The sequence below is a fragment of the Rhipicephalus microplus genome, chromosome 8 (genome assembly GCF_043290135.1).
Source record: "Rhipicephalus microplus isolate Deutch F79 chromosome 8, USDA_Rmic, whole genome shotgun sequence".
Classification (NCBI taxonomy): Eukaryota; Metazoa; Arthropoda; class Arachnida; order Ixodida; family Ixodidae; genus Rhipicephalus; species Rhipicephalus microplus.
Genome location: NC_134707.1, coordinates 92,466,477 through 92,610,655, shown reverse-complemented (window position 1 = coordinate 92,610,655; position 144,179 = coordinate 92,466,477). Strand labels below are relative to the sequence as shown.

The 144,179-nt window shown below is 44.4% G+C and overlaps 2 protein-coding genes across 2 annotated transcripts; one reads left to right on the top strand and one right to left on the bottom strand.

Moving 5' to 3' along the window:
* The first annotated feature begins 38,667 nt into the window (after positions 1-38,667).
* LOC119163902 (dehydrodolichyl diphosphate synthase complex subunit DHDDS) lies at positions 38,668-106,541 on the top strand. Its single transcript, XM_075870682.1, has 7 exons — positions 38,668-38,765; positions 57,388-57,569; positions 85,057-85,199; positions 88,369-88,485; positions 101,372-101,476; positions 104,320-104,546; positions 106,321-106,541. Exons 1-7 carry the CDS (start codon positions 38,738-38,740, stop codon positions 106,485-106,487), a joined length of 969 nt encoding a protein of 322 aa, XP_075726797.1. The 5' UTR covers positions 38,668-38,737; the 3' UTR covers positions 106,488-106,541.
* Positions 106,542-107,558: 1,017 nt separating this feature from the next.
* LOC142769247 (dehydrodolichyl diphosphate synthase complex subunit DHDDS-like) lies at positions 107,559-138,974 on the bottom strand. The gene is made up of 5 exons (XM_075872331.1): positions 138,808-138,974; positions 134,135-134,304; positions 131,633-131,775; positions 108,588-108,810; positions 107,559-107,902 (listed from the first exon to the last, which is right to left on the bottom strand). The coding sequence occupies exons 2-5, from the start codon at positions 134,267-134,269 to the stop codon at positions 107,705-107,707; spliced, it is 699 nt and encodes a 232-aa protein (XP_075728446.1). The 5' UTR covers positions 134,270-134,304; positions 138,808-138,974; the 3' UTR covers positions 107,559-107,704.
* Positions 138,975-144,179: the final 5,205 nt, after the last annotated feature.

The window sequence follows — 144,179 nt, the reverse complement described above, 5'->3', positions numbered from 1 at the left end:
TCATCCGTGACACATGAACAATGTCGGCCTGTTGGGAACGTCGAGATCGCTGAGCTGTGTCATCAAGCAGAATTTCGTAGTTGACATCTGTGAGGCGCCGTAGTACACTATAGGAACCGAAGTAGCGGTGAAGTAACTTTTCCGAGCGGCCCCTTTGGCGAACAGGGATCCACAGCCAGACCAGATGTCCGGGTTGGTAAATAACGTGGCGATGACGGGAGTTGTACCTCTGCGAGTCAATTCGTTGTTGTTTTCGGATCCGCTCGAGTGCAAGCTGGCGGGCCGCGTCGGCGAGCTGGATAAAGTCGTTCGAATCAGTAGCAATATCGGTCGTGTCAGGCAACAGCATGGCATCAAGCATCGTAATTGCTTCTCGGCCGCGAAGCAACCGGAAGGGAGTGAAACCCGTAGTCTCTTGAACTGCAGTGTTGTAAGCGAACGTTACGTATGGCAAAATTGCATCCCAGTTTTTGTGATCACGTTCGACGTACATATATAGCATGTCAGCGAGCGTCTTGTTTATTCTCTCCGTCAGACCGTTGGTTTGCGGATGGTATGCGGTTGTTTTGCGATGGGCTGTTCCACTAAGTCTCGTGACGTCTTGCATCAATTGGGCTGTAAAGGCTGTTCCACGGTCAGTGATAAGAACTGTTGGTGCTCCATAGCGGAGGACGATGTTGTTGATGAAAAAATACGCAACCTCATTGGCGGTGCCTCGTTGTAGGGCTTTCGTTTTGCAGTACCTCGTTAAATAGTCAGTAGCGACTACGATCCAGCGGTTGCTATCAGGTGACTTTGGGAAGGGCCCAAGCAAGTCCATGCCGATTCGTTCAAACGGTTGTGACGGGGGTGCAACACGCTGCAATAAACCAGCAGGGCGCACAGGTGGGGCTTTACGGCGCTCGCAATGATTACACGTTTTAACGTAATGCTTGACATCCTGGGTGAGCTTTGGCCAGTAGTAGCGAGTCCGAATCCGGGCAAGGGTACGTGCGAATCCTAGGTGACCGGAGGAAGGCTCGTCGTGGCAGGCAGATAAAATGTCAGCACGTAGCCCTGGTGGAACGACGAGGAGGTACTCAGTCGCATAAGGTTCGAAGTTCTTTTTGTAGACGATGTCGTTGCGGAGACCAAATGACCCTGAACGTGCGAATGCCGATGGTGGACTCGAGCTGCGACCTTGAAGGTATTTGATAAGCTGTTGGATCTCTGAATCATTCGACTGTTGCTGGGCCAAGTCAGATTCACTGACTGCACAAAGAAAATGGCCATCGGTATCATCGTTCCTCGATGTCGTCGCGAGGGGTGCGCGCGAAAGGCAGTCGGCATCAGTGTGCCTGCGGCCCGACTTGTAGACGACTGTAACCTCAAATTCTTGAAGGCGTAAGCTCCACCTCGCGAGGCGCCTTGAAGGGTCCTTGAGATTGGCCAGCCAACAGAAGGCATGATGGTCCCTAACTACTCTGAATGGACGGCCATACAGATACGGTCGGAACTTTGTTGTCGCCCAAATAACAGCAAGACATTCCTTCTCCGTGGCCGAGTAGTTAGTTGCCGCAGATGACAAAATGCGGCTAGCATAAGCGATGGGGCGTTCAGCGCCGTCTTGCCACTGGACGAGGACTGCACCAAGACCGATGTTGCTTGCGTCAGTGTGAAGTTCGGTGGCGGCATCTTCATCAAAGTGCCCTAGTAAGGGTTCACTCTGAAGGCACTGCTGAAGCTGGGAAAAAGCGGCTCTCTGCTCTGGATCCCACACAAAAGGAGTATCCTTCTTCGTTAAACGGGTAAGGGGTTCAGCGATGTTGGCAAAGCTCTGGACAAAGCGCCTGTAGTAGGCGCAGAGACCCAAAAACCGGCGCAAATCCCATTAGTTCGAAGGTGGAGGAAATGCAGACAGTCATGGTCTTTTCTGGGTCTGGTCTAATGCCTTCGTGACTGATAAGGTGGCCGAGGAACTTTAGTTCTTCGTAGCCGAAATGACACTTCTCCGGTTTTAGCGATAGGCCTGCGGATCGAATACCGACGAAGACGGACTGAAGTTGTTGTAAATGTTGTTCAAATGTTTTGGAAAAAAACAACGACGTCGTCTAAATACATGAGGCAGGATTCCCACTTCAGACCGGACAGGACGGTGTCCATCATCCTTTGGAACGTTGCCGGTGCAGAGCACAATCCAAATGGTAACACTTTCAATTCGTAAAGGCCATCGGGAGTTATGAATGCTGTTTTTTCCCTGTCACGTTCATCGACCTCAATCTGCCAGTAGCCGCCGCGTAAATCCATTGAGGAAAAATATCGGGCATGTCGAAGTCGATCCAGTGAATCATCTAGGCGTGGGAGAGGGTAGACGTCTCTCTTTGTCACTTTGTTTAGCTTCCGGTAATCGACGCAAACTCGAAGAGTGCCGTCTTTCTTTTTAACAAGTACGACAGGTCACGCCCATGGACTGTTAGAGGGTTGGATGACGTCGTCGTCGAGCATCTGTTTCGCTTGAAAACGTATTGCCTCTTGTTCTTTTTGCGACACGCGGTAGGCGTGCTGTCGTACAGGCTGTTCGGTAGGGTCCGTTATAATGCGGTGCTTAACGGTTGGGGTCTGCTTGATTTTGGAGGTGGACGCAAAGCAATCACTATACGTACGTAAAATCATGCGTATGCTGTTGCTGCGTACAGGATAGCTGGCAATTGACGTCAACTGTACTGGCTAAGGCAGTGTTACCTTCGGCAGCAGTGGCAATCGAAGCGATAGTGGAACACTCTTCGTCATCAATGGCTTCAAATTTCGCGATAGCTGTTCGCTTTGCCAAGTGTTGGTACTGGCCGCCGAAATTCGTGATCAGAAGCTGAGCCCTCCAATGTTTCAGTTTAACAATAGCACGCGCGACACAAATCTGCCGAGTCAAGAGCACCGAGAGGTTACTTTCCGCGATGCCACTACTCTTGTTGTCACAGTCGCTCTCCACAGTTACCAACATACTGACTCGCGGCGGCAGTGCGATGGTGTCGTGAGCAATTCGAAGTGTTGTGGTCGGCGCAACTGCATTCTTTCGTAGGGCTGTATGGTCGTTAGATAACGTTATGAGCAGGTCGCGAAGGTTAATAATGGCTCCATGTTCGTGGAGAAAATCCATTCCGAGAATCAGGTTTTGGGAGCATTCGCACAATACAACGAAGGAAACAGTGTACGTCGACACGAATTCGGAGGCAGGCAGTGCACATTCCTAGCGGTGTCTATAGGTGACCTCCCGCAGTCCGGAGGTTGGTGCCATGTCCCCAAGGTGTCGTTATATTTCTTAGCTGTGCAGCGAGGTAAGCGCTTATAACAGAATAATCGGCACCCGTATCTACCAGAGTGGTCAGCGGGTGGTTGTCGACAAGGACAGAGATACGAGCAGAGATCCGTTTGTCGTCGATGGCACATGTCGGTGAAAGAATGTCGTCGGATGTCGGCAGGCAAATCGGGGGAGGGTCTTGTAACGGTCGATCAACAGCGGCCTCACCCCCAGAGGTCGCTGTTCTTAGTTTCCCCGGCACGGGCTTGTGGATCTAGGCGATCTTCTTGCAAGGACGTCCGCAAAGGTCGATTGTTGGCCAGGTGACGTGGAACGCCGTGGAGATGGTGAGCGGGATTGGCGACGCGGAAGGGTTGAGGATCGTTGGCTTGCCAAGTATTCGGCGATAGCACGGGGCCGCTCACCATCTCTGGTCGACGAGCATCCGGAAGAAAGCCAGGAAGACCCATGTGCCTGTAGGCGCACTCACGGTAGATGTGACCTGGTTCACCACAGCGATAACATAGAGGCCGGTTGTCGGGAGCACGCCATACACTGGATTTCCATGTAAGGGGTGGGTTGCCGTACTGCGGTGGTCCCGAGTAGAACGACGGTGCCGTCTGCAGGGTGGATGGACGGGACGGATAGCCAACAGCCGGTGCAGGAGTACGTTGCTTCCGCGTACGTTAATAGCGGAGCCTCGGCTGGACGCGGGACCATCACGGGTTGGACTTCGGCTGCACGCAGAGTCGTCTTGGGGTGCACCAGCTGCCGGACCTTTTCGCGAACGACATCCGTTAGAGCAGCAACATGGGGCGGGGAAGACACCACGTGCAGCTTTTGCAGCTCCTCGCGCACAATACTGCGCACAAGCTCCGTCAGGTCTTTTACAGTCGTGACATCAGGTGTTGGCAGGGCTGACGACACTGACGAAAGACTGCCAGGACGCTCATACTGGTACGAACGCTGTCTTAGCATTCCCTCCATTGTCGTGGCTTCGCGGAGGAAATCCTCTACAGTGCTGGGAGGGTTCCGCACTAGTCCCGCGAACAGCTGCTCTTTCACTCCCCGCATTAGGAGGCGCACCTTCTTCTCTTCCGTCATTGAGGAGTCGGCTCGCCTGAACAGCCGCGACATGTCCTCAACGAACATGGCAACACTCTCGTTCGGACGCTGGTTTCGGGAATTGAGGAGCCGTTCCGCTTGCTCCTTTCGGTCAGAGCTTCGGAAGGTATTTCGCAACTGGTTGCAAAACTCTGGCCAGGTTGTCATAGTGGCTTCATGGTTTTCGAACCACGTGCGCGCAGAGTCTTCAAGATATCTTTCTCGAGATATCTTCGAGATATCTTCGAGTCATCTTTTTCTCACTTAGAATTGCACCAGTGCCCGCAAAACTCTTGGCTTATATTATGTTCGTAAGACCAGTATTAGAATATGCCAACGTAGCTTGGCTTCCTTATACGCTAAGTGGTATTAGTAAATTAGAGGCAGTACAACGCAAAGCCATACGGTTTGTACACAACAAGTTCAAACGTACAGATTCTCCCACTAACCTTCTGGCTTCTTCTTGCATTGAAAAACTAGCTACTAAGGCAAAAGAGGCACGCCTGAGGTTCTTGTACCAGTTGTTACATGGCCACTACAAGGTAGATGTGTCTAAGTACGTCACATTTCCACAGTCACGCCCTACTCGTCATAAGCACAAATACAGTCTGCAAGAATATTCCTCAAACAGTGACGTCTTTGGAAAATCGTTTTTCCCACTAACAATACGCGAATGGAATAAACTGAATGCAAATGCTACTAATGCCGACACACTATCCACATTCACGGCAGTGTTAGTAACCATGCGTAATCTACAGTAGTGCTTCAATGCTTCACATACCTTTGCTATTTTCCTCTTTTCTTTTTCTTTTTTGCACGGCGCACTGTAGCAGGCCAGAAGGTACTGGGTGAGGCTTTTGTATGTGAGTTGGAATGTTTTTGTTTGTTCTTCATGAATGTATACTACCTGCAATGTGCCCTCCATAATGACTCCAACATTGGAGTTTACAGTATTGCAAATAAATAAATAAAAATAAATAAATAAAATAAAAGTAGACATACCAAAGCTTTCGCTGCTCGTTTCACTCGTTGACGCTGCCGCAACGGTTGTAGTCGTCAAGCCAGTCGTCGACGTCCTCGTAAGGCTCACCGTGGAACGGCTTCGGAGTTCGCGGGACGTTGAAGAACCATGGAGGAGGCAGCGTTAATGTTTCTTGGGTTTGCGTTCCCGCACTAGCCATAGTACTGCCGAGTTGTGGAAATGGTCCGAATTCAGGAGGTAGGCCTAGTTGTCGCCTGCTACGCCGTAGGTCAGGTGGTTCTTCCAAGTCGCCACTAGTGTCGGGACCTTCCTGCTGATTGCAGTGCATACAACACTACCCCGCACCTCCACCAGAAAATATCACGTGATTACAGAACGACCACAACGTCTGTTCACAGGAGCAGCACTGAACGTCGAGCTGAACCGAACGTTAGAGCACGAGCACACCAACCGTCCTCCTCTTTTTCCACACCATGGCACATACTCGTATTGGCATGGCTAAGCCTCGTTCCATGCCTGTGGCAATATATATATATATATATATATATATATATATATATATATATATATATATATATATATATATATATATATATATATATATATATATATATGCCGATCCACTCCCCGATCACATAATTGAATGCCGCAGTTTAGCGGCACTTGTTTTGCCGGGCGCTAGTTCAGTTCGTCCAATAAAGTTTTGTTTCTCTACCAGTTTGGCATATCGGTTCTTCATCGACATGAAACCGTGAAATGAAAGGGCGTAGTGTTTGAGAAAAGAGGGTTGACACAAAGCCCATTTGTGCATAGCAATAACACCACTGCGCGAATGCCCGCGAGAAAAAGCTCGCCAGGCATTCGAATTCCCTTGGGGAATTTCGTTTTTCCTTATGGGAGAATATGGACTGCTGGTACGCAGGCGCAGTTGCACTAAAATGAATATACCAAGCCTAAACCATCAGACAGGTTTCTTTAATTAATTGTGTGTCTAATAAAATAACTGTGCATTGATCAAAATTCAGCTCCCGATAGAAATGTAGATAATATAAAGTATTATAATGCAACGATGCTTTTTTGGATCGACAATTTGTGCGCCATACGTCTGCCATTAGTACAATGGCCAGCCTTTATGTGCTCTGTTGAAAATAGAGCCGCTGAAAGGAATTTGATGAGCTATACCTGCACAACACGGCGTCCATTTCCCTATCTTCATTTCCCTATCTTCTTCAAACTTCCTTGTCAACTACATAAACCATGTCATAAGTTCGATAAAGCTGTGATAAACAAAAATGACTATATTACACAGATTTCCAAGCTAAAATTGTCTTTCATAAACTGAGAATCAGACGTAGATTCTATATTCAACGAATTTTCAGATAGCATAAAACAATGTATCGTAAACTCGACCAGAATCGTAAGGTGCCGGAGACATATCCCTGCGTTGCACAATCCCTGGTTAACAAATGGCCTTCTGACTAGCTTACGCAAAAAAGATAACCTTTACCGCAAAGTTAAAAAGCGTCCTTTCAACATTCGACTCAGAACACGCTATAAAGCTTACTGCAATCAACTGAACAAGCTACTAAAAGAAGCCAAAAGAATATATTACGAATGTCGAATAGCTGAGGCTGGTTCTGATGCGAAGTGACAATAGAAAATAATACATTCTTTCTTAAATAGATCTAGTCGGGATGAACCCATAAGAAAGATTCAGTCATCACGTGGCTTCTATACCAAACCGTTAGATATTGCCAACGCTTTCAATGAATTCTTCTGTGGTCCCACTTCCGAGGAAAACAACAATAATCAAGTATCACCTCAACGTTGCTTACAATCAATGTACTTTTTTCCAACAGACCCAGACGAGATTATCAATGTCATGAATCATTTAAAGGTTACGGGCACAGGTCTAGATGAAATCAGTTCAGCAAATATAAAATTAGTCGCTCATTGCACCGCTAGCCATTTATCCTGTATCACCAACCTAATATTCACAAGTGGAATACTTCCAAGACAGCTAAAATGCGAAAATTATTCCCTTGTTTAAAAAAAGAGACCGGGCTTGCATTTGAAATTATCGTCCTATGGCTATTCTCCCTTTTTCTTTTAGCAACGTCATTGAAAAATGCATTGAAAAACGCTTTACAACATACCTCTCAAGATCTATTATTCTTTCCTCAAATCAATTCGGCTTCAGGACAAGTTCTTCGACTGACTACGCTATACTTTCTTTCACAGGTAAAATAAAAAGCGCCATTGATTTTGGTTTCTACGAAGGATCAGTTTTCATAGATATATCAAAGCATTCGACTCCATCAATCATGACATCCTCATTTCTAAACTACGGGCAGTAGGGGTCGACGGGCCCGTGCTGAAGCATATAAAGAGTTATTTAACAGACAGGCAACAGGCTGTGTGTGTTGGTTCCTCGCTTTCTACTTTCGAAATAACAAACAAGGGTGTTCCGCAGGGATCGATACTTGGCCCACTACTTCTCTTACTTTACATAAATGATTTGCCTAATCACCTATCACAATCAGTAGCTTTCCTTTACGCAGACGACACGACAATGCTTGCTAGCAATTGATCACTAACTGCTCTTACATCGAAGTTGAATACTGATTTGAACAATATTTTAGGATGGTGCCGCCTTAATTCGCTGGAAATAAATCCCACCAAGGCTTCATTCATGCTTTTTCATACCAGTCACAGAACACCAATAATCTTTCCCACTATCATTCTTGATTCTCATGTCATTAGTGCAGCTGATCCACTAATTAATTTCTTGGTGTTACTTTAGATTCTAACTTGAAATTTACGAAACACATCGCCCAATTGAAGCGCGAAATTGCTCCTGGTATTAGAGTTTCAATAAAAGCCAGGTACTATTTCAGCAAACCTACACTACTAACACTGTATTATTGTTTCATTTACAGTCATCTGAACTACTACATCACCATATATGCAACACACATAGCACCGCTGCAACATTTTCAAAATCAGGCCATCCGTATACTAACGTTCAGCTCATTCAGCTGCTGTGTGTACGACATTCTTCATTATAACAGAATCCTATCATTAGACAACCTTGTTAAATACAATTTATCCATAGTGCTCTTTGAAATAGTGAAGATCCCTCCTCCAGTAAACATATTTCCAGACACTGTTCTAGTAAACACCAACTGAACAAGATTTGCAGCTAACAACAATTTATTATTGCCTTTAGTCCATGCTAATTATGGAAAACACTCTGGTTATTTCACGTCGTTATCAACGTGGAACAGTCTTCCCCTTAACGTTAAGCAGTCTTCATCATTAGCTGTTTTTAAAAAAACAAATTTACTTTTCTGCTGGATACCATAGAATTCTAAGATGAGTAATATTATCTACACCTGTTCATATTCATGCACTCTTAATGGTGCACAGCTACTCATCTTTTTCTTGCTTTTTGTTCCTCTGTTCGTTTAGTCAATACTATTTGTGTTTTTCCTTTATTTTTATATGTTATATGCAGTGTTTTGTTGTACTTATGATTGTTAAAATTTGTTTGTTAGTCTGTATTCCATAAATTTGTATAACTTATTCCATGTGCTGTCAGAGCTGCACCTTACTTGTGCATATTTATCACATTTTCTGACAGGAGGTCCCCTATAGTTATAGCGCGAGAACAAAACGATGACACAGAGACAAGAAGGACACAAAAGACACGAGCGCTTCAGCCAAGTGCTCTTGGACCTCCTTCTGTATGTCTATGTAAGCATGTATGTTTTGTACGAAAGTAAAAATAAACTAAAACTGAAACTGAAAAAAAGAATACGTTGGCTCGCTTTACCAAACTATTGCTTACCGTGGCATTTATTAGTTTAGCTACCTTTTCTACCAGCCTTGTGAGCTGAGCAGGGGACGTGTCACGTTGCTAAGCATGAACGCGCGCGTGTAGAAAGAGTCTTTCCACAGCATTCATCCGCGCTCAACGCATTCCCAGCAAAACATGGCGCACCTCGAATGTGCCATCCCGCCAAGCCCGATCACACGATGTTTATCTTCCACAAGACATGCATCATCTGCAACGCCGACCACGCCAAGATTTTGGATCGGTATTTCAAGTATATCACCCTCGTAATCTCGGTGCTCTCGCCTAACAACGTCTATCGTGTTCGAAGCTGTTGATTGATTTATTGATATGTGGGGTTGAACGTCCCGAAACCACCATATGATTATGAGACACGCCGCAGTGGAGGGCCCCGGAAATTTAGGCCACCTGGGGCTCTTTAACGTGCACCCAAATCTGAGCACACGGGCCCACAGCATTTCCGCCGCTATCAGCCGCTGCAGCCGGGATTCGATACCGTCACCTGCGGGTCAGAAACCAAGTACCTTAGCCACTAGATAACCACAGCGGGGCGTGTTGTAAGCTGTACGCAAGTATTATGTTGCATTTTGAAAGTCTTCATCTTTTTTGCAAAACCATATCTGTCATTTGCCATAGCACACTAATTTAACACACCGAAAAGTTACTGTAGCATTGATATATAGCACAGGCAGGAGCACCAGTGAAAGAAGAGAAGGAAGAGTATTATTGCTGCTCGCGCTCGCTGCGCTTGACAACTGGTCACATTACGATATTTTCAAGCCGCTTTGTCTTTGTTGAGGTGTACATTCACGAAGTCTATCGAGTTGTCATTCTGCCTCCACTTGAAAAGCTTAGCCTGTGTTAATTGCTGCTTCCTTCAATGGTCAGTGCGTCTGTTTGATCGCTTTACAACACAGAAACTCCAAGGTGAATTTTCGCGACTCGTCCAAATAAAGTTTGAGCAGACGTATAAGAACAGATAACTTTCCAAATTGCGCAGTTCGTAGGTTCAGTTCTCACAGACGTTCTCAAGGGTCTCAAAAACGCTTGTTTTTAGGTAAACCATTATTAGTTTCCATCGAAGTTATAATTACTACACCGCACTATATCTGAAAATAGAGAGAGCATCTCCTACGCGCTCTATTTTGTCAGTGTCAGTCCACTTTGTTGTATGTTGCCATAAAGAAAACTTACCAGAACGGTATGGTCTCTATTATCGATGTTTATTGTGTTGGGTGGCGTGGCCTTGCAGAAATCCTCGAAAGCTAACCACCCTGTCGATGTAATCGCGATGACGATGTCTGCCATGAAAGTACTGCGGAGCGAAAGAAAATTGTCTATGAATAAAGAATTATTTATAACACACTCTCCCCACTGCCAATAAAGACGCAAAACTGAGAAAAAAACAGCACTGATGGTCCGATGGGCAGCTGAAGAGGCGGCTGGGTTGTTGACTCTATCACAAAAGAAGCGTGAATGGCGTTCCTGGATGGAGAAGCCCGCACTGCCGACAAACCACGAAGACACGTTCCGGTGGCTTCCCGCTGAGGGTTCACTTGTCGGCTTGCGCTGACGGCAGAATCCATAGCCAAGGACGCGCGGACGGCGTCCCTTGTGAAATTGTACCGGTAACGTGTACTGCAGCCGTCGAGGAGGCCTTGACGCCATCCCCGAACGGTGGTGGCAGTGGCGGCAGGTGAACAGCTGCCGAGTTGACCTTGACGCCGTCCTCAAGCGGCGCTTATCACGGCTGTCCTGGATGATGAAGCTGGGATGTAAGACTTCTTCTTCGTCGACTGCGCCATTGTGATGAGCGAGACAGAGAACAAGCGACAACACCCGGTCCTGGGCCAGCTGTTCTTATTCTGACTTCGTTCTTCTCTTCTTTTCCCTAGCTACCCGCGCGCCGAAGCGCCAGCGTCTTTCTTGGTCAAGACAATATATATATATATATATATATATATATATATATATATATATATATATATATATATATATATATATATATATATATATATATATATATATATATATATATATATATGTGTGTGTGTGTGTGTGTGTGTGTGTGTGTGTGGGTGTGTGTGTGTGTGTGTGTGTGCGTGAGTGTGTGGGTGTGTGTGAAAAAGAGCTACTTTTGAACAAGCCTGCAGGCATCCTACTTGCCACATCCGTTGGCACCGAAGCAGACGTATATCATGTCGAGCATGAGAGGACATTCAATGCAGTAAACAAGTCATTTCAGTGATTTTGAGCCGGTGTTAGGCGTATTCGGAAATATTTTCCGGAAGAATGACATAACGCTCTGTAACGGACTAACGGGAACAACTGTCATGCCCACATTATAACATATTTACGCACAGTTATTTTGAAGGTGGTATCAGGATAATTGGGGGCCGAGAGTGGTCAGGCCATGCAAGGTTGAATAAGCAAAACCATGACTTTCTGCTCTAACTCAGGCTTTCTCAGCACGTAATCCACCTCTTTTCAAAACCGAACAAAAAGGTAAGATGAGAATCAAGATGGCAGCCGACGGACAGATTCAGTCAGGTTATGTACTTCCCACTTTGATTCTAGCCCTTTCACTCACCGGTTGCTCTTTTGACGTTTTTTCACATACACGTATTTCCCAAGAAAGGTTGGCAACCATTATTTTTTGCAAACTGATTCAAATTCATTTAGCATCGACACATTGAGCCTGGAACTCAATAAGTCTGGCTCCGCATAAAAAGAGTGTAGTTCTGTCTGAATATGGACCGTTGAGCAAACCTTGGGTAAGTCGAAGACAGTGAAAGACTGACTGAGCTGACAATTCAAGCTTGCGAGTGTCAATAATCCATACAAAAAAAGTTGCGTGATATTCATTGCACTTACATTGTGCATTGGTTGAAATGTTTTTGAATCTGAAAAGTGAACATGTAATTTTTGGACAAATACGTTCATGTTTCATTAAAATTACAGAGATATGGCCTCACGACGCTGTTGATTTCACAATATTAGACATCTGCAACAGACATGGTATGAATATTATCAAGCATAGTGAGAAATAAGGTTGTTAGCACGAATGCCAGAAGGGCAAACAATCTCTTGAGTACTTGAGTGAACATCATCCCACATAGAAAGCTACATTTTCAAGAGTTTGAGCATACGCATTGATGTTGACTTCCGAATTGTAGTTTTTATGCAGGACATTAAGCTTATTGTAGGCGTGGCATAAGCCGTTGGCATACCTAACAGGCGCACCCACGCATATTTCGCCTGGTTTTATGGAACACGCTAAAATATAAAACTGTCAACATCGAAGTGTTGTTCTCTCCACATGAGATTGTATATGAATGTTATGTCTAACGATATGAAAAATTGGGTGAGTTGGTATGAATCAATTTAGGGAAATTCAGGGAATGTTCGAGCACACCACAAGTGCTCAAAGAAATAGGTCGAGCTAGCGCAAACTCACTGAGCAAACTTTAACGAAAAGGGTGTACATATATAACCTGAGAAATAGGTATAGGTTTGCCCAAATCACAAGCTGTGCATATGAATACACCATCCAGAAATTAATTGTAGTATCTAAGAAGTAGTGCACATTTACTGACGCCACTTCTTTTTTTGTTTTTTTCTTCCTTCTGCACGTTGCACATGACTTTTTTGTGAAACTTATTTGTATTATTAACATGATGTACATGAAGTTTCGTGTAGTCTCAACAACGTCTTCTCTTGTGCTACTCTTGGTGTACTTATATGTTAGTAATTCTTTTCAACAAGTAAACTGATATATGAGTATGCACATGATTTTCTTTCGTGATCGAGTCTTTGTGATTGCTCTGAAATTTTTCCAGAATGTTATTTCTCGTTCTTTATCAAGTTTTTAACTTTCGTCATGTTAGCACCACTCTCTTCAAGTTTCATACTGATTTATTTACAAAAAGTCCTGAGTATTAAACCTTCAAAATTCGCTGTAAAATAGCGCGAGATAGTTCAGTTCAGACGCTGCACCGGTGCGTCCTTTTCTTAAGCCGTTATCAAGTAGATCTTTGCAAGTATTACTACAGAATCACATCGATACAGTATGCTCACACAGACCACTCGGAATTACCATTTTCTCGCAGAGCTGCTGCAGTAGAATAATAACGAGCATTGTATAAGGCAAAAGAGGAAGTCATGTTCTTACTTCACCACGCTTATGAATGTCGCTTTGATGGTGGGCATATGATACGCGCTATATTCGTAGGTACCAAAGGCGAGTATGGTCTTCGCTCTCTGGTCTGAGCCTTGTAGCTATTTAAATTTCTGCACGACCAGAAAATTTCACATTCAACAGATATCACGACACTATGAGACCTAGCAGATATTTAAGTGAGCCTGATGATGTAATATTGCGAAATGTTTACCCAACGTTGCCGCAACATTGAAAAAGTCACTGCAACGTGGTGGCAACAGTTCGTGGTACAGAGTGCCTAAGGCATACTCAAGCCTTGTGAGTGCACGTTTTAAGAAAGAAGGTGCATACATACGTAGGTTTAGCCTACACCGACATACTTTTATACTATTTTTTCAAGATGATTTCTCAGTAGGCATTAAGTACTCATTTCCCCTTGCACGCAGATTGATCACGCTTTCATTATAATACACATACAGGGCATGAAGAGGACAAATACCAAGACAGGAAGTGTACGTATATGAAAGCTCAACTTACTGCACAAGCTGAAAGAACGAAAGAAGGGAGACGGGAAAGAGCGCAGACTACCAGCTGTTTACTATAGGTTCCCAAGTTCATTATACGGGCAGGCTACACTGCGCTATGACGATGCCCATAAACCCGGGATTCATTAAAAATATATCTTTTTAAAGAAAAAAAATATTTGCCCATTGAGACGAGGTCGGTCAGAACGAAACGGGATGCATTTGTCTTCCTTCTTGCAAGACTGAGCGGATTGTGGCCGGGCTACATGGGATGCGTGCGCACGTGGAAGTTCTCCGACTAACTGCACTGCTGCAGTGCGGAATCTCACGAAGGAGCATTGCCGCGCGTGCCGTAGTGCCGTTACGTGACTGTTGAAACTGCATAAGGGGGAGACGGTCTGAATACCAAAACCTTATTACGTCATTATGGTTTTTGTGCACTCACTGACAGCCGAATGTTCCCGCATACTGTCCATATACAGTACAGATCGCTGTACTTTCAAAATTTTTTGTGTGCTGTTCATCGCGTTGTTTCTTATAATTTCACACGCTGCAAGACACAAAACTCGTCTTCATTTAAAATGACGGCTTATGCACAGCCGTGCCTCCGTTACGTCCTGCAATAATTTCTCGTGTGCTTGAAACGGTGAAATTGGAGTCGCTTTGAAACGTAAGCACGGTGAGGAGTCCGTTGTGCTTGATTCCACCCTTCCGCAGTGTGCTCAGAAAGGCGGCTGACTCATCCAAACTTTCGGGATTAACACGGCTGCATTAAAAAAATAAAAATCCTATATCAACAAGCCCCTTTCAATTATTTGTATGTTTGAACAACGCGAATCCTAGAATATTTCGAAATCCTGAATTACACTGTCACTTGTAGTTGCATTCACACACAGTTTCTTTGCGTCAGAACTGTATGTAGAAGCTAATGTCGAACAATGCTGTAGTTTATTATTTACTGGTGCCTATCGAACGGAAAAATTATAGGAACGCACCAAATATGTTGTGATGAGCTAGTTGGCGGGCCTTGATTTTTCAAGAGGCAGCGCACAAAAAGATACAAAGCACGCACGCATGAGGAGAAAACACTCGCACGGAAGGATACAAAACAATTACATGCGAATTTGTTTTGTGTCTAATACATGTGCATGTTTTATATTTTCCGTGCAGGGCCTCTTCAAAAAAGATAGAAATATCATTAAGAGATCGGAGGGCAGTGGGACAAGCCCCGATATAAACGCGAAATGCAGATATCCCAATTACCACCAAGCAAAATTTATGTATCCCAGCTGGCCAAGTACTGCGTAGAACTGACAGTTGATGCACAGTGAAAAAGAAAATAACAAAAAAATGGCCACTAAGAAAGGAGAAGTACAGCCGAGGAAGGCAGTCGTAGTTGTATGAAGTGAAGTAATCAATGAGAAGTTTCGATGGATAGTATCGAATCTGCTTGCAGGATATGGTAAACTGGAGATTATTGGGAAAGGCCTATGTTCTGCCGTGAACCAAAACAGGCCCACAATGATGAAACCATCAAACTTCTGCTGACTACACTTTCCCATGCATGCTGAAAGTTGTTCCTAAAAACTCTGGTCAGGTATAGCAGACACTTGACGAGGTAGGCCAGTGGCGTTCACGGTAGCCCTAAATCTGTCGTGCTCATGTATGCGAAGATACCGAATGGGGTGCAGAACCTATTGATAGTACCGTTTTATTTGTAGATGACTGCGGGCAACAGGTCACAAACGTGGGCAGAGCCGCACATACTTGTGTGTCCGTCTCTCTCATGTGACTCATATGAACGACCAGGTCTCACCATTGCAATTGCTCCTTATTAAAAGGGGCGTTGCCAAATACCATGGAAACGAGCCATGGCATAGCGAGCTGAATGTTCATGAGGTTGTCACCAAGACCTGCAGTTATGTACTAGATGAAATTATGGGAACGAGAAGCTCTTGTAATTAGGGCACGACCTTGGGAACTTGCAGTCTGCGGCCGAATCTTAAGAACTCGTCTTTAAGTTTTGAAGAAGTATTGCCGTCTAGGGTTACCGAGGCTACATCAGGTCCCCTGAACTAAGTATGCCACGTCCGCACAATGCCTCGGTCACACGGAGAAAAAAAAACGCTGGAAAGTAAGCACTTGATATTTATTCCCAACTTTCTATAGCTCAAGAAAAGTCACGAGAAAAGTCAAGACTTACCGATTAATCAGTCCAGTAGTTGCAGCCTAGAAAACAAGACTGCAAACGTTTCTTTGCTACAATATTGGCTTCGTGTTTCTGCATTTGCTGCTACTGCTCACTCATTCTTAAAGCAGCTCTTTGGATGTTTAGCCTTTCATTCAGCCGTTCTTACGCGCAATACTGCACACTTTTCCAAAGTGGAATCTGCACGTATCGGCAGTGCTTGATTAATATGTGGGGTTTAACGTCCTGATACCAACATATGATTATGAGCGACGCCTTAGTGGAGATTTCCGGAAATTTCAACCACCTGGGGTTCTTTACTGTGCACCCAAATCTGAGGCCGCGGGCCTACAGATTTTTTGCTTTTCTCAAAAATGCACCCGCCGCCGTCGGAATTTGATCCCTCGACCTGCGGGTCAGCAGCCGAGTACCTTAGCTACTAGACGCCCACGGCGGGGCATGACGAACAAACTAAAAACTTCTAATCTTGGAAGAAAGACATTTTCTTCAAACAGTTTTAGTAGCGTTAAGAGTCAAAGGTGTGGGACTTACTCAAAGGAAAATGAAATGCCAAACTCCGTACTGCGGTATCTAGCGGCTATCTTCTGGAACAGGATCCAGCTGCGATAGTCTTTTCTGGCTTGAACTCGGCCATCTCCTGCGTACACGTCAGTGTAGAAGAGGTAATCACAGTATTCTGACGGGTACATCTCTTCAGATCTGGCTGTCTCGCCTACAGTGCAGATGATTACCTTCACGTGGTGCACAAGGAATAGAAAACAGGAGCATTTCAGAACTTGCCTTTTCAGTTAAAGTACTTGTAGCTACTGAAGCTCTCTTGCTCGGTAACTGAAATCATCAAAATGATATACAAGCGTAAACGCATGATGAACGCAACACAACTGGTATATTGTAATTAGAGGGCTCTACAAGCCCGTTTTGAATATGCTCACAAAATTAAGGGCGCACGAACACTCCGTTAGTGAAATAGACTTTCGATTGGAAGGGAAGACAAAATCATTTGGATGGCGTATTGGATGTTCCAAATATTCCATGGGAAAGAGCACCGCAATTGCGACAATGAGCACACGTAACAGAGACCAACTCTAAATTTTGGTTTTTTAACATACGAACTTACATTTCGAAATGGCTATCAAGTTCGCGCATGTCAGGACTGGAGCAATGAAAAAAAGTTTAGGACAGAAGAACGCCCAAAGTACAAAAATTATGTTGCAATAAGACTTTGATTTGGGTGTGTTGCTTCATAGCAAGCAGATATTGTAGGATTTAAACGAGTCTTGTTGTGCAGTGCTTTATGGTCAACATTTACGTCATTTTCAGCTTCAACGGAATACTGAGGTGAGACGACAAAGCTGCTTCGATCGGACATTTATTCGTTGAAAGCCCTGCGGCTGTTCATTATATCATCACAAGCCTATTAACAAAAGACAAAGTAAAGATGCATAGGCCAGCTTAAATTTCACGTCCAAAATTTAGAGCATGAACGTCAACATTATCTCAACAATATTCATGTCAAAGTGCTTCGACATTATTGTGAAAGGGATTATGAACTTCGCACGCTCTAGCAGATGGCGGCGACATTCATGTCGTAGCAGCGACTCTCACTGAAAGATTGGGGTGCGTCGTGTTGCTTTTACTTTTACTTGTTGCGTGTTTTCACGCTCGCCAGGCCTCTTTTGTCGAGTATAGTGGTCACTTTGGTACTGCGAAACGTTTATAAGTGTTATATTTTACCTTGGTAGGGCTTTAGTGAGAAATTATGGTTGCGATCTAAAGTGACGCCCACAAGCTATCACGCTAATATCTAATCATACGATGAACTAATCAGTGGGAGACGAAAACTTTCAAAAAATTCTAGTCGCTAAAAGAATTTCGTGTTTACACGTGCAATTGTATATTTACTCGAGTAATTATAGCTAGTTTTGTCTACTTTTGGATGTACACGCTTTTAGTGTCTACTAATATGTTACGAAAGAAATGTAATACGACCATACTAAACAAATATCAATGCATTTCTCCCAGATGTCATTGAAATGTAGCATACAGTACCAAACGTCAATGTATACTAAAGATGTGGCCGACTTCAAAAATGCTGTCGAGGCGCCTTTACTACTTATTTTTTTCAGTGCCAAGTATTATAGGTGACTACATGTTTGTTGTAATTATCATAAATACCAGGGAAATTGAAATAATATGAACAGCATTTTGGGAGATATCTTATTTCATTGTGGGTGGCTAAGTTGTGGCACTGTGTACCTTGTACAATTGATACCCATATATTTACATTGTCCTCTCAGTTATGACCTTCTATGAGGTTGTAAAATATGAATAAATGAGTGAATAAATAAATAGAGAAAGAAATAGATACATCAATAAGAAATAAAATCTATGCACTGCATTACGCCTGAACCTCCCCCCATAATGGTCTTCGACCAATGTGTGCATCATTCCAAAGAAAAAGCAGCCACCTTTATTTATATATTGCGAAATTCGGCACCAAAAAGACATAGAAGCGTGCTCTCACCTGGGCCTGGAATCTCTGTTATCGTAGTCGTCTTAACGGTCGTTGTAGTCGTGGTTGTCGTCTTCGTAGTTTTTGCCACCGTTGTCGCTGTTGTAGTACGCATTGTTAGAGGGCTTGTCATAGAGGACAGGCGCGCTGCGAGAAATTGAAGAAACGATAACTTACATAAGTTGCACATTGAGAACGATTAAGCGCATAGTCATAACAACAAGTATTGAGCTTGAATTGTACAATATACGTTGCACTACGCTATACATACACAAAAAATCAGTACCTTCGAGGCCACAAATAGTTTATCTCGGAGTTTTTTTTTCTTTTGTTTTTTGCTGCCTAATAAACTCTTAGTCACCTATGAATGCTTTGGAAACTGGAGGATGTGAACTGGGCGATGTCGTGAACTGGGGGATGTCGTCGTTAGGAACCCTTTGCAGAGCGAATAAAGGGGGAGTGGGGGTTGTTGTGTTGTAGCTGGGTGCCTAAAATAAGCCCAACGTGCAGGGCGAAAGTAGTCTGTTTTATCTGTCCCTGGCAAAGAATGGTCAAAAGTGGCATGCCAGTTTGATCCCAACAGCAAGTCGATGAGCTGCGCCATCTGCATAGTACTTCAAAACAGTTTCTGCTGCCTTTTCAAGCGTGCTTTTTCTCTCTCCGGGGGATTGCTGTAAAACAATTACCTGAAAAAGAGAGAAACATTAGACGGCTTCGCCATACCGTAACAACGATATGTGACGCAGCAAATAAAGAAAACAAACACGATGAGGGTACTGTAACGGGATTACGCGTGCTTCCAAAAAAAAAAACTAATTCATTTATGTTTTGTATTGCGATGGGAATTATATAAACCCTATCAACAATTTTTTTCCACCACCATCCCAGTCATGTCCCGCATAATGTCCCAATTGATAACACGCCCCCGCGAATCGTAACTTCTACCAATGATTGCTTTAATATATTTCATTGCCAGTGTTAACGCGTTCTTCTCAACGGATGCTGTAGGTCCACCTTAGTTCAGGGGGTTGTCGCGATGCAACACAACATGGTAGGTAGCGCTGCTTGCGTTACACACGCTTCCCAGCCCTTTCCCACAGAGATGCGATAAACGAGTTTCCCTCTACAATATCATATGTCTGTCAGGTTCTTTTTTTTCGTGCTCCTTCTTTGATGCTGTAAGCAATGCTGCCAGCACCTTACAGCGCGCTTAAAGTGAGAGCATGCAGCAGTAACGCAATGACGCTTCCAATTTAGTTAACCGCGTAACGTCGCGAACGGTGACATGCTATCTGAAAAGACCGTATCTATTACAGAGCTCCCGTCCCCGCCAATATTGTTAACACAAGGAATCCAAGGCGCCGCCCCGAATACATGCCTACAGCAGAACCAAAAATTGCTTCATGTGATTTACGTCATGAGGCACCACATGATGGGTTCTCTCCCCCATGGCCGCAAATGCACGCAAAGGCTGGGCGAAGAGCTAGAGCCGGAAAGGGCGAAAAGAAAGATTGGTGAATGGCTTGATCGGTTACATCTGGCTGGCATTGAAAACATAGAGGAGACATTTTTTCTATCCTAGGCTAAATGCGTGCAAGCTGGGGTGATGATGGCAGCTAAAGGAAAGATTAAAAGAGCCGGCTCTTCTACGTCTTTCTGAGGGTGCAAGCGATGTTCAACCGCGTGTAAGACCTGCTTTAAAGTCCCTAAGCGGAATGGAAAAGACTTGCCCTTCTTGAACGGGAATGGAGAAATGCTAGCTTGGAGTGGGGGGCTGCTTGAGCAGCAGCTGCGAACATCAAATCAACAAGCGCGACTCGCAATGTCTGAAGTGCGCTCTCTCGGCAGGCACCAGCGTGAATGGTTTGCATGCTCATCTATGCGCTGCACCCCTAACGTGGAGGGACAGCGCAAATCGGGAATATCTCACTGCTTCTTATAACATTACAGGTGCCCCTATCGCATTCATAGTTTCACCCTTGTGGTGAACCGGAGTTTTCGTTTTCGATAGGCGGATGAATCTGACAAATCTTTAAAAATTAGTTCGTGAAACCTCATTCTAGAAGCGCTACTGTAGTCCAACATTGTGATGAAGGTGGACATCGACATTTGCTGCGCTTGGCGTGGTCAATGAGGAATGTGTACACGTGGACCTATCGTATCAACCGAGTTTCTCTTTCGCTGTTTTAAAACAGTTTCCATAGGTATTATCTGGTTTTAGTCTTTGCTGATTAGTTTGTTATGATAGCAATTACATGCACACTCTCAGCTGGATTTTGCCGCTGGCGTCGGCGTTGTCGTCATTCACCGTATATGTATACGCATCTATACAAAAAAGCGCAAAAAGGAAAAATAATTCAGAAAAAGATTCCTGCGCGCGCAAATATACCCCTTTCCTAATTCTGTCTGGAATCGCTGATTCAAGAGTCACTTTGGCTCTACGACTCATCACTCTATTTGCTGACCGCCATCAGGTAGTCTGAATGTGCGGCATTCTGTGGGTACAGAAGGCAGTGCTTTTTTTAGGTGTCCCGTGGACGGCCGTAATTGCTTGTGCATTTTTTCCATGAAAGTGGGGCGCATCAGCATTATGTCGTCGACAAAAAGACTTGATATAAGCAAAGTAGAGGCGTATCAGACGTCGAGAAGCGCTGGAAATCGCAACAAACTGTTGAGCCACAAGTTCGTCGCAGAAAGCTACCTTCAATGCTCGACCATAGAAACACGTGCAGACACCACGAAGTAAATACTCTCGGAGTCGTTTTCTTTTCACATGCTCACTGGTGGTGTGGTTAAACGTTACCCCGGCAGTTCGCTAAGTACGCGGTCTGACTAGCACGCGTGCACGAGTAACCTGCCATGCATGACGTCTATCTTGATGCATCTGCATTGCCTGTCGCATGTATGTGCTTTGCTGGCGACAGCAGATGTTAACTCGTTCTTTGTACTCCGACGCAGCGATTCCACACTGTAGCACGTACGCGCGAAGTGCTTCAGAAGCTAGAAGAAGACGGCAACACCATACATCGTGTCCGCCGCAGTGACGCATGATGGCTACGTGCAAGATAGTGTATGCGAATGTGCTGCCAGAGAAAATGGAGCGTGTCACCGTGTAGCAAGACTATTGAAAGTTCTTACGCTCCTTATCACAAATGGCTATGTGGAGCCTCCGCCAGAACTATCATGTACACAACTTCCACAAATGTGGAGGTGGCCCCGAGGGCAGGAAATTCCGGCTTTCAGCGTTGATCACATTAATTGGAGAGCCGCAAGGCCAGACGGCGTGTCTTACCCTCTTTAGTCACGTCTTTATGAAGTCAAAGAAAGACCGAGGTCCTTAGAAGAGGTTCAAGGAGCCGCAAAACAGTTTGCAATCGAGACGGCTGCCCATACTAAGAGTCCAATTCTGGGATACTGGAAGTCTTGTGCAAAGACAAAAGCAGACAGCATGTTTGGTGACACTTGTGTAAGCTGCCTCTTGTGGAGCCGGAAACCGCTTGTGTCTCATGACTTCAAAACCTATTTGTGGCAAGAAATTCAGCAGCGTTCAGCTACACAGCTGACACCCGTGCCGACACCTGCTGTTAAAGCACTTTTTGCAAAAACTGTGCACACTATTGTGTCGTGTTTGGGCCTGCCACCAACAGAGCAAGCTGTAATCGAGGCACACACATGTATTTAAATACCTGTTGGAATGGTGAATGGCACGAAACACAAAAACAGTATAAAGTGAACGACTTATGTGTCTTCTGTGTCTTGCTCCTACATAGCACGTACACTTCTTTAGCCATCTGTTACACCATAAAGTGTTCACTAACCAACTTCCACTCCTACATACTCCATGTAACTTCAGGATTAATGGTTTAAAAATATAAAGTTATTTTGTACGTGTAACGTGCTGGACCCTTATATGCAGGCTTTCGGGCTGATGAAAACTCAGCAGCTTTAACAAAACCCTTACCAGTAGGGTCCATGAATAGAATACGTGTAGCATAAAACGAAGCATGGAAAACAAAAATATTATGCATTACTTCAAAGTAGAACCTGTTTTCTTTTTTGCGCTTTTGTCACGTCCTATAAACATAACTTATACTAAGCAACCTAATTATACAACTGCTTTTGTTCGTTTTAGCAACCAGGCGAAGTGTGATTTTATTGGCAATTTTTGTGTTAATCCCAACATGTGCTGCACCTTTATATGCAGGCTCTCGTGATGTCTGTTGACGAAGCTCGAAAGCTTGAGCCGAATTCTCGCCAGCAGAGCAACAGTGCAACATGGAAGATGCTCGCAAAGACCGCCTAACGGCATCTAACCTTGTTGATGTCTCTCGTGTAAAGTAGACAGAGAAAGGCCTGCAAGTCCCCACCACTCACAGAGATTTGTCTCGAGTAAGAGCCATAAAGCAAATATTAGTTTAACATTTTACTGAAAAAGTTGGTTTGTAAGAAAGAAAGAAGATATGGTACAGCAACACAGTGTAAACCTATATAGATACGTTCCTATGTTCTGTTTACACCTGCTATACGAAGAACAACTTCCAGTAAACATCAGTGGCTAAACTACCTACAGTAATGAATGCACAGGTGCAATGTTATAAACAAAGGACAGTCATGTCTCTGTTATCACACTACTAAAAAAACCTTGAAGAAGGCGTAGCTCTGCATGCTCTGTTTAACATATCTATACCCCTTGTATGCACTGCAAAAGGTTGATTTTATCGTGTAATGCATTCATGACTAAGCCAGAAAATTACTGCCGTTTGAAGTATCGAGTTTCAAGTGAAGCTATGTCTAATCAGCAATATGAAATAATGCTGCGCACGATCAGGCACAACATCCGTACATTTGACTGTGGCCTTGTCGTGGACCCAGAATGCCTGTGGCTTTGTGCCACTCCCGATCGTGTGGTATGGGACCCCTAGGAAGAATAACCTCATGGCATCATTGATATAAAGTGCCCCTACTCAATGAAAGACCTTAAAGAACTATGTATTGAAGGCTCATGCCTCTTAAAGACAATAATGGCACATATAGGCCAAACCGCACCCACTGTTACTATTATTATGCTCTTGGGCAGATGACAGTTGCAGGTGTGACTTGAGGCGACTTTGTTATGTATCCTCCACAATATCTGATAGTTTATAGAATTAAATTCAATGAATCTGATTAGAATAAATGCCAAATAAAGATGGACAGCTTTTACTCCTTGACACTTCTGCCGTACTTAACAAAAAGTAATGCACTGCGTAGGTTGCCAAGCTTTTTAAATCACTAAAGACACATTCATGCTATAGAAGTTCACTCGAACTCAGATTTGCCAATATTAGCCTCAACCGGAATCAATGAGACTCAGATTCGCTAAACTTTTTCTCAACCAGGCTCAAACTCACCAACATTTTTATCAACCTGGCTCGCGGCTTGACCCGAGTCTGAGTGAGTCGACCCATGGATCAGATGGCATAAAGGTAGCTTTCCAGATTTTTGTATAAGTGCTGTGAGCAGGACAAGCGAATGACTCTTTATTCTCTTTTATAACATCATCACCTGTACATCTTCTTCACCTGTAAATATCATCACCAGCGTGATTTAGCTCGAGCCTAGCTGAATAAAACGGTTCCTCACAAGTGGTGGACGGTGCTTTTCGTTCCCTCAAGTCCTCTCGCCTGTTCTCGTTGGAGCTCCTCTTGGGTCGTCGCATAAAACCCCCTGCCATGTCAGCCTAAGAAAACCCTAGCCCATCCAACGTCGCCATCCTACTGCAGCCACCGCCACCCACTCCGCCCAGCAACATCGCCTGCGTAATCCACCTGTGTTTTCCGGTCTCCGAGGTGATGATTTCGAAGACTGGATCAAGAACTACGACCTCGTCAGTGAATTGAACAGGTGGGCCAATCCACAGAAGTTGCGCAGCGTCCCATTTTACTTGTCCGATGTTCCGAAAACTTGGTTCTGGAACCACCACCCGGATCTTCCCGACTGGGACACTTTCGAGCAGCAAGTTCGTCAGCTATTTGGTGCCCCTGCAGTTCGCATTGAGGCAGCAAAGAAGAAGCTCGCTGAACGCACGCAGCTGCCGGGTGAATGTTACACCTCTTATATTGAGGATGTCCTTGCACTGTGCAAGCGCGTTAACACCAGTATGTCTCAGAACGACCAAATACGCCACATTATTAAAAGCATTAACACCGTCACCATTAACGCCTTCGCCACGCAAAATCCTACCACCACTCAGGACGTGATAACCATCTGTCAGCGACTTGACGAGCTTCAGTCTCTTCGGCTTTGCTACGATGCCACCGACATTCGCTTGCCTGCACCCCTCGACTTGCGTGCGCTTATTTGCGACATCTTTCGTGAAGAGCTTCACGGGCGCTGCTCTGCCTGTGCTGCGGAAGTTACTTTCCCTTCTGAAAAAGACAACTTGCGAGACCTGATTAAACAAGAGATCGCCTCCGCATCGCGTCCGACATGTTCCAACGGCCCCTGCGTGCGCCAGATGCGCACGTACGCCGAAGATGCCGCGCTCTCGGCCGCGCCCACCGTTTCTGTGCCTACAACAGCAGACCATACGCCTGTAGCTTCGTTATCACTGCCAGTGCGTGCACCACCTTATTGCGCACCTCAGCGCCCACCTCGACCAATCTGTTACTACTGCGGCTATCGAGGACATACCGCTCGGTTTTGTCGAAGGCACCAACAAGACGAGCAACGTGGCTACGCTTCTGAAGAACATCGAAGCTTCCGTACGACCATGAACTACCTACGACCATCCTCCCGATCGTCCTATTACCATTCACCGTCTCCTACCTACCATACTGACATGCCTGGTAATTCCCGTACGTCTCGCCACAGGTCGCCTTCGCCAGGTCGCCATTCAGTGTCGCCTCTGTGGCCCGCCTCCCATTCCACGAACGCCCACGCGGAAACTCCCCAATGCAGTTTTAGGCGGGAAAACTGCATCCACCGGACAGCTAACAATTCCCCCAGAGCTGCCATCGAATTTGATAGTAGTGTTTGTAGAAGGTGTACGCGTTGAGACTCTTGTAGACACTGGCGCTGCCGTTTCGATTATTCGTGCTGATTTTTGTTCCCGCCTTCGAAAAGTCACCACGCCTTACGGCGGCCCACCTCTACGTGCGGCGACAAACGGTCTCATTTGTCCACTTGCACAGTGTACCGTTCGTTTCTGCTTAGAAGGCATTCGTCATCACATTCTTTTCGCGGTATTTTGTGAGTGCGCCCACGCTCTCATTCTTGGGTGGGATTTCTTGTCTTCTGCGTCCGCTTTCATATCTTGTCATCAGCGCCTGCTGCATCTAAATGCCACTGACTCTTCTCCGCTTGAACACGATGGACGCATCCGCCTTGTCACCACGTCAGATTATGTTCTTCGGCAATACATCAAAGAAATTATAAGTGTTAATTGCACCGACAATGTGGATGGTGACGTACTAATTCTCCCTCATGGCTATACCCTACATCGGGGCATTGTGATCACATTAGGATTATTCGCTTCTTCGATGGGTCTACGTACCTAACCGCCATAAATCAAACGCTCGAGTGTTTACTGCTCCCCTGTGGCTCAAGAGTATCTTGCGCGGTCGACAATGAGCCTGTTGCGTTTGTTACTCTTCCGAACATCAACCACAACGATGTCCCAAAGTCACAATCACTGCCACTCAATGCCTCTTCCACACCTGTGTCGGCAACCATAAGCACTGACTCAATACCTGATCAAACGGAAGATTTGCGCGCCCTGTTAAATAGACACCGTTCTCTATTTGACGTGAACTCGCCCGCCCTCAGCATGACTACCACCGCTACTCACAGCATCCAGACTGAGGGCTCTCGTATTGTACATCGGCGTCCATATCGCGTGTCTAAGGCAGAACGCAAGATCATCGAGGAAAACGTCTCAGACATGCTACGACACAACATCATACGTCCTTCCTCGAGTCCCTGGTCATCCCCAGTTGTTCTCGTTCAAAAGAAAGATGGGACAGTGCGTTTCTGCGTCGATTACCGTGCGCTAAACAAAATAACGCGCAAGGATGTTTATCTCCTCCCTCAGATCGACGATGCACTGGATTCATTACAGGGCGCAGAGTATTTTCCTAGCCTCGACCTTAGGTCAGGCTACTGGCAGATACTAATGTCGGAGGCTGATAAAGAGAAGACCGCCTTCTCAACGCCAGATGGGTTGTACGAGTTTAATGTGATGCCTTTTGGATTATGTAATGCGCCCACTACCTTCGAATGCATGATAGACGGCGTATTGCGAGGTTTAAAATGGAAAACGTGTCTGTGCTATCTCGATGACATAGTAGCGTTTCCATGCACGTTTTCGCAGCATCTACAATGTCTTGACGAAGTCCTCACATGCCTTGCAAAAGCCGGTTTACAACTTAACACCGAGAAATGTAGCTTTGCTAGCAAGACAATCAAGGTTCTCGGCCACCTTGTCAGCAAAGAAGGAATTCGGCCCGACGCCGAGAAGCTTGCCGCCGGCCACGATTTTCCTCGTCAAGTATGTCAAAAGGATCTGCGCAGCTTTTTTGGGTTATCTTCTTACTTCCGGCGCTTCATACGTGGCTTCGCGGAACTTGCGTCTCCGCTCCATCAACTCCTCGCAAAGAACGTCCCCTTCATTTGCCCTCACGTCGGATCTGGTACTGTGCCACTTCGATTCCACCGCACCCACCATATTCACACCGACGCAAGTAGTCATGGTCTTGGTGCGGTACTCTTGCATCGTGACAAAAATTCATGCAATCGCGTCGTTGCTTACGAAAGTCGTGCTCTTACCGCTCCAAAAAAACTACACTATCACCGAGCAGGAGTGCTTTGCTGTTGTTTGGGCAATCTAAATATTCCGACCATATCTTCACAACCGTCATTTTACCGTCGTGACCGACCATAACGCCCTATGCTGGCTTTCATCGCTGAAAAACTTATCGGGTCGCCTCGGTCGCTGGGCGCTTCGCTTGCAGGAGTATGATTTCGATGTCGCTCACAGATCTGGGAAGAAGCATCAAGGTGCTGATGCTCTATCGCGCGGTCCTTTGCCCAGCAGAAGCCACTCACCACCGATACTCCAAAACGACAGCACCTCTCCAATCGCAGCGCTAAGTTCATCACCTGCCACCCTATCCGTCCTTGTTTCACAACAACGTTTCGACCCATACTGCCGCACCATTGTTGACCGCTTGACCGGCTCTACTACTTCTACAAACACCAGAATCTGTCAACAACTTAAACAATTTAAGCTTGTCGGTGATGCTTTATGTTACTACATCTACCACATTGATGGCAACAAGTTGGTACCCGTCATCCCAAGTTCTCTGCAACGTGAAGTTCTGGAAGCCTTTCATGATGATCCAACCGCCACTCATCAAGGCTATGTCAAGACTTACGACAATATACGACGTCGTTGTTTTTGGCCTGGCCTCTCTTCAGCCGTCGCTAAGTACGTTGCCTCCTGTGTCCATTGCCAACGGCGAAAACGATTGACAACTGCTCCGGCTGGCTTAATGCAACCTCTTTCTTGTCCCGCCTCGCCTTTTGAAGTCGTTGGAATCTACTTGTGTGGCCCTCTTCTTATATCATCCAATGGGAATCGCTGGATTGTCACGGCCGTCGACGACTTTACCCGCTACGCAGAAACAGCTTCTATACCATCTGCCACTGCCACTGAGATCACTGATTTCTTTCTTTGCCACATCTTTTTGCGTCATGGAGCTCCACGCATTCTTCTGAATGATCGTGGCAAAGTATTTCTCTCTTCCATTGTCGAGCAAGTTTTGCGTGCCTCGAACACTGTTCGCAAGGTCACTTCTAGCTACCACCCGCAGACCAACGGATTGACTGAACGGTTTCATTGGACCCTATTGGACATGATCGCCATATACATTCACCCCAACCACACGAACTCGGTTGCTATTCTACCCTTCGTGACATTCGCTTATAGTAGGGTTGTTCAACGCACTACCAGCTTTTCTCCATTTTTTTCTCGTCCATGGTCGCTTGCCGAGTTTTGCTCTGGATGTCTCTTTCCTTTTGGCCCCTGCACCCTCGATGGCTCCTTTCTCTGAAGAATTTCTATCTCGACTCGCACACTGCCATCACCAGGCCCGTGGGAACACTGGCCTCTCTCAAGACACTCGAAACTCTCACTAGGACTCGTCTCGCCGTGTTGCGAGTTTTTCCCCTGGTGACGAAGTTTTTCTATGGAATCCACTACGCGTCCCTGGCCTATGCGAAAAATTCATCAGTCGCTTCATTGGGCCGTACACGGTGGTCGAACAGACATCTCTTGTCAATTACCGCGTTTCTCCTCTTAGCGCTAATCCTGATCATCGTTGCTGAGGAACAGAGATAGTGCACGTATCTCATTTAAAGCCTTATGCACGACGCATTTCATAATACTGTCAAGCGACCAGGCGGCCACTTTCACCGCGTGGGGGAATCAGTGTGAGCACGACAAGCGAATGACTCTTTATTCGCTTTGAAAACATCATCACCTCTACATCTTTTTCATCTGTAAATATCATCACCAGAGTGATTTAGCTCGAGCCTGGCTGAATAAAGCGGTTCCTCACAAGATATATATATATATATATATATATATATAATTAAATTGACGCGTGTGTACTGGAGGACAAAAACGACGAATAAGGGGATTTAGAGGACATCATGTAGTGGAGCTCTGGTTGAAAGAAGACAAAGAATGTGAGTGATCTTGCTGTTCGGCTGCTGAGAATCACTGCGTTCACGTCTACCTGCCTTTTCATCGCGCTGTACCGCGAAACTGGTGGAGGTGCTGGGCCGCAACCCTACCTAATGCTCCATACTCCCACTGAGTGCCGTTAATCTAGCTTGTGCGCATTGCCACCCATTGCAACTCTCGTGCACCCGTTCAGTCGGCGGCTGATAGGTCTCGCGCCAGAGTTCACTCCTTCCACGAAACCTCGCAGGTGCCAATTACCTCTCCAAATAGCCAACGCCAGTCCGCAACCGGGGCCCCAAGGCCCCCCGCCGACACAGCCTTTACAGGTAACCATCTTTTAACCACTAGTTCCCGATCACTTTAGTGGCGGCGCCCATGAAGATGTTGACGACTGGCTTGAGCATTATGAGCGTGTTGCGAAGAATAATCTTTGGCCTGAACATGAAAAGCTCGCACGCGCCTATTTCTTTCCTTGACGGCGGTGCGAAAATTTGGTATGAGAACAAGAAAGCCAGTAGGTTAACATGGGGCGACTTCCGATAACAACTTGCCGACACATTCAGCAATGTCAATCGACGCGACCATGCGCAGCAGCTGTTGGAGCTACGGGTTCCAAAACCAAATGAAAGCGTTGCTATGTTCGCTGAAGATATGACTCGTCTTTTTCGTCGAGCTGACCCGAACATGAGTGAAGACAGGAAGTTGAGCTACCTCATGCGTGGCGTTAACGAGCAACTTTTCGCTGGGCTACTGCGCTACCCTCCAAGTACCGTAGTTGACTTTATCAAGGAGGCTACGGCTATTGAGCGAACCCTTCTTGAACGATGCAGGCAGTATCATCGAATGACTAGCAGCGCCCCAATCAATGCTGCAGCCATACCTGAGAACCAAAGCTCCCTGCGAGACTTCATTAGAAGATAGTTCGCGAAGAGCTACAAAAGTTCCAGACTCCGGTTGCTCAAACCCCCATTGCGTCCGTCGCTGAACTGGTACACGCGACGAAATCCGCCACGCACTTTCTACTGCTGGTCCTGATGAAGAGCACCATCGCATGAGCTACTCCAACGCTCTCCGACGTTCACAATCTGGTATATAGCCACGATACCACCCAGTGCCGACGGCCCCTTGGTCACCGCCGCAAGAGGAGACCCTGAGCCGACCGCCAAGGCAACCGACGTACCACCAGCTGTCCACAGCAGTACCATGGACATCATCGCAAGAAGAGAGGCTCAGACGTCCACCGCTCCGAAGAACAGACGCGTGGTACACAAGCGATCGAAGTCCACTATGCTTTAACTGCGTAGGTGCAGGTGATATTGCCCGTCATTGCTGGTACCGCAGTGATTCGTTCCGCCCTCATCGAACACGGTCTGACGATTGACGTGCGAACGAAGAATACCTACCACGCCGGGAGGACGCCTCTTTCCAAGAAGCCCGTTCTTACATTTATGACTACCGTACTTCTGACGAGGAGGCAATACCTACCCGCCAGCCAGGTTTGGGACATATATCCCGCTCATTCACTTTCGTCACACCGACGTACCTCCACGGACCTTAGCGCAAGAAGGTACCCAGCCCGCGCTGGGGAAACTGCAGGCAGCGACCTCCGGGGGTAATGTTGCAGGCCATGAAGATGACGATGAAAATCCCCCATTACGCGACGCTGTAAAGCCGACAAGACATGAGAGCGATGACATTGTGACCACCGACCTTAGTGTTTTTCTTGACGGCCAGAAAGTGACAGCCTTAGTCGACACCGGTGCCGACTTTTCTATTATCAGTCTGGACCTCGCCATCCGCCTCAAGAAAGTGAAGACGCCGTGGACAAGCCCTCAAGTAAGGACGGCAGGTGGTCAGTTATTGATGCCCCCTGGAAGGTGCACAGCGAGAATCGACATAGGAGGTTCTTCTTTGGTCGCGTCGTTTGTCGTTCTCGCCGCATGCTGCAAGAATCTAGTTATTGGTATGAACTTCTTACGAGAGTACGTCACCGCCATCAATATCCAAGACAGTTTGTTTATGTTCCGCAACAGTTCGGGCGCACCTGATTGTCAACAGGCGCGACCAAACCAGTTGCGTCTAACTGATGACAATGTGGTTCTCCCTCCTCGGTCATGCACGCTTGTTTCTGTGGCAGGCGCTGTCCAGTTTGACGGTGAAGGAGTTGCAGACCGAATAAGATCGCTTCTTCTCTTACACGGCATTTCCGTCGCAAGATGTACTGTCAGTGTCGCCACTGCACGCACGGACTTGCTTCTGGCAAATTTTAGTGGTGAGTGCCGGCACCTTCCAACAGGCATGGCCGTCGCTTACTTCGACGATATCACAGACGCAGAACGCTGCTTGGCAGTAATCGACGAGGCGCCAAAACTTGATTCAACACCAGTTCTCGATGTTAGCACTACTTTGCCTAAGAACAAGCGAAAGAGGCTTCTTGAGCTGCTGGCCGAATTCAAAGACGGCTTTTCGACAACATCAAGAGTCGGCCGCACGCCTATAACCAAGCATCGGATAACTACCGAGGACATGGTGAGACCAATTCACCAAAACCCCTATCGCGTGGCTCAAAAATAACGCGAAGTGACACAAGAGCAAGTCGACAAATTGCAGAATGATGACGTCATTCAGCCCTCAAAAGGCCCCTGGGCGTCACCTGTAGTCCTCGCTAAAAAAAAGACGACAGTCTGCGCTTCTGTGTATGTTACAGAAAATTCAATCAGGTGACAAAGAGAGATGTGTATCCACTTCCTCGTATAGATGACTCTCTCGACAGACTTCCACATGCTCGTTACTTTTCATCGATGGACTTGAAGAGTGGATATTGGCAAATCGAGGTAGACCCGAGAAATCACGAGATTTGTGATACCAGATGGCTTATATGAATTTCAAATCTTGCCCTTTGGTTTATGCTCAGCACCTGCTACCTTTCAAAGACTTATGGACACTGTACTTGCTGGGTTGAAGAGGGAAATCTGCTTTGTCAACCTTGATGATGTCGTAGTTTTTTCCGCAACATTTGACCAGCACCTTAAAAGACTTGAGGCCGTTTTACAAGCCATGCGTTCTGCGCGCTTGACGTTGAAGCCCGAAAAGAGCAACTTTTGTTACGAAGAGCTGCAAATTCTTGGCCACGTTGTCAGTCACGGAGGTTTTCGTCCTGATCCTGAAAGATCGCAGCTGTTGCACAGTTCCCGGTGCTGACTGAGCAGAAGGTTGTCCGACGATTCTTTGGACTATGTGCGTATTAGAGACGATTCATAGCGGACTTTGCATGCATCGTATCACCGTTAACCTGCCTCACGAGAGAAGATATTGCCTTCCACTGGAGAAATGAAGAGTAAGCTGCTTTTAAGAACCTGCGCCAGTGACTACAGACGCCTCCAGTGCTTGCTTACTTTGATGAGAAAGCCCCAACGATGCTCCACACTGATGCCAGCAATGTTGGTTTGGGAGCTGTGCTTGTGCATCTGCAAGAAGGCACAGAAAGAGTAATCGCCTATGCAAGCCGAACACTAACACGCGCCGAGACTAATTACTCCACGACTGAGAAATAATGCCTCGCCGTGGTATGGGCGGTCACAAAATTTCGCTCGTATTTATACGGCCGCTCTTTCAAGTCATCAGCAACCACCATTCACTGTGTTGGTTGACAAATCTTAAAGATCCTACTGGGCGATTAGCGTGTTGGACATGACGGTCGTACACAGTCAGGGATCCGCCACATGGACGCTGACTTTCTATCCCGCTCACCTATTGAATCGGCAACTGAATCCGATGAGGAGGAAACAGCATTTCTCGGTGTGCTTGACCCAACCGTCATAGCGCAGTAACAACGTCGTGACCCTAAGTTACGTGCCCTAATTAACTACCTGAACAGAAGATATCAAAGGCACCAACTGTTTTCATAAGAGCACTGTCATCATTTTACTTACGGGGCAGAGTACTATAGAAAAGAAACTTCTCTTCAACTGGATCTGCCTATTTGCTCGTCATCCCAGCAGTCCTTCGCTCCGAAGTACTCGACGCATGCCACAATGAGGTGACTTCAGGCCACTTACGTTACACGAGAACGTTGGCTAGAGTACGGACGCTACTACTGGTCAGGACTGACCATAGCCGTAAAGCACCATGTTCGTACTTGCCTCCACTGCCAGTGACGGAAGTCACTGCCGACTAAACCAGCTGGCCTGCTGCAGCCCGTGCCGGTCCCAAAAACATCATTCGACCACAGGGGCATGGATTATTTGGGCCCACTTCCTACTTCCACTGCCGAAAACTGCTGGGTTATTGTCGCGACTGATTACCTTACCAATTATGCTGAAAAAAAGTATATTCCGGTAGGTACAGCAGCGGAGGTGGCATAATTTTTTATCGAGAATGTTGTTCTGCGGCATGGTGCACCAAGCGTCGTAATCACAGACGGGGGAACCGCATTTACGGCAGCTCTTTTGAATCAAGTCCTCATGCTGAGTGGAGCAACCCATCGTAAGAACACCGCCTACCACCCGCAAACGAACAGGCTTACAGACAGTATGAATAACAAAATTGAAGACATGCTTTCAATGTATGTAGACGTCAAACACAAAACTTCGGACGACATTTTGACATATGTTACGATTGCAGACAACACGGCCAAGCAAGAAACAACCCGGATGACCCCATTCAGCCTAATTCATGGAAGAGAAGTACGAACGATGTTAGATGCGATGCTAGCGCACGAATGCCACGACATTGAACCGGACGCCCCGATGTTTACAGAACCAGCGCAAGAAGCAAGGCAACTAGCACGCTTGCGAATCCAGCAGCAACAAGAGTACGACGCAAGCCGGTACAATTCTCGCCGCAGAACAGTCACTTACCAGACTGGCGACAGAGTATGGGTTTGAACACCCATATGGAAATGAGGACTCTCCGAAACGCTCTTAGAGGGCCACTCACCAGGTTCGACAATTTTGAGCTGACAAGCACAATGCGTAAACGAGGCGTTCATGATGCCGTCTGCCAAAATTTGCATCGCTACGCGCCGCGGAAACGGGTCGAATTTCAAGATGAACGCTGCTCCCCCTCCCCTCTGCCGGCGCACGCCTAGAGAATGAGGGCATGACGTGGACGTATGAATGCACCTATGTACACGGCAATGCAGTGACGTTGGTCATCTACGTAGACGACTCTCTCTGACGTTGTCAGCAGTATACCACGTGACATGGCAAAAATCATTTAAGACAAAATGCGTAGATTATATATTTGTTGCTTCAAGAGATTAATAAAATCTGAAATAAATTATGAGACGCAATAAAACTTGTACGCGTTTTTCTTTCATTTTTCCCCGTGAAATACTACGAGAGGCGGAGCTAATGTGCCAGCGTTTCGCATAAGTTCGTGTCCCTGCTGTCAGCGCAATGAGCAGACGACCGCCGTAGAACGCTCCTACGCATTTGCGCACTCATTGTGCTCATATACAACGTTCTTAGCCAGCGTTTCCAAACCATCCCGCAGAAACAGGCAGAAGGCCACAAAATAACGTTGGTCAACAAAATAACGCTGCTCGCGTGCTTGGAGGTTGGACTTCTTTGGGCACGTAATGCGTACGTCAACTCATGGTTGGATGCTGGAGAGGGTGGGGCAGAGATTTGGCTTGCGAAGGCTACGCGAAGGGTCGGGAATGGTTTTGAGCTCGCCTCCTTTCATCATCGTTTCGCGCCGATTCAAAAAACCTGTTTTCTCCGCCCGTGATGAACCGATTTGAACAATTTTTGTGGCAAAATGTTCCTCATCGGAAACCCAACAAATTCCACTGTCTAACTAAAATTCGGTATGGGGCCTGGTGAATAACTACAAACTTTGCCCACATACTTTTAGGTGCGGGAGAAAGGTACGGCTACTGAAACAACGAGAAAAACACCCGTACGGCGAAAAGAGTAATAGTTATATCATCAGGGTTTTAAGGTCCCAAAACCACAATATGATTAGGAGAGATGCAGTATAGTGGAGGGATCCATAAATTTCGACCACCTGGGGTACTTTGACGTGCACCCAAATCTGAACACACGTGCCTACAGCGTTTTCGCCTCCATCGAGAATGCAGCAGCCACCGCCGGGATTTAATCCCGTGACCTGCGGCTCAGTAGCCGAGTGCCCTAGCCACTAGACCTACAAGGCGGGGCTGGTTGGTAGTACGGAGAACAAAGAAAAACACACAAACACATAGTTCTGCTATCTTATTCACAATGTGGTCGGTGGGTTTGGGGCACTCGTTGGCTATCCCAGACATTTCCTGACCCTGTCTAATGGACCGCAACTAAAACAAAAATGTAATCACACTCGAAATTAGTCGTTGAAGGTGTATTTTCTTCTCGCAAGGCTGTTAATTGGACATGTTTTCTTCTGGACCAAACTACTTGCGTAGAGGTGAGGCAGCTACTACAGCCCGGTTGCAAGTCGAATCCTCATGTGGACGTCACACGCTAGAAGGTGCCACCATAAGGTCCCGGGGCCCATACCATCGCGAAGGCTTACCGCTTTTCGGGTTTTATTTGGCACAGATAGTACATCGTCTTGTTTGTTAGGTCGTTAGACATGCGGAAGTCTTTTTCTCGTACGGGGCGAATCAAGTGTGAACACGCGAGCGTACAAGAGTGTCTACTTCCACCTTCAACACCGCACAGTTTGGCCACGGGTCACGGCTCCGCGGGTCGCCTTTCGCGGGTACTTCGGGACTAGCGCGTAAGGGCAGTAACAGCTGTAGGCGGGGCCTTCGCCGCGTCGTCTGCTAGAGTGCGGCGACTTCCATGAATCGCGCTTGCATTGCGGTGGAGCTAACGTCTCTCTAGCTATGCGCACGCAAATTAAGAATCAGCACGACGGTCGATACGCCCAGCGAGAGCGCCTCGTGCTGGCCATGTTGCTTCTCGCGTCTTTTCTTTCTTTTCTGGATGCGGTAGCACAAGTAATAAACCTTGGCCCTTGCATGGGTAAAGTCTCAAAGACCGGTGGCACTCCCATAACTAACATACTTAGCGCTTTTGGGCTAACCAGAACATTCCTACGATGAACATGCCTACGCGGTATTTTAATTCTTACGTTTGGGTGAAGTGCCTTTACTCACTACAACGCCTCATGACTTCAGTGACAGCGACGAGAACAGTCAATTGCCTCCACCTAGTGTAAACTAAGCTTGTTCAGGTAGCACCAGCAACATTTATTATTAGAGGACTATGTAATGCCAACAACATTGCAGCTAATATTCATAACGAAGAAAACGAATGAAAACAGCAAGAAGGTACTGTGCGTGAGGTCCTTGGTCTTTGAAGTGCTCTCTTATGACTGTAGGTGTATGAGTCGGTGTTTATTGCATCAGAATTTGATGGTTATACAATGGCTTCTGTCTGTTTCGACAGCTTAGTCGTAACACAAATGAAAAGACCTGTCTGTACGCTTATAAATGAGCTATAGTAATTTCTGTTCTCTCGACAGTGACGCTTAAAATATTTAAAGCTATCGTAGGAAAATGTAGTGCCGTGTTGTTCTGACAAGGCACCGCCATTACCAAACGTGCAGGTCGCGATACGTACGCGAAAACAAAAATACTTCTACCACCACACTGACGTAATAAGCAGCTTGAATGGCATGCAGTCGCACACGTCAAGCCTCTCGCAGGTTATCCTCTGACCGTGGCCGGCATGTGAAGGCGCGCATTTATAGAGGCACTGTTCTACGGATCGCGGCTGCGCACTTTACTGCTCCGAGTGCGAAAACAATGATCATTGAAATGCAACATCACAGCTCATTGAGTATGCTTAATTCCATCTGTGTGTGGTCCTGCTTCGGAAGACGACTAAATAAAGGAACTATACAGGGCATATATGCTGTTTCTTTCACTTGTAAGAAATGCGCTGTCGACGACAAACGAGGGAAAAAATGTGGGGTTGCGGAAAAGGATATGTTACAAGTTAGTTCTTCATTTGTCACCTTCTTCTGCTAACTGCTTGACTTGGCGCTTTTTTTTTCAACTTTCTAATTGTCGACCATCTAGAGTAACAGGCTGGCCTGAGAATGCACCTCCAACTTTCTTGAGGTGTCTGTGCTTAAACTTTGGTTGCTATGAGAGCAGAGCTGTATTGAGAAGCGTTGAAGCAACTTCGCACTGAAATACGTCTTGGATATGAATGTCTTGTTATAAATTTCTTGGGTCTCTAAAAGCGCAACACTGCTTAACAAATTTATAGTCAGATTTTGAATTCTGGGTATCTACACTAGAAGTTTCATAGATTACCGATAGAATACGCCCTCGTCAGACCTTCTTTTCTGTCTATGTTTGCCTTATGTGTGGCCGCTCATGCAGTGACTGTTTCGCCAACTTGGCTACCAAAACTTTGCTGTACAGGGAAGTAGTTTAGAATTGTTGAAGCAGTTCTCCTTTGAAATTCAAACATAATTGACATGTCCACTTGCTACAAATTTATCATGGAACCCCTGCAACTATGCTGTTATTTACCAACAACATAAATATTAAAAAAATAAAAACTGATATCATTCGCTAAAACTTCCACAGTACAACTCTGTCTTGGTAAAACATAATAAATGAGTGCTGATCGCCGGCTTGTTAGTACTGCTTGAAAAAAGTAAGAGACCCGTACGCAATATAGTGGATTGGCAACACCAGTGTTCATTACAGGCAACAACAATAAGTGCTCCTTATTATTTGTCCAGTGAGCGCATGATTCGCCTAATAAGCTTTTTTGGTTTCTATTGCGATAGCTACGTGAAATTATTATAGTGCAATGACGGTGTGTTTTGAGTGCATGAAGTATACTAGAGAAACACACGCACATATCCTCACTATACATCATGGTTTGTACATGACTTTGTTTTTTTATTTCGGACTATTCATATCATGCAGTGTTCCGTACTGTTTCATTCTCAAATTGTGTGACTTATTAAGCAAGCGTACCACTGCCGCGCCATATTTAGTCGTCTAATTCGAAAGATGTTCATGTGCTACTACCTTAGGTGACGTTCCTTTCTAAATAATAATGACCCTCGTTGAACTTCATTTCGGAAAAGCTTAGAAAGAAGACAAGTAATGTAATGATATTTATAATTGAAAAGAGTAATTCGAAAAGGCAATAAACCTGCAGTCAGTGGTTGAAAGCAGCAAAAAAAAAGCAATGCGTGCACTCACACGTGTAGCTGTCGCTCTTGTTTGCAGCCAGGTAACGGTGCTGTCATGCTACGACTGCAAACACTTGCGTCCAGCTGACCGTTTGCACTATTCGTGTTGTTTGTTCGCAATTAGTGTCGATTCTAACTCTCCCAGATGTACTAGTAGGCACTGACGTGTCAGGAATGAGACGATGTAGAGAAATGGCCTTACTTGCATCAGACAACAGACATGAACATCTCCGCGAGTGAGACAACAGGTACGTTAAACAAGTATTTACTAGAACATCTTGTTATACTGTACACAGCTAGAGACGCATCAACTGTCGGCAAACAAGGACAGGGGAACTAAATTTTTCCCAATATTCTACGTCCAAGAAAAGAACTTTGACATGTGAATGTTTAGCAACCTGATTAGAACAATGGTTGAGAGTAACTCTTCAGTGACGTCAGTTACTTGTTATGGCAACAGGTACAATCACGGTAAGTTATTTATTGAAGTAACGGATGAACTAACTCTCACATATCTGTTATCTTCACTTCATTTTAATAATACAAGAGAAAGCTGTCTGTTTTGAATGTTTTTGAAAACCATAATCGTGACTCAAAAAAAATTGGAGTGATATTACCGTGACAGCCTCCTAGTGGAATACTCATCGCTGTGCTAAGACAAAAATAGTATGGAAAAAGGAGGAGGAGGAAGAATGGAGGAAGGACAGGAAGGTTAGCCAGTTCTCAAACCGGCTGGCTACTCCGTGCTTGGGAAGGTGGTTAAGGGTAATAAAAGATGACCGAGAAGAGGCGTTGAAGAAAAAAAAGGAAGAATGTCAACAATACAATTCACGACGCTGCTTACAGTCTGTCTCTATGACCACTTGCCATCAAGAAGCGCAACAGCGCCCTCAACGCTTTGCTTGCCGAGGACGGTCTCGGCCAGTGTCCTAATATCCTTTCTTCCGACAATTGGCGATTGTCAAGTCTATCAATAACTTTCGGACGTCCTTGGCACAGTGAAGCGAGGACACCCGAAGAGAAGATGGGAAAATCTCTCCACGCAGCCAAAGTTGTTGCATGTAGGGCTGTTGGCTATTCCGATTAAAAACGAATAAGCATTCGTAAAGACGATCGCTATCTAGCAACGGCACAAAAGTATGTCTTCAGCTCTGCTTATTCCTGTTGGAAGGCGGAGCTGTAGGTGAGGGTTTAATTTATGAAGGCGGACGTTGGTAAATCCCGCCGAATTCCACTGAGTAAGTGTTAGTTCTAGTGCAATTGATTGAAGCTTTGTAGCGGCGTTCATTCTTCATAATCGTGTAGCGGCGCAAAGAGAATCATCGTGGGCAGACCGGGCTGCTTCATCTACGCTTACGTTACCATCGATGTTGCAGTGGCCTGGTATCCATTCACATGCTTTGCAATGCAGTTTCTCTATAGCCCGGTGACGAAGCAGTCTTATTTCAGCGAATAGCTATTATTTTGCCCATGACGATACGGTGAGGCGATGCCCTGGAGGGCTGCTGTACATTCGTAGAAGATTGATCATGCCTGCTGTGGTTCTTCTAACGGGAACTCCAGAGTGGCGCGATTGGCGGCGAGCTCTGCAGCCGTGGATGATGTGAGTTGCGATGACTTGAATTTTATTGGGACGGACTTCTGACCTACCTCTGCACCTGTCAAGCTTGCTGAAGTAGCTGACCCATCTGTGTAAATGTGAATGTGTTAATGCGGCCACCGTGTTTCTCACGCAGAAACAGTAGTGTTGGTCTTTTTAAGACCAAAATTGACAAATTCCTTTCTTTTGAATTCCGAGAATGATTATCAGGGCTTCCAGGGAGTGTAGACACCACAAAAGTAATGGTGGTCTTGTTGCGTGCGTGAAGTTCTTGGGAATCAACGTGCGATGTGGAGGAATAATAGTTCAGAATGCAGAGCGTGGTCTTGAAGATAGAAGAAAGGTGAGGTGATGCGGTTGACTCCGGGTGGCATGTCTTATGTGCATTCCAAATCATCGACACGAACGTGGGTCGTGATAGGGTGTTCACGAGCGATTTCGACAGTCGCTGCTGAGGATGCGCGTCTCGGATGCTCGAGGCATATTCTCAGTGCTCAAGCTCCTCTTGACTAGAGGACATGTACGTTTGTTATTCGGGCCTTGCCGAGCACTGGCAGGCTGTAACACTGAAGTCGAGAAAAAGTGCAGCATACAGTTGAAGCAAGGCTCGTACCGAAACACCCCTTGATTTTTTCGCAAGAAACATTAGGACGTGGGTGATTGTGGTAATTTTCTTTTTCATGCGAGCAATGTGAGGGCTCCAGGACAACTTACGATCTGTTATTACTCCCAAAAAACGGAGGGTATTTTGATAGCTGATCGTGTGTCTATTATTTCTGGTGAGGTGTGGGGTCATTGTCTTGCGCGTAAACGCAACCAGTGAGCAATATTCAGATGAGAGCTCCGCTCCCCATTGTTGAAGGTAGCTTGACGTGAGGATAGCCGCTCTCTGAAGCCTGGCTCGTACGTGTAGGCGCTAGAGCCTTGATGCCCAGATGCAGATTTTGTCTGCGTAGGTCGACAGATGCACGGACTGTGGCAGGACGTTTACGAGGCCGATGAGTGCAAGGGTGAAAAGTACGGGGCTTAGAACACCACCTTGAGGTACGCCGTGATAAGTATGATGGTGCCTTGTTGCACCATCTTCTATATGAACGAAGAAGGTTCTGTCCTTCAAATAGCTTTAGATCCATTGGTAAGCGCGGCCTCCCAATCCAATGCTGCCCAAGGTGTCCAGGATGGTGTCATGTAGTACTTTGTCATATGCAGCCCTAATATCCAAGAAAAATGCCGCTGATAACCTCTTTAGGATTTTTGCTGTTGCATAGACGTGCCAAGATCAACAGCATTGTCTATAGAAGGCCGCCCACGTCGAAAGCCGGTCAAAGCATCGGGGTATATTTTGGTATGTTCCAAGTACCACTCCAGGCGAGTCAGTGCCATTCTTTCCATCACCTTTCCAAAACAGCTGGCAAGTGCAATGGGACGATAGGAGGCCATGTAGATACGCGATTTCTCTGGTTTGAGCAGAGGCAGAAGGCAGCTGCACTTTCATGAAGAAAGAACAAAACCAATGCTCTACGAGTCATTATATACAGTTTGTACGTGGTGAGCAAGGGCATGCAAGTGACTCCATTAGGTTGCACCCGTATCAAGGTGATGGTATACTGTCAAGCTCGTTGCCCTGCATGTAGGTGAGAGGGCTAGCAAAACCAGGGTGGTTGTATAAAGTGACATATATCATTCTCTCGCACTTTAGGAGATGTGGCGTAATTATAAATTTCGGCAGCACGTTAGTTCTCACAACCGGCGATAAAGCCGGCGATAAACATTCACCCGAAAGTTATCACCCCATCTCTCTCACGTGCATCTGCTGCAAACTCCTGGAACATATAATCGCTTCTCATGTTTTCAGGCACTTAGAATCTAACCATTACTTTTTTATCAACCAACATGGATTTAGAAAAGGTTTTTCGTGCGAAACACAGCTGCTGGAATTTACGACAGAACTACATTGCAACATGAACAATAACCTTCAGACTGACTGCATTTTTCTCGATTTTTCAAAAGCATTTGATCGTGTACCCCACTGTCGTCTGATTTCTAAATTATCTTCACTTCGATTAGATTCGCTCACTTTATCTTGGCTTCGAAACTTTCTTTCACTCCGCCAGCAGTTCACGGTAATAAACAATAATCCAATCCCCTCTTTCCCACGTAACCTCAGGTGTATCGCGGGGGTGCGTACTCGGCCCCCTGCTGTTCTTATTTTATATTAACGATTTGCCAATCAGCACCTCATCTCGCATGCGAATTTTCGCCGATGATTGCATTATATATCGCTCAATAACCTGTACCGATGATCACCTAACACTGCAAAATGACCTCAACAAGATTAATGACTGGTGCCAAAAATGGCTTATGTCGCTAAACAAGCAGAAGTGCAAAATTATGTGTTTTACACGCAAGCAACATATTTCTAGCCATTCGTACATAATTGATGACTACCCTCTGTCGTACGCATCATCCTACAAGTACCTCGGTATTCATTTCACACCAAATCTTTCTTGGTCACACCATATCACCACCATTTGTGCGAACGCTTCAAAATCATTGGGTTACTTACGCCGCAACTTGCATAGCTGTCCATCCCATGTTCAGCAGCTAGCTTATCAGGCTTTCGTTCGCCCACAACTTGAATTCGCCGCATCGATCTGGTCCCCATACCAAAATTACTTAATCAACATGCTTGAAGCTATTCAAAATAGGGCAGCCCGATTTATCTCACGAAATTACGACTACCATAGCAGCATAACGGAAATTAAGTTTTGCCTTTCTCTTCAACTGTTGAGTACTCGGCGGGATATTTCTCTCCTATGCATCTTCCATAAGTATGTTTACAGTAACAAACCATTCCCATTTCAACTCGATAAACCTTGCGTTACGTCTCGTAGGCTGCATAATAACTTAAGTTTCACGCGATTATATGGGTCAACGGACGCCTTTAAATCATCGGCTCTTCCTCGCGTCGTCCGCTTGTGGAATGATCTCTCGAATGACATTGTATATCAATCAGACCCCGAAAAATTCAGACAACTTCTTCACTCTTTTTTTCAGTCATAGACACTTCGATTGGTTCCTTTTTACAAGTATTTGTTGCACCTCCTGTATCGTTCCAGTGTAATTATATTCATTCGTTTTTTTTTTTCCTTTTCCTCCCGCTTACAGCTTAGGGCCTTGTGTTCGTTCAGTAAAGAGCACGCGCTCTTCTTTTTTTTCTTATCGCTTCACACTTTGTGACCGCCTGCATTTTCCTACTTTATAATGTTCTTATTTACACGAGAAAAACTCTCTTATCGCCCTTTATTATCCTGTATTTCCTAAATAAGAACAAATTGCTTTCTGCGCGCTGCTCTAAAATATTTTTGGCTACGTGTGTGCTAGGTGTTTTTTTGTAAGTGTATTGCGGATATTTGTTCTTCTCCCACCAGCAATGTTCCGATGTGTAACTTCAAATGACTTTTTGTACATTCTCTCTTTAGTGACATATAACGCGTTATTTTTTGTTGAGTTCTTTCAAAGTTTGATGTTTCCTTGCGGTTCTGTCGCGACACTCACCCTTTGTAACCCCCCTTACACAATGCCCTGCAACAAGGGCCTGTAAGGTATTTTAAAATAAATAAATGAATAAATATGCAGAAGGCAGACCCCCACTTCACATATCGCTGTGCACTTGCCATACGATCGCGGACCATTATTCTTGGAAGTCGCCGCTAGCCGCTGTGTGAGAGGCACGCATTTAGCAAATTCGTGGTTCTTAACCAGTCGTTTTGTTACTCCTCTTTCAAGCTTTGTGCGCTTGACGTGGTGCTGCCATACCCTGCGAAATGAACCCACAATTTGCAAAGCGACGGTTCCACGTGATGATAGGATACAACGTATGTGATGGTGTGCTCATGTGTGCGCTCATTTCATGCTTTCACAAGCTTACATTTGTCTCTGACTACAACCCTACGCCCCGTGTTTACATCAAAGCATGAGGTTGGTACAGGGTAGACAATGTGAGTACTCATACCAGATAACTCACCTGCTCTGGTTTGCTAAGAGGCTGCGGTAGGGGAGAGGCCCACATTTGTAGAGAATTCTTATCTTTGCGCTATATTTTCCTTATGTTTATGTACGTTCGACGTGCGTTATTAGTCTACGAAAAAGGTAACAGTGTGAAGATAACTACAAGATATAACAGGAAATACTGACCTTTGTTCATCATATGATCTTACTGTGAAGGCAAATAAGGAAAACGTGAATAAATAGTAAGGATAACTTGTTAATACGGGATTCAAGGCTTTTTCCTTCATATGCGAGCACAAAATTTGTGCCATAGTGCTGTTGATAGGACTACGTAAGCATTATTTTGATTATAAATATAAGTTCAATTTTCTGCGTGTGCCAATTACAATATTGTCTTAAGGCACTCCGCGGCATAGGGCTCTAATTAATTTTGTGCACGTGAGTTATACATTCCACTCCGATAGGCCATGAAAGAGGTCTATGACCACTGTCGCTTGGGTACATATCATCATCATCATCATCATCATTTTGACTACGGCGAGTGCAGGAAAAATACTTGTTCCATATACCGCCAGTCAACTCCGTCCTGTGCTCTCTGCTGCCACTTTACACCTGCTAAATTCCTAAACTCCCCCCTAACCCTGTCACTCCTAACCCGCGTGCCTTCTCTAGGAATCTAGTCTGTGATGCGTGGGAGCATATACTGACAAGCTAATCTGCTTGCTGCACAGGGGCGGCTTATATGTTCCATACATTGAGATGACTGAGCAATTCAACCATGCTGATTCATTCAACGGAAGCCCTTGTGTTGTTTATTCATTTTCTCTCCATCTCTTTTTTGTTCGCTTACATATTTTTATTAACTTTATTTCATACTCAGAAGGCCACAAGGTGGTATGAACAGGGGCGACTTTTGTCAAACGTATTTGTCAAACGCAGTCAGGCAGGCAGCAGTGTGTTCGATTGCAAAAACGAAGGCAGGAAGGTAGTTGCCGCCATTTCTAGCTCGTTGCAAATGAGAAACATAACGAGAGCTTGTGCGGCTCAAGGGAGTTTTAATAATAAAATTATGAATGAACTAGGCAGATACAAAACAGGGCGACAAGAAGGGTCCTTTTTAGCAAAAACGAATTTGTTAGCATTGAAAAGTTTTATTGTAATGTTCTAAATGAAAGCAAATACCATGACATTTAAGCTGGTAGATTTAGGTTAGCTTTCATTAAAGCCAACTTGACCTATAGTCATTAAAACCCATCATCATCATCATCATTATCATCATCATCATCATCAGACTGACTACGTCCACTGCAGGACAAAGGCCTCTTCTATGTTACGCCAGTTAACCCGGTCCTGTGCTTGCTGCTGCCAATTTATACCCGCAAACTTCTTAATCTTATCTGCCCACCTAACCTTCTGTCTCCCCCTAACCCGCTTCCCTTCTCTGGGAATCCAGTTAGTTACTCTTAATGACCAGCGGTTATCCTGTCTACGCGCTACATGCCCGGCCCATGTTCATTTCCTCTTCTTTATTTCAACTATGATATTCTTAACCCCCGTTTGTCCCCTAATCCACTCTGCTCTCTTCTTGTCTGTTAAGGTTACACCTACCATTTTTCTTTCCATTGCTCGCTGCGTCGTCCTCAATTTAAGCTGAACCCTCTTTGTGAGTCTCTAGGTTTCTGCTCCGTAGCTAAGTACCGGCAAGATACAGCTGTTATATACCTTCCTCTTGAGGGATAGTGGCAATCTACCTGTCATAATTTGAGAGTGCTTGCCGAATGTGCTCCACCCCAGTCTTATTCTTCTAGTTACTTCAATCTCGTGGTTAGGCTCTGCGGTTATTACCTGCCCTAAGTAGACATAGTCTTTTACAACTTCAAGTGCACTATTACCTATCTCGAAGCGCTGCTCCTTTCCGAGGTTGTTGTACATTACTTTCGTTTTCTGCAGATTAATTTTAAGACCCACCTTTCTGCTCTCCTTGTCTAACTCCGTAATCATGAGTTGCAATTCATCCCCTGAGTTACTCAGCAATGCAATGTCATCGGCGAAGCGCAGGTTACTAAGGTATTCACCATTAACTCTTATCCCTAACTGTTCCCATTCTAGGCTTCTGAAAACCTCCTGTAAGCACGCGGTAAATAGCATTGGGGAGATTGTGTCCCCCTGCCTTACACCCTTCTTGATTGGTATTCTGTTGCTTCCTTTGTGAAGCACTATGGTAGCAGTAGATCCCCTGTAGATTTCTTCCAGAATGTTTATATATACTTCATCTACGCCCTGACTCCGCAGTGTCTGCATGACGGCTGATATTTCTACTGAATCAAACGACTTCTCGTAATCTATGAAGGCTATGTATAGTGGTTGGTTATACTCTGAGCATTTCTCTATTACCTGATTGATAGTATGAATGTGGTCAATTGTTGAGTAGCCTGTTCGAAATCCTGCTTGTTCCTTTGTTTGATTGAATTCTAATGTTTTCTTTACTCTGTTAGCAATTACCTTTGTAAATAGCTTGTATACCACAGAGAGCAAGCTGATCGGCCAGTAATTCTTCAAGTCCTTGTTATCTACTTTCTTATGTATTAAGATGATGTTAGCGTTCTTCCAAGACTCTGGTACCCTTCCCGTCAGGAGACACCTCGTAAACAGGGTGGCTAGTTGTTCTAACACAATCTGCCCTCCATCTTTCAGCAGATCTGATGTTACCTGATCCTCACCAGCAGTTTTGCCTCTTTGCATGCTCTCCAAAGCTTTTCTGACTTCTTCTATCATTACTGGTGGGGTGTCATCTGTGTTACTGCTAGTTCTTATAGTATTAAGGTCGTGGTTTTCTCGGCTACTGTACAGATCGTTGTAAAACTCCTCCGTTATTTTAACTACCCTATCCATATTAGTAGTTATTTTGCCTTCTTTGTCCCTTCGTGCATACATCCGACTTATGCCTATTCCAAGTTTCCTCTTCACTGATTTGACGCTTCCTCTGTTTTTCAGAGCGTGTTCAATTCTCTCCATGTTATACCTTCTTACATCGCATACTTTACGTCTATTAATCAACTTAGAAAGCTGTGCTAGTTCTATTTTGTCTGTTGTACTTGACACTTTCATGATTTGACGCTTCTTAATTAGGTTCTTCGTTTCCTGGGAAAGCTTGCCAGTGTCCTGTCTAACTACCCTGCCTCCAACTTCCACTGCACCCTCCCTAATGATACTCGTCAGATTATCATTCATTGTATCTCAGCTAAGGTTGGTTTCCTCACTAAGAGCCGAGTACCTGTTCTGCAGCGAGACTCTGAATTCCTGTACTTTCCCTCTCAGTGCTAGCTCATTGATTGGCTTCTTGCGTATCACTTTTTGTCGTTCCTTCTTCAAGTCTAGGCGAATTCGAGACTGTACCATTCTATGGTCACTGCATTGTACCTTGCCAACCACTTCCACATCCTGCACGATTCCAGGGTGTGCAGTCAATTTAAAGTCTATTTCGTTCTTATTTTCGCAATTAGGGCTCCTCCATGTCCATTTGCGGTTTGCTCGTTTTCGGTAGAAGGTATTCAAAATCCGCAAATTATTTCGTTCTGCGAATTCTACTAGTAGCTCTCCTCTGGTGTTTCTAGTGCCGATACCATAATCTCCTACTGCCTGGTCTCCAGCTTGCTTCTTCCCTACCTTTGCATTAAAGTCGCCCATCACTATAGTATACTGTGTTTTTACCTTACTCATTGCCGATTCCACGTCTTCATAGAAGCTTTCAACTGAAGCGTCATCATGGCTGGATGTAGGCGCGTAAGCCTGTACTACCTTCATCTTGTATCTTTTGTTCAGTTTAATTACAATACCTACCACCCTTTCATTAATGCTATAGTATTCCTCTATGTTACCAGCTATGTTTCTGTGAATAAGGAACCCTACTCCCAGTTCTCTTCTGTCTTCGAAGCCCCGATAGCAAAGGACGGGCCCGTTCTGCAGCACAGTATAGGCCTCATCTGACCTCCTAACCTCGCTGAGCCCTATTATATCCCATTTAACACCCTCTAGCTCCTCGATTAGTACATCTAGACTTCCCTCACTAGATAAGGTTCTAGTGGTAAACGTTGCCAAGTTCAGGTTCCAAAGGCGGCCTGTAGTCCAGAGATTCTTAGCACCCTCTGCTGCGTTGCAGATCTGACCGCCGCCATGGTCAGTTGCTTCGCAGCTGCTGGGGACTGAGGGCCGTGAGTTATTTGACGTATGCATGTGGGAAGTAGTGGCCAGATAGTGCACCAAGGTGGCCAATCCTTCTCTGGTGAGAGCGTGCGTTCCCGGCGGTGGTTACCGGTGAGGCCGCACCCCAGGCCTCTTAATGCAGTTTCATCAACACGTGGATTTTTTTTTGCCGGTTTGGAACTGCGCGGCACGGTGATTTGAACCACGGACCTCTTGCCTGCCAGGCGGATGCTCTAACCACTACGCCATCACCGCAACCGCAGTTCCATATAGCAGTTGCCGAATAGGCAGATGATAATCAGTACGAGATAAAATAATCCTGCTCATTTTTGCATTTCACCACACTAGCCTATACGTCCAGCTAAGAAAAAAACGGCCAAAAGAGCTATATGCTTAATATCCCAGTTGTTGTCACACAAATGTGATCAGAGCCGATGATGCTACATACTACACTGGGATCCTAGTACAAAAATTATTCTCAGTTTCTTGACTTTTGAGTCGGTCAAACAGTAAAAGTTGGTCGTTCTCATTCTCTCACTGTCATTTCGGGGCAGGTTTGGAGCAATTACTAATAAAAATTGTTTGGAGCAGCATGAAACAACAATTCTTTTTTTGAAGCAATTTGAGCAGCACTTTCGTCACTGCCCACTAGAAGTACAATGCTGAGAGCCACACTGCGAATCGGACTTAAATGATATGATCATCAATTAAGATAATGCTTTTATTTTACGTTAGAAAGGTGAATTTTTGTTTTCATAAATAAGGGGGCGGGGGGCTACCATCTACGGCAGCTACGAACCCTGAGATCCGATGCACCCATCAGCTGCCCTGCTTTGCTTACCTGCAACGATGCTCACATAACTAGGAAGACGCTCGCATACCCCCAACGAGGATGTTCTGCCTTTGCGGGTGACTTCTCGTTCACATGCTTCGGAGGTTCCCCTATGTATGGTAACAGTGACGCCGCGGGCTAGTGTATTTACGGAGTTGTCCTGCCGGCCCACAAGCCCGCAAATGTCCCGCTGTGCTGCATCCTGGGTTAATAAACCCGTGCTTGTTGACCTGATGAGAGTGTCGTTTCTGCACCATGTCGGAGAATTGGCTGTAGCGTCTACATACGTGCGCGACGGCAATGAAGAACGACCCGTCTCTTCCCGGTCGCCTCGTACTTCCACAAGGAGCACTGATGTACTGGCACAAAGTACAGTCCTTCACAGTCTAGCAGTGCTGTGCTGGAGATGGTTTATGAGACTTAGGTGACAGACATTCCATCGATAACCACTGCAGTTTTGAGTGCCCAAGCACCGTGAACAATTACTGCATTCTTCAAAATATGCTAAATAACCACAAACTTATTCAAATAAGCAGCACTCTCAATACGAGGGTTCCAATTGGATTTCTATAAATCATGCTTTTTAGCTTCCGTTATAAAGCTGCAACAGTTTGCATACATTTTGGTTCAGCGAACTTTTACTTTAACCAACTTTTCCCTAGGATTATGTGAAGGTTGCTTCAAGTGAAGTTTCCCTGTATGCAGTTTTGTCTACGTTAGGCTGAACGGCAATAGCATACGACAGCCCGGGCCCTTAAAGTGCTCCACACCTATTGCATCCTCAGGGAGCCCGAAAAACAAGAGAAAGACATCTCCTCAGTGCAAGCCACAGCTCCACATCCAGCAGATGGCTATGCTATATGCGATTATGAGTTCAAATCAGTGCCACCGATTGGAGGAGACAGAAGAGGGATCAAGAGTGCCAGTATACTTGTGATGTCATTGTGTTCTGCACATGGCTGTCGTAACAGTGTGTAAGTGTGAAAAAGCGAAGCCCTACCAAAGAAACAACGAAAGAAACGGTTGAGAGTTCTGTGCTTTGTGGCCCCTCTACTGTCCCCTTCTCTCCACTGCCCTTACTTGCACTTACAATCATGTTGTACCAACTCGCTCATTCCTGCATTCTTCCATGTTATAGTGTTTTTGCCTGAATTATGCGAAGCAATGATAGCATACGACAGCCCAGGTCCCACAAGTGTTCTGCACTGAAGATGTTTCCATCCTGCGAACAATAAGTTTGCAATGATACTACTGTGAACAGTACCACTGCAGACAATGAAGAATTAACTAGTTTCCAATCAGTCCTATCATTAATCATCATCAGTCCTATCATCGAAAAAATGAGGTGGCTTCGCTCCACAGAGTGTTTTGCTCCGTCAGCCGCCATGTTTGTTTTGACATCCCGCACTGTTACAGCGGCGGCCAACTGTGGGTCAACCTGTGTTCATACCGCAGCAATGTTTTTTTTCCCCGAAACAAAAGACTTCCGCGCCAGTTTCGGCTTGATGACACGCTTCATGCGGCAGAACGGACTGTCGCTGGCATTTCCAACGCGCTCAACATAACGGAAGATGACTCTCTGTGGGACAGTGAAGACACTGCCGGTTCCGGCAGAGAATCGTGCGGCGAGGACACTGACGCCAGTGATGCTTCGGAGCCTGAATGAACGTTAGGGGGTCAGAGAGGTAAAAAATAAAAAGGCAGTGTGTTATGCACGTAGCTCCTGCGTAATGCGAGTATTCTATTACAAAGGTAAGCCTTAATTTACTTTCAGGTTTGGTTATGTTCATGATAGCTACCGTGAGAATTCTGATTAGCGACTTTTTCGCGTTTCCGGTGCTCAGAATATTTTTACACGGAAAATTTATTCCGCGTAATGATCGCATCCAGAAGTTGGTGTCAATATTTTTTTAAACAAAGTGCGGTTGATATGCGAGTATATACGGTATACAACAGAATACACTCTAGCAAAAAAATGCACGAAATAAATTCAGTTGGGGCGGTAGGACTGCTCACCACTCCTTCATAGGCACTTTAAATCTCCGATCATATCATGACAAGATGGTATTTTCTAGAGCAAGTATAGTCAAAGAGTGCCATGCAGAAAATCTATGAATTGCTAATAACCAACAGATTGCAATGCATATGTTTGACTTGACTACTGGCCACATTTTGTGTGTGTGTGCATATGTGTGAGAGAAAGAGATCCTGACATGCAACAAAAAGGGTTGACTTATAATTCTGCCAACACTTTAGATAGTGCTGCCAGAAATTAGTACGAGCAGCTCAGGATGAAAAATCAGCTGGTTATTTATAGGCAGCCAGCAATTAAGATCCGACAGCAGCCCCAGAACACAGCCTAGCGAGTAAAAACAGGCCCCGCAGCGGTGGTCTAGTGGCTAAGGTACTCGGCTGCTGACCCGCAGGTCGCAGGATTGAACCCCGCTGCAGCGGCTGAATTTCCGATGGAGGCAGAAATGCTGTAGTGTGCTCAGATTTGGGTGCACGTTAAAGCACCCCAGGCGGCCAAAACCTCCAGAGCCCCCCACTACGGCGCCTTTCATAATCATATGGTAGTTTGGGATGTTAAACCCCACATATCTATCTATTTATTGAGTAAAAACAACAAAATCTGGCTCAGCAGTGCATTTGGGGAAGAGGGGAGGCGACCACGAATGTGTTCTAACACCCTAGAGAGGATTATAACCGCACCCAGCAGGGAGCCCTCACTGAAAAAGTGCAGAAACTGGAGACACTTGAGCAGATTGACATCTTTCAGGTATCACTGGCGAGCGATGCTGATGATGCCAAGTGGGCAAATAACAGCTTTGGCGTGCCCTCTGGCCAGTGATAGGTGCCTACCTTGAATGGCACAACCACATATACTTGCCACTGCTAAGAAAGACACTGCTACACTTTAATGGTAGCCCTGTGTTGCAAGACATGATAGGAACGATACATTTGCCAACAACAGGTTAATCAACGAGGCCAATGCAAATGCTAAAACACCTTGAATATTCCTATGCGTATTACAGTATTTGATTTGGCATGACTATAATATTTCTGAAATTGAAATATTCAGCGAAGCAAAGTGCTTTTTTCTTGTATGACCCACATTAAAAGACAGCTTCGGTGCAAACAAACAAATATTTCCTCGTTAAAACTGAGATACAATGGATTCTAACAACTGTGCTACTGAGGTTATATCAACAGAAATTAGGTTCCTCAGAGAGACCTGCCTGAGGCTCTTTATTCCTGTTTATATCACCTCGGTGAAAAATATTTCCTAAGTTATTCCACTTGAAAAGCAACCTTTTCAATTGGAAACCCCCTTTTCAAGGAATACACAGTGTCATGAAGCCACACTTCAAGGTAATATGTGCGTATTTCTTGCACCACAATTAAAGTTTTCAGAAGTTTCAGATCATGTTATATGGGTGAATTAGGGTCAATTTTGGATTGGATTAACTTTTATTGGATTGGATAAACTTTTATTGGGTCAATTTTAGTGCCTAACTTATTTTATCGCTTGTAACATACACTCGTAACTCTAAAAGACTCGGAAGAAATGCGTGTGTACAACTAAAATATAACTATAGTCACGTTTCCAACACTGTATCTAGCTCTGTTTCGCTAACATATACGGACATTGTATCAAATGGCTGTCATAAAGACAGCATCATTAAGCTAAGTTGTACTCCTTAATGTCAATTCCCTTTGGCAGCATGGGATTTGAGTTTCCAAAAAGTCATGCAATCCCTCGGAATAGGTGTGTGTACGTGCAACACAGTACCAAAATATAGATTGCAGACATGCTACGAAGTAGCACTAGCTAAGCTGAGTTTAGCTCGCAAATTGTTGCAGCGTGAGTGTCACTCATCAGTGATCAGGACAGATATTATGCAGACAAACTAGACTGAGGATCACCAAAGCGCAAGAATACCTGTCCAGCTTGTCGGTACACTTACAGAAAAAAACCGGTTTTGTTCAATATGGTGGCATGGCAATCTGGATTATTTGTTATGGCATAACGTTTTCACGAATTAGAACAACTACAAAAGAAGGACAAAATAAAAAAATTACAGAGACAGGAGTGGTGGGACAAGTGTAGCTCACATGTATATTGAAAGCATTGTACAGCACAGCCAGATATTAAAGCTTCACTTCACAGCACTATGACAGCATACAGTTACTAAACCCCTTCATAAAAGGCATGCACCAGATAGCAATTCTGGTCTCTTATATAAGATTTCTCTAATAAGCAGGATATCTCGTATACATTTTCTTATCAACCCGTATTTCACTGTAGGCATACTGTTGTCTTCTATAAAGGGTTCGACTGTACTACAAGTGAATGCGAATCACTCCCACAACTTCAAACAACTTGAAATGTTTGATACAGGCCTCTGTCGTAAATACAGGCTCCTGCAATAGCTTGCAGGAGGCCGTAAATAAATTCTGAATGCTGCTGTGGTAGCAATAAACGGTAATTGCATTTTTGCATAAGCATATCTGAATAACAGGACTTTGAAAAGAAACTAACTCCTGAGATAAGCCTGCCTTAGTCTTTCCAAGTAAGAACGAAACCTTTCTTCAGATGTTTCAACAATTCACACTTGTGCGAAGGTTGTATGTTGTGCCTATTAGCATTCAAGTTTACTTTGAAGTTATTGGATACTAATTACTATACCGACTGATATGTAGGGTTTAACGCTCCAAAACCACCACATGATTCGAGAGACGCCGCAGTGGAGGGCTCAGGAAACCTCGACCCCCGGAGCCCCGTATCGTGCACCCAAATCTGAGCATACAGACCTACAGCATTCTCGCCTTCACCGAAAATGCAGCTGTCACAGCCGGGATTTGAAAGAAGATAACTTCATTGGATTGAAAGACAGATACACACTTCACTGTACTGAGTTTAAGGAAAAATGAGAGTAAAAATGCAAGTTTTTTTTACAAAATTACACATTTTTCATTTTTATCTTTCACAAGTTTAGTTTGTCTACTCTCATGGCAAAAAAACTGATTGTGATTAAACTCGAAGTAAACTAAAAGCCCTTTTAAAGGCCACAGTTAAGTAGATAATTGTTGAAATAGCGGTCCAGAAACCTCGTAGTGGTACTTTTGTGCCATGGAAGGGCTTATTTTGAAACAAAATCGCGTTTTAGGGGTTTGCATCGGGTATGTGAACTTCATATTACCCGCCTCAACAAAACGTGTGACGTTACAGTTGCCGAGCACAACGTTACCCGGCTTTTGTGTGCAGTCTCCAACAGTATAGTGGCAGCAGAGAGAAGTAGCGGGAGCCACAGCAGCAACAATGGCCATTAAACAATTTTTAGCAATGGCCATCAAAATTGCAGGTGTGATTGGTTCACCTGAGGCCCCGCTAGATGGCAAAACCTGCCCAGTTTAGCCATGCAAAAATGGAATTTTCGAACCACTTGCGCCATTCCCCATAGTAACGTTCGGTGGTTCTTTTTTCCAAGAATCAAACAGAAATGACCAATCAGCATTTTATTGCGTCTCTTGGTGCACGGAAGGTTCTTAATTTAGTGCAGCTAGATCGATTACTACTGACTAATTGTAGGCGGTTCTTCTGACATCATCAAGATCATTTTTAAAATGTCTTACTGTGGCACATGTATTCTTGTGCATTTACCTTCATTTCTCGGTAAATAGGGCACGGCAGTTGACAATACTGTTGTTTTAGATGTTTTCATACATTGAGCTTTCACTCTGAAGTTAATTGTTGACTTAGTATCCCAATAAAGAGCACAAAGTAGCCAGTAAAATCTAAAGGGAGCTTATTGTCTAGAGTCCTCTCAAAATTGTCATGTGGCTGCTTGTCATTGCATTTCACTTGAGGAGTTCCGTGAAGCCACATGCTCAAATTACATAATTGTTAAGCCCTTATAACGAAAGAAATCATCTTTAAAACATCTTTTATGCATAGATGAGCTTTCACTTATACCTTTAAAATGTGTTTTTCTCAAGATCCACTTTTGGGCAACAGCTTGAGTTTGGACATCACGCTTTTAGTACTTCTGATTGCCCAATTGGAATAAAATTTTTCTCAGATATTCTTTACCATGTGAAAAGTGCAAGGTGTCTGGATATCAGCTGAATAGTTATTACAAACGCAAAGTAAGCAATTAGTATGAGTTGAGTATTCTAAGGATTCTCACATAACAATTTTTTTGTCGATTAAATTGTCTTATACACACTTTCTTGATACTCATTTGCATTCTACAGTAAATGAGGAGCATTACGTGCCCATAATGTCTCAGACATTACAACAATAAAACAACAATAAAAACCAATAAAAACAACAATATTATGCCGTTAAACAATAAAAGTTTAACGGCATAATACGCTTCTCTAAAATGAACTAGGGAGGCAAAGAGGGGTCATCTTTGCTTTCATCCCATTGTTTCTCAAACTTTTCAGATTGAGAAGAAATTCAGCTATGCAAAGCAGCCAAATGCGTCACTCCATATAAAACATCCTCAAATTTGATTTTGTCTAGATTTTAAGTAGTATGAAAGCCTCATTGCTCAATGCTTTTGCCAGTTCTGAGGGACGTAAATTAAAGTTTATACTGTACACCAGATAATTATGGCTGGATGTGCAATCCATTGTTAGGTGTATGCAGCTAGCACAGTTTTGCATATACAAACGGCACGCAACCCATTAAAACACAAACAGTTATTATTCTGCGTACCTGCGTAAAAGTGTCATTTATCACTTACATTTGGCGGCTAATCTGTCTGTTTTCGTTTGTCCAGAGATTGAGATGAGCGTTAAACTGGAAAGATATGAAGAATGAATAAAAAAGGTTTACCAGTCCACTTAGAAGATGGCCTTTTCCTTAACTGTCGACATTAATAAAGCCATGCAAGTGTAAAAGTGGCCATAAAATGTAATTTCATTTATTGTGGGCGGGAACTCATTCATTATTTACCCTAATGCATCAAACATTGAAGCGAGCTTACATAGCTTATTCCAGGCGTCAAACTGTTGAACGACTTCTGCAGTGAATACAACTCAATGTGAGAATGATATGAAAGAGAAAGGTGCTGAGTGACTAGTTACGTGAGGTTAAAGTGTGTAGAAATATTTAACTATGAAAAGTATTTTATGAAATTTGTGCAGGGCTTGATATGCCTGTATTTTCATTACTACAAGGCAAGTTCTTAAAAAACTCAATAGTGACACTTTCGAGCGCGAATTCTTAAACCTTCTGGAAAATACCACCATTTCTTTAATAAAGTAAAAAAATTATTATTGGCCTAAATTACTCTAGCACTAATGAATTCCGAATACAGCGAACGCCTAGCAGACTCGAAACAGAAGAATACTGAAAAATCACCAGCACGTGGACAAATTGCTTAGTAAGAATGATTGGTCTTTGATATAATAATAATAATATTAATATTAATAATAATAATAATAATAATAATAATAATAATAATAATAATAATAATATAATATCCTGAGTTTTATGTTCCAAAACCACGGCATGTTAGTGAGAGGCACTTTAGTGGAAGCTTGGGGAAAATTTAACCATCTGGTGTTCTTTATCAAGCTCTGGCGTCGAACAGTACACCGACCTCTGCGAACACAGCGACCGAGATTGGACTCGTAACATAGGGGTTAGTTGCCGGACACCTTAGCCACTGTTCCACCAGGTGGGTATGAAGAAATATTAGTACACGACCAAGTTCCAAACTAGTAGAGTCTACTGTCCGAAATGCACCCTCCAGCACATGCTGTGGCAGTGTCACGACTTGCACGGGGGCTTAGGGTCTCCCTCCACTGAGGAAGACTGGCTTCAGCTTATCACCAGTTCCGCAAAGGACCAGCAGCTAAGGGCTGTCCAGAGAGCCCGGGAAGTCGCCGAGAGCTTTAACCTCCCGGTGCCATCGTTGGCGGGGCCCCCAGACGGTGCCCCCGGACGGGGGCAATCTCGTCTTCTCAGGACCAAATAAAGTTTGTTTCACTGACTGACTGACTGTCGCAGAAGCCTGGACCTCGCTACAAAAACCATTAGGCCTTAAATATGGCACAAATGTGATGTAGGGGCATGTAAACACTCAAAAAATTTTGTAGAGAGGCATCTGGTGTCATTATTTACTAAGCTTAAGTGCTACAATACGCAATTTCTTGCCCTTCCCCTCCGCTCTAGGATTTATTTGCAAGCAATTTTTTTTCCGCACAGAGTTCTCGCCAACTTGGAACGTCAAGTTGAACTGGCACGAGAGAGTAGTGCTTTGGGTGCTTCGCCAGGGAATCATACCACGGCATGCTGCAATCGCGCCTGACGGTAACCGGCGCTTCGCCAAGAAAAATGGACTCAACCTGAGCCAAGTTTACGCTATCTTGCTTCAAAACATTGCACGGGTAAGGAGATGTATGTATACACCAGACTTCTGTGTTCGAAGTTGTCATTGGCCAGGAACTTCTTTGAATTTTATTGGGGTGAATTGATGAACATGGCGTGCGTGAAACACAGAAGTTCAGAAACACGTGTAAAAAAATACCGGGAAACAGTCTGAAAAAGTACACTGTGTCCGCAACTAATTCTCTTCCTGGGTCTTTCCTTACCTGTGCTTCTGCGATTGCGTGATTTTTATTGTTATTCGTCACCATAAACGCAACTGAACTTGTTCACATCACTACAGTTGCTTGGGAAACCAAGAAAAGCATTTTGTGCCAAAAGGAATCCGGGTGCATCAGCGAATTGGATAACAAAAATATGAAGTATGCATTGCACCTTACTCCTTAAAGAAAACGTGGCCACTCCCAGTAGCAGGGTGGCAGTCAAGCTGTCTTTTGCTGCAACCAAACTTCGCGATGAGGGCAGAAGACGTGCAAAACTTTCAGCCACTAAGCAGTGTCCTCTTTTGATACTTTGACTACGATCGATGTTGACTACGCGTGGTTGCTGTTAGAAATGGTGAACATGGCGCGTGCTAGAAGAAGAGAAAGGTGAGCTACGCCTCGTACCAAGGGAAGCTTGGCTCTTTTAATGCAAGGCGTTTCTTAGCGGACTTTGGCGACTTTGGGCGTATCTATCTATCTATCTATCTATCTATCTATCTATCTATCTATCTATCTATCTATCTATCTATCTATCTATCTATCTATCTATCTATCTATCTATCTATCTATCTATCTATCTATCTATCTATTGATCTTTCTTTCTATCTATCTATCTATCTATCTATCTATCTATCTATCTATCTATATATCTATCAAGCTATCTATCTATCTATCTATCTATCTATCTATCTATCTATCTAAGACATTTAGATGCCCTCGCAGCCGTTTCGCTAGCTTCACAAATGCCAAGTTTGGCATTACGGGGCGTGAATAGATGGCGAAGTTAGGTGACTGGTGCAAACAAGATAATCGTGAGATGCGTGTCATAAGAGAACATGGCTGCATGCCACGCTTTTGATGCGCTAGCCGCCGTTTCGCTAGCGTCATGTGGTCAAAATTTGGTATGACGTCTCAAAAACGCACGACATAGGCAAATGACACGCCCAAATATAACAATAATGACATGCGTGCATGTAACAGCATTGCTACATGCCACACTCATGATGCGCTTGTGACCGTTACGCTAGCTTCAAATATGCCAATTTTGGTATTACGTCACGTCAATGGAAGGCGAAAGTTTGTAACTGGTGCAAACATAATAATCGTGAAATACGTGGCATGTAACAACGTGACTTCATGCTACGCTCATGATGCACTCGCGATCGTTTCGGTAGCTTCACACATATATCAATTTTGTTATTACTAGACGTGAATAGATCACGAAGGCATGTGACTGGTTGAAGCATAATAATCATCAGGTGCGTGATGTGTAACAACATGACTACATGCCACGCTCATGATGCACTAGCGGTTGTTTTGCTAACGTCACATGCACCAAATTTGGTATTACGTGACGCGAACGGACGACTTAAGTAAATCACACGTCCAAATATGATAATCTTGGCATGCGTGTCATGTACCGACATGACTACATGTGACCTTCATGATGTGCTCGCGGCCGTTTCGCTAGCTTCAAATATACCAAATTCAGTGTTACGGGACGTGAATAGATGACCAGGGCATGTGACAGGTGGAAACATAATAATTGTGAGATGAGTATTATGTTACAACGTGACTACAAGCTCCGCTCATGATGTGCTTGCGGCCGTTTTGCTAGCTTCACATGTACCATATTTGGTATTACGTGACGCGAATGGGCGACTTAGGTAAATCATACGTCGAAACATAATAATAATAAAATGCGTATATGTAACCACATAACTTCATTCCACAATTATCATGCGCTCGTGGCCGTTTTGCTAGCTTCAAACATGCCGCATTTGCTATTACGTCACGTCAATGAATGGCGAAAGTATGTGACTGGTGCAAACATGATAATCGTAACATGTATGTCATTCGAGAACGTGACTACTTGCTTTGCTCATGATGCGGTCACGGCAGTTTTGCTTGCTTCAAGTATGCCGAACGTGGTATTACGTCACGTAAATGGATGACGAAGGTATATGATTGGCGCAAACATGATAGTTATGAGGTGCGTGTTATGTAACAACGTGACAAGATGCTACGATTATGCTGCGCTCATGACCATTTTGCTAGGTTAAAATGTGCCAAATTTGGTATCACATCTCGTTAATGGATATCTAAGGTATGTGACTGGTGCAAATATGATAATCGTGAAATGCGTGTCATGTAACAACGTGACTACATGCTACGCTCATGATGCGCTCGCAGCCGTTTCGATCGCTATCTTCAAATATGCCAAAGTGGGTATTACGTCACGTTATTGGATGACGAATGTATGTGAGTGGTGCAAGCATTAAAATCGTGAGATACGTGTTATGTGACAACGTGACTACATGCTACGCTTATGATGCGCTTAGAGCCATTTCGCTAGCTTCAAATATGCCAATTTTGCCCTGGTAAAAATTTCTCTACTGGTTTATTCTCGTTTTTAGTGGTCCCAGTTGGGAGTGAACTGGTTTCTTCTGGTCACAGTTGGAAGTGAAATGATTTCAAATGGTCCCAGCAGAAGGCTACTGGTCTTGAACTGGTACCAGTAGAATGTTGCTGGTTTTGAATTGACAGGATACTGGCACAAGTAGGATATTGCTGGTGTTGAACTGGTACTGTTCTGGTACCAGTAAAGTGTTGCTGATTTCGTGGCGACTGAGTACTGGTACTAGTATGATGTTGCTGGTTTTGAAATGGGGTCACACAGGCCCCAGTAGAATGTTGCTCGTCTTCCACTGGGATCACACTGGTTCCTGTGAAAGCTACCGATCTTGAGCTGGGATATTATTGGTTCAAGTTGGACAACTCATGTTGAAGATTGAACTGGTTTTGGTGGAAAGCTGCTGATTTGAAAGTTGGATTGCATTGGTTTCACTTGATAGTGCTTATTTGTAAACGTACACCTCTGAATGATTGGAATGGATGTTCGCGTCTTGAATTTCGCACTCAAGAGAAAATCTGGCAGCTAATCTTGACAAGAAACATACATGAATATCATGTGCCCAGGTGGCACTGCGAGTTGTACTGGAGAGTCATGTATTCAGTGTGACAGATATTCAGTGTGACCTCAATGAGCTCTTCTGAACTCATAATGCTAAAAAAAGCGACACATCCCACTCACTCACCTCAGAAATTCTCACTCACCTCTGCAAACATTCCCTGAAAGTGGCACATAAATAAAATAAATATTTCCTCTATTTATAGAAGGCACATGTGCTGTTTTGTTGGTATGGAAACAAAAGTGTGTGTAGAATTAAGAGACCCAGAATACACATAACCAGGTATGCATATTTACTATTAATATTAAAACCTTTTCATTTAAAGCACTTTGTTCGTGGTCCTGCAGGCAGCAAATAAGTTGAAAACATGCATTCGTTCATGCTTTCAGTATGAATGGATAGAGTTAACACAGCAGGAGTTAACATACAAGAAAAAAAAACGGGTTACACACGTAACATATGTTTCAATAAGTTATGAGTATGGTAACACACAATTACTAATTATATCATTGTAAAGTATTGAGCGAAAATATGCACACAGCTCTTCTTATCAACACATAACTAATGAAACCACGAAGTGATGAAAGAAAGAATGTTACTAAATTCTACATTTGCGTTGCCTTACGCAAAATTCATCCCTATGTAGAGAGTGAGAATGAGGATGAAAAAAAGGCAGGTAGGTAGGTCAACCATGGCTGAGCCCGGTTGGCTATCTTGCACTGGGAAGAGGGTAAGGAGAATAAAAGTTAGAAATAGAAAGAGAAGGAGAGAAATGTCACTCATGCTGTCGATAAAACGGCAGTTATGTGCTTAACATCACAGACGGTCAGTCACATCCGTGTCTTAAACAATTGAGCACATTCGTTGCATTAACTTCTATGCGCGTAATAGATGCAACTGCTTCTCGGTATGAGATATCATCTCTGGCCCTTTTCAGTATTGTTAGCTCCTTTCAAATAAAAGGACAGTCCTTCGAAGAGGCATCGTGTGGTCCATTGCAGTTTGAGCGCTTCAAATTCGTGGCCTGGCACATTTCCTTGTTGTAGTGCCCAGTACATCGGGACCAGATTGTAGAGTTCATGCACACACCACTTACATGACCTAACTTCAAGCACTTCCAGCACAAAAGTGGTTTCGCAATGAAAGGGCGAACTGTGTCTCAGAAGTGGCCCACTTTTACGTGTGACGGAAGTGATTCGTTCTTAAATCTAATTCTTACGCGTCGTGATGTCCCGATATGACTTATACTTGTAACAATGGCATCTTCCGAAGCCGGCTTAATCAAGACTGGTAGGTCCGAGTTGTTAATGGCTTCGGAATTTTCATATATCACCCCAGTGCTCACTTCTTTGCCCAGTGGTATACGAGAGCGGACTTTCATCCTATTAGGTTCCGTTACTTCACGCAATCTGTCCCGCGCAGTCACATGATTGACGTCAATCGCTAGGGTGTTCTTGCGGCTATTCACTCTGACTTCCTTTACTTCGTTCGGCACCAGTGCCTCTAGATGTAGAGACACGGCTTGCCAATTAAGACGTCTCATGTTGTCACTAGCGAGAACTGGCATGAAAAGAATAGTTGATACCTCCATTTTCCACGAAGATCGCATAATGGGCTCACTCAAATTGGGTGACGTGATCAGAATTCGTCTCTTTTTCTTGGGGTTCCTGGCGACTCGAAGTTGTCGTCCCCTGCTTTATCACTGCTGAGGTTGTAAGGTTTGGTGTCATCACTGTCAGTACTACTTTCGGAGCTGTAGCGCTTCCTGGAAGCAACACCCACGGTCATTCCGGTGTCCGGTAGTTTTCCGTGGGGCTCTACCTCCATTGCACACCTGCAGGAGATAGCGCTTGACAGGTGAAATGAAAATTATTGACAAAAGTCCATGGAACTCAAACATTTGGCATTATGCCATACCGGCACTTCGTCGTCGTCCTAGAACCCTAATTTATCGATAGGTTTCTAAACAGAGGACCACATAAAAAACAAGACACTGTTTTTGATGCATTCGCTTCCATAGATATTGAAGAGTAAAAAAATATTATTACTCAATGAGTGAAACTTGGAAGTTAGCCTGCTTGAAAGTAGAAAACGTCAAGTTAGCACATCATAATCGCAGTAGTCACATATGCTGGCCCTCATATAGCTGTGAAAGCCTGATGGTCATTTCTAAGAAGGTAATCTATGTTATGATAACTGTATAAACAAATGAAAGATATATACCTTAGCCATTAAACTTGGTGAAAAGTGGCACCAATGAATGCCAAATATTAACTGGTTTTCAAGCCAATGAAGCCACACAATTCAATCATTACAACCAATAATTGTTATGGGGTTGACAAAAATGACATGAATAAGGTCTAAACATTTAATTTGCATGCAAGTAAGGTAGTGCGAATATGTGCTACCTGTTCCTAGAAAAGGCACATTTTGTCATCTTTGACTGCTTCATACGAAGTTGGTAATGCCAAATTGAATTGTAATTTTCGCTTTTCGTACGAGGCATTGCTCTCTTACTGCAAGACGCAGTGAGCACAGCTCGAATTACTGCTTGTACAAACTGCCTCGTATGGTTCACGAAATATGCACCCCAAATGTGCCCACCATGATTGTTCTGCGACGTGGACGATGCCCAATTTTTTGTGGAACATCACAATGGCCTGCCTGTCTACATCATACTAATTGCAGTGTCATGCGGTGCTGAAAATTCAGCTGAGCACTCATGCGTTCTGCAAAACCTAGTTAAAAAATCTTAACAGCAACATTTGTTACTTACAATGAGTCAGAAAAGCTGAAATTTGCTCGATCATCAAACAAGACAAGCATCTGAAGTTTCCAAATCTGGTGTCAGGGGTAATTTAAAGAAAAATTGCACAAGAACTGTACGTGGTCTAAAAACTATGCTAATATTTCAGTTAATAAAATATTTTGAATTTCATCACACATGAATGGCTACCAATTTTGTTGCCAACAGTGTTGTCTGTGGCAGCCTTATAAAAATAGTTTTATCGCACTCAACATTGGTACGAAGAGTAACATTTGTTGACGATTCTACTAAAATTAACTAATTCGCCCTTTGCCATTTTTTTACATGACTAGTGTTATAGGCACGCTCAGAGTAAAACCTATTTGATACAGTAAATATTATTATAGAGTTTACAATATCTCTGAATGAAACAGTGTGCTTGATTATTGGGCGTTTTTCTTGCCCAGTCACAAACGCAGTGCAGTTTGTTTTCCTCGGCCTCTTGTATGCTTCACTCTGAAACATGGTCCAAGCTCCAATCACTCTGTCATGCTCCAAAACAATTTCACAGGTGTTGTGTTCAAGCTGATTTTTTACCAAGCTAAGCAGTGATTGAGATACTTCCCTGGCTTACTGACAAGGGTAAGAGCTGATTCAGTGCTTGAACAGCCAGGCTTCACTAAAAAAACTCAGAGTCCGTGGACATGCTTGTGCACACAAGTTTTTGTGGCTGCTTTCCATCAAGATCCCTTCCACTATTTGAATTGGCACACCCTTAGTGGGAGCGGCCGGCGACGTTGCTCTAAAGGAGTAGCATTTTTTAAGACCCCATAAAGTACTTTTTCTGTCTGTTAGTTGATAGTGCCAATTTTTGAGGTGCCAATGTTGAACTCAAAGCTAAATCAGGGCTGTGCCCAGAGGAGAGCTTGCAGCACCACATCAGCTGACGGACTTTGTATATCATGCGCTTCTCGCAATATATGAGCTGTGCATCATCTACAAACCGTGCAAGGCAGGTCGTACTAGCAGTAAATTCAGCTTTACTCACTGTGTTTTGCAGTCCCTTGGACGAAAAGTGAAAAGTGCTTTAAAAATGTGCTGGCAAAAGCCCCTCAAGGCATGGTAGCGAAATATACAACAGCTATTGCTGCCATTCGCTAGCCTTCCAGTATTTTCGCACCGAAAGAGAGCGAGGCAGACGTGATACTGATTGAGGGGGCTGAATTGCACAAAGGCGTTCATCTATATTAGATAAAGCTTGTGCTGAACCAACGTAATATGACTGATTTACTGCGAACAGCCAAAGCTCTATGAAATGCTGCCCTACACCTAAAAGCACACAATTCATGTAATCTGGGGTGAAACTTCAGATGACATTGAAGTGTGGCAGGTTAATCACAGGTGTTGAGCCATTCAACCCTTTGTATAGGTGGTGTAGAGTTGACGCCTTTTCTGTGTGTTCTTTAGTGTTTTTCCCTGAATTTCCTTCGTGCTTGGCTGCCAGGCCCAGTTGGTACTTGACAGTTACACTTTCGCAAAATAATACAAAGTAATACAAGTAAACATGAAAAAATGCCTGTCCAGTTCCTTATTTGCTGACATTCAAGGATAAGACTGGTTTTCTACAATGAACGCCACATACACATTTTGGAAATGTACCTTAAATAAATACACAAAAAGCATGGCCATTTCGCCTGCTGTTCTCTTCAGAATGGAGCCATTACAATCTAAAATTAATTCGCCACTTCATGCTTGGCAGCAAAATGCCACAGCCACTATGCAAGGGATAAAAAGGCTCGTCAATATTCCAAAACCTCTTTATTGGAGATACTAAGCAACATGGGAATTTTCTTTATACCACTAAGATGTAATTTATTATAATGGTGGGTCAAACGACAGCATTTTTGAAAAATAACAAACTTTTAGCAAGAACACAGAAATTTCTTGTAAATGAACAATATAACTGCGCATATATATGCAAGATTTGTTTGCTCGAAGACCATAAGAACGAGGCCTCAAAGTTAAAAAGATTTACTTGAATGTTATAGCGTCTATGAGACAGCGAAATTCGTTACAAGCTTTACCCACCATCCACGGTCTTCCGTTAATGTGAGCACCATCCACAGCCATAGTAGCTACTATACTGCATAAATGTTTGCAATGCTGCTCGGGCCGGAGCATCAACACGACAGCTGAGGCAGTAAACTTGCAATAAGTACATTGTATTTAAAACCATGCAGGGCTCTCATTATACTTTACTTATGTTGTTCAAATATTTTCATGTTAAAACAAACATACTACGTTTATGATAATTATATGATAGTACTAAGCACACCAGACAAGAAAAATGACCCACATGGTTCAGAACTAGCAACTGGGTTTATTGAGTGACTCGTTACTTTTTAAGCAAACTGTTTAAGTGAGTGCATATGTGCATTGTCACGATATATTCGTAAATTTAAGCACTGTTTTGTACTTATCAATACTTTTATACTACCAAGTTACCAAATCTTCCTGTATTCCTCATTCTGCTTTTAATTCACAGATTTGAAAGCCCTGTCACTGAAATATTTGAACTTGCATTATAGTCAAAATATAATTTATTGTAATTCAGATGGTAAGTTTTTTCCATTAAGGCATATGAAATTAAGTATACCTCATACAGTGCTCATGATATCTGAGCCTGACACTAGCTAACCACAGATGTTCAGTACCATGACTGAAACAGAGTTTTTTTCTCACCTGTGAACGCAATGGTCAGGTGCCACCCATGCCAGTCACACCTTCGTTGGAATTGATGCCTCTCATTTGCTGTACAAAGCTTCCAAGAAATATATCATATCAGGATATGACTGGCCATACCACAGGGCACTTTAATGTTTTTAGACCTCAACTATTGTGGTAGCTTGTTCACTGCTATCTGTATCGGCTAAATAGAAAATTTGAAGGAGTTGAAAAGCAGACTGCCATCAGCATTGAAGGTTAGCGTGAGGTCACCCTCCCCCAGTTTTTGTCTCAGTTCTTGGTACATAGAGCCGTATGTTGTTTCACTGAATTTTCTCACGTCAGCTGACGTTTTGGCGTGCTCTTGATAGTTAAAAGAATGGAGCCTTTGAACTAAATCATTTGCGACAGCTTGATCACAGAGCAAGGAAGAAAGCTCCTGCACAATTGGCAAGGTGATGAGATAGTGGCCGTCTAGAATCAAATTCCTTCCGCTGTAGCTGTTGTTACTAGTTGAGCAGCCGGCCTGAAAGTTGTTTCGTTCCTGCAGATCACCCGTCGTCTCTCCTAGTGAATTCCTGCAAAGCGCACGGTAGAAGTGAAATCAGGCGGCCCAGATTCTGGCTGCCACTTGCTTCTTAAACTTGTACTTTGACGTCGGATCGTCATGCTTTTCAATTATGTGCACAATCAGCCTCTGCAGAGCTTCAACAGCTTCCCAAGACACGCCGGTCTCCAGTGCAAAGCTCAGTAAAACTAACAGCATGTCTTGAGCCGATTGTTGATGGTCACTCTGCACAGGTAGCGCTTCAGGGGAGGTCGAGTTAGTCGCAGGCACAAATTTGTCGTCTTGCAGTATTTTCTCATGCCGCGTCCATGACGTTGTCTCCATTATCGTCGTCTCCACATGACACATCTGGCGCCGGGACAGCATTGATGCTGCTTTGGTTGTCATCGGTGCCCAGCGCGAACGCACGGCTTTGCAGATACGCCCGAAACGATTTCGGAAGGTAAGGAGCATTGTTTATTGGCTCCAAATGCGGCTTTAGGGGACGCATATTCGCGAAAAACAGAGACGGCCGAGGCAAACACACCGTTGTTAACGTTGTCGGCACTATTGGATATCGCTGGATTGCATTGGATTACACTTGCAACACAAACCCGCCCACACAAAGAGTTAATATAGTCACTTTGTTTATTAACTCTATGCGCCCACATTAGTCAATGGCGGATGCCTGTGTTAAGACATATCAAAAAATATTCCGATCTATAATACATATAAATATTTTACATTTACCTATAAAGTTTGTCTAGCACTTGGGAGATAAATTTCCTGAAATCACTGCATGACAATGGCTATTTTGTGAAACACGTCAATGCAATCCTATCCAATCGAGTGGATTTTGGTCTTGCTTTGTGTGTTCATGTGTGGCTAAGGTTTGTGTGCTTCGATCGTGCATTCATTTCCAACACTTTGCAGTATTTGTTGCGTCATCGAGATGCTTGCGGTGGTGAGATTTTTAAACGATTTCGACGAGAAACGTCACGTCATTGCGGTCAGAGACATCAAAGATTTTGTGCCTGCAAACGACTCAGATTTTGATAAACGCGCTACGCATAGTGCTTTTTGGTGCGACCCGGTGGATGATGAAGACACTAGTTTCAATCACGCCCAGATCCTGATATTGACAGGTACGTGTTTTGGATTCTGTAACAGTGCGCGTATTATTATCAGAGCAGTTGAGCATATAGGTTTAACATTTTAACGCAAATATTAGCGCAAATTTTTTAACGTTGTTGTTCTAGCTCAGATTGTCTAGTTGTCCGTCTGGAAGGGCTGTTGCCGAGGCCTTTATTTATTTATTTATTGTGCCAACAGGACATTGCAAACACGTGCTTCACGTTATGGCAGCACCTAACCTTTGCGAGTGATGTCATCACAAGATAGCGTTAAGCACCCTCCGGGTGATGCTCGCCACTTTGAGAATCTAATTATAGAGTATGAGTGCAACGGGACATTACATCCACAAAGTAAAATAGCCTACATATGTGCAGGGAATCTGTAAGCAAGAAGACACAGGCGCTTGTTCAGTCCGTCCAGGTCTCAAGAATTCACTACTCCACTTACTCCCCGCCGCGGTGGTCTAGTGGCTAAGGTACTCGGCTGCTGACCCGCAGGTCGCGGGTTCGGATCCCGGCTGTGGCGGCTGCATTTCCGATGGAGGCGGAAATGCTGTAGGCCCGTGTGCTCAGATTTGGGTGCACGTTAAAGAATCCCAGGTGGTCTAAATTTCCGGAGTCCTCCACTACGGCGTCTCTCATAATCATATGGTGGTTTTGGGACGTTAAACCCCACATATCTATCAATCAATCAATCCCTATTCCACTTACATTATGTACCAAAAGACCATGCTCCTCTTGCGGCTGCCGGAAAAATACAATGATCAGATCGTGTCTGTGTACCTATCTTAGCTTTCCACAGCTCAAAACAGCTCAAGACTATGCTTCTTTAATTAATGTCTGTTGAATAAATTGTTATCGTGATTGGTCAGCTATGTTCGTTTTCAGCATAGACGTTTCTCGTTGGTTTTTCTGCAGATCGGACACAACCACATTCATTTAACATTATGATCAATGCGCATTTGATTTTGTATCCCTTTGTTGCTTTATAGTTGAAGATCTGCCCCTACTACCGCTTGTAAATGAATTATTATTTGCTTTTTCTCTTTCTTGGATAATCAGAAAACGAAGCTGAAGAACACGAACGCATGCAGAATAAAAAAGTGCCAGTACTGAAGTGAGAGAGTGAAAATTTATTAGAAGGCAGAGAGGTCAGCCTGACCTAGTTTACTCTAGCCTGCTACTCTACACAGGGGATAAGGGAAAGGGTAAGGAAAGAGGGATGAAGGGTGATGATGGGGACAAGAAGAGGTGGTGCGTATGTACAGTAGCCACTTAGCATAGTACCCTACAGTCTAGTTAATAGTTCAGTGCTTTTTATAAAGTCTAGAACAGCCTTTGTAACAGTTTTTGACACTGTTTTGTCGTTCATTGCTGACAATATGTGGCTTTCACTTAATGGTGTTCGTCCAATGCTTGCAAACGTTGCAGTTAGCATTTTTTTGCGCCACGTATAATGCACAGTCACAAAATATGTGAGCTATGTTTTCGCGCACTTGGCAGCGTTCACAATTTGGGCTGTCCGCACGGCCGATTAGGTGGGTGTAGTGGCGAGTGAAGGCGACGCCCAGGCGAATTCGGTGCAGTATATTAGCATGTCATCGGCTGATTTTATCTGGAAGACGAAAAGTCATACCGGGGTCTGTTTCCCGCAGATGCTTGTTCCGGTGATCTGGTAGCGACCAGTAAGTGGCAGCGCATTCGCGCATGAGTGATCTCAACAATGTGTTGACGTCACTTCGCGAGTACGGTACTTTGACGTACATAGGAGCGTTGTATACTACCACTCTTGCTTCACTATTGGCTGTTTTGTTGCCAACCAGGCCGCACTGTCAAGGAATCAATTGAAGTTTAATCAAGTGATCGCTCCTGTGTGTTAGGTCAAATGCTTGGACGATTCCAAATGCTAACTCTTAAAATTGGCCTCTTCTTGAGCAAGAATGGTTAGCTTAAAGCGCTGATTTTGAATCAGACAGAATCGTCCATTTACGCGGTGCTTGGTCGTTCACAAATTTTATGGCTTCTTGTATAGCAACAAGTTCTGCAGCTGTCGAAGATCACTTATGATCTAATTTGTACTGTCGGGAAACACTGTGTTGAGGGATCACAAAGGCTGCAGCTGAGGCGGATGAAGTTACGCATACATCGGTGTAAATGTGCACAGAGTCGCTGAATCGGTCATCTAAATGTGCCAAGGTGAGTTGCTTGAGGGCAATATAAGAAACAGGCGACTTATACGAAATCCCACGTATGTGAAGGCACACCAGCGGTTTAGTCAATGTCCATGGAGGCACTGCAGGGATTACGGCTGGTGCGAAGCCTGAAGGGATCATGTGCCTATGCGTATCGAGGCATCACGAATAGGTACAGCCTGGTTGGTCCACTGGTAGTGAAGACAACGGGTGCTGTGCATGTCGGGTCAGCAGACGAAGGTGCAAATGAAGTGGCGCACAGGACGTGTAAACCTGTATAGGGTAGGTGCGGGACTCCTCTATAGTGCCAGAGGTGGACGTGCAACGTGGCAGGCCAAGGCATATTCTCTGTGCTCGTGCTTGAAGGCTCTCTAAAGTACGAAGGCACGTTGCCCGCATGCTAGAAAGCACAGCAGAGCTGTTCCTTATATAGACCACAAACAATGCCTTGTATAACGGCAGAAGACTTTTCTCCGAAGGACCCATCTCAGTTCTGCTATAACAAGAAGAACATACACAAACCTGATTAGTTTGTTTCGCAGCACAGTCACATGCTTTGACCATGACAGGTTGCAATCAATGACGACCCCTAAATAGCGGTGGTGCTTGACCACGGGAATCACTGCTCCGTGAGCAAAGATTGGGTACCACGACATTGATTTCTTCGTAAATGCCAATGCAGCACATTTTGCTATTGACAGTTCCAGGCCCTGACGACGAAAGTACTTAGATGTTATTGATGTGCCTTGTTGTAGCCTTGCTCGCAGTTGTGGTCACATTGCTCCAGATGCCCATATGCATATGTCGTCCGCATACGCACTGATCCTGACAACGTCGGGAAGCTCAGCTTCAAGGCCAATGAGCGCTATGTTAAAAAGCATGGGGCTTAGGACGGCGCCTTGCAGACCTCCACGGCTTACGTGGTGCCTGGCCGTGTCACCGTCGGATGTCGACATAAATGTAGTACGTCCTTTGAGATAGCCCCCTATCAATGCGTGTAATCGGCCACCAACGCTGATGTCTTCAAGTGCGTCAAGAATGACCTCATGGTAGACGCTATCGTACGCGCCCTTTATATCTAAGAAAATGGCCCCTACCAATCTCCGATGTTGTCTTTCCTTTTCAACAGAAGAAACTAGATCTACAACACCGTCTATTGATGATTCACCTCTATGAAAGCCATTTCTAAAATCTGGTAAGCCGACATTATTCTCCAGCAGCCATTCCAATCTTGCCAGCATCATGCGTTCCATCACCTTACCGATGCAACTGGCTAGGGCAATGGGTCTATAAGAAGACAACTCGTGTGAACACTTGCCTGGTTTCAGTAAGGCCACTATGCGACTGCACTTCCAACTCTCTCGGACTGTCACTGTTTCCCACGTAGAGTTGTAGAACGACAAGAGAGCCTGCCTTGCTTCCCGGCTGAGGTGATATAGAGCCGAATAAGTAATTCCGTCAGGCCCTGGTGCGGACGACCGTCGGGACGCAGAAATCGCAGCGTCGAGTTCGTGCATTATGAATGGTAAGTCGAGGCGATCGTCGCTGGATGGCGGTGAGGCTAAACACAAAGCTGATATCGATGAGGAGGACATACCTACGAGTAAGTGGCAGTAATCCTCTGCAACCTCTACTTCAGGTCGACCTTGCTTTAGAGCCAAAGATCGGAAAGAGAGCAACTGTTGAGTGGGCGTCTGAAGGCTTCGGATAGTTTGCCATATTCGAGAAAGGGGTTTTCTGGGATCAAGAGAGCTACAAAATAACCTCCACCGTTGCCTATCGAGCTTATCGAGGTGTCGCAATACATGTCGTTGTGTTTGGAGTGCTGTAGATAGGTCAGATGGTGATTTCGTCCTCCTGTATTTTCTCTCTGCCCGGCGACGGATTGCACGAAAGTATTCATATTGTGCGTCACGTTGTGACCTTGGTAGCGACACATTGACAAGTTTCGTATGTGTTGTTAAGGCTGATGCAATTAGGCTTTCTATTTCAGATATAGATTGGATATTCCCGAACTGAGCATTTACAGAAGGTTGGAATCCTAGCCAGTCTACGCTTTTCACAGGCAGGGGAGTCGAACGACGTAATCCTTTTAGCTGTATATATGTAGGAAGATGGTCACTTCTATGTGTTTCGACGTCTACGAACCAACAGGTGGTAGGCAAGAGACTTCTGCTCACAAAACTTACGTCTAGACAGCTGCTGTACGATGCGCCACGGAGGTAAGTAGGTGAGCCATCGTTAATGGACAACAGGCCCTGATTGAGCACGAAATCGGCAACGTCGCTACCGCGGGTGTTCATTGAAGCAGAACCCCGCAAGGGATGATGTGCATTAAAATCCCCAACTAATACATGTGGTCCAGGGCAAGCTTGGAGCACAGACAATAGATGGGAACAGTCCACGTGGCTTCTAGGAGGAATGTATCCACTAATGATTGATATTGAACGTCGCTTGTGCTTTATAGATAGGCAAATATAGTCGTTAGAAGCATGAGGAGCCACGGCATGTCTCACGTACGTTAAATCTTGACGTACGCATATAATTACTTTGCTCGCATTTCGATCATCACGTGACCACAAAGTGACGTATCCGGAAATACGAAACGAGGCATCATATTGGGCTCACATATTACAACCAACGTAAATTTGTATTTAAACATTCGTTGTCGAAAGTCAGACAATCGGCTTCGCAAACCTCGTGCGTTCCACTGCATTCTAGCAGAGGTGCGCACACGTTCATCGAAGAAATTCGCCATAGTGTTTAAGCATCGGAAGGGTCAGTAGTAGCGGTTCCAGCACGTTGAGGATCTGCACTGCTGTTTTCGCTCCTGGTGTGTGTAGCTCGTTGAGAATCGCACAAATAGATTTTAGTAGATGCTTCAGCATAGTTTGGCTCTTCTAAGTGTCTTGGCTATCGTTTTCCGCCCTCTTTGAAGTTGCAGCCCATGATGTGGTCTTTTTATTGCTCCGGTCGGTAGCGAAGGCCCCTCAGTATCTGAAGCATCGGCGTGCAACGCGGGCGTTGGTCCACTTTCTGCATCTTTGGGACGTGGTGCGTACAACATGGGTGTAGCGGCCTGATAATGCGCACGTGTATGTTCATCTGTTGCTGATGGTGATGCATCACTCCTATGTCCACTATGCTTCATGTGTCTGCAGTACAGCAAAACAAATTTTGGAATAGCTACATCATTGCAGTGATGTGCAGATTCTCCCAGACAATTCTGTATCTAAATTGTTTTTAGATGTTTTTAAATTCTTTACATGTACATTACACAAGTAGAAGCAGAACAGGGAAAATGTAAGATAGACCTTGTATCACAAAATATTATCCAACTCCCTTGACGATGCCCACAACAATGTTGAGAAGTCTTAGCGTCGGACATAAAGAGATAAAGGCGGCAATAGGAAACAGGTTGGTTGGTATGAGATATAGGCTTACTCTTTGTTGTAAATTTTTCAATACCTTCTTCGCTAGTGTAGATGTTTGCCCATTGTCTGCTTCAGCGCAAACAGAGCCATGCCATTCATGTGATATCAGGGAGCTTAGAGAGTGGTTCGGACTCTCTGTTTGCTCGCAGTGAGTTGAAAGAAATGACTGAGAAGGTTAAAATGTGCAAATCTAAAGCTGTGGAATTGAAAGAGGAACATGATTTTTTCAAAGAAAGGGTAGCAACTCTGAAAAAAAGCCTGAAAAGCAAGATTGTTTAATGTAAGTATGGCATTTGATTTCTAAGTTCATTTAGGATCAAAGCTTCGGTGCACCAGTTCTTATTCTATTACTAGCTTTTTTATAGTTCAAAACAGACTCCCACAGGCTCATATCAGAAAACAGGCTCCCACAAAGAGATCCAGCTACAGCAACAGTTTGCTATTCTGTTAATAAATGCGAAACATTCTTTAGCGTGCTGGCACGTCGAGCTTTTCTATCTATGTAGTCCTCTATATTTGGGTGCTCCCACAATTGGCTCTAACCTATTTAGGTGTACGTTGACCTCCAAAAATTGCAAAATTTTCAGTCCTGTTCGTTCCAAATCTATCAAAGAAAAGCATTGAAGCTGAAGAACAACGAACTAAAGAACGTGATTTCAATTCCAGGTCTCTGGAAAAGAGGAGGAAACTCGGGTTTAGCTGCACAGCTCTGCTATGCTTACACTAGTGCTCATTGTGTGCATCGACGAAAGTAACAACAGGGACACAGTTCCCTGTGCTGATCAACTGAAAATGTGGCATGTGCATGTGAAATTTTCAACTTAAGCATTCACACCACACTCTTTGGTATACTACTTCTATATGTGTTTGTTTGTGTAATTTTTTTTGCGAAAAAAATGGCAGCATTATGGAAAGAGCCCCTCATTTTTTCTACATGGTGGATGCCCCGTGAGTTCAAGCAGGATATGAGCCATTAACACAATTCCAACCAAACACACCTTGATTTCTTGAAAAAGAAAGTTGATAGTTCGTACTTTCAATGCTGATTTCAGTTCCATTTCCATCTGTTGCTATAATGGGAATATGTATACGTTGTTTAGCAGAGTGATGAATTGGGCGAGTTAGTAGTTCATTATTTCTTGTGCTTCGAGATGGGGCATTACAGGGCACCACTTGCCATATAGTCCATGTCTCTCGCAGCCTCGCAATATAATGTGCGAAAAAACAAGAATACTATATTTTCCTTTTTCTTGCAGTTTCAAGGGGCCAAGGGAATTGTTATGAAAGGGGATTCAGCAAGCAAAATCTTAAAGAACAAGAAGCCAATGCTCGTTTTAAAAGACACAGCACAAGCAATTTGGGGCCGAGAAATTCTCGCCACGAAGAGTGCGACAGGAACAGCGCTGCCGCGCAAGAAGGTCATTGTAAAATGCAGCGAAATAGCTTCTTACACCAGGGAAGGTCGCCGTCGTTTCAGGTGGCTTCTAAGGAAACATCATCTAGCTGTTGCTTCTAGTGGCAATTCCACCGGCAGTTTAGATATTAGAAACTGTGGTGAATTGTTCATTTCCATTCAAGCTTGTGCTTGGCTTATTGTTACAGCTGTTCCAACATACCTGAAAATTGAAGGCATTTCAAGTCTCAAGTCCCCCAGAGCCGTCAAGTGCACCGATTAGCAAAAATGCACGTTAATCAAGGAAGACTATGTTAGCGGCTCACCCTTCAGCCTAGAGGACGCAATAAAGAGTGCTCTACAGTCCACCACGCATTCGCTTCCAGTGAGTTCACATTGAAGTGATATGGACATTAATCTCGAGAAACTCGGAGCGATTCGTTGTCGTGCAGAACGAAGTTATAGACGCACGAAGTCATGATGATCTGACAGTGGCCGGACGCACACAAAATAAAATACAGCGTCACTTGGACAAGTTGGATAAGCGACGATGGGTATCTTTTTATGAGTCTTTGGATCCCAGACAGCCTCTGTTACTGATCTGGAAAACTGTCTGGGGTCCTTGTACAACCATTACTCAGTGCTACCCATATAATTCTAGTGCACTTCATTTACGCTGCGAAGTGATTGATGTCGCAGATTATTTCTGTCGAAGGATTTCCAGCGGGGCGAATTTAACTGGGACGAAGAAGCCCAACTTTTCTGTATCTTCACGTAATCTCCGAATGGCGTGTTCGTTTTCAATGGAAGAACTCAATGCTGCGCTTGCTTTGAGTAGACGTTCTTCAGCGCCAGGACCTGACGGCGTCACTTACCGCGCTCTGTGTCTTCTAAGAGATAAACCTCGGAAGGCACTCTTGCTGCTATACAACGACAACTGACAAACTGGCATGGTTCCACAGGAATGGAATTCAAGTCACCTGATTCTAATTCTCAAAGATGGCAAGTCACCTTTGGACGTTGCCTCCTAGCGCCCGTTATGCCCTCGCCAGCTGTGTGGAAAAAATCATCAAAAAAATGATTTTAACGCTTCTAGAATGGTACTAAGAGTTCCACGAAGTATATCTATATGACATGTCTGAGTTCAGACGAGGCCGCTCATCAATTGACAATGTAATTGACTTGGTGGCATATCTAGAGTACCAGAAGGCCTGCAAACGGTTATCTACTGCTCTGTTTCTTGACGTAAAAGGGGTATACGACAATGTCACCCACGAAGCCATTCTCAGTGCATTAGAAGGAGTGAGACTTGGTAGCAAGATATATATGTGTGTTCAGAGCAACCTAAAAAATATATCTTTTCACATGCCGACAGAGATTGTCCCGACGCCCGAGTATTACTGTAGCCGAGGAGTCTCGAAAGGCGGAGTGCTAAGCCCGACGCTGTTCAACCTAACACTCATAGAACTAGTTGGGAAGCAACCAAGAAGTGTACGACTTTCCACGTATGCTGATGACATCTGTGTGTGGACATCAGGTGTGACTCGACTTTAACTTCGCGCTCGACTTCAGAAGGCAGTATCAGTGACATCACACACCTACGCAAACAAGGGCTCGAAATCGCAAGTAGAAAGTGTGCAGTCGTGGCCTTCAGCAGAAAGCCAGTGTACACTTACGGCATATCAATTAACGGGCAGTTGGTGTCATGCAACCAGAGCCACAGGTTCTTGGGAGTCATAATAGACTGACAGCTGTCTTAGAACCCACAAGTAAACTACGTGAAAAAGCGGCTCACCGCCATTTGCCGGGAAAAGTTGGGGAGTGTCTGTCGAGTATATGTTACAGCTGTACAAGGTATTATTTATTGAATTCCTGTGGTACAGCCTACCTGTAATATCTAACACCTGCCAAACGAACCTGCACACAATACAAAATATTCAAGCCCAGGCACTTAGGATATATGCCTTGGTTTACCCCACTGCGCATCGACACCTCCAACAACTGCCATTGCACAGGACTACACGATCAGGACGCACTTCACCATTGAAACGGTGCGTACGTACTTCAGGAAAAATGCTAGGAATCCTTCCCGCCACTTGGCAACCCTCGCTACTGAGAGGCCCCGCATGAAATTTAGTGCAATTGTCTATCCACGTCGTGTGTCGTTTACGTCAGGTTTGCGCCTGCTGAGAAGCTGGTGTATCCTCCGTGGTGCCTGACACTTCCGCAAGTACGTCTTTTAATTCCAGAAATACAGAAAAAAATGAAATTTGCCTTTGTCAGCCCTAAAACTATTGAGCTTGCACCTCCTGCACGAAATGTACAATAACCATGTGCACATATATACCAATGGTTCCACGGACCCGAGCTAACGGGGGAGTTTCGGCTCCCTCCCACGCCTAGCCGTGCGTGGCTTTGCCGTGTCCGGGGAAAAGGGGATCCTGGGGGTTGAGCCAATGCTGGGTGATTGGACCTTTAAGGCCCCCCGGCAGAGGCAACACACCCCTTTGGCCCCGGCTTCACGTAGACGGCACCCCTGGGCTGACCCACCCAGGGGAAATCGGCAGTCGCCTTTTCCTATCTCTCTCTTCCTACATCTTAGTCTTTTCTCGTCTTTAAATCTATCCTGTCTTCTTCTCTCTTCTGTTTACTTCCAAATTTCCTGGCGGCAAGGGTTAACCTTGTGTAATTACTCAACCTTGAGTAGTTATATTTGGTTATAGTGGCAATGTACGGCTGGCGTCTGCAGCCTTATGCTATTAAGTGCTTCAGCGTCCCCTGGTTGGACTCCATGGTGGGTAGTCGCCATTGCTGCCGAAAAAAAACTACACTACTATGGGAACACCTGCATTTCCCCGTCTACTAGATCGTCCTCCACCTAAGAGGGGACGCACCGATGACATCTCAATTTTCAGCCAACCCAGACAATGTTTCCCCAAATTCCATGTTGTGCACAGCGAAAACCCAACAAAACAAGCCAGAGTCATATCTCCATTTCTTGTTGCTAAATCTCTGACTGAGGTCTTTGGCCCAGGATACAAGGTTACAAAAATGGCTAGCGGAGACCTTCTCTTTGAGCTGCCGGAAAAACACCACTATGAAAAAATTGGCAGTCTCGTAGCATTTGGTAACATCCCAGTATCTGTTTCACCTCATAGATCAATGAACACCTCACGCGGAGTTGTTTCAGAAGCAGACCTTCTTGAAATGTCTGAACAGGAACTGCTTGAAGGGTGGAAAGAGCAAAATGTCACAGATGTGAAACGAATCGTCATCAGACGAGAAAACAAAGAAATACCTACCAAACATTTAATACTCACCTTCGCATCTAGCACACTGCCTTCATCTGTAGACACAGGCTACATCAAACTATCTGTCTGTCCCTACATTCCCAATCCAAGACGGTGTTTCAAATGTCAACGATTTGGTCATGGTTCGCAGAACTGCCGGGGTCAGGAAACTTGTGCAAGATGTGGTGGCCGCGGCCACCCATCTGATAACTGTGTTACCACGCCCCACTGCGTGAATTGTGACGGGGAACACGCCGCGTATTCGCGTTCGTGTCCTAACTGGAAGAAAGAAAAAGAAATCATCACTCTTAAAGTCAAAGAAAACATCACATTCAAAGAAGCAAGACGAAGAGTGTCGCCATTTTACGGCGCAACATATGCTGATGCGGCGCGTCAGGGGGCAACGCCGCACCAGCCCTCGCCACCCCTTCGGCCTGCGCAGAGCGAGCCGTCGGCTGTGGCACCTGCCCCCAAGGCGGCTGTAGCCCAGGCTACACCGCCTACTCCCAAACAGAGACCGGAGACTCCAGAGTCTTCAGGTCTCAAGGCCTCCCCTCACCAGGCGAGGCCCAAAATCCAAACTAACAGCCCGCACGTGCGGGCATCCAGTGCCTCCGAGGAGGCAATAGATACGTCGGCACCCGTGGTGCCGAAAGAGCGGCGTGGCTCCTTGGAGCGCGCCAAGAAAACAAAAAAGCAAATAACAGGGCCTGGTGACGGCCCTGTTAAGTGAACTCAAACTCCCCGTCTAAACAGCCACTCGCTTTTCGTACACACAGCATTATTTTACATTCACCATGAACACTTGAATTATACAATGGAACGTCAGGGGCCTTCTCAGAAACCTTGACGACATCCAAGAACTCCTACACGAACACTCACCAAAAGTGCTGTGTGTACAAGAAACACACCTTAATTCAAAACACACAAATTTTCTTCGCAAATACGTTATTTTTCGAAAGGACCGTGATGATGCCATGACATCATCCGGAGGTGTTGCCATCATAGTGAATCAAGGAATTGCATGCACACACTTACAACTCCAAACATCCCTTGAGGCAGTGGCTGTTCGAGCGGTTCTTTTTGATAAACTAATCACAATCTGCACTATTTACATCCCTCCTAGCTATCAGCTGCAAAAACGTGATTTACACTCTTTAATTGATGAACTTCCGGAGCCTTATGTTCTCCTTGGAGACTTCAATGCGCATAGCAGGCTATGGGGAGACTCTCGTTGCGACGCGCGAGGTCGACTGATTGAACAATTCCTTCTCTCGTCGAACGCATGTCTCCTAAATAGAAAAGAACCAACCTATTATAATCTTGCACATAACACCTACTCCTCCATAGACCTAAGCATAGTGTCTCCATCTCTTGTGCCTCTACTCCAGTGGAAAGTCGTCAGTAATCTGTACGGAAGTGACCACTTTCCCGTAGTTTTGAGCACAACTACAGCAACTGAGTGTACACCCCGTGTTCCCAAATGGCTCATAAACAGAGCCGACTGGGAACCGTTTCATACCATCGCTCGTATAGATTGGAGTGACATATGTACTTTAAGCATTGATGTTGCTGTCGACTACTTCACAGCTTTTTTGATTGATGCTGCAACAAAATGCATCCCACAAACAAATGGGCACCCAGGAAAACGGCGTGTGCCATGGTGGAACTCTGAATGCCGAAACGCGCGCAAACAGCAAAACAGAGGTTGGAGGCTGCTTCGGAACTCACCAACAGCCGAAAATCATGACACCTTCAAGAAAATAAAGTCTCAAAGCAGGAGAACGCGTCGGCAGGCCAGAAGAGAAAGCTGGCAGAAGTTTTTGTCAGGGATCAATTCATACACACAGGAGGCTAAAGTCTGGAACATGGTCGGTAGGATAGCAGGAAAACAAGTACACACACTTCCACTCGTGGATACTCGGGGTGATACCTTGGAAGATCAGGCAAACTTCCTCGGTGCACACTTCGAACAGGTGTCCAGCTCATCCCACTATACTGACACTTTCCAAAAATACAGAAAAAGAATAGAAAAGCAGAAACTTGAACTCAAATGCACTAGATCCGAGGCATATAACCAAGCTTTCAGTCTAGCTGAGCTGCAAATGTCTCTAAACTCCTGCAGTACTTCTGCCCCAGGTTCTGACCGTGTGGTGTATGAAATGTTAAAAAAACCTACCAATCGAAACACGAAAAACCTTACTTTGTTTGTACAATGCTATCTGGTTTTCTGGCGCTATCCCTACCTCCTGGAAAGAGGCTATTATTATTCCCATTTTGAAAGAGGGCAAAGACCCTTCTTTACCCTCGAGTTATAGGCCTATAGCACTTACAAGCTGCTTGTGCAAAGTCTTCGAAAAAATGATAAACTGCCGACTTGTACATTTCCTTGAAACAAATAATTTGCTCGACCCATTTCAGTGCGGGTTTCGAGAAAGTAGATCCACCACAGACCACCTTGTTCGTATCGAGGCACAGATCAGGGACGCCTTCGTCCATAAACAATATTTTCTCTCTGTATTCCTCGATATCGAAAAGGCTTATGATACTACATGGCGTTTCGGAATTCTAAGAGACCTGTCCCACCTTGGCGTGCGCGGAAGAATGTTCCACATAATCGAAAGTTACCTGTCAAACCGGACATTCCGTGTCCGAGTGGGCACGGCTCTTTCCCAAACATTCGTCCAGGAAACAGGCGTGCCACAAGGTGGTGTACTTAGCTGCACACTTTTTCTCATCAAGATGAATTCCTTGCACTTGTCCATCCCCCGCAATATGTTTTATTGTACATAAGTCGACGACGTCCAGCTTGGCTTTAGATCTTGCAACCTGGTAATGTGTGAGCGAAAGGTTCAGTTAGGTTTAAACAAGGTCTCCAAATGGGCAGAGGAAAACGGATTCCGACTGAACCCACTAAAGAGCACGTGTGTCTTGTTCTCCCGAAAGAGAGGCATGTACTCAGAACCTGACATTGAATTGAACGGTCAACGTCTGTCTGTCAATGTGGAGCATAAATTCTTAGGATTAATCTTGGACAACAAGTTGACCTTTGTACCGCACATCAAGTATCTAAAAACAAAATGTTTAAAAGTCATGAATGTTTTAAAAGTGTTGTCACGTTTTACGTGGGGTAGTGACAGGCAATGTCTCATGAGTCTGTATCGAAGCCTCATTCTCACCCGCTTAGATTATGGGGCCATTGAGTATCAGTCTGCAACACAAAGTGCTTTGAAGATGCTGGACCCCGTGCACCATTTGGGCATCCGCCTTTCTACGGGTGCTTTTCGCACCAGCCCCGTAGAAAGCCTTTATGTTGAGTCGAATGAGTGGTCGCTTCACCTGCAGAGGACTTACATGTCCTTTGTTTATTTCCTTAAGGTGAAAGCAGATAAGAAGCACCCCTCATACTCCACTATTATTGATTTGTCGAGCTCCATTCTGTTTCAAAACAGGCCTTCGATGAGGCAGCCCTTCTCAGTTCGCCTGAAAAGTCTAGCTGAGGAAACTGGAGTCTCACTTGAACATAGTTTAGTGGCTCCTGTAGCATATCTGCCACCGTAGCAGTGGCAGACTATAGACTGTGATGTGTCCTTTCTTGAAGTTACAAAACATGCGCCTATTGCCCATATCCGAACATACTTCCTGGAACTTCAACACAAATACACACGTCCTGAGTTCTTTACAGATGCCTCCAAGTCTAACTCCTCTGTGTCCTACGCTGCTGTCGGCCCATCCTTTTCGGATGCTGGCCCTCTACATCCAGGCACAAGTATCTTCACAGCGGAAGCCTACGCGATACTTGTGGCGGCTAAACACATCAAGCAATTACAAATACAAAAAGCAGTAATTTATACAGACTCCCTCAGTGTAGTAACGGCTCTGCACACTCTTAAAAAACACAAAAACCCAGTCTTTGTCTCACTTTACTCCATTTTATGCACACTATACACACTCAAACAACATGTTGTGGTGTGCTGGGTGCCAGGGCACCGTGAGATTCAAGGCAACGTGAGGGCGGATCAGCTCGCTGCATCCGTCCACAAAAGCACTGCCCCTACACCCATATCAATCCCGGCCGTTGATCTTAGACCGTCTCTCAAACGAAACCTCAGAGTATACTGGCAGAGCAAGTGGGATACACACACACAAAACAAACTACACGTTATTAAGCCACACCTTGGTCATTGGCTGCCTGTATCGAAATCGCGTCATACAGAGGTAATACTAACGAGACTCAGAATAGGACACACATACACGACACACACACACCTTTTGTCCGGTGGCGATCCACCATTGTGTGACAGATGTGGTGAAGTATTGACAGTCCTTCACATTTTAATTGAGTGCAAACAATTGGACACTGTAAGAAAACAACACTTTCCATTACCCTACCGACAACATATACCTTTGCACCCTGCAATGTTCGTCGGTAGGGAACCGCTTTTTAGTCACAAAGCATTGTTAGCGTTTTTTAAAGAAATTCACAGTTTTCACATCATCTACCCGGGCATCCCGTAGCTTGACCTCTCCAGAGAGGTTTTTGCTGCGGTGGTTACACAAGAAAGCACTTGCCTCACGGCCCTTGGACGCAAGGGTATGAACAAGTGAGGCACTTGTGCTAATGCCATACATATCCACCATCGTCTTTTATTATCACCAACTTTTGTGATCTCTTCACACCGCACACACCTTTCACGACATGGACATGATTTTATTACTTGTATGTTTTTACCCGCCTTACCGCGAGGAATTTTATGGCCCTTATACAGCCGCTTATCACAATCATTGTCCATGTTTTTAGTAAGATGAACTGGCGCTCTTTGGCCGTGAAATGGCCCTTGCGCCATAAAACATCAAACATCATCATATATACCAATGGTTCAACCACCGCATCTGGTTCTGGTGGTGGGGTGGAGATTCCAGCTAGCGGAATCATTCTGTGAATCAAGCTGTCACACGTCACTACGTCAACGGCGGCAGAGCTTGCGGATTTGCGTGGCGCCATAGAGTATATGAAATCCCAGAGACCGTGCATATGGGTTGTGTTTTCTGACTCGAAACCGGCCTTACAAAGCATGCACTCAGTCTTTCGACGAGGTCGCCATGAAAAGTTAACTTACGAGGTTGTCAAGCTCCTTCACCACGTCATAGAAACAGGCAGCGAGATAAATTTTTAGGGGCTACCTGGCCATTGTGGGATCAGCGGCAATGATTCTGCTGACAACGCGGCTCGCACATCGTACCAAGAAGAACACACCTTTCCGATTCCTTTGTCAAGGACAAACGTTGCAAAGCAACTTCGTCACCTGGCACGTAGTATGTGTCTGCTGAAGTGGAACACCCCAAACAAAAGATAGCTTCAAATATGCCAAACTTGGTGTTACGTCGCGTCAATGAATGATGAAGGTATATGACTGGTGGAAACATAATAATGATGAAATGCGTGTCATGTAACAACCTGACTTCATGCTGCGCTCAGGATGCGCTCGCGGCCGTTTCGCTAGCTTCAAGTGTGCCAAATGTGGTATTACGTCATGTCAATGAATGACGAAAGTTTGTGGCTGGTGCAAACATGATAATCGTGAGATGCGTGCCATGTAACAACGTGACTACTTGCTACGCTCATGATGCGCTCGCGGCCGTTTCGCTGGCTTCTATAGTGCCACATTGGGTATCAGGGGACGTGAATAGATGGCGAAGGTAAATGACAAGTTCAAACATGATAATCTTGACTTAAAAGTCATGAACGGCATAATTATTCTCTGCCTCATAACTTTGGGCTGATTTTATTGTGAGATATCAGCCTTCCTCATTCGTGCTTCGCATATCGTCAATTTCCACTGTACGTTAGATCTGCCTATTTTTCGCTAGAATAAATGGCACTGTTTACAGGCACTGCTCGATCTTTCTAGGCGTATTTGTCCTGAAGACACCATTCGCCTACGAGCGAAATTTTCGAATTTCGCAATTTTCCCAGGACCCATACATGCTAAAGCCATATGAACTGCCACCCCCCTCCCACCTGCCTGGTTCTATTTCCATGCACCAATCTCAGGACACAATATGGCTGTCATGTTTCTGTTCTGCTTGAGAAATAACTGTCAGGAGCCCCCACTCCCGCACCCACACACACACTTTCACTCGTGCATAGTACATGCGACAGGGGAGACAAAGTTGTCAATTTCGACTTCAATCAGAGTACCAGATCCTGAGAAAGAACCTTAAAATTCATATCCCGTCACTCCGAGCATGGTGACAGAGCTAATAAACTTTAGTGTACCGGAGATGGTGTGCTGGAGATGGTGTACCGTGGCCGCGGCTGCTCGGTCTTCTGGAACCCTGCCAGCACAAGCGGCACGTCATACCTCGCCTAGGATGGCTAGCTCACACTTCGCACATTTATGGCGCCAAAGGCCTAGAGGGCTTGTTATAGGGATTGTCATAAAAATATTCTCGTTCGCTCGCCCAAAAGTTCTGATATACCTTACCATTGGAAGTGGGTCCGTCTAAAATCATGTATGCTAGGTTCATGACTAAAATGCACAGTTCCGTTTCCAAATATATGCAATAGATATGACTCACACTCGCTGCTTTCTCGTTACATTCAGTATGACTACTCGTTGTGTCACTTATTTGAAGCCCCTATAGATTGAAACATAGGTTGCGGTGAATTTGCTTTTTGCTTGACTGGAAAAGGCTCCGAACATGATTATTACGATACTACAACCATACGTGCTGTGATTTTAGAGATTTATCATACTTACTACTGTCGTCGAAATACGTAAAGTATAGTTCAAACTGCATTTCTTTGGTGTTGCGCTACCTGTTATCGCTCATACATTTCGATTTCTACAGACATGGCACCATATGTCAGCCCTGGGCATCACCGAGGTCTCTGGCTTCCTGCTCCATGCTCGTAACTTCAGCCGTAACACCACTGAAATTGGCGCTGTTCTGAATGAGCTCAAGAGGTTCCTCTTCAAATCTCTTCATTCTTTGTAAGCTTTTGTTGTTTTATAAGATTTTAGTAAAATTCCAGCTAAAACAATCTCATGAAAGCTATCAATCTTGGTTACCTGCATGCGTTAGAGCAAGTAACTTCTGTTTGCAGTGAATATTTTTTTTGCCCCGAAAACATCCGCTTAATGGTCACTGTGCAGATGATCAATTTTAGTAGGCTGTGTAGAATGGAGGAATTTGTGTTACCACCTTGGCTACGGGTTTCTTTCTAGGAGTGGGCATCTGAGAGCTCCACGGTCGCAATATGAAGCAAGAACGCTGGCTTACTGCGCACTCTTTTGTAGTAGCAGTTTATGTAACTATTCTTTTGTGTGTCAGAATTCTCAGTGATCCTCGGTGGTGGCGGAGACTGTGCTCTAAGGTTTCCGGACAGTAGCTAGGGGCAGCGGTTTACGGCCAGTGCAGCGCTGCCTTGTGGCTGCCTGACGACGATGATTGGGAAGGTCTTCGAGGTGTCCAGTGCGCTTCTTTGAGGTGCTCGGTGATGTCACTTAGTCGTTTCCCGCACTCTAGACACAGCGCGTTGGCGGCGAAGGCTCTGAGTCCCAACTAGTTTTATTCGCTATAACGGTGGGTAAGGCTGGCTCCCTCGCAGTAGTAGCAGAGAAGATGGCTGTCAGAAACATATGCAATAGTGTTGCTAAGTGCACGGCATTGTCTGACGGGCTTATGACGATGCGTTGAAATGAATAGAATCACCGCTGTTCTGTCGAAGCTGCATGCTGTGAGCCGATGTGTGTTACGAATCTTTTGAAATGCTTTACTTTAGCTGTACTGAAAGCGCCAAAAAAGTCTCCTCAGTAGTCTCTGATAAATATGGTCAGCTTTGCTTATGGTAGCTAGGAGCAATGCCATCAGTTTGTAAAGTGGCGTTTGTAAAGTGTAATAAAGCAGTGGACTAGAGCACAGTGGGAGCTAAGCTTTTATTCTTACCCCGCAGCTTGGCCCACCGGATCAGGGAGAAGCTGAAAGACCATGGTTTTTTGCACTATGAAGGCCTCGTTATGAGTCTGCTTGGTATATATACATATATCAGTTGATGAGTGAGGTAGGTATGCCCCCCCCCTCGTCAAAGAGTCGGTACGCCACTGTACAGTCGACCGCAATCTGCCGACAGCAGACGCGCGCTTCGCGTTCAATTTTCAACAACGTCCGTCTCAATGTTTCTGTTTTTATTCGCTAGGCTATGTGTTCTGGCGCTGCAGTCAGACAGTAAAACTCCACTGAACGGTTTCCATACTGTTTAACCGCCGTTGTTTTTGCGGGGTGAGCCAAGTAGTGAACGTGAAGTCACTAACCCTTCTCCTATAGGAAACGTGCCGAATAGAACGGATGCGTAGAAATGAAGTTGAGTGTAAGTTTATAAAAAGTGAGTTTTATAAAAAGCGCGTTTGGAAAGTGATGACCATTTATCCAGTGGCTATGGTGAAGGTTTGCGAATATGTGGCCTAGACGCACTGGGAAGTCGCTCGACCCGTGTTGTCGCGAACTGAAGGCTCTTGGCTTTGACTCCCATTGACGGAAATTTTGAAGACGATAGTCTTTCTTGGGGACATTCGACGCAAAATTTATGATCTGCCTGTCTGTCTATACTTTTGTCTGTTTGTGTGCCCTTAAAGGTACCCTAAATGACACCAAAGTGGCCAAACGATACTCCAAATGGCCGAAGTCATCCGCAGCACCCACCGATATTGCTCGAAATTAAGCGTTCCTACTTGTGTGATTGTCAATGATAAAGCAATTATTGCACATATCTGAGGCACCATAACACGTCAATATTTTGTACGTGTGTATCTTACAAGAAAAATAGTGCTTAAGTAATTATAGGGACCGTACCATTTATCACGTTGCGCTGACCAGGAAGCGCTTGCAAGAAAAGGCAATAGTTTTCAACGCTTTGCTGAGACGATACGGCGGTGACACCTGCCCGTCATCCGATGTTCTACACCTTATCACCTCCCAGACAGGAGTGCAGGGTGCTCGCACTGAGTTTTCCAAGATAACTGCCACATGGTGCTCATGTCGCACGTGTGACATGACTTGATGCACTCGCTCGCCTCCAATACACACTAGACCTTTTTGAAAGAGGGTGCCCCTAGTGCCACGGACGTGAACTGCAGTCTGCCGCCATTGTGATGGCACCGCAGCAGACGACGAAAGCTCTGTTTCTCAGTGACGCTGATGCGCGTTGAATGCAGGGCACACAGACACCTTTTGCATTCCTGCAGGACGCGGACCGCATCGGGAGGGAGCGCCGATGAGAGTCTTTTGCGGGCCGGATCCATGCATTGTCAGTCATACCAAGCCAAACTGCTCGTCCAACCTGTTGAAGATTACAAAATGTTGCTCATTGGGCTGCGGAAGCATCTCAAAATACTTATCGGAGTTTACTAGGAGCTCGTTCAAGCTAGAAAGCGGTGCGATATCAGCGGATAATACGGAGAACTGGCCGCGAACGCAAACATCACAGCACTCACACATTTGACGGCTCGCTTTCCATGCCCTCATGATGGCGCTAGCTATCCCACGCTCTTTTGCGAAGCGAAACTGACGAAAAGCTCACAGTCAGGTGGCGTATATATGAAAAGGATCCACACCATTCACCAAGTTTCTTGCGCAGAACATCAAATAAACGTTTTGTTCACTCTCTCCTGACGCTAGACTATCGTCTTTCGACGACATGTGCTGTGTAACATGCAGATACGCAGCCAATGTTTTTTATATAATTTATAAGTGTATGTATTTTTTCGACGTCACTTTTGTGATAGAAATACGTGTGTCTAGAAAAAGTGTTCAACGAGTCAGAGTACTTTGTATTCTACTATAGGAGAGCAGAAAGTCATCCCGCTATCAGTGACTAAGTCGTCTAACCAACCAGCTAAGAAGTGTAATGCGCAATATTTAACACGCGATTGACATCTTGGCGGATGCTGGCATAAACATCTTCGTGTTAAATAACATTGCTTTGGCTCACATACAACGCAGTTCACATACAATGTTTAGGTAGTTGGACCGGTCTTTGTTAGAATAATCTGACGAGTGCCGGTTAATCTGCCAAACTCAAACAAAAAAACATTTAGTTATTGAACGTGTGCCTTTCTTTTTAATTCAGCGCGCAATACGTTTTCACGTTGTTTTCTTTTATAGAGACATCTTCAGTCGGCAAAACTTCAAAGTCAGCACAGCAGGAAATCTTGACCTGGTATGCAAGGATTTGCGACAAAATATGGCACGAATTGAGACCAACACCATTGCCGAAAGCAGGTAAACGAACATGATTGATCCCTCCATCCTGGGAATCGGTATAACACGAAAGTAAAACATCTCCTTACAGAAAGCAGTTTATTGCTTGTTGTACATTATTATAATAGAGCTTATGTGATGCCTCTGCGTTTTAGACAGCTAAATTCAAGCGCCATTTCTTGTAAATACATCCACGTTGACGCTTACCGATACATCCCCATCCCGACTACTAACGTCCGTGAATAATGACTCAATATTGAATAATGATGCCCGATATAGTTCTAGTAGTTAAAGGTGACAGCGAAACCAAATAAAGCAGAGTGACAGCCAGAGGAGTGCGACTTATTGTAGGCCAAACGTGCCCTAACGTCGGCTGCTCATGACATGTTCGAATTAGTGATTGCCACTGCCCGATTTAAGGGAAACGCAACGCGCATAGTGACTTTCCTTTTGTCCGGCCATGATTTCTCGCGTGGCGAGTGTAAGCGGGCAACGCAAAATTACAACCAGACCAAGCAAGCGCGTTGCTTTGCATGCTTGGTATACCACAGAACTATTTTTGGTATGAATGAATGGATGCTTTTAGTCACACCAACTTTTTGGGCAAGGTCACCACCTGGCAGAATTTTATTGTGTTCACAAAACTCCGATTCTATTGAAAACGCGTCAATTAGGACGGACACGGACAAAACGATGCATTGAAAGCATTTCAGAACTAATCCTGGATTCCATGGTAATGATGCTATGATGCACTTTACCAAGAGTACCGTGAGAGGGCAGTGGTATATGTAAAAGGCCTGCTTTTAAATCCTACAAAGTATGTTATGGTAGTGCAGGGAATAGCATACCCTGCAAATGTTATCGCCTACCGAGATATTGTGGGTTCGACGGCCGTTGACGGAACTTGGTCATCTGAAAGTTATCTTTAGACGTCATTTCCATGACGGAAGTACGTCATTGAAAGCTTAAAGGACCCCCAGCATATAACGGCTTCGTGATAAAAATTGTCTGAAATTTCCTCCTCCCTGTTAGGTATGTGAATCACGGTGTATTCTTTGATGAACTATAAAGTAAGAGGAGAACTCGGATGTCTCTCCACCAATGAATGTACTCGCCGATATTTATTGGTCGTCCCTTCTGCGGCATAGGTGAGAAATTACGAAGCCGAAACACCCACTGCGCAACCACTCCGATCAATTCTATGTTGAAGTGAAAAAAAGCAGGGAAGAGAGACACGAGAGAGATTAATTAAAGCCAAGTATACATGTTTGCACTTTGGAGAAAGCTTTAGCCATGGTAACCTAAAGGTTAAGCAAAGCATTCAATTATTACAGCTTGGAATTCTATATCTCCCTTCAAAGCTAACTCCCTTCAAAAAATTACATCTCCCGCTCAAGGAAACCATGAGTAGAAGCGAAACAGTGGGAGCTAACTCTCACACTGCTGGCGGCTATTTCTCGGGCCCTCATAGCGGTGTTGCGCAAGACAGAAACCTCAGAAAGCTCAAAGCACGCAGTGCTGGACCGATCTTTTCTACGAGGACATGCCAATCACTGTTAACGGGAAATGAGAGGCAGAGCCTGCGTGCCATGACAGTTTTCTACCAAGCCACGCCGCTGCTTGAAACTCACTTATAAACTAGCCTTTTAAACACTTCATGTGGAGAAAGTATTCGTGGTAATATAAGTCATTAAGCGTTTTAGAACAGCAGAACAACCAGGCGTCCTACAATTCGAATTGCGCAACGATTGAATCCTACATTGCTCCGAGCCATTACAGAATCTTGTTCTTGATCCCCTATTAACTGTCGGCTATACCGACTTCAGGCATAGCTCGTCATCCTAGTCAGCCACTGCACATATTCTTGCAAATAATGCCTCGGAAAACAGGGAATACCAAGCTTCCCCAAAGTGTGATGAAGAATAGCTCAGTGAAAGGCGGCCTACTACAGAAAATTTATGATTATTTATGTCATAGTGGGCGCCCATCTTGTGTGCACCCATCTTGTGGCCCAAAGAGTGTTTAGAAGAGGCTGCGAAAGGCCGCGCTTCCGGCTTTTGCTGTGACTGTGCTGGGCGTTGCACGCAGTCCTAGTGTTTTTTCTGTTTTCTGCTTTTCCCATGGAAAACACGCACCGACAGGATTGGCAGAAACAATTCATTCGCACACCACATTTTTTTCAAGAGAGACGATTATTCAGTTTTTATTTATTACGTAGTTTATGATCGCTACATAGTCCTCCGCGTCGCAGTAAGTTGTGATCGCTGAAGCGCACTCAACCAAAAACACCTGCTGTAGTTTTTCGTTCAAAGCTTCACTACATACTCAATTACGCATGGTAGGACAGCCTACAATGATTAGTGAAGGTGAATGATTCTGCAACAAGACAAAATAGACAAGTCCTCTCCGCTGCTATAATTCTTCGAATACGAGGCTATGCATTGTGTGTTTTAGCCAACAAGAACTCCTGTAAAATTTTATCATCTTGAGAATAGTAGCAATCTGACTTAGCGTATGTATAATGAATACAATCCGTCGTAAGGTGACAAATCAGCTTTGCCCATTAGGTAATGCTCATCTAAGGTTTCCTGTCAAATATCCCACTACAAAGTCTCCGTGAGAGTTGAACCATCGCGCGAGAGGACATATTGGTAGCGAGAGTATGTTAAACACAATACTGATGTTTTGCAGGACTGGATTGTAATGACAATTATTGGCGGTAATTGCAAGCAATGGCGCTGAATGGCGCTCCTAGGTTTATATGCACAAGTATACCCTAAATTGTTGATGGGGGAATGACTACAAGCGTAGCACAGTGGTGCATCAGGTGCGTGCGTCGAGCAGAACAGGCTCGGATCCAGCCGGTGTCTGGTTATCTTTTAATTCAATTTTATTTGTACAGTTTTACACTACATGAGCTCGTAGGAGCATCCGCTATACTTTCCTTGACATATAATCTTCGTTCTCATCAATGCACTTGTAGCACCTGCTCGGAAAAAATGGAAGTTCTTTATCTGTCCTAACACTAATTCCATTGAATATGACCGGAACCCAATGCATCAGGGGCTAATATTCGCCTTCTGATGGGCACCTCCATGACTGTGATGAGTGAAGTGGCCGTGCGTGATCGTGAACATAAAATTGTGTTTGAAGTGCGCGCCGCAGAGACAGTCGAAGAAGACGACGCAGGAAAATCAGGGCAGTGGGGTGTGCGAAGAAGAAGAAGGAGTGGGGCAGACGTGGCTGGAAGGAAGAAGCAAGGTTGAAGAACCAGGGCGTTGGAGCAGTGACCCGTCGGGTTGCGGACTCGAGGTCTCAGCGGGCTCCCACCTGGGGCCATACCAGCCGTCCTTGCAGTTCGGGCCTGGCGTGGACGAAACGTCGCCAGGACGTTTCCGTCAGGCGAGACCGGCACCTACGGCAGCGAGCGCAAGCCAGCGTTCGAGATAGGCATGGCAAACGCCATGCGTGCTCCAGGTCAACGACCTCTGCAGTGAGCCGCGTTCTTGGCCGCGGCTGTCATTGGACTCACCAGGCTACCCTAGCGTTGGCCATCCCTTCCCAGCGTTGAGTTTGCCGCCGGGACTTGACCACCGCCTTCCTCTCCGGTGAACTCTTTCTGTTTTATGCCCTTGTGACTCTCACACCAGCATTCCCAGCATGTTATATTTTTTCCCTTTATTTATTATTACACCTTTCATGTCTTTTGTAATTACATTTTTTATGTGATTGCATAAACGCCCTCGTTACTGCCCGATGACGATTGAGTCATCGCAGGTTTCCGTACAGAAACACGAGCGTCTCGTCTAGAGCTTTGTCTCTCTATACAGCTCGTTACATTGGCGTCCAAGGCGACAGGACAAGGCCGTTTATTGCATTAATAGTTACTGTTCCCTGGGTACATTTTGCTAGAAAAAAAAGACAGATCAAAGATGAGTTCAGATTTAACGGCACTGGCGTTGCGCATGGGGCTAGAGGGAGCTGAGGTAAGGGCTTGGGTAGAAGAACGGGAGTCTCGAGCTCGAGAAGAGAGGGCTGCAGAACGTGATGCAAGGAAAGAGAAGATGGAGCAGATGGAGTTAGAACGGCGACTTCAGGAGGAATACCAGAAGACTATACAGTTGCGTCTTCAACTCGCTCAGGCTGAAGGCGTTAGAGAGTCAGTGGTGGCTGACCAAGACCGACCAGTTCGAGCATCTCCTACCTTTAATCCTCGCAATTTCATGCCAGAGTTTAACGAGAACCGGGACGACTTAGACGCATACTTAAAAAGGTTTGAGAATGTTGCTACCGGTCAAGAATGGCCAAAAGACAAGTGGGCCACGGCCCTAAGTTTGTGTTTGAGCGGGGAGGCTCTCAAGGTCTTTGGTCGTCTGTCGCCAGAAGAGGCTCTCGATTATGACAAAACCAAGTTGGCGCTACTGCAGCGATTTCGTTTCACGGCGGAGGGATACCGTGAAAAATTCCGTCACAGCAAGCCACAAGAGGGTGAAACGGGCGTACAGTACGCAACGAGGCTAACAAGCTTCTTCGACAGATGGGTTGAGATGTCGAAAACGGAAAAGGAATACTTATCAGTTCGGAATCTCATAGTAGCGGAGCAATTTATAAACAACTGTCATGATAAGGTGGCGCTATTTTTGCGAGAGAAAAACTGCCGTAAGCTTGAAGACATGGCGGAAGCGGCCGACAATTTCTTAGAAGCTCAGCGACAGTCAAACTTGCTTGTTTTCCGTGACAAAGGGGAGAACACTCCTGCAGGAAAAGGCGGTAATTCAACTTCAAAGGCTTCCACTCGCTGTTTTGTGTGTGACAAGACCGGTCACATCGCTGCAGAATGCCGCGCTCGGACAAGGCAACCTTACTGTGGGTATTGTCGTAAAACTGGGCACGACACCCAAGCGTGCACCAAGATACCCAGCACTACACGGAAAGCCTCATGTATATGGTCGCAAAGGGAGAACATTAACGAAGTCGAGCAGGTGGAGGACGAAAAAAGCGAAGAGAGTATGGCTAGTGCAGTGAATACCGAACCAAGGGTGGCGAAGCATCAGATGCCCGTGTTGCAGGGCGTGATATTCGGCAAGACTGCCTCAGTATTACGGGACACAGGAAGTAATACGATGGTTGTGCGGCGTTCCCTCATGCCAGACGGAGCACTTACGGGAACCACGGCAACATTGTTCTTGGCGGATGGAAGTAGAATTAAGGTTCCAGAGGCAAAGGTGGAAATTTTTTCACCATACTTTTCAGGCGTATGCATCGTAAAATGCATGATTTCCCCGTTATATGACATTATCGTGGGAAATGTGCCCGGATCACGTCAGGCTCACGACCCTGATACAACATGGAAAGAGAAGCTTGCTGTACCGAAATTAGAGACGGACAGCGTAGCACGTAAACGATGCAAGGAGGAAAGTCATCACTTGAACCACTTGCTGAGCGGCATCAAGAGCACAAGGTCTAAGCCAGATTCAGCCACACTCAAGGTCGACAGTTTGAAAATGACCAGAAAGGATCTCGAAACTGCGCAAGCAGAAGACAAGACCTTGGATACCTGCAGAAACAAAGTCGGACAAGTATATTATGGAAGGGGATCAACCAATTATTCGTTTACCATAGAAAGGGGGATAGTCTACCGCCATTACCGGTTATCCTCTGGCAAAGTGATAAAACAGTTGGTAGTTCCCTGCAAATTGCGCAGCCAAGTGCTTGAGATGGCGCACGAAAGTCTGATGTCAGGATATCAAGGTACGAAAAGAACCATTGATCGGATACTAGGCTCGTTCTATTGGCCTGGAGTACAGGAAGAAGCTAAAAGATATGTTCGATCTTGTGATACGTGCCAAAGAACGTACCCGAAAAGCAAAGTAGGCAAAGCACCATTTGGCCAAATGCCGTTGATTGAGACACCATTCGAGCGAGTGGCAGTTGACATTATCGGACCCTTGAAACCAGTCTCTAACAAGGGTAACCGATACATTCTGACAATGGTTGACTTTGCGACACGTTATCCAGACGCAGTGGCCCTGCCCGCGATTGATTCGGTGACTGTGACAGAGGGCCTGTTGGAAATGTTTTCACGCACTGGATTTCCCCGTGAGATTCTGTGCGATCAGGCATCTTGCTTTACGTCCGAGTTGATGAGAGAAGTCAACGCACTGCTTTCCATCAAACATCTAAGTTCGACACCCTACCACCCTATGTGCAACGGGATGGTTGAACGGTTTAATGGCACGCTGAAACAGATGCTGCGAAAACTATTTCAAGAGGATCCGAAATTATGGGATCGGCTGCTCGCGCCACTCCTTTTTGCATACCGAGAGGTACCCCAAACCAGCATGGGATTCTCGCCGTTTGAACTTATCTATGGGAGGTACGTTAGAGGCCCTCTCAGTATATTGAAGGAGCTGTGGACGGGAGAACACATCAGTGATGAAGTAAAAACAACGTATGGCTACGTCTTGGATCTTCAAGATCGTCTTGAGAAGACGTTGCAACTAGCCCATGAGAACTTGTCACAAGCGAGGAAAACTCAAAAGCAGTACTATGATCGGGGAAGCAAGAACCGTCTGTTAGAAGTGGGAGATCTTGCTTTGATCTTACTCCCTACCACGGAGAACAAGTTATTGATGCAATGGAAAGGACCTTTTCGAGTCCTTGGAAAGAAAGATAACCATGACTATTTATTGGACCTGGGACATGGCAACAAACTGTTCCACATAAATATGCTGAAGCGCTATTAAAATCTACAGCCGAGGACAACCCCTCAAACAGCATCTTTCGCGGTCATGGAAGAGGACGAGACAGACACGCCATTATCAGTCTGCAAGACTACCCAAAGCGTTGGCGTGGAAGCAATTCCTATAGCCGAGGGACTGGAAGAAGAGAAGCGTGTTGCGCTTGAAAAGATTCTAGCCGCTTATGACGATGTCTTTTCCGACATCCCCGGAAAGACAAACATTTTGGAGTGCCGCCTTCAGTTGACAACATCTGAATCTATTAACACTCCACAGTACCCTTTGCCGATAGCAATGAAGGAAGTCGTAGAGAAGGAAGTTCAAGACATGCTGAAGCATGGCGCCATCAAGAGATCGAATTCTCCTTATAATTCACCACTGGTTCTCGTCAAGAAGCCGGATAACTTTTATCGTACGTGTGTGGACTTTCGGCGTATTATTGAGATTCTAATCTCCGATGCCGAACCCATACCACGAACGGACATAATGTTCACCGAGGTCGGCACCAAGAGATATTTTTCCAAGTTCGATCTGACGAAAGGCTATTGGCAAGTCCCACTCCATCGGGCTTCAAGACCAGTCACTGCCTTCTCGACGCAGTCAGGACATTACCAATTCATGTATATGCCTTTCGGCATCAAGACGGCTTCCGCAGTGTTCACGAGATTAATGAGGACTCTTCTTCGGGGTGTGGAAAACGTAGTCCATTACATTGACGACGTTCTCGTAGCTACAGCGACATGGGTGGAGCACTTGGAGACTTTGCAGCACTTGTTGCAGCGAGTCCGTGAAGCAGGACTAACCATCAAGCCTCAGAAATGTGAAATCGCAGTGGAATCCGTCATCTTCTTGGGTCATCGGTTGGGAGGCGGAATTATTCAACCAGTAGAAAGTACAGTGGCGAAGATTGCTAACGCAACTCGACCCGAGACCAAGAGGCAGCTGCGATCGTTCCTGGGATTAGCAGGATACTACCGCGATTTAATACCCCGATATGCCGAAAAGGCCCAGCCTTTAACGGAATTAACCAAGAAAAGGAAGAAGAACAAGATCTGCTGGAACCAAGAAAGAGAAGCGGCTTTTGAGACACTGAAGCAAGCCCTCTCATCAGGACCAATAGTACGAGCTCCTGATCCGAAACGCACATTCGTACTGCGTTCGGATGCGTCTGACACCTGTATCGGGGCAGTTCTCATGCAGGACCACGATGGGGTGTTACATCCAGTGTCATACGCTAGCCGACAGCTATTGCCGCGAGAACAGAATTACTCCACCATAGAACGAGAATGTCTGGCACTAGTGTGGGCAATAGAAAAGTTTCACATCTTTGTGTACGGAACGCAGTTTGTTGTGCAAACTGATCACCAACCATTACAATATCTAGCTAAGGCCAAACACCTGAACGGCAGACTACTGAGATGGAGTCTGGCACTACAAGAGTATTCTTTTGTTATTCAGCATATTAGAGGCTCAGATAATTCAGGTGCCGATTTTATGAGTAGGCTGTAACCTAAGCTTTCACGGAAGTGTATTGCAACTGGTTTACAGTTTGTCTACATTGTATATTTCTGAACCACGTGGTTTATTCACCAGAAGAAAGCAGTCATCGTGCCATGGCTGACTACATGTTTTTTTCTTGTTTTTTATGTGTGAGGTTGTGTGAACATTTATTGTGGACATATATCACCTCTATTCACTGGTGCGGTGCAGTGGTCTTGTGCGGACACGTGGTGATTGCGACTAAGACGTGGCTAGAAAGTTTTTTTTTTAGAAAGAAAAAACTTTTTCCGAAGGAGGGGCATGTGTGATGAGTGAAGTGGCCGTGCGTGATCGTGAACAGAAAATTGTGTTTGAAGTGCGCGCCGCAGAGACAGTCGAAGAAGACGACGCAGGAAAATCAGGGCAGTGGGGTGTGCGAAGAAGAAGAAGGAGTGAGGCAGACGTGGCTGGAAGGAAGAAGCAAGGTTGAAGAACCAGGGCGTAGGAGCAGTGACCCGTCGGGTTGCGGACTCGAGGTCTCAGCGGGCTCCCACCGGGGGCCATACCAGCCGTCCTTTCAGTTCGGGCCTGGCGTGGACGAAACGTCGCCAGGACGTTTCCGTCAGGCGAGACCGGCACATACGGCAGCGAGCGCAAGCCAGCGTTCGAGATAGGCATGGCAAACGCCATGCGTGCTCCAGGTCAACGACCTCCGCAGTGAGCCGCGTTCTTGGCCGCGGCTGTCATTGGACTCACCAGGCTACCCTAGCGTTGGCCATCCCTTCCCAGCGTTGAGTTTGCCGCCGGGACTTGACCACCGCCTTCCTCTCCAGTGAACTCTTTCTGTTTTATTCCCTTGTGACTCTCACACCAGCATTCCCAGCATGTTATATTTTTTTCCTTTATTTATTTTACACCTTTCATGTCTTTTTTAAATTCATTTTTTGTGTGATTGCATAAACGGCCTCGTTACTGCCCGATGACGATTGAGTCATTGCAGGTTTCCGTACAGAAACACGAGCGTCTCGTCTAGAGCTTTGTCTCTCTATACAGCTCGTTACAATGACCGAGCATGCCAAGAAATTACAGCCACAGACCGCCACTGAAAAAAAAAATGTGTTCTTGGCAGCCACTAACATTGCCGTCCTATTTGCGTGCATAATATACCTAGACAAAGGATTCTGCATGAATATGATCAAGGCAAACTTTTTAGCTATGAACTCAGGACTGAGAAGCACTGAACGTTTTCGTTTACTTAAAAACATCTAAAGCTTGAGTATATTAGAAGCTTAATTTTGTGACTACGTTATTCCAAGTTCCTGTCATATTGAAGGAAGTATAGAACAAATCACGGTGGCATCTTTTTACTATACGTTTCAAGCAACGAAGTCAACTGTTCATTGCCTATTTATTGAAATTATGACTAAATTGAGCAGTTTTTTCAAGTCACGAATAGTACGGTGAACAAATTTTCGAAGAAGTGCTGCTGAGATAAAGGCAAAGTGTCACTTTCAGGCTCTACCAAGAAAAGTACTGTACTAGCGAAAAAAGTGAATCAACGCGAATTGTTAATAACTTCAGGTATTTTTTGTCACTTCACTAACGCCAGTTTTTGAGATCGTGAGGCATAGTGAAGGTGAAGACGAAGAATAAGAGCGCACCGAAACTTTTTAGAGTCAATTGGCAGAGGTCTAGAAATTCGATTTTCTTGGACTATGGCTTTCAACTGGCAAAAGTCTAGCATAAGCACTGACTTCGAAAACGTAACGCTGTCTGAAGCATCAAAAGTATTTCGAGTCTACCCTCGTCAGCTCCTGGTCCAGATGGAATCACAGTTCCTATGAATAGAATTTTATTCAAGCTATCCCCCGGCGACGTGCTCAATCTTGTAAACGACTCTTTAAAGACTGTCTGAATACCGTACGACTGGAAAATAGCTAAAGTAATTCCATTAATAATAAAGCAAGGATTAGGTTTTACCATAGAAAATATCAGACCCATCTCGTTAACTTCGAACATAGTGAAACTCATAGAGAGGGTCCTAAATGGCCGAATAAACTCCTGGGTGACAAATAAGTTCATATAAAAGCCAAACCAAATTGGTTTTTGCAGTGAAGGCTCAATTCGGTGCGCCCATGCAGATTTAGAGAGTCGATTACAGCTTGCTCGTAAAAAGAAACAGTACGCCGCATTAGTAACTCTCGACATAGCTAAAGCGTAGGACAGTGTCGAGCACTCTATTCTACTGAACACCTTGCAGAGCCTAAAGTTTCCTAATTATATTACTGAGAGGATAGCAGAATTCTTAAAATCAAGGGAATTGTACTGCATGAAGGAAGGCTGTTCGAATAAACTCAAACAGAAACGTGGTGTTCTCCAAGGGTCCGTCCTATCTCCAGCATTGTTCAATATACTGATGAGCTCTATTCCAATTGTTCAGGATGTCAGTGTCTACATTTATGCAGATGATATCACGTTCTTCGCTGCAGTAAGCGGCATTTACTCACCACATCAAAAAGTGCAGATATATTATTACTCTAGAAATTGGGTTGCAATCAATTTCATTGTCAGTGAACATAAACCCATTTCATGAGTACATTCAGTCAAGTACTTAGAAATGATTTATAATGAAAAGCTAAATTGTAGCCCACACATAAAGTATATTACAGCAAAGGCATAACGCAGGCGTTAGGTTTATTACGCAGGTTAAGCAACAGAAAATACGGGCTGCGCAGACGCACTTTGTTAATGATATATAAAATGTATGTGCGACCAATATTGGAATTTCGGTGTGCATTATTCTGGGAGGCCGCTGGTTATAAAGTTAAACTACTAGTAATGTTAAAGCGAGAAGCCCTGCGAATATGCGTGGGGCTTCCCAGGTTCGTGGCAAATAATGTATTTACCAAGAATGGCGATTGCCAACACTCCTCTGTCGATTCCGCATTATAACGGTTCAAACCTTCCTAAAGTTCTACAGTTTACCGGCGCGAAGATCAGAGTACGAATTTATCGGCGATCCTGACTCTTTCTTTGTTGCACATTGGCCTCAATTTCATACTCCTCAGGTGATTTTTGTTAAAAAGAAATTGGATTGCATAAATGTACACATTAGCACAGTAATTGAAACTAATTCCTCAACCCTCAACATTAGAATAGAGTACGATGAAATCTTCCCCCCACAAGCCAAGTTGCAATCTCTCTGATTTTTGACCACTACAGTAAAAGATTACGTCGTACACGCAGAAACAAAAAATGTAATAGCTACACATGCTTCTGTCAACAATGAAATTGCAGACGTAGGAATTGCGTCTGATTTCCTCGGCTGGTCGTTTTCAGTAAGGCTTCCAGATTTCACTCCTATATTTGAAGCCGAGCTAGTAGATAATATTTTAGCTCTTCGAAAAATTCCTATGACCGAGACCAGTGCAATCATCCTAACAGACTCACTTTCGGTGTGTGCAGCTCTGACAACCTCCGAACAATCTCGTGCCCTTGCAGCGTTCCACACATTAGCACCGCCGCATTTAAAACTCCTCAAACTAGTGTGGGTCCCAGGTCACTGCGGATTAGAAATAAATTAATTGGCAGATGCTTTGGCATGAGCAGCACTTGATCGAGCAGTTTTTCAGTACTTCCCGAGTTAGAATACTTATCAGGGGTGAGATATAGGAAATTTGCTATTTTTACAGATAGTTTAGAAAAGATCGCACAATGGACAGGTTATCAGTACCTAAAATTTCCATGGAAAACCCAACAGAGTCCGTCAAAAAAAACTTGAAAATATAATCTCCAGATGCCGGTGCCGCATTCCCCCATTAAGTTTTTATTTACACAGAGCTGGTCTGACACTTTCCCCCTTTTGTCCGTTCTGCAAAGAATCAGAAACTATTGAACATTATTTTGGCTCATGTCGGAACTATGCATTAATTACGAAACGACTTCTAGATATTTCATTTGCGAAGCTTGGTTTATATTTAACCACAGAAAATGTTCTAAATTTTGATGCCTCTGTTTTGGAAAATCGCCACAAAGATGCATTCGATGCGGTGTGTAATTTTATTCAAGACTATAAACGTTTTTCAACATAAAGCCCACGTTAATATGTACTCAGAAAAAACGGGTCGGAAAGTAATTTTCAAATCTAGATAAATCCGTGACACACCAAATTAATCTAGTTTGGCAAAACCAATTGTCTGGTCGACTCCCAAAATGAAGGTATAGCTATTAGTGTCTACTTTCTTGTTGATTTTTTCTCACTATCTTAATCTTTGGCTTTTTTAAATATACTGTCTTCACCCTACAACTACCCCCTATTTTTTTGTTGTAAACAATAGTGCAGTTATCGTCCATATGAGACTATATGTTCTCTTGGCCAATCCCCCCGAGTGGGTATGAGCCAGGGATTTTAGGCTACAAACAAACAAACAAACAAACAAACAAAACATTAAGCATTTTAAAGACGATTCCTCGGGCGCAGTTTTGAGATGGTCTTTGTTAAGCGTGAATGAGGGTTACAGAAAGATTTCACCGTAGGTTCTGCCAAGACTATTCTTCAGATTGATAAGGCAACTGAATGAAATTATGATGAGGCAAAGACCGAACAACTTGTGTAATAAAAAATATCTGGTATTCGACTTCAATCTTGAATGACGTAAATTCTGAACACATTTTTTTATACCTTGCAGAACAAAGAAGCTGAGATTATGCATAGCTTACAGCAGTAAGTTCGACCTGAAGAATATGGTGAGCGATTTCGCCAATGCCGTCAAAGCAGATGTCCTTGAATCAGAGTAAGTGTACGCACAAGCCTTTTTCATATGTTTTTCCACAGCACGCTTTGTCATCCGTACATCATTCCACCGGCCCACGTATTTCACCGCACTTATCATTCACTTCAAGTTGCCCAGCCATGAATTAAGACGACCATATTTTCTATGTCCTGCTTTGTACGAACAGCAGAATACTGGAATGACATTCCTCGTGATTTTGTCAGCGCTGAATGCCCAACATCGTTTTTTGATCAATTATGTGCCCATATTTGAAGATTTATTATTTTTTAAATTTGAACACACTGCAGGCTTTTCACGGCCAATGCAGTAGTGGAGAGAAGAAGATACATACAAAGCATAGGAAGAAAATACACACCGGAAGAACAAGAAAGAAGATATAATGTCAAACAGCTCATAAGTCAAAATGGACACACTATATTAAGTTCATGAATGATTGTATAGTGTTACAGCATACAATATTGTTGTTTAGTCTATTCCAATGGTGTATAGCTGACAGAAAAAGGCAATCTTTGTGAGCGTTAGCGCGACTGAAAGGTTGGTGGATAGTTTTGAAATGTTTCAGTCGCGATGAGTGTTGGGGCTGGTCAAGCAGGTAACGGGATCACGATACGCGGAATAGACCATGATATAATTGGTAAAAAAATTTTAGTCGCGAGATGATTCTGCGTTGCAAAAGAGGTTTTAAGTTTGCCCTTGCGAGCAAGCCTGCAGAACTGCATTGCCTCGAGAAGTCTGAATATACAAATCTGAATGCCGATTTTTGTATTCTTTATATTTTATTAATGAGGTGCTTTTGATGTGGACTTCAGATGAGATCGGCGTACACTAAACATGGTACAATTTGTGCTTTGTATGCATTCGGTTAAGGTGTGATGGTGCAGAGCGCGATTTCCTCCTCATGAAGAATAGCTTCTTCTCCGATTTACGACATATGGCTAAAACATGTGGTTCCCAGTTGAGATTCGATGAGAAAGTAACGCCTAAATATTTTACTTGGTCGCTTTTGTCGATAGTTGTGTTTCGTATAGTAAGTGTAAAGTTAAGGCGGATGATCTTATTTGTCAATGAAATGAAGTGAGTTTAGTTTTGCTTGTGTCTAATTAAGATAAATAGTTGTGGTAATAAAAGTTTTTATATGTTAACCAATTCTTTATGTAATACCTCCTGGGGGGTCTTTAAGGAAGATAAAGTTATGGTATGTTAACTATTGGCAGTCAAAATGATGGCTACTTATTTCTCTCTCCGACTCACAATGTGGGGGCAGGTAAAAAATGCCTTTGCTTGATTTCAGTGATGTTTTAAATTTAATTTCTCTATAGTTTGTAGTTTACGAAAGCAAATATCATCTTTTAAATTCTTGTCAGTGAACAATACATTTTCCATTTCTCAGCGTGCATTCTTCCTTTCCTAGATTCGCGTACAAATATTAATTCAAATTTTTAGTTCCATTATTTTATGACCATTCGGAGAGGGTGCTTTAAGCAAAAGGCTGCTGCAAACAGCTTGAGAGTGCCTGAAGGCCCTTCTGACAGGACTGTGACAACGTAAAACAAAATAAAGTTTATACGCGTACATGGCTTGTAATTCTTAAAACTTATTAAACCTAGCTTTGTACACAACAGTACTCAATAGACAAAGTTATTGAAGAGTAAAAAAGAGCAAAACAATGCAACTTGATGTCTTAATGTAAACTAGAATAAATGGACTAAATATACCAAGAAAAAAAAAGACACGTTGGCAGCAATGAGCAATGAAGTGGTGGCTTCTTGATTTGTCTATATAATTTATGGGCCTTTGATTTCAGTGCAATTGCCTTGAAATCTAATCTTCCTATTTTTAATACAGCACAGCTAGATGTTGGTGTTGCAACTTCTGCTCTAGCTTCTCTTTTTAGCCTTACCGATATAGTTTCATCACACCAACAGTGAGACATTAAGATTCGTCCGAGTCCTACGAGGCTACGTACCTCCCCAATGTGGCTTGCATGTAGACGTTGGAAAGCTTAATTCTTACAACGAGGTGTATGTTTGTTTTACATTGTTCCATGTGCATAGGCAATCAAGAAAAAAACTGGCATACCTCAGTGGTAAAACAATAGGCCCGTTTGCCGGGGACCAGGGTTTGAACGCCATTGCGTCATTTGTGTTTTTTGTTACTTACCAAGTTTGTTTTTCCTATTTCGTTCAATAGGGACTACAGACACCGGCGGCGGCAGACTACTATGGCGCCGTACGCTGCCCACGTGGTGATCTTATACCAGCCTTAACTCTAATAACAATAGTAATAGCACTCTTATCGTAAAAATATTGATAATAGCAGGAATTTTATTGCCAAAGGCACAATATAATTTTAAAGAGCACCACAAAAGAAGACTCCTGCGATATAGACAATCCGGTGTTCTTCAAGGTGCCCCGATATCGCACAGTACAACTGCGCTCACTTCCACACGTCCGCCAAAGTCTGATCCCTGTGGCCAGAGGCTGATACCACCATCTTCGCGTCCGCAGCTGAGCACTGCAACCACTTTACCATCGAAGCAGACATGAAATAAAGTTATAAGTGAACTAACGTCAAGTAACTTTTCACGCGGGGCTTGGCCTCTGAACAGAGGTATTCGGTCAATAACGGTGTATGAAATAATATGTTTATATACTTAACATAGGCATGCTAATTTATGTGAACCACCCATGTGGCGAGTTGAGTCGATGATTTGGCTTCCCAACTGAGGTATTCGATCGTGACTCAATAACAGAACTCTGGTATTTCATCGAAGATAGTTTTTAGAATAAAGATGTTCATATGCGGATTATAAGCACCTAAATGTATTTGCAACACATGTGCAGTGACATCTGCCCACGTCTGGTCACTGAATGGCTGGCACTCAATGAGGCTTCCGAAACAGAGCTGTGGTTCCGTAGCAGTGGCGAAAGGCGCTTCAGTGAATTTCTTGTGCTCCAGAGTGGGTACGCGTACATGCACCGGGAAGCAGAACTTTGGCCCGCAGTCTCAATCTGGCACTGGGTCCGGGCGATCGTGCAATTTCAACTCAACTGGCCACATATCAAGGTGGGTGCAAAGTTATTACTGTTACAGTGGAGTTTTCTGTTCAGCCTTCAATAGGCAAAACAATAGGCAACGTCGAGGTGATGAAAACTAAAGCAGACTTACAAGTGACATGTCGTACAGTCACAGATAGCGTGGCAGCGGTACCGCTCTTATGAAGGAGGACATACTTCGTCGCATTACGCTGAATCATCTCGACGCAGCAATCGCTTTTTTTTATTGGTCAAGAGAGCTAAGAGTATTTTACAAGTCCCTTGTTTTGGGACCTATTATTTTACGAGAAGCATTGAACTGCCTGGAAGTGTAGCAGTAGATTCGGTGTTTTTTTCTGTCCAAATGAAAAGTTTAACCAAAAGAATGAACTTTCTATCCCAATTTAGCAGCGCAAACAATTGAGCTGAGATATAGGTGAAGAAACGACGCTAAAAGAAGTGCTGACTCGCAAATGAACGATTTATTTAACGTAAACATTCATATAAGCAACCTGCAAGTAAACGTGCCAAGGACTGCCTCAGCATCTTGTCTAAGTTGTAAGGATAAGAATAATTGAAAACGTCTGCCCCTGAAAATCAAACACTTTATCATACAAATTTACTAAATCTCGGCTTACACAGTTTTCTTTTTTAAACAATTTGAGTGGCTTTTACCACTTCTATGTACATCCTTCATGACCTCACCGGCATATTATCTGGTGTTTGTGAAAACATGACTGTATGTACATGATTTAGAGTGCACAGTTAGATTAGAATTGGCCACGTTCTTCAAAAAAGCGTTGCGCTTCTTCAGCCTATTGTTAACGAAGCATGTCGGATGTCTGACACATACTCTACCACACGAGAGTGCTATTCTGTAGACCACGACACATCCACACAGCTGGGCCTTTTTCTCAATCTTGATTTCGCATTCTTTCTTTCTTTAAGAGTCCTAGCCTGTAATCGGCCTAGCAAGTGAAATCTTGCGAGTAGACTCGCATAATTGGTGTGCGAGATGTACTCAACTTTTGGTTTGATATATTGCTTTTCTTCTTGTTAGGGCAGTTGCGATGCACTTTGTCTGCTGCGAATTTCTTCTGGTTGTTTCCGCCATCACATCTAGTGATGTAGCCACGCAGCGTTCAAGCACGAGCTTCGCAAAGGGAAGTGCATTCGCTTGCTAGGTGATGTGGTGGTAGCTCCTCTCTCATCACATGTGCACTAGAAAGTGATCATCATGTTGGCGGATCGTTGCAGCGATTTTAGGTTAATGTGATGACTTCATTAATACATCGCTTCAATATTGAATTGGATCCACCTACCTTGTGTAACATGAAGCCTTAGGCACAAGAGGCCCACCATAATGTTTTAGACCTTGTTTGTAATGTTTAGCGCGGGGTTTGAGCACTGCTAGTCTTGTTGTCGCATATGTTGAGCGTCTTACAGTCCCACCACTTGAGATGACGGAAGGACGACACACCACGTCGTGTTCTTGCTCCGCAAGTATAATGTATGCACTTGCAGAACCTGGTGTTTCTATAAAGGCGAGCAGTCTCCGCAGCAAATTCTGTTCAGTATGCTGCTCTCGAAAAAAACTGCGAAACTTAATGGAGGATTTGGTGGCAGATTGCACACAGTACCTCAGCCTACAGGAAGGCTGTTGAGGTACTTTTCAGTGGGTTATATTTACTTATTGCACAATGTAACAACTATGGCCGAAACGAAAACGGTGGTATTAATGCAGAAAGCACGGGCAACGAGTAATCATGAATGCATGTTCTTCGTTATGTGTGTCGTATGTGCAGGCAGTGAAGGAGAACCATCGCACGCAGCGTACTTCAGCGTGCGACCACAAAGTTCTGGAAAAAGTCATTCGTGAACGTTCTTTCTTGAAGCAAGTGAATTCCACCAGGATGGCTCGCATGCATGCATTGTGCGTCGACGAGCTAACTTCAATCGACAGGAATTCTCTATAACTTGGTCTAGTTATCACTTCAGATAAAACACCAGAAATAAAATTCAATACTTCGTGATGTACCATTGGTTAACATAAACTAAAATGTGGTATGAACACCTTTTTGGTGTGCTGGTATTAATGGAATAAAGAAAGTCAGCGCTACATTTCGCGTGACTTCTGTAGCACTATAAAATGACACTCCTGTCCGTACTCTTTTTATCAATAAGGAGTTCATCTACATCCACTCGTGCCCCGTCTCTAACCCTGCCATTGTTAGTGCCATAAACTCAGAATTAGGTAAGCCTTCTACTGCATAAATTTATCATCCAAGCGGTACCTTGTGATTATTAGGCTGTATTTCTGCCGCTCTGTTATCAAAGCATGAGCAGCTCTGTATGTGTAAGTCAGCGCTCTGTATGTGTGCTCCTTCGACTAGTGTCTCATTTTTTGCACTGTTTCGTTTTTTCTATCTTCGTTCTGCTCCATTTGAAAAAAGGTATGTCCTTAACCACTTCAGTGATGTCACGCCAACGAAACCAAAAGTCAGGACACACTCATCTTGTGGTGCTCGAATTGCGAAATTACGGTGAACCTAAGCAGCTCCGCTGTTAAAATTCTTAGATAATGAAAAACTATCCGTAAGCATACAAAAAGTAATGAACTGTTCCAAAAACGAAGAATGAAAGCCCAGCGTTCCACATTTAGAATTGGAACTGCAAGGGCATGAACCGGGAACTGAAACCTTCTTGCATCTTTACGCATACATTTGATGGGCTGTTCCGCATAATAGGGTCAAGAAGATAAACAATCAGCTGCATGACCCTATGTCAGTGTCTGCAATTGCCATTCCTATATTTGGCTCTCGCTGCTGTGATCATAAAATGTACCTTTGCACTAACTCATATAGGCACCTCCCGTTGAGGCTTGCAGGCCTTCCGGCAACCCTCTAGAGCCTAATCAGAATTCTCAGCCATGACCCTCAATTTCGATGCATCAATTTGCAAGGCTGTCTTGCCAACCCCACTACCATGAGCTCTGTGAAAGCTTCATATAAGGCATGAGATTGGAACTACTTCTATAGACACGTGTGTCAGTTTTATTTTTATTGCGAGTCATTCGTATGGGAGGTACACCGAAAATGGTTAATTTATTCTTCACACTATCCTTACAACACTGAGCTTTTCAGAGAAGATGTGTTCATGCCAAAGAAGAAGTAGTAAAAGAATGTTTACTGCCTCATTCAGTAAGATGGTTCCCGGAGAATAGCAAGGATGCGTTCGTCGGTTGATTAATTTCGCTGAAGCACTGGTTGCTTAGATACGCCATCTTTGCACATTTGATGCGCCTCAAGAAAGACTTCTGACGAATAATACTCGCGCAGCCATTCCTGTCTTGGGGAGATGCCCACAAGTTGCCATGACTGTCCTTAAGGGCCTGCATCAGAAATAATGAAAACAAAAGTCTTTGTCAGAGTTATCTCTCGCTTCGCATTCATTACTTGTAAAATGACAGAAAAAGAGTGGCTTTAAGACAGTGTTTACTTCAATGATTGAGTTTGGCAGTAGCAGTTTGTAGTCTGCTTTTATGTGACCTCATACGAACATTTGAGAACATAAAATTGCAGAACATCATTTTCTATTCGAGTCGAGCCATGTCTAATTAAAAGCACGTACTTCATCGTTAAATAAAAAGTTATCTGCGTGAAATTGTATCTGCACTTGAATCATTGCACTGTGTACTGTTGCTTATGATAACTTGCTTATGATAAAAGCTCCATAATACTTGAAGAGTTGTCCAACGCTCCTCTTTCCCCAAGTCACTGGTGAATTACAATTTTTTTTCGCTCAACAGAAATAGAACCATAAAAGAAGTGACCTGGTTTTTCAAGTCAAAGATAAATGCACTGAGAATATTTAGTGATAGATTTACACACAAATAAAGTTCTTCACTAAGACAAACGCAAATAGAGGCATTAGAAATAATTTTGTTAATCTACGCAATTAAGGGCCTTCCGAAACTCCTCAACAAATTTGACGCATTTATGCGCAGTCCCTCGTATGCCACGCTTGAAATGTTTTGATAATAAAACTACGAGACGCTGCTTAAAATATCCACTAACCTTGATGTATGGCCATTTAAGTTGAAATTGCAGAACTGCCCAAATCCAGTTCCAGGATGTGATGGCGGGCCACAACTGTGGGTCGATGTGAATATACGAGTAGCCGCTCTGCAGCACCAAGAATTCACTGAAACGCATTTCGCCGCTGCTGCGAAACCACAGCTCAGTTTCAGGAGCCTCACTGACAGCGAGCCAATCCGCCAAGAAACCTGCAGTGATGTCGCTGCAAAAGTGATCTCCTTGAAAGTTACACAAAATATCAACACTTATTCATTCATGTGAAACATAAAAACCTGAACGTAGAGCTCAGACAATGTGGCATACGTTGAAACAAATCAAACGCATCTTTATACAATACACACATTATAGACCTTTCACATTTCTTGCTGTCATATAACACTGAGACCAGCTCCACGAGTTGTATTACCCTACGAAAATTGTTTGAAGAACACTATGTGACATTTTTAGCAATGCCTGAAACCATGAACAGCCATAGTCATCTTAAGAGTCCTGCCTTACTCGCATCTTGGCCGGAATAAGAAAGAGGAAGTGATATAGAGGTCCAGTATAACAAAATACAGAAGTGGTTTCGCATTACCCTACGAAACTTAATTGAAGAACACTATGTGACATTTTTCGCAATGCCTGAAACCATGAGCAGCCATAGTCATCTTAAGAGTCCTGCCTAACTCGCATCTTGGCTGGAATAAGAAAGAGGAAGTGATATAAAGGTCCAGTATAACGAAATACAGAAGTGGTTTCGTAGACAGAAGCTCAAAGCCAGAGGTTAACATGAAGTGTCACCGGGACTTACTTGAATTCTACTCCATGTACAAGCAAAATTCAGAAAGATTTTAAAGGCCTAGCATGCAAGTCGTTTTTTTTTCGCCACACAAGATATTATTCTGTACACACAGGTTTGATATGTAAGCCTGTGTGTATGTCTGTTTCGTTTTATTTTCATGTGTTTTTTTGTAATGAGTGCCACGTTAAACAAGCTAGTCGGAACCTACCAAGTATGTATCCTAGCAAAAAATATATATATACGTGTAATACCTGTATTTATATGACCGTTTCTGTGTCTCCCTTCAAAGCTGACCTGCACAATCTTTGTGAGCATTCTAATGAAACAGCCACGAGCCCGTAAGGCTGTCGGTCCAAATATTCTTTGTATTATTATTATTTTCCTAAAGAAGAAAGTTCCCTTGATTGATGAAAAAAAAGAACGCCGTGGTTGAGAATAGAGATAATCAAATTTGGTCACCGCAACAATGCGCCATTCACGGGTACACTAAGTTGCATTCTTTATGCTACTAACTTCAAAGTTCGGCTGCAAGTCGTTGCAGTTTGGTCAGTCTCCCTTTAGTTATGTTGAGTTGAATACTGCAGTTTCTTACGTTTAGTATCTAGCCAATACAAGGAACACGTCGTTAACGACTGTCCTAAATATTTAAAACCATTCCCACTTCAGACAGATTTAATACTTTTGGCCACCCCAAACAGCTTTTGTTAGTAAACTTACCACAGTATTGCCATTCATATCCATTTGTCCCACAAAAAATAACTATTCTTGTCATTTTAATGGGTACGACCGTAAGAAGGACATCTCGAGTTATTTTTGATGACCTTCTTTAAGCCACAACTAAGATTTAAATGCCGAAGTCGCTAGATGACTTTTAAAACCGTGATGTGAAACCTTAGAAGCCCATGCATGGCCAACCAATGTATCGCCATATCTCAGTGGTCTCTCCACATTTGATCACCGCATTGTAAACGTGACAGACCACTATGTGTGACTGTTGGGGCCAGCTGTATACTGCATGCAGCACTGAGAAAGCCTGATCGAAGCAAAGCAATATTTTGTGGCCCCTGTAAAATATTGCGTGTACGCATTAGTTTTAAACACCTTGAAATAAATCTGATGTCTGCCAGGAAATTGTAGCCGTAATAACTTTTGGAAAAGGTAAACTAATGCTGGAGATACAGATATCGATTTATCTGACGCATGCCCCATCTGCTCTTTTCATTCAGATGAAGGCACCAGTGGCATTCGTAGCGCCCCACCCAGTACATTGCGTCAGCTCGCTTCAATGATGTGTATTTTGCTTTTGGCTGTGTATATAAATGTTTTGTATTTTGCTTCATGCCCTGACGCACAGGGCATGAAGACGCACAGGGCGTGTTTTGCGTCCCTGGTCTATGTACTCACACAACATCTTTTGATTAGTACTGTCGTCTTCTTCACTACATATCCTTAGTCGCATGCCTACTGGCTCGGAAGTGTGCATGCAAACGCCCTCAAAGCGCAGCTTGTTCTCGATTGCGCGCGTTCATCAGCAGCGCGCGTGACAGCATGCCTTAGGAGTGAGCACCCTGAGCATAGATTTAACGTACTATAAGACAAAAAGAACGAAATAGACTTTATATTGAGTGCACACCCAGGCATCGTGCAGGATGTGGAAGTGGTTGGCAAGGTACGATGCAGTGACCATGGAATGGTACGCTCTCGAATTCGCCTAGACTTGAGAAAGGAACGACAAAAATGATACGCAAGAAGCCAATCAATGAGCTAGCACTGAGAGAGAAAGTACAGGAATATAGAGTCTCGCTTCAGAACCGGTACTCGGCTCTTAGTGAGGACACCAACCTTAGCATAGATACAATGAATGATAATCTGACGAGTATCATTATGGAGTATGCAGTGGAAGTTGGAGGCAGGGTAGTTAGATAGGACACTGGCAAGCTTACCCAGGAAACGAAGAATCTATTAGGAAGCGTCAAATAATGAAAGTCTCAAGTACAACAGACAAAATAGAACTGGCAGAGCTTTCGAAGTTGATTAATAGGCGTAAGGTATCCGACGTAAGAAGTTATAACATGGAGAGAATTGAACATGCTCTGAAAAACGGAGGAAGCGTCAAAGCAGTGAAGACGAAACTTGGGATAGGCAAAAATCGGATGTATGCACTAAGGGACAAAGAAGGCAAAACAACTACCAATATGGATAGGATAGTTAAAATAGCGGAGGAGTTTTACAGAGATCTGTACAGTAGCCGGGACAACCACGACTTTAATACTATAAGAACTAGCAGTAACCCAGATGACACCCCACCAGTATTGATAGAAGAAGTCAGAAAAGCTTTAGAGAGCACGCAAAGAGGCAAAGCTGCTGGTGAGGATCAGGTAACATCAGATCTGTTGAAAGATTGAGGACAAATTGTGTTAGAAAAACTAACCACCCTGTTTACGAGGTGTTTCCTGACGGGAAGAGTACCAGAGTCTTGGAAGAACACGAACGTCATCTTAATACATAAAAAAGGAGATGACAAGGACACGAAGAATTACAGGCCGATTAGCTTGCTCTCTGTAGTATACAAGCTATTTACAAAGGTAATTGTTAACAGAGTAAAGAAAACATTAGAATTCAATAACCAAAGAAACAAGCAGGATTTCGAACAGGCTACTCAACAATCGACCACATTCATACTATCAATCAAGTAATAGAGAATTGCCCAGAATATAACCAACCACTATACATAGCCTTCATAGATTACGAGAAGGCGTTTGATTCAGCAGAAATATCAGCCGTCATGCATACACTGCAGAATTAGGGCGTCGATGAAGTATATATAAACATCCTGCAAGAAATCTACAGGGGATCAACTGCTACCATAGTGCTTCATAAAGAAAGCAACAGAATACCAATCAAGAAGGGTGTAAGACAGGGGGACACAATCTCCCCAATGCTATTTACTGCGTGCTTACAGGAGGTTTTCAGAAGCCTAGAATAGAAACAGTTAGGGATAAGAGTTAATGGAGAGTACCTTAGTAACCTCTGCTTCGCCGATGACATTGCATTGCTGAGTAACTCAGGGGACGAATTGCAACTCATGATTGCGGAGTTAGACAAGGAGAGCAGAAAGGTGGGCCTTAAAATGAATCTGCAGAAAACGAAAGTAATGTACAACAACGTCGGAAAAGAGCAGCGCTTCGAGATAGGTAATAGTGCACTTCAAGTTGTAAACGTCTGTGTCTACTTAGGTCAGGTAATAACAGCGGAGCTGAACCACGAGATTGAAGTAACAAGAAGAATAAAAATGGGGTGGAGCAAATTTGGCAAGTACTCTCAAGTTATGACAGGTAGATTGCCACTATCCCTCAAGAGACAGGTATATAACAGCTGTATCTTGCCGGTACTTAGCTACGGAGCAGAAACCTGGATATTTAAAAGGAGGGTTCAGCTTAAATTGAGGACGACGCAGCGAGCAATGGAAAGAAAAATGGTAGGTGTAACCTTAAGAGACAAGAAGAGAGCTGAGTGGATTAGGGAACAAACGGGGGTTAAGAATATCATAGCTGAAATCAAGAAGAAGAAATGGACATGAGCCGGGCATGTAGCACGTAGACAGGATAACCGCTGGTCGTTAGGGGTAACTCACGGGATTCCCAGAGAAGGCAAGCGGGTTAGGGGGAGACAGAAGGTTAGGTGGGCCGATGAGATTAAGAAGTTTGCGGGTATAAATTTGCAGAAGCAAGCACAGGACCGGGGTAACTGGTGGAACATTGGAGAGGCCTTTGTCCTGTAGTGGACATAGTCAGGCTCAAAATGAAGGCAAAAAGGTTTAAATTCTTATATAGACACATGAGTTCCGCAACTTGGGATTGGGTGGCTGTCACTGACCATGGGAAACAGATCTGCGTGGTGCCCCGCAATACGAAAATAACCTAGTTTGGTGCTCTAGGGGCTAATATTGGTTAATTCTACCTGTGTCAGGACTATACTCTTTTAGGATCTACTGTAGTGGGTGTAGTATGGTTCTGCGTCACGACTTTTACTTCTTTCAGAAGTTATGTGGACAAGTGGTGGGAGAGAGAAGGTATATTCACTATATGCTGTCATTCGTGCGAACGAGTCCAACAAACGCTCATGTTTCACCTCCTCTTTCAAGTTTCCTTTTCATTCTTTATTTATTTCCAAAACTTCCTGCATTTCCTTCAGTACTGGCGGGCATGCATGAAGCTGTGGAAGAAAAGTGTGTTCTCATAACAAACACAACTCTTTCACAAAGCCTAAATAAATATCTCAACGCCTTCTAATCAAGGATTTCTCAACATAGTCCAGATATATACATCGTCGTACGGAATGCTGCGGATGGTGCCCTTTAGAGAGTTGAGATTGGTTTTAGGCAGCCTTTGAACTACACAATGACTTCGCTTATGTCATACTTCTATCCAAAAAAAATAACTTAAAGAGAACGCCTCCATGTTTATGGTACGACTGATTTGTACGAATTTTAGATATACGATTTTTGATAATAAGTAGGGCACACGTGATGTGCCTCAGGGAACCGAATAAAATCACGTGCGAGCAAAGTTCCACGAATAAAACAGAAAAAAAAGTGTGGCTGATTCATCTCTTCTGGAATCTTAATAACGCAAAGGTGAAACGTGTCTACACGCAGGTGGATGATCGTTTACGGTGCCTTCTTTCGTCACAAGGGCGAAAAATGAATGCTACAGCAACAAATTGCAAAGTCACGCAAAGAACTGCGCGAGCGTCTTGAAACTTGCAGCGCATGCCTCATTCAGAAAACACGTACGAAATGAACACACACAAGACGAGCACGCACAAACTGTCACAGCTGACACTTGAAGCATGCTGCTCAAACACAAAAACTTCACGAAACGAACACAAGTATACACCTGGACTGAGAAGGACTTCCAAACTTCTTTTTTAGTGCGTGAGCAGAGCGTTCTTTTCCTAAAAGTGGCCGCAGAAGCGAGCGAAGGGACCTTCTTGCTCCCTTTAGCTTGAAAGCAAGCTTGAGGTGGAAGCGCAAGATGTACAACGCTCTTGAATTCCGATGTAAGCTCGTGGGTGAGTGGGAGACCACCGTTTGCAACTGTCAGCTGACCAAAGGGAGCTGCGTTGCTGGCACTAGCCCATCCTAAGGTAACTGACGTTGGCCGTTAGGGGCACGCAGTCCACGTGTGTCCCTGCACTAGTCCGCCCGCTCCCGTGGGCAAGGAGACGCAGGCATCACGTTCCATTTTGACTGACTCCATTCTAATAATGCGTTTTAGATGCGGAAGCATCTTATACTCGCGCCTTGTAGTGCGCCGTCCGCGCCGTCCGCACCGCTTCTCGAACATTCGACAGCTGACGCGCGCGCATGCGCCGTCGCGCCGTCGCCCACCATCTGTGCCGCGCGCGCTTCTCCTTCGAGAACATTCGACAGCTGACAGCGCATGCGCCGTCGCGCCGTCGCCATCTGTGCCGCGCGCGCGCTTCTCCTTCGAGAACACTCAACAGCTGACAGTGCATGCGCCGTCGCGCTGTATATATACTCAAGGTCGGCGCTCGCTCGCTCAGTTGCCGCTCGTCGGTTGGTTTGTACGGCGCGTCGACGTCCAAGGTCGCGGTGAAATGAATTCCAACGAATCCACAAACACAATGATCGACGTCCCTTCGACCAGCGCCGTCCTTTCGCATACGTGTGTACGTGTTCACTCATTTAACACCCCCTCCTACAACCACGTTAACCAATTTAGCCATCGACCCAAGTAAGTCGCAATTTAACACCCCATTTCAACACGATAACCAATTTAGCCATCGACCCAAGTAAGTCGCACTTTAACACCCCGTTAACCAATTATATGCTCCGCATCCTCCTCAGTGTTCCCCCGAGGGAAGCTGCGGGCAATTTTTTTTCTTTCTCCGCTTGGCACGGCGTTCTGACGCTGTGGTCACAATGAAAAACCAGACTGCACGGTGCCAATAAAAGCTTTGAGCACGTCGTGGCGCGGCATGCACGCATCTCAACGCGTAGGATTGCGTAGGGGCTTTTACCTTTAGAGGACGCGCGTGCCTAACCGGCAACCATTGCTCCATCTCGCTACTTATGACAAAAACCCGCTAAAATTTCAGAGCTCTCCGGACAGCCAACGGTGCCTGCTGTATATAAACGACTTTCTGTTGAAAAGACGAGCGACGTGCGTGCTGTGGTCCAGTAGCCTGCGCCGCGTGCTGAGAAGTCGCTGGTTCGACGCCACGCTAAACAACTTTTTTGTCGCGTTTTTAGGGGCGAAGCTCATTATAGCGGCACCCGTTCATCCCTCGTAGTCATAGTAGTAGTGTGTAACCAGTCTTACTGTTTGTATTGCTACATGGTGCCGGTAGAAGATTTCTTCTGTGCGTTGTTGAACAATAAAAAAAATCGCAGCGTGCGCGTCAACTAAAAGCCAAATTCTCCTGTCTCTCATTCTTACTTAGCAGCCATTGGAGTGCACATCGAGCACTATCTGACAAGAAAGGGTTGCTACGTTATACTCGAAGGCCGTAACCTCCTTGATTTTAGAAAAACAATAGCTAGCGTTGAGCCATAGTGCCATGAATACAATGAACTAGTATATACCATGAACTCGAGGTTGTTAAATGTAGAAGTAGACACGAAGCGCAAGCCGTGAGAAAGTGCGCGCGTGCCACCTGTCGTTTAGTCCTTGGAATGTCCGCTGGATGGCGGTGAATATACGGAATATATGATGAAAAGATGCGAGATGGTGGTACTTGGAGAATTGAATACATGGACGAATGGACACACAGACAGATGCATGAAAGGACTCACGGATGGCTGCACCGACGGATGGACGCATGGATGGACGCAGGCGCGGATGCATGGACGAAAGCAGGGAGGGACGCACAGATGGACGTGTGGACGCACGAACAGACGCACGCACGGACGGGCGAATGGACGCAGGGGCGGCCACACAGACGCACGCATGGACGGACGGAAGCAAGAACGAATGGACGGACGGATGCTTCGCTCCACTCTCCAACATTCTCTCCGTGGATATGCTGCCATTTTTTCATCCTTTATGATTTGTTCGTATAGAATTTACGATGGCATATCCGTGCCAGAAATACGACAGCAGAGCAGTGCTGGACGCCAGCATGAAAATCTTTCATGTTAAAAACAATGCTTGATTGTTAAGAAATGGTCACTCTGAACAAGAGGAAGGGAAGAAAAATGGCCTTTGACCTTCGGGCTGCTGCTGCCATGCCTGCTTGTCAGCAAGAGCGAGGTAATAAGCCACGTCATGTCGACACCTGTGCGCGCAAAGTAAAAAAAAGAAAGCTAAAAAATGCGTTAGTTGTGCAAGGTTCTTTCATTGTCATTCATATGAGTCATTTCATCCTGTTGAACGATGCGTTTGAATGACCTTTCATCTTCCCTCTTGCTATTTTGTTTTGCACATGTTATCATAGTGCTTACCTGTGCACAGTATTGTCGCTGTCAACACAGTTTCTGACGAGGTAAAAGTGCTGGTATTTTATTTAAGTATCCCTTGGTCCTCCACGCAAACATGCTAACTTTATCGCCTTGAATCAATACTAGGTCGTTCAAACTCCAGCCTTGAATAGAACAGCTGTTGTTGACCAGCAGGCTAGCGTCTGAATTGGGTAATTGTAAGTAGAAGCTTTATATCATTGACATTTTCTGCACTATTTATAGATTCACCCACTTTTAAACCGCCAAAATGGTTGTACGCTGTACAAGAATAACTATTCTAGTATTTGGCATACTTTTTTAATTTGGGTTCACTGCCCTGTGTATATGAAGTGGAAAATTCACAAGAAAAACTTAGTAGGTTTTCAACTTCACAATTGTTTAATGTATTATTATAACGTCGGCAATAAGAAGAGTCAAGCAGGGAACCCTGGCAAGAAATTCATTTTTGTGAATACGAAAAACTCAATGGATCTATTTTTTGTGTCATTTTCTGGAAGTGATTTTTCGCAAAGCCACAACAACTGCTCACTTCCTGCTTGTGTACGAGACAGTGCATTTCGAGAACACTCGGATGCTCCTCCCTGTACACCATCTAGAACATTTCGCTCATCTTACGGCACTTGCGCAAATACTAGGATTGCCACAGAATGTTGTGCATTATAGTGTATTCGACTTTCAAGTTGAATGGTTAATAAAAAATTTAGCATTGTTTAAAACAAAATAAGTGTAACCAGGTTTATTCACCAAACTGCATGCAAAAATGGACAGCTGCGCGAGTTGATGTGTATTATTACTCAAGACTGCGGAAGAATATTTTCAACACCAAAAAATAAGAAATAAAGCCACAGGATGGTGCGCAACTAGTGAAATACGTTGACCACATTGCTAAATAAGCCAAAGCTGACTTAAACTTCAGTTGCTCTTAGCGCGTCGTTCTGTAACGTTTGATTTAGGGGCGAAGCTAATTAAGCTCTGGCTCTGTACATGCTTGTCTCTCTTGCTACGTGAACGTCTAGTTCTATGACTCCCTCAGCTGGTGCGGATAAATGAACAGACAGACAGACAGACAGACAGACAGACAGACAGACAGACAGACAGACAGACAGACAGACAGACAGACAGACAGACAGGCAGGCAGACAGACAGACAGACAGACAGACCTTCGACCCACTCCTGATCATTCACTCGGTGGATATGCTGTAATTTTTTGTTTGTTGTTTTTTTCAACCCCTATATGGGCGTGGTCAATGTTCATTAAACCTCAAGGTATACCAATTTTATAATATAATGTGACGAGAATTCAGACACTGTTTAGAGGAGTGCTTCTTTTTGTTTCAAGCCTGTGCTTGCATAATTTCAAATTGACTTTGCAGCCGTAGTGCCAACCACAATTTCTAATGTGGTACTTTGCCTTGAGCTATAACGTAAATAATTGAAGAGGAATAACTTTAGCTTGCAGATGGCACTGGCTGGCGTAGAAATATTTGTGGCGAGAGTCATCAATAACTACTCACAAGGCCGAATTTCAATAGTGAGAAAGTATTGCAAATAAGTGTACTAGTTATGCAAAATATAAATATTGTTACTTGTAGTCCTGTGATAATACCATGCGTAATATTGGTATTACTAAATGTAGTCCTGTGATAGTGCCGAACTCTTCTGAAGCATATTTCCAGTAATCTTGTTGTTAGTTTTCCTATAGCTGTGAGAAAATGAATCTAGAATTTTACGAAGTACTCCGAAATGACCGAGGAATTACGGTTTTAATATTTCTACTTTGTCGGTGAATCCGCAATTTATAAGAGCAACGTTGGTATATTTTTCAATCTTTGGACAAAAGTGTGTTATGCAAAACTTAAGAAACAATGTGCAATCTGTGTCAAAACAATTGTAGTTGTAAAACCTTCAGCTTAATTTCAATCCTCATGATTCACAATGAGCCGCTCTCCGGCCCGTTGACTAAAAACCTGCTTGCAACTCGATCGATGCACGCACTCATAAAGTCATTACGATATCCGTGGCAATAGAACTCAACGCCTAACACTAGTTTTGCAATATTTCAGCCTACTCGACAATTAAGACTAATCGAATGAAAGAGCACAAGAGTCAACAATCCTGAAAAAGGAAGTGGGGTCCTTTATTGTTGCGCTCAAGTGTTTGCGGATGCAATGAGTTCAGGAGACGACGACGGAAGTCAGTCATTTTTTTTCAAAACTTGCCACGAAGGCTTTTTCATATTTCAGCTTGTTGAATTAATTACAACTATTTTTTGAAGTGTGTGCTGGATCAGGCGCATCTTAACCAAACACCGCTCTTGATTTATGGGGGCCGTTCACCAATGACCTTCCGCGACATCGGATAACAGAAATGGGACGTACGAAGACAAGCGCGCGCCCAGTAACAAGAGCCTGCTTTTCGTAAGAAGGTGCCTAAAGGAACCTGAACTATGCGCTCCTCTTCTAGACATTACGCGGCGCGCACGACTGCAATACTTGCCTGAGCAGTTCACAGTCATGTCTGCTTTCCAAACGATGTGTTGTTTGTACAAGGCTGAGGAATAAATCTTCACCCCTTTGAAGGTATTAGAGCGAAACATCTACAAAGTTTATAGCGCAAAAGGTCTTATCTGGCACGTTTGCATTGACAAGATGAAGATTTAAAAAGATATATCAGCATTCAATCACAAGTGTTGCATACTAATTTATAGTTATCAGAAAATCCGGGTGTTGAGCAGCACGCGCACAGCTTTCAGATCGGGAGCTTCAAAAACTGTGCCCCACATGTGGCTTCACAAAAGATCTGTGTTCAACCAAAATTTTAGCATTTGCAACGCATTGAGGAACATCAAGTTGGCGTCCCAAAGATTTTGCCATATGTGCCGTAATGATGACGTCATGGTGTGTCACCGTGAGTTGATTATTGTTTTAACACTAAAGTCTTTCATGTCGCGGTTCACCACGGACCTGCTGATGTATTTCCCCTTAAAAATAAGACGTTTCAAGATATATAATATCAGACTTCAAAGAATAAAACGAGCCAAACAAGTTCCGCCCTTAGGCGTCGAAGCAGTGACCTCTCACTCTGCAGCGACCGGCGCTAGCCATTATACCACGAAGCGTACGTCTCCAAGATAGCTAACAGCAAGCTATTCATATACACCATATACCGTTTGGCGGTCCTCAGAGCTACGAAACCTGATTGCGTTTTTGTCATCAGTAGGGACATGGCTCGCAGAACTTGCATTGAGCGCCCTCTATACGTCGAAATCTTCCCCGTTTCCATGAACGAGGGCCTTCGGGGGGGGGGGGGGGCATGATCTCTCCTGCGCGCACGCTTATCAGGCTCGTGATTGAGGAGAGCACCAAGGACACTTTCAGTGCTGCCGCGGCTGCGTTTACGAAAGGAGCACGCTGCTCGCACATGAAGAAGTACTCATTTTTCAACACACAAAGTGCTCTCTTCTAACAGAAGGAAAGGCGCACCAATAAGAGCGCACAAGTATGCACAGGACAAGCTCAAAGAACTGTCACAGTGTTGAGCTCTGAGAGTGTCAGTCCGCGCTTGTTTCATGTATGATGAATTCCTAAGCGCTTTCTGCTTGAGGTACGAGCTGGAACTTTCCAATAGCGTGCTGCTCTTTGCGTGACTTTCTACTTTGTTGCTGTAACATGCATGCCTTCACCCTTGTGGCGAAACAATGCTAATGGTAAATTAATACCCCTTTCCAGACATTTTGCGTACTTGCTCTGATTCAATGGCTCCCGCTTGAACGGCTTTTACTAAGTCCAGCACCATGTTCTTCAATCCGACCTTGGTGTTGTACGCTACGCAGAGCCTAAGCTTTGCTGCTCTAGAAAGACAGAGAGTGGTATATAACAGTTGGAGAAATTTCACATGCCCTTAATCACCACACTGCAAACCACGTGGCCTTCTCGAAAGAACACATTGGTGCAACCTCCTTACAGGCTTTCGTCATCGCTGCCGATTTCAGTCTGTGCTATTTTCTATCGCATCTCAATGGGCAGTAGATCAAGGTTACCCACTGCAGTGACCTTCAAGCATATTTTTCTGAAGATGTTCCTGCAAAGCAGTATACGCTCAAAATGGGTAAATTGCGAAAACATCAATTTTTGCTACACTTGCTGCCCTAGTCACACGTTATATGTCTCTCAAACAATAAAGAGCACAGATTGTGAGTAGGGCTCGATAAAAAGAGATTTTCTACCCCATCCTCACCACACAAATATGAAAGGCACGGTGCATGAGCCATACTACTACATCAATAGAAAATGCGCCGGAGTTATTTAAACTAGGGTTCTTCCACTGATGGTCATAGGTGCTTTGTGATTAGCGCACCATCAGGACCCCGGTGTAGCACTTTATTATGACGATAGTTTCATCAAGGTTGGCTTCGTAATCGCCCTAAGTATTGTGTGAGCATTCCCATAGACCTCGCACGTTGCAAGGCAGCCACACCAAACGATCAAGATGAGAAGATCGACAACAAATTGTCGTACACACCAAAATAATGTTTTGTTATTGAAGTGTGCACAATCCTTAAAACGCAAGATTAGCGTCCAGTAAGCTACGTCCTTACTGCTAACTTGGTGCAGCCGACATCGAGCACCTATCAAGAACAGTGATCTGCGAAGGAGAAATTCGAGACATCAAGTAAAAGCTGCAGGCGTTTCTTCATGGCCTGGCCTGAACATCGGCAGCGCTCACGACAAAGATCAAAGGCCAGCAGGGGGACACCAAGGACCCACAGAGCTACGTCTGTTCACCGTTTCACACCCAGATACCGCTCACGTTGGCGATGGAGACAACGCAACGCACCCCGTCGCTTTGAACGATATTCTTGGCATCATTGTAGAGACACAACGACAGCTTGCACAATCATTGCAGGAAAACGCCGAACATCATAAGGTACACTCTTCCGGTGATACGGCTGCTAAGAAGCGTGACAGCATGGCTGATACAGACATAATGCGTAGAGTCTCTTGCAAAGTGGATGCAAGAGCTCTCTATGTTAAACGCTTTAACGGATCTCTGTAGAGCGGTGCGCGACTGGCATAGTTACTAATTACGATTGGGACACATGGAAGCAGGCTGTGACACAGCAATCCAATAGAACACGGGTATACAAGAACCTATGTAGTATTCAAGGCTCACTTGTTCCGCCCCAGTAGGCACATCGAGTCATGCGAGAGGCAAACAAGTGGCAATCGCACTGGCTGTGTTGATAGTCGCAGATAGTCAATATACAGTGGCTCTAAGGCGACTATTAAGACTTATCAAAAAGGGATGGTGCCTCTCAGACCTTCCGCGTTCTCCAAAGCGTCAAGAGTATTACGTCCTATTCTCTCTCTTGCTTTCCCACTCCCCTGGGGTACACTGAGGGCTCTAGCTCTAACCCTAATGAGGGCGCATACGAGGCCCCGTGAGGACTCGCTTACCGCGCCACCTCCGCAATCCCGCTGCCTCGCTGGGAAGCCTTGCTCACGTCCAACAAAATAACTAAATACTTCAATGTGCTGGCGACTATTCCCTGTCCCCCACTTTGCATGGCGCAGGCAGTTACCGTTATACTATTGCAAAACCATGTGTATCCTAACCTTGTGGTTCTTCATGTCATATGACCTGAACGGTATCTCACTGCAGACTTCCCCACCTGTAGGCCATTAGCAGCATTCAACCAAGTGCTCTTGTATTCTGAAGCCATCGCCTTCGGCTTCCACGAGGACAGGTGGGCAGCTCGCTTGCGCAGCCCCCAACTCACCGATAAAATCCTGGCCGTGCATAGCGCTTATGAACGAGCCGCCAATCTCGGCTTGGTGGGGACTACTTAGGACTAGCCGGGTTGCACGGGGTCTTCCCTGCGTCTTCTCTGGACCAAAATATTGCTTTCAAGTTTCAGTATTTTTCCGGAACATTTATTCAGTTTTTTATCTTGTACAACACACGTCGGAAAACGCGCGCTACCCTAACAAGAAGTTCGCACGAATTTCGTACGAAGCTGTGTTGCGGTGGCTAGCAATGGCGGTGGGTGGTTTTGGCCAGTTTAGCTGAACTTTTGTGCAAATTGACCGCTTTTAAGAGCGCATCATCCAGCAAAAGCAACTATCAGACCTGTGGTGACACCATCCAACGTACCATAATTAAGATTAGGACGTTGTAAGGTAGCCGGTGAGTCTAGCCTTGCATAACATCCAGGCAATCGCCCCACCCCGAGTCCTCTCTTTGATATTCTTAACTAACGCAGTTTTGTTTGTTTGTTTTTTAACTAAGCACGTGCAGACCCAAAGAAGTTTTTTTAACCAAGCACAGGCGGACTCTTAAGAAGTCACACGTAGCGTGACGTTAGCCTCCATAAGCCGGTGGCCTCCTTGCATTTCCACATGCGGTATTCTACCGGTACCTATATCTCGCTGCACCATATACCAAACATTTGGTACTAATGCCGACACACTATCCACATTCACCGCAGTGTTAGAAACCATGCGTAATCTACAGTAGTGCTTCAATGCTTCACATACCTTTGCTATTTTCCTCTTTTCTTTTTTTTTTGCACGGCGCACTGTAGCAGGCCAGAAGGTACTGGGTGAGGCTTATGTTTTCGTATCCGTTTTTTTTTTTCCAATCCATCGCTCAAATACCTGGCTTCGTATGCGCAAGTCAGCAGTTTCCTGAGTTTCCTGCTAGAAAACTGCGCATATTGTTGATTCGGTCACCGTCATTTGTCCTGCTCTCTGATATCATGTTAACCGAGAAATGTGGTGCGTTTCAAATTGATGTTTCTCGTTTCATTCTCTTTTTTTCCTCGCACAAATAAAATGTGGAATGGTTTGCCGGATGCGCTTGCTGGTGATGATGGTTGTGCCGATAATAAAGATGCGCTACATATCTACATATTCTTATAACATTGTATAACACATTTTGGTGCGATTATCTTCCTGTTTTTAATTATGCGGAAAATTCATTATTCCTTGTATCCTGTTAGGAATCCCGTATGTCAGTTGGAATGTTATTGTTTGTTCTTCATGAATGTATACTACCTGCATTGTGCCCTCTGTAATGACTCCAACATTGGAGTCGACAGTATTGCAAATAAATTAATAAATAAATAAAAATAATTGTCACTCATCACCAGTCACGTGCGGAGTCTGCCGCATTCAAAAAATTCAAGAGAAGTTGCGACACCTGCTTTCTGAAGATCCAGTGACCACGCGTGAACAGAATATCAGTCACGCTGTCACTGGCGAGCCTAAACATTGAAGTTCCTGAAATAAAGTTTGCCGTCAATTCTTAAGCTAATGGTACTTAAGCAAATAGTTTTCTATGTCACCACTTTTTTTTTGGATTTGAGCTCATTGACGTCGCGGAGAGTCTAAACCTCTGGAGCCATGCTGATGCACGCGCTGATCTCGTTCAGATGCGACTAAGCAAGCTGTCCTTTGAAACCCTTGATAGCCCTTTTGTCCCACATGACTGGTGAAGCATCAGCGATAACGAGCTGAAATGCTGGTTCACAGCATCTCGTGAAAGACACTGATTGTCTTTGGGAACCTTCTTTGTTGGTATAAGTTCCAAAGCACTCCATGCAAGTCTATCAGTCACCTCATACCCACGTGTGAAGGAATCCATTGAAACTTTATGTTTAGACCAATGCCATACAGGTCTTGAGGAATTTGCAGTGATCTTTCAGTGCATTGATTTAAAGCCAATCCATGTTTTAGCCGATCAAAGCGGGCTAACTGTACAAAAACAGCATGACTAGTTGCTGCCTACAAAACTTCGGTTTCTTCAGGGCTGCCTGAAATGCCATGCTTTCCCATGCTGTCGATGAAACAACGCACTCGAGTCGCACTGCCCAGGGCACCAGAAGACCAGGTCACAAACGCTGCAGCCCTTGCTCCGCGCTCTAAGTCAACCAATTTATCAATGAAAACTTTCAAACGATTGGGTTACTTCCTTTCATTGCATTCAAGCACCAAATAACGTACTTCTGTTGTGGGTGTGAAGAACTTGCTGTGCATCCGTGTAATCGTCACCTGACCGTCGACATCCTCGTGTGACCAAGTTTGATCTTGACGAAGTTGTCTGTGTTTTGGGATTTTGATGCCAAGATGACGAAGGGTATCGAGGGCTACGTAAGCTCCCGATTCCGTGCGTCACCGAAGGCGACTGAGTAATGCTCGTCCTGGCCTCAATTGGCTAAGTTTGCAAAGCTGTGTCGGCAGTCGTCGAGAGGCGAGAAGACGTAACGGTGGAAGACTAGCTTCATGAAGTACCTTGATGTTCGCTGCAAACTTTGGCACGCCCACAGGCCTTCAAAATAAAGTGTTTCTAGCCGTTCGTACTGCGACTAGCGTTTAGACACTAGAGGAAATCGGATGAGGACACAATACACAATTATCTTATCATCAATGTTGGGTGGCTCCCCAGCTGAACCACAAGAAGATGCGGCAACAACAAAGAAACAATGAATCTGTCTGGAAGATACTACAAAAAACAAAACGCCCCCTCCCCCCCCCCCCATATACACCACGTCCTCAATTCCTTCGTGAAATAGTTGGTGACTCCAGTTGCCCTGAGATCAGGCTACAGGTGGCTGCACCATATTCACGCTATAGTGATGATGAGTAGCCAGCAGCAGGCGTGCAAATGAACACAGTGGCGCTTTCTTGAGAGGGATGTCAGCCGATTGTCAACGTATAAAATGTGTTGTTTGCCGCAAAAATCCTTCACTGCAGCTTACCCGTGAATATATTGGACCCGCTTAGCCGAATGTGTGTGTGAAGCTCGCTGAACGTTGCTATCACTTCTGACACAAACGCAATCGACCATGCAAAGTGTTGTTCACACTGGGCGACTGTCTGTGTTTTGGCAGTGTATTACATTCCTTGTATTTTTATTAAAAAGTGTTGACCTCGTGCCCCACCAACTACGGCTTTCTGTAGAGTGACTCAATTTATTATTTGATTCTTGAATCCGGGCCTCGGATACTCAAAATACAAGAAAAAATTGCCATATTCTTGGGCGGTGAGCTAAACAACCACGTATACGCATTCACATTTTTTATTTAGTTACTTACGAAATGAACGTGGCATAGTTGATAAGTTTACTCATTAAGGTAAACGGCGTGGTATTGGTGCAATTGTGCTTACTTTAACAGAAACATAAAAAGGTAACAGTTCAGCACACAGTTTCATCGGTTATCTGCATGAGAGGCATACGGGAAAGGCTCGGTTATCTTGTGAAACAACTGTATTTCCTTCAAGATTATAGTCTGCGATGCTTCCGTCAGTCAATATTGCCACAAATTCACTCAAGAAAGCGTAAACAATTGTGTTTTGCATGAGTTTATATGACTTAAGTGTGAGGCACGCCTTATGGAATAAATTTTTTGCCAACTGGGTTCTTTGAATATGAGCCCAAATTTATGCACATGGGTGCGTCTTTATGAATTTCACTCAGTGTTAAAGTTGCGCACGATTTCTGAAGTTTAATTACCTCCGTGTCATTCCATTTTCTGTGGTTTTTAAAAAAGAATTTATATATCCTGAAGTGTCAGAATTTACCAAAATATTTCACTGTAGTAGATCCAGAACCATGATATAAACGTTTTTATCAAGAATATTTTGGCTCGTCTTAAAATTAAGAGCACCGTGAAGCACCTAACAAATATTTAAATTTGGTTTACAAATGAAGCACTAAAACGTTGCGTTATCATCATCATCAGCTTGATTACGACTTCTGCAGGGCAAATGCCTCTTCATGACCCGCCAATAAACCCAGTCTTGTGGTTTCCGTTGCCACATTAGAGACTTTTTCGCTCACGGCCTTCTTGGCGCTGCAATAGCCCTCTCTGGGCTGCTGTTAGCACGCGTGAGCCCCAAAAAATGCACTGCCGAGGCTGTGACGTTGGCTTTCGTACTCTCGTGCAACAGCCCAGAGAGAAGGAAATCCCCCTAACAAAACTCCACATCTGCGAATTTTTTATTCTCATCCGGTCACCACACTTTTCCTCTCTTTTTTGCGCATTTGCCTTCTATGAGAAGGTAGTCAGTTACCTTTAATCACCAGTAGTCATCCTGCTTACGTGCTATCTGCCCAGCCTGTCCATTTCTTCTTTATTTCAAATATGATATCCTTAATCCCGGTTTGTTCCTTGACATACGTCACTCTCTACTCTCTTTTGGTCTCTTAAGGTTGCAGCTATCATTTCCAATTTCATCGCTCACTTCGTCGTCTTCAAAACGCTGCATTCACACAGTAAGCAATACTTCTGATGTTTCAGACGAAGAAAAATTCACGAAGCCAAGCGACACCAACACCAACATGACACTGGCGAACGTAAAGTACGACGACGATACACAGCCCTCTTGGCAATTGCCCGAAACGTTCTCATTGCAGTGCGTATACAGACAAGCGACTCCGCTCGATCGTAGGGTGGATAGCCGAAAGCGCCCCAGGGTTAATGATGTAGGACCTACATAGGACGCTACACAATACTTTTGGTAACAGTGGTGATACCACTAGGCGCTTGTTTCGACGCGAAAACGTCGATTTATTCAGCAGTTTCATGGCTCGACGCCAGAAGCAGCTTGACGAATTCATAGCTAATAAGAGTTATATCAAGGGAAGTATCTTGAAGAAATAACCGGTGGCGGAATTACAACAGAGCGTTTCGTCACTTGATCGACTTGCAATAACTGATATCGCGTTTTTATTGTGTGCTTGTTGCTGTCGTCTTTGTGCACGATTAACGATACGCTGTGTTTCGGTATGTGTTAAAAATTTCAGTTACCACATCGATTAAATCATAATTATGAATAGTGGTCGTCACTATCGAGACGTGCCACTACGCGTCAACGTGAATGTTACCACATCAGACGACGCTATAGCGGAAAAACACCAATAAAATTGTACAAGCTCTCCTGTACCCCTATAGCACTACTTCTATGAAGACGGGTTTCACTTTTTTGTTATGATGATTTCTATGACGAAGATTTCGCCCATATTTTTTCATAGGTTACTTCAGGGCGAAGTACATTTTGATCCAGGGTAGAGGAATCAGGAAAAAGACTTATCCGGTTTTTACAGCGAAAGCTGGGAAACGAAATTCTGTTCAGCAGCGGTGTCATGAGTGGTCTCCATTGACTGCTGTATCACTTTCTTCAATCTCAGCGTCGTTCTCAAGCACACACGCCAGTGCCTGCGTTGTGAGTGACGTAGTCGCAGCCATGGGGCTGAGCCCACACGCAATAGTTCCTCCTGAAGCCTCCCCGTCGAGTTGGCTCGCGATCTCAGACGCTTTCAACACATTGATGTGGCGTTGCGGCATCAATGTGATGGTTGCAGTAGCACGTTCACCGGGGTAAAATCCGCTTTCATTCTTCGGCGGCACATTGGTTTCGGCTGCGACCTCTGTGACCGTGTGTCGTTCATCAACAACCATTGTGAATAATCCATTGCGAAACGCATATCACCGCTAGTTTCACTCCTCCGTGACCGCGATCATGCTAGGTGGAATGTGCTACGTGTTAAATAAACGCTGTAGTAAACGGAAGCCTAACGTGTCTCCCACCTCGTAAAGGAGAACAACACGGAAATAATGATTGCGAAAGGATTCAGTGCCACATCGGGTTGAACCCACAGTTGAGCACCGGGCTCGCACGTTTGAGCTTTCGCTGGTGAACCATTTGTGCAGAGTGCTCGGGCAGTGATTTCTATTTTCCTGCCAACGTACATGCTGCGTATTCTTTTCTTCCGGCATTACGGATTATTGTACGTATGCGTATAAGTGCCGTGACATATGGCTCGTAACCTTCATGTTTTGGATCTTTAACAACAAAAGGAAGTGTTGCTGCAGACGCACACGTATGAATTCTATTGGGTTGTTGCATACAATTTTAGGCAAATGTAACTGGTTGTGAAGCTTCCATGGGTACTCATTAGATCATGAAATGGCGGCTCATCAGCTTGTTATGCGGCTTAGCGCCATCTGTATGAGGAGGAGACTCTTCCGGCAAAACAACAACAAAAAATCGGGCGTGACTGTATACAGCTCGTAAACAAGTTACGTCGTTTTGTTGCCTAAGGCGCCAAATTTGAGGAAAACTTAGTTATTGTAGGACCCTGAAGAAGCCTTGCCACGCCAATATTGTGACACGTCAGCGATATTTCATGGTCACAACTCTCTTTTACTACACTCTAAACATGGAGCACCTGGTCTGTACAGTACACGTGGTATGTTTTGTCTTGCTCCAATACATCAATGTTACGTATGCAAGTGCAGGCATGCGAGTTGTAGCGTGATAGACAATTGGGAGATCTACTTACCGATCACGCGGAAAATAGCAGGCACTGTCTATTTGAGGCTCGTGCTCTTCAATTCTTGAGGCTTTCGTGCTTAAATTTACGTGCACGTGAAAAGCCCAGGTGGTCGAAATCCCCTGAGCCCTGCACTACAGCATCTCTCATAATAATATGGTAGTTTTGGGACGTTAAACGCCAAAAAATAATAATAGTACTAGATGTCAATGGCCCTAGCTTCTGACATACTTTTCGCCCCAAATTTTGCAACCTATTTAAATGTAACTTGTGCTATCCCTTATGGCCTCAATAATGCACGTTGAAATACAGACAAGAAAAAAAAGCATTGGCTTAAGGGCCCAAGATGGTGGTACACAGATGTCTTACAGAAAACAGCCTACTGGAAGGCCGCGAAATGCGCATTAAAACCACGTGACTGCGCTCACACGCTACTTCACTGAAGCGCTCTCAAACGTTCTTTCCTAAAAACAATGGTGTGCATTGACCATCATCGTGTGGCTATTAGAGATAATGGCGCTTCTTTTTTTAGGTGTTCAGCCATCAAGAATCCTGACGCAGTGTTAGTTTGTCACCAAGAGCCGTGGCCATTTGCTTAGCCGGTACGCCCATACAGCTCCTCGAAGCATGGTTGAGAGAACTTCGTTGTCAAGAGTATTACACAAAAACTTTGCACTAAAAAGCAGTTAATACGTTAACGCCTTCCGTGATTTTTACGCCAAAATGCCGGTGATACCAATACTTCTGGTCCTCAATACTCGACTTGCAGGAATGTTTGCAACTGCAAACATGCAACGCTTTGCAAATGTTCACCCTCTGTTATTTTGATGGGCTTATAATATATTCTCAAGATAGCCTAAACTTCGCATTTCGCTTCTTCAGTAGAAATAACTGTAGAGACATGTTGATTCTGAAAAGCATCCAGGCACTTCACAGATTAGCCGCTGGAATGGTTTTACATTTTGACAAAGGGCAGGTCAGAAAGGCTGCTGCAAATATATACATTTGAGCAGGCTGTTAGAGGGTAAATAGAAAGCTTTTAGGTAATTGGCGCAAAAGGTCTTGAAATGAAATTGATTATTAGAAAATAAGTTAGTTGTCGCTTGTTTTGTATTTTTCTTTGTACGTTACGTTTCAAGCAAGCGCCTCAGAGTGACCTCCCCTAGGGAACCACAGTCACAGAGTTTAGCCCCGCAAGAGATATGAGGTGCCTAGTTTGTACTCAATGAGACCTAACATCGTCATTTCAAAGTTCAAAGACACCATAACTCATGCATCATAATTCATGCATCAGTTATCTCTAAAGATATCCGTCAGGACTCAAAGAAAAAATAACTACAAATCTTCAAAATGCAAAATGTAGACCCCAATCTGATACAGTGAGTTGTTATTTCGTGGCTATGGTTCAACTCATAGTGACAATGCAGGGTGCCTAAAAAATAAATGCTTAAGAACAGTCACGGCTGTTTAGCATTAGCATCAACGTTATTATTATTCAAGTAAAGAAATGAAAAAACTGCGATGCGAAGGCCACACTGAGTATGTAGACCTGGGCAATAAGGAAACTATAGGAACTGCAAAATACGTAGAAAAACAAAGTAGCTTGATCTTCGGGGGGAACTACACTTCTAGCAAAGAAAAAAAATCTCTCTATACTAAAAAGCCACAGCTTTGCCGCAAAGGCGGAGCAATGAATGCGAGAACAACGTATTAGAATGTCATGCGAAGAATGGCAAGCAGGTCTGAACGTGCCCCACGTTGCTCATGCACAAATGACACACTAAACGTACTCACTAGTACAGATGTACGCAAATAAGTGTTTAAGTTGTTACTTTGCTGAGTCTACAAAGCGTACTCATTTCGCAAATGGACACAAAATGGAGACTATGCAGCGAGTGCAGTGACCTTTGTGCGCCCGGTAACTACAGCAGACTCATTCCGGGGAGAGCCTAAGGCGCACGGTTGTCCCCACCACGAGACAAGGACGTACACGCGTGAGCATCAACGCCCACTCCACCCCCGCCTCCTCCGCGGGGCAAAGTACGCATGGGAGATCAGCGCATGAGTGCGCGTCGTCGCGTCAACACGATTTGGCGAAGCGCGCTCATTGCGCCATCTCGCTGGTAATGCAGAGAACACAATATTTCTACCGAGATCAGCATCGCCAGTAATAAGTGGTAGATATAAGTAGCTTGCGTTTAAGCGTTGAAGAAACTGCTTCTTTTTGGCTCAGTGACTAAAGCTATGAACTCATATATTGATATGTATACATATACGCTAAATACCAGTGGACGCCAGCGGCGAAATCCCGCCGAGAATATCCATATGATTGATATCGCAATAATAGCAATCAACTTCTACGTCATGCTTGCCTTACCAGCAAATTAACGATAATGTGACGAATGTGGGAATGCTCACGGGCATTGAAGGGTTCTGGCGAAGAATTTCATCATCTCATCAATGGCAGTAACGAGGTCCCTGGTATTGCGGCTGAAGTTACGAGTGCTGATTATGAAGTAGGTGACCTCGGGAACACCGAGAGCTGCCATGTAGGGCCAAGTCTGTCAAAAATAATTATACATGAGCTCCAATAGTGAAAGCAAAACATACCAGAGGTAAAAAGATATATATTGTGCTGAATGCGAAGCAGCAGAACTACAGGCCTGCAAATTGTACATAGACGCGTAATACCATATTTCATTACGCAGCTCATAACTTCAATTTTGCAGCTGTAATATCTCAGTTTTTATAGGGAAGGTTACACACAACAACAATCAACATAAATCGGGCAAGCTTTTTGTCGCACTTGGTGGTATTGGAATATCATATACGGTATGCGCAAATCACTTGTATCAAATGGTGACTAGGACGAGGGTATATGTCAACGTCAGGATGAAAAGGTTTCCGAGAACACGCGTTTACGAAAAATTTTCGTGGTACTTGACAATATTCTTAGACGTCTTATAAAACAGCATTCCTGGCTGAGCCTTAATTTTAGTTAAATAAGATTTACATGAGGGCACTACATTCTTATATGGGCCCTTCATATATTATCGAAGACCTCGGCGCCAATGTCAGTGTACTGTCAGTGTCCGGCGGTGGCCGGTGTCCGTAACCACATCGTGCAAAATTAGAGAAAACCTAACACCAATGACACAGTGGGGTTGCAACCCGGGTCCGCTGGGTGCCAGCCCAGCATTCTACCACGGAGTTTCACCGGTGCTTGTGACTTGTCAAACTTGCCTTTGGCAGGCTTGATGTCGGGAAAGCAATCGTGTTATTACGACTTATAAAGCGTTGTAAGACAGCGAAAGAACAACCAGTCGTCGCACAATGCGGATAGCCTAACGAGTGGGCCGTCCAATGCCCCAACCCATCACAAAAGCGTGTTCTTGTTCCTCTAATAATTGTGGTGAATGCTCACTTCAACCATTATTCCTCATCTTTTTCAGCCACTGCATGAACAATTGGCACAAAATACTTTGCAAGTGTTTAGCGGAAATGACGCTACTCAGAAGAAAAATAGCATATTGAATACCGGCCTACTAACCAAATAAATTTATTATTATTGACTTATTTGGTATCAAGCAAGTGTGCTTGCAGTAGTTACCCAATGAGTGTTTCAAAAACGCTCTGAAAGGCCGTTCTTCTATCTTTCGCTTTGACTGTGCTGCGCCTTCCGCACGGACCAGACGTTTTTTCTTTTTTTTTGCGCTCGCCATATGATTGTGGGATAGATGAGTAGAATTTCAAATGGAAAGAGAAAATAATCACTTCCTATCCTCATTTTATCCTCTTTCATAGCACGTAAAGCTAGAAAAGACGAAACGAAAAGAAAAGTAAAAGCGCAGACTGTCTTTATTGCACTGACAATACCAGGCACAAATACATGCGCAGAGACCGCGAGTAGGGTAAGAATGATAGCCAAAAGAAATTTCTATCGGCAATGAAAGCACTGGCTGACATAAAGCAGTCTTAATCACTAATTTTCTAAAAACTAAAACTCCTCATTAGCCAATGTAAGCGATGGCACGCTGACACATTTCACTCCCAAGCGAGCAATCTCGATCTACCGCCTATACTATTTCTTTGGAGCTCTGGTATATGTCACAATAAACAATGCCGCTTTCAACAAACTCAGATTTGCAAAGCTAAGTAAGCTGTATTTCTGTCTGGTATCATCAGAGAAATCAAACTTTTCGAAGTCAGCGCTCTTTCTGTCCGTGTTGTCTTTTCTAGTTCCATGCGCTGATCTATACATTGAAATGAACTAACTAGCGCGACGACATACCTAATTATCACCCTGTATAAGCACGCCATTTTGATTTCGAAGCAGGTACAGTCGTTTTAGAGACTCTCTCCGAGTGGTTTTACATCAAGCAAGTGAGTAGAATAATAATGACCGACTTTGTGGCAAGAAGATGTGTTGAAAGATAGGGAGAACGAATAATTTTATTTAAAGATATGGAGGATATGGAGAAGTGCCACCTATTACGGCGACACCACGGACCGTTCCTACGCAGGGACAGTTAAACTTGACCTAACTGCCACATCGCAGGCTCTCTAGACAGGCCAAAGTTTATGCTGATATTCCGAGCTGCATTCCTGCTCCGCGTGCTCTTTGTCCACACGTAACGAGAGCGACGCCAAAGCATGTGCTCTAAATCGCACGTTCCTCCACAGTGAGTGCACTCATTTAAATGTACGAATGATTGTTTTCAACATCAGTCAGCAACCAATACTGTGACTTATGAGATTACGTTGGAAGGCGTTTCTGTACGCTTATTTTGCTGGGTCAAAGTGCATCCATAAGCTATTGTGAACATGAACTACTGGTTGAACAGTTGCAAATATGGTGGTAAACTCGAACATACTGAAATGGGCACACCATTTTATTCGGCCGAGCGTAAGACCTCTTACCGTAGTGAACTTCCTAAACATAAGAGAGTAGACATGGCTCAGGGATATTTTCTTTTTCCGAGAAAAACGCCGGTTACCATCCGCGACGATGGCGAAGTTCTGAGGTATGGTTCCTTGTCGTAGCACCCAAAGCATGATTCTTTCGTACCAGCATAGTTGGGAATCCTATCCTGGCAGTGAAGAGTCGTAAACAAAAAAAGCATGTTTTATCTCTTTACCAGTACGAATTGTTATAATAGGAAAGCCAAACGCGTCTTGACAAAAATAGTTCAATCTTCACTGTACACTGATGCATGATGGCTTGCTATGGTTGCTGTTTTTTTCTTGTAGATATCGTATCGCTCGATGCGTTTGATGTGAATCCACCTACGTTCATACTTCGTAGAGCACTTCAATAGCGATGATCGACATCAATTATCAAGTAAAAACCTTTCTGGCAGCTGAAGTAGTTAACTTTAACCAATATGGAGTGCGCAGGGACTGCGGCGGAAAGATGGCGCCTACAGGCACATAATAAACACAAGTATTCTAAATGGGCTCGTGGAAAGCGTGTTCATGTGAGGAGGGAAACGGATAGGTGTGCCGTATCCTTTCAATTGTAGGTTACCCGTTTAAAGGATTCGTCATGCGCCCACTTCCTCACAGCGCTTCAGAAACACGAGAGACCGTGCTCGTACCCTGAACCATAAATGCGTGAAGGTGTCCCGCCACCGGCTATGACGTGTAAGTGCAACGAAGCACTCACTAAATATGTACTGAAACAACATAGAGCGGAAATCGGGAGCCAGTCTCAACGGAGCGAGGTAGCATGCCTCGAAGCGAATGTTGAACGAATAAATTCTAACATCGAGGAGCTCATGTACTGAAACTACCGAAGTGGGTCCTGTCAGGCCCCATTATTGTCATGATGCAGCACTTCACCTAACCTCACCAATACGGTTATCCGGACTGCCTCAAGAAGGTTACTGTTAAAGAGAAAAGGTGTTAAGATACAAGGCACGTATGTACAGTCACATGCGTCAACTTCTCTAGCGCAGTTCACCAGGCACCTTGTTTCTCGACGTTCGTGGCCATGGACGTCCACGAAAGTTAATAAGAGAGTTTGGTGTCGTGGACCGAGAGGTTATAGGCTTTACTCCCGTGTAATAAGTAATATTGAGTTTTTTTTCAATTTCTATAAACTTTACTGGCTTATTCCCGCGCTTGAAAAAAAGTCCTCAAAGCTTTGGTGGATCGGGGAAAAAGTACAATTTTTTTCAGAAACTACAGTGAGCAGGCGGAAATTCCTGAAATAAAAATTTCGCATCTGTAGAAAAAGTTAACAGGCGACACTGATATCACTCGTGTATATTAGTGTCGCAATATCACCGATCTGTAGGCACTGTCATGATGGATCGAAGGTATGCTCCAAACTATCCTTGAGATAGTGTGCACCACCCGGTCTCTCATTAAGTCACTTTCATTTCTTCGGCAGCTTCACATAGCACCACAGTGTGAAAACTTGTGCTGCTTCGAGTTCCATCCCGATATTGATGATGCCAGGGAATCGGCGAAGCGACACGTTTCCATTGAAATAAAATACAAGAGGTGAGCAAGTGGTGGAGGTTGATCGGACGTCCCACCCATTACAGTCATGAACGAATCTTAGGCGTACAATGAGTGCTCTTGGCAAGAAAGGCAGTAGTTTGAGCGTTTGTAAAAACAAAAGACAATAAGAGAGGATAGTATCAGGAGATGTGGATAATATCAAGAAGAAAAAGAACAATAGGGTGGCCCCTACAGCCGGCTATTCTTCTCTGCGACCTCAAAATATTGCATAAGAACCTTGAGTATATGATCATACTGACAGGAAGGAAAGCGGATAGGTCACTGTCGTGTCGCATCAAGTACCTGGTGAAAAACTGCGTGAACGTGACGGCTTGCTGTAGGTGCAGGTTGTAGTGTGGGCGTGAAACAGCTTGCTGGGATAGTTGCAATACGAATGCCGTTCTAGGCATAAGGCAAGTAAAAAAAAACAAAAATAATAATGACAGTTGAAAAAAAGCAGGAACACTAAGATTCCGTGATAGTGCTAGGTGTCCCTTTTGCTTTCTGTGTTTTTATGCTTATTTTTATTTATATATAGCTATGCAAATGTATAGACGCTCCAGTGGTCATATAGTGCCGAAGAAACTATTACAATACTATTGATACCAGTAGTCACCTGCTTTGGCTGACAAGGGCAGAGCGCCATTCCCAATACACATGAATCGTGCACAGTTTTAGCACAATTAGCGTGCGCACAGCAGCGGCCAGCAGATGTGATGCAAACTAGACGTATAGTAACGTAATTTATTATATCACACATACAATCATACGAAATAGGTGTTTAAAAAAGCGGAATAACACAGAGCAACGAGGTTAGTGCAAAACACCGAAATGCCTTTCATTCTTACTGTTACCATAAAATACTTCGCGTAAAGAGACATAGAAAAAGATGGAAAAGAGAAAGACCGGAACATCACGTAAGAAGCACAATAAAGTCGCGTGACCTCCAGAACAAAAAATCACGCCACAGTACACCCAATATATGTTCTCTCTAAGACGCCAATACAAACCCAAAGTGACATGTCCTCACCTAACGCGAGTAGTTTTATTAGGCGAGGATGCTGCCCGGGATTTAAAGGAACCTTCCTTGGGCGTCCAGGTTGTAGCGCTGGTGCTGGTTGCATGTTTGCAACCCAAGTGCAATCACGATCTCCTTTCTTTCCGCGACTTTTTTTTTCATATTCCTGTTTCTTATGGTTTCAAATCTCGCTCAATGTCTATGAAAACTTCAAATGAAGAGCTCGTAGTTACTTTAGGGGTCGCAGTTTGGCTTGTGACTAAAAAAAAAAAAAACGGTGTGAGAATTTTTAGAGCCTATTTTAGAGGCAGCCCCGCCAAGGTGATCTGGGGGCTAAAGTACTCGTCTGCTAACACGCAGGCGGCGGGATCAAATCTCGGCTGCGGCGGCTGCATTTTTGGTGCAGGCGAAATTACTGCAGGCGCATGTGTCCATATTTTGGTGCACGTTAAAGAACCATCATGTGGTGGTTTTTGAACGTTAAACCCCAGGTATCATTCATAATTTTATGGGTGGGTAACCTTTATATGCACCTAATTTCTGCTTTTTCATTCCGACATCTTTTTTGGGTCGCATTGACTTTCGAAAATAGTTTTGAAGAAGCCTTACATTCACTAGTCTATCTTATCAAACTGTTTCACTCGAGGTTTGCTATAGGACGCACTTATGTAAGAAAGTGCTTGCTGTTCGGAAGCACAAAAAAAAAAGAAAACAAACTCAGTCAACTCTCTCAGCATAGTATTAAACTTTATAGCTAGAACCACTTTCTTTTATAGCGTGCAATAACTCACTGCCTTTACAGTCAAACCTGCCACGTTAGAAAGCGTCCATGCAGAGTCAAGCGTAGTTTTCACGAAGAGATAAAACGTGTACTTCATTGACGCTGCTCATAAGAAACTTGTACCATAATGTAAAAAACAAAATAAAGAAAACAGACACCGACCAACACGAAGGTATTTACAAGTAGAAATAAAAATTCTACAAGCCAATATTCATGAAATTGAACGAGTGAAGCCAGCAAGAAGACAAAAACAGGCAGTGTCGGTGAAATAACAAGTCCTGTGAGATAATACATGAAAAAAAAATTACTAACAACAAGCACGGTAAAAGAAGAGCAATAAAAAAATTTGTCCCTTGTGGTGATTTTTTTTTCCTTTGGTGTAGCCATATTCGATTTTAGCCGCAGGAGTATTTTCAACGCTGTATATAACTTTTTACTACAGTCTAAATGAATTGACTGATAGGCGCATCTTCATTCAGTTGCCATAGTTACAGACGTATCAATTTATTTTTGGCATATTGGTTTGATTACTCATTTTTTATACTTTCACGAGTTTAATTTATTTATTTGTAATGACTAAACAATTCACTTTACACCCGTTCACTCTGCAACTGAAATATTTTACTAAGCAAATCACCGCACGTTTCATGGCCTATTTCCTTGAGTGGGCTGTGCCGAAATGGGGCTGTGCCAAAATGTTTAGGAATTAACCAACCATCTAAACTTTGGAAGTGTTCAATCTAAGCGTGAGTGAATGAAATAAATGGCTTCTTGATTCTATTGTCTGCTGCTTCCCTCATAATAAAACGCTATGGCGTCTTGGTCTTGTGCGTCGTAATACCCCCCTCCCTTCTTTTTTTGGAAATTGGGTGTTCCAAACAAAGTGAACATGTCCGCACTGTATGCACTGCTCTGCTAAAAAGCTCTCAATTTTGTTAAACACATTCAAATTGTGTTCATTCACGCTCTGGCAAAGGCAAGCTTCAGTCTAATATACATACTGGCGTTCTCATGTATCAGCAATCCTGTAAGCCACATCGCAAGGGCATTGCGAGTAGAGCGTTCTGTGCTTCGTTGTACAGGGCTTCCCTGAATTTCGAAACCAACCTTTGAGAAGTAATGCGCAGTGATTTAGGTGTTTATTCGTTAAATATTCAAACGTTATGTTACACACACACACACATATATAAATAAAGATATATATATATAAATAGATAAATAAAAAAATAAAAAAATAAAAAATAAATATATATACATATATATACGGTACATGAGTAATTGCCTCACCTTTTTCACTCGTTTTTGTAATATCGGAAACTGATGGTGCGTCCCTGTTACTCTCCACGGTCGCCCTGTACGGACCGACCGTGTCCTTCATTCTCGTATATTTCTTTGATCCGCGGAGTCGAACAGGCAGCTACAGAATCCGTGCCGGCACGTGCGAATAGTTTTTTCAGAAGAACACAGCTGCAGCTTAATAATATACGAAGTAATGCAGCACTGGTGCATTCTGTTTGAATATTCAGTTTGAACATTCTTGCAGCTCAGTGGTGAACCCATCTAGCCGGATGAGACTCGATCTAAATTCGCATGCATTCTTTTTTGTTTTGCTTGCCATGACATCGACCTTTTGAAGCAGAATGAATAACCCAAGTAGTGCAGATAGTAAGCTATGCCAGTTGAACGAATCCTCATACGCGAAACAGTAACAGCTGCGGGAGTCCCTCACCCCTTCCTTGCTCTTGATGTATTCCGCCCTGCCCTGACGGCTCGCGAGCAGCATTTTCAGTTGCTTACTTTTTGTACGCACTATTGGGTCTTCACTGTTTGTAGCTGTTCCACTAGCACGTTTTATTTTTTGAGAAAGTGAGAATCAGCGGGACGTGACCTCAATGGATAATAAGAATTGTGACGCTAAAGACAGCGTAGATGGCTTAATTTGTGCTATTGCCATTCTATTCTGGTAGTTATATTACAAATGCCAGGAAAGAAAATTGCATATAAAGACAAGTGCCGTCGGCAGAAACCAATCCTACGACATTCGGATAACGCGGCCGATACAGAAGAAACCGTGCTACGGCAGTGGTTGTTCTCTGGTCCACTTTGTCGAGTATTTCTGTGCATGGAAAGACGAGATTGACAGTCAGTGGCATTCGTATATCCATGACGACAAGTTCGGAACACTTTTCTCTCCCTGCTGGTGTCGCGTGAAACGCAATAGATGGCATGCACTGACGTCATTGAAACCACCCTGTTGATGAACCACATGACACACGCAAGGTTTAAGGCACTAGCGGTATTGTTATTACTATATAATTTTATGTTCTTTTGTTATTAACAGATAAAGGCCAATAAAAATTCTTCCCACATCGTTATCATACTAAAGCAGCTCAATCATATGCTGTAGAATATGCTGTCTGTACAATCAAGCCCACCTTGTTGTTGATGCAGTACTTTATGGAGCTGCGATGGTGACGTCACGGGCAAGCTATATGTATACGTCTTCTTTAGCGAATGCACACCCGACCGATAAGCCCTTGCAGACTGCCAAAAGGTTATAGGTCTGAGAGAATGAGACCGTTGCTGCAAATGAATGCGGTGCCGTTTTTAAGCACTCGTTTTTTTTTTGTTTGATACAGTTATAACGAAAAGAAACAGTAAATACAAGGAAGGTAGAGGACACGTTATTTGTAGCATTGCGACTTTACAGCAGCAATTATAGTATCATCATCATCATCATTACCACCACCACCACCATCATCATCATTAGTCCGACTTCGTCCACTGCAGAAGAAAGGCCTCTCCCACGTACCGCCGGTCATCTCGGTCCTGTGCTTGCTGCTATAAGTATATTATAATTGTGAAAAAATAAAGAACTGGGCAAAAATACAAGTTACCCCTGTAGGTACCGATCACGTGACCTTTTAATCACGCGTCTGATGCTCTCCCAATTGACCTACAGAGGTGGTGGTCATTCTGTCGGCCTTGACAGGTACTTTTGCGTGTGTAAACCTGGAAAAGTTAGTCAGATTTGGTGACAAGAAGTTGAGGGTCAAGTCAATAGAGCAGACAAGGTTGGGGGCTGCACGGCAAATTATGTGGAGGGAGGGGGATTGCTTCTACCTAAGTTTTGGGAAATTTTTATCAAAGTCAAGGTTTGTCACAATGCCAAATGGAAGTGATTGCAACATGCATTTGAAGTCCAAAAAGTCATGTCTTCTATAAGATAGGAAACGGCAAGGGGAAATTTTGTTGCTGACGTTATCTAGGAGCTGCCTATAACAATGCCTCGCGGGCTACTTTTAGCCCGGGGGCTGCAGGTCACCATCCCTGGATTATGGAATGACTGCCGTGGTGTCTTAGCGGGGAAAGTACCAGACTTGTCATCCTGTTCTGTTCAGTTCTGTTTTAACAGTTTTGCTGTGGAGAGGTTGAAGTGCATATTGCCTCGGCTACTCCATATCACAAAGTTCTGCAGCGAAAAAAAAAAGAATTATACAGAACGGTAACCAAAAGTAACAATACGGAAAAGAATAGAAAAAAACATAATAGCACACTGAAACCAATTCAAATATCATGCCAATACACAGTTTTCTTAGAGCAGTTCACAGAGTCATTAAGTATTTACACGCACACCTTACTATTCAACTGTCAGTATATACATGACCACATTTTATATATACCCATCTCTGGCAGTATATCATAGGCGCTTGTCCAGTTCGGTCTTCACTAAAAATCTGTCAGGAAGATTATTGCCTTTTTCTGAAGATGCATCTCAGGCCATGGTCCAAGTAGTTTCTTTATTGAGAGGGGCCGTCTGTACAAACTTGCTAATTTGTTTTTTTAATTTTTTTCTTTCATTCACGTATTTAACGCACTCCAAAAGGAGATGGCGAAAAAGTTTTTTCTGCATGACCACAATGACATTCCTGTGAGTTGGATCGATGTATCTTGTCCAGAAAACTGTTTGTGTATGCTACTTCCAATCGAAGTCGGTGGAATAATGTCTCTAGGTGTCGTGGGAGGTCTGTCCCTATGGAAAATTTTCTGTGTAGATCAACTTCATAAAGTATCGTTTCCTTTGATTTAGGGTTCTCAAACCACTTCTCCGTCGAACAATGGTTAGCTCCTTGCGTTATAAAATCTCGAATATCCGTCCCAGGCACAGAGATTGCGCAATCCCGACCTTCCTTCTATGCTTTCTTCGCGAGGCTATAGCCTCTTCATTTTCCTTTATTCCAATGTTGCTGGGTATCCATTGGAATACGATGTTGTGACCCTGCGATGAGGCATATTCCACAGTTTGTGCAATACATTGTGCTATTTCACCATTTTTTTAAGGTGATCTCACATTTGTGATTACCTGAAGAGCAGGTTTGCTATCAGTGCATATTGTAAGACCACAGGTTTGATCCCTGCCGATGGCAAGTTGGCTTTCCGACTACTTCAACTATGTCACGCTTTTATCACATTTGCTACACAATCGTAGTGGTAAAAGTGTGCTTGCAACTTTCTTCCCCAAAGTGCGTGTTTGCCTCGTATTTCACCCTCTTTTTAGGAGGGCTGTAAACTATATGCGGCGCAGAGTAAGCCCACTTCTGAGAGAATGTTTCTACCATGATTTAACAAGCGTGAAAAATCTCAGAATGACACAAGCGCCATTTGCACGAATCCTTAGAAAGGAAACAGGACGAAGCACCTACTAGCTAGCGAAAATACTTATTTTGAAAGTAACAACCCATACATAAGAGCGGTCTTCCGTGTATTCACGCTTTTCGTGTTTAAAAAAAATCATTTGCGGGGTCGTGCATTAATGCGATGCATATAAAAGATTGTTCTCTCCGAAATAAAAGTTTTTCACTTGCTAGTAGACGCTCCATCCTTTGTCATCTTTTAGGCATCGTGCATACTGCGCTTATTTCATCAAGACCCTTTTCAGTGTGCTGAAGTGGCAGTCATCAGTGGGTATACATGCCCTAGCTGCGCATAATCATTATCTCCACTCCCAGCGCGTGCCGCCCGTTTTGAGCCGGAGCTGCGAAAGTTTGCGAGGCAGTGCCGAATTATCAGAATGAAACGAAAAGACTAACAAACTAACATAGTTCTTCTGTGTCGACATACTCAAACTTCTCCCTTTTTCTTTTTTAAAGCGAGGTTTTTATCTACGTTATTATCTATTACTAATACAAAAACTTTATATTAAGTACTGATCAGTGATCATCAAAATTTTATTCAAAAACTTTGTAAGTTCCTAATTCCTTCACTCTAAAATCGCATAATACTCTATAAGGCCACTCAATTATTGGTCAATCCCCCACAGGGGGTATGAGCCACAAGTGAAAGGCAAGAAGAAGAAGAAAAGAACCTGCGCCGCAGCATTCTCTTCTCGACCTTCTTGTAGCCGTCAGAGCCGTAGCTGTGCCTCAGATTTCCTTTGAATCTCGAGCAAAGTACAGGGCCCAACCTCACTTCGGCCGCAATGAGTAAGTGCTATCTGCTTGATCGATAAAGAGCGTGGTGTTGTTCCCCGTTTAACCTTATATGCATGAAGATACGTATTACGCCGCCTTTTTGTAACTTATGAGCAGTCTAGCCGTTCGTAACAGCGTAGGCCCCGTCTGTTACAATGCATTTCTCCTTCTTCCTAACGTGCGACTATGGTGTTGCAGAGCTCCACTCTATCACTCCATGTTTCCTCAGTCTACTCATCACATCGCATTGAACTCGAGCTGTACACGAACTTAGAATTGTGGCCGCTTGAGGACGAAATTTCGTTGTAGATTTGCCATTACCACTTAGATGAAAACGCATCTGGTGCCTCCTGCCGCGTGGCCCGAAGCTGGTGTGACAGGGCTGGTTTCCCGGTCTACCGCCGCGGTGCCACTGGAAGGGGATAGGTAGAGTTAGTATAAACGGCTTCTAAAAAAAGTCATATACAGTAACCCTTTAAGAAAGAGTGTCGCTTTACCACCTAGCATGAAACACTCTGCGTTCTGCACCAGAGGGCTTCTGTACATCTTTCGTGCTATTTTACTTTAATAAGAGAGAGAAAAACCACTTTGTTAAAAGACCCAACGAGGTCGTTGAATTGAACATGCCCGTGGTGTGAAGGGTGGTTGCCTGCAAATTGCCATGACCGGTTCGGCCCAGTTAATCGCTTCTACCTGAATTCGATAGTCACTTGATGATGGGAGTGACTGAGACGCCTCGAGAGCCTCGAGTGAAGAAGCTGGCAGAATTGGCTTTAATAGTGGGTTCCCCTGACATTCCCAAAAAATGTGATTTTTCGTAGCCTTGAGGCAGCCGCAATGCAGCAGTTCGGTTTTATATCTTTTGGTAAATGTTAGACAACGAATGAGGGCTCGGAAAAGAATTTTTGATTTGCCGCCACATCGTAGAACCTTTCGGAAATTCTTTCGTTGAGCTGCGTCACCGTAGGCGCTGGCGTTCTCGGCGTCACCGGTAGAGCGAACCAGTACGACAGTTAGCGAAAGAGGACAACAGATTGACTGAGGAGTCTGGCGACATAATGAGCCACTGCTCTGTAACATCGCTTTCTTCCTCTGTCAACATCGTGCACTTGCAGGGCTGGAACGTGCACTGTGACTGGATTTGCTTGGCGCGACGCCTGCAAAGCAAAGGATGTGGCGCGTTGTAAG

Bases quoted from the DNA above. Each gene is read 5' to 3' on its own strand.
- LOC142769247 (XM_075872331.1), bottom strand. From the start codon at position 134,269: ATGCTTTGGGTGCTACGACAAGGAACCATACCTCAGAACTTCGCCATC. The intron at 131,776-134,134 runs GTAAGAGGTCTT...TATTTTTGACAG, and splicing joins TGTTTAGGAAGTTCACTACG to ACTTGGCCCTACATGGCAGC. The intron at 108,811-131,632 runs GTGAGCATTCCC...TCACTTTTGCAG, and splicing joins GCCAGAACCCTTCAATGCCC to CGACATCACTGCAGGTTTCT.
- LOC119163902 (XM_075870682.1), top strand. From the start codon at position 38,738: ATGAACATCTCCGCGAGTGAGACAACAG. The intron at 88,486-101,371 runs GTAAACGAACAT...TATACCTTGCAG, and splicing joins AACACCATTGCCGAAAGCAG to AACAAAGAAGCTGAGATTAT. The intron at 104,547-106,320 runs GTGCAAAGTTAT...ATGTGCAGGCAG, and splicing joins CTGGCCACATATCAAGGTGG to TGAAGGAGAACCATCGCACG.